Source organism: Oncorhynchus mykiss, chromosome 26 (assembly GCF_013265735.2).
Source record: "Oncorhynchus mykiss isolate Arlee chromosome 26, USDA_OmykA_1.1, whole genome shotgun sequence".
Taxonomy (NCBI): domain Eukaryota; kingdom Metazoa; phylum Chordata; class Actinopteri; order Salmoniformes; family Salmonidae; genus Oncorhynchus; species Oncorhynchus mykiss.
In genome coordinates, this window is record NC_048590.1 from 48,526,969 (window position 1) to 48,671,147 (window position 144,179).

Consider the following 144,179-nt stretch of genomic DNA (forward strand, 5'->3'; position numbering starts at 1 on the left):
AGACAGACTAAATCACTTTTTTGCTCGCTTTGAGGACAATACAGTGCTACTGACACGGCCCGCTACCAAAACGTGCAGGCTCTCCTTCACTGCAGCCGACTTGAGTAAAACATTTAACCCTCACAAGGCTGCAGGCCCAGACGGCTTCCCCAGCCGCGTCCTCAGAGCATGTGCAGACCAGCTGGCTGGTGTGTTATCGGACATATTCGATCAATTCTTATCCCAGTCTGCTGTTCCCACATGCTTCAAGAGGGCCACCATTGTTCCTGTTCCCAAGAAACAGGTAACTGAGCTAAACGACTACCGCCCCGTAGCACTCACTTCCATCATCATGAAGTGCTTTGAGAGACTAGTCAAGGACCATATCACCTCCACCCTACCTGACACCCTAGACCCACTCCAATTTGCTTACCGCCCAAATAGGTCTACAGACGACGCAATCGCACACTGCCCTAACCCATCTGGACAAGAGGAATACCTATGTGAGAATGCTGTTCATCGACAACAGCTCAGCATTTAACACCATAGTACCCTCCAAACTCGTCATCAAGCTCGAGACCCTGGGTCTCGACCCTGCCCTGTGCAACTGGGTACTGGAATTCCTGACGGGCCGCCCCCAGGTGGTGAGGGTAGGTAACATCTCCACCCCGCTGATCCTCAAAACTGGGGGCCCCACAAGGGTGCGTTCTGAGCCCTCTCCTGTACTCCCTGTTCACCCACGACTGCGTGGCCATGCACGCCTCCAACTCAATCATCCAGTTTGCGGACGGCACTACAGTGGTAGGCTTGATTACCAACAACGACGAGACGGCCTACAGGGAGGAGGTGAGGGCCCTCGGAGTGTGGTGTCAGGAAAATAACCTCACACTCAACGTCAACAAAACAAAGGAGAAGATTGTGGACTTCAGGAAACGGCAGAGGGAGCACCCCCCTATCCACATCGACGGGACAGTAGGCTTCTAAACACCTTCAGGAGCCATAAGACTCCTGAACAGCTAATCAAATGGCTACCCAAACTATTTTCAACCCCCCCCCCCCCCCCCCCCCCCCACACTGCTGCTACTCTCTGTTATTAACTATGCATAGCCACCTTAATAACCCTACCTGCATGTACATAATATTACCTCAATTACCGGTAATTACCTCAATGCACATCGACTCTCTTCCGGTACACCCTGTATATAGCCCCACTGTTGCTAATTACTGCTGCTCTTTAATTATTTGTTTTTCTTATCTCTTACTTTTTGTGGGGTATTTTCTTAAAACTGCATTGTTGGTTAAGGGCTTCATAATAATGACACCAGGTGTAGATAGCAATGATATGCTATCTGCATCTGGTGTTGAGAGTAGTATCATACTATTTGCCTTGAATAGAATATGTTTCAGTGTTAGTAATGTAATGTGGCGTTGAGTTTCTTGGGCAGCCATTAAAATGTATGTAGGTCGAGAAAGATTTATGTCGTCTCGGAGATGAAGGCTGTGTCAGGTGACCACGCATCATTAGGTGAAAGGTGAGACACTTGCTTGACGCGACTCCAAAATGGCGTCCGTATGTCCTACTACTCTTGCTCTACGCACCACGAGAGATTGTATCTCAACACGATCAACAATCTAGAAATATCCTTCCCAGAAAATGATGGAAACATTAGGATGGCACAGGACAGTACAGGATGCCTGTCTAGAAACATAAGTACCACACAACTGAAAGTAAAACAACAGGATAGCTATGTGCTAATTTACTGGCCGGTTTAGCAATTAGCTTCAGTGATATTGATACACATAACATGAAGCCTCTTTCACAAGGCCTACATTGCATTATTCTTACTGGACCCTATGATCACTCGGCTACGCATGCCTCTCCCTAATGTCAATATGCCTTGTCTATTGCTGTTTTGGTTAGTCATTTTTGTCTTATTTCACTGTAGAGCCTCCAGCCCTGCTCAATATGCCTTAGCTAGCCCTTATGTTCCACCCCCCACACCGCAACTGGCTTAAATGGGGCCTCTAGAGACAAAATCTCTCTCATCATCACTCAATGCCTAGGCTTACCTCCACTGTGCTCACATCCTACCATACCCATGTCTGTACATTGTGCCTTGAATCTATTCTTCCGCGCCCAGAAACCTGCTCCTTTTACTCCCTGTTCCAAACGCACTAGACGACCAGTTCTTTTAGCCGTACTCTTATCCTACTCCTCCTCTGTTCCTCTGGTGGTGTAGTGGCTAACCCAGGCCCTGCAGCCCCCAGCATCACTCCCATTCCCCAGGGGCTCTCATTGGTTGACTTCTGTAACCGTAAAAGCATTGGTTTCATGCATGTTAACATTAGAAGCCTCCTCCCTAAATTAGTTTTATTCACTGCTTTAGCACGCTCCGCCAACCCGGATGTCCTAGCTGTGTCTGAATCCTGGCTTTGGAAGGCCACCAAAAATCTTGACATTTCCATCCCTAACTATGACATTTTCCGACAAAATAGAACTGCCAAAGGGGGCGGAGTTGCAATCTACTGCAGAGATAGCCTGCAGAATTCTGTCATACTATCCAGGTCTGTGCCCAAACAATTTGAGCTTCTACTTTTAAAAACCCACCTTTCCAATATGAATTGATCGAAAGTTTTGGGACACTGTAAAGTTCATGGAGAATAAGAGCACCTCCTCCCAGCTGCCCACTGCACTGAGGACAGGAAACACTGTCACCACCGATAAATCAACTATAATCAATCATTTCAATAAGCATTTTTCCACCTGGCTACCCCTACACTGGCCAACATCTCAGCACCCCCCACTGCAACTTGCCCAAGCCTCCCCCATTTCTCTTTCACCCAAATCCAGATAGCTGATGTTCTGAAAGAGCGGCAAAATCTGGACTCCTGCAAATCAGCCGGGCTAGACAATCTGGACCCTCTCTTTATAAAAGTATCTGCCGAAATTGTTACAACCCCTATTATTAGCCTGTTCAACCTCTCTTTTGTATCGTCTGAGATTCCCAAAGATTGGAAACCTGCCACGGTCATCCCCCCCTGCCTTTCTAAAATCTTCGAAAGTCAAGTTAATAAACAGATCATCGACCATTTCGAATCCCACCATACCTTTTCCGCTATGCAATTTGGTTTCCGAGCTGGTCATGGGTGCACCTCAGCCACGCTCAAGGTCCTAAACGATATCAGAACCGCCATTGATAAAAGACAGTACTGTGCAGCCATCTTCATCGACCTGGCAAAGGCCTTCGACTCTATCAATCACCACATTCTTATCGACAGACTCAATAGTCGGCTTCTCAAATGACTGCCTCGCCTGGTTCACCAACTACTTCGCAGACAGAGTTCAGTGTGTCAAATCGGAGGGCATGTTGTCCGGACCTCTGGCAGTCTCTATGGGGGTGCCACAGGGTTCAATTCTCGGGCCAACTCTTATCTCTGTATATATCAATGATGTCGCTCTTGCTGCTGGTGATTCTCTGATCCACCTCTACGCAGACGACACCATTATTTATACATCTGGCCCTTCTTTGGACACCGTGCTAACAAACCTCCAAACAAGCTTCAACGCCATACAACTCTCCTTCCGTGGCCTCCAACTGCTTTTAAATGCTAGTAAAACTAAGTGAATGCTCTTCAACCGATCGCTGCACGCACCCGCCCGTCTAGCATTACTCCTCTGGACGGTTCTGACTTAGAATATGTGGACAACTACAAATACCTAGGTGTCTGGTTAGACTGTAAACTCTCCTTCCAGACTCACATTAAACATCTCCAATCCAAAATGAAATCTAGAATCGGCTTCCTATTTCGCAACAAAGCCTCTTTCACTCATGCCGCCTAACATACCCTCATAAATCTGACTATCCTACCGATCCTTGACTTCGGCGATGTAATTTACAAAATGGCCCCCAACACTCTACTCAGCAAACTGGATGTAGTCGATCACAGTGCCATCCATTTTATCACCAAAGCCCCATATGCTACCCACCACTGCGAACTGTATGCTCTCGTTGGCTGGCCCTCACTACATATCTGTCGCCAAACACACTGGCTCCAGGACATCTATAAGTCTTTGCTAGGTAAAGCCCTGCCTTATCTCAGCTCACTGGTCACCATAGCAACACCCACCCGTAGAACACGCTCCAGCAGGTATATTGCACTGGTCATCCCCAACACTTCATTTGGCCGCCTTTCCTTCCAGTTCTCTGCTGCCAATGACTGGAAGGAATTGCAAAAATCTCTGAAGCTGGAGTCTCATATCTCCCTCTCTAAATTTAAGGATCAGCTGTCTGAGCAGCTTACTTACTACAGCTTACACTGTACCTGAACACAGCGAATCTGTAAATAGTACACCCAACTACCTCATCCCTATAGTGTTACTTACCCTCTTGCTCTTTTGCACCCCAGTATCTCTACTTACACATCATCATCTGCATATCTACCACTCCAGTATTAATGCTAAATTGCAATTATTTAGGACTCTAGGGCCTATTTATTGCCTACCTCCCTACTCTTCTACATTTGCACACACTGTACATATATTTTTATTTTATTTTGTGTTATTGACTGTACGTTTGTTTATGTGTAACTCTGTGTAACTCTGTTGTTTTTGTCGCACTGCTTTGCTTTATCTTGGCCAGGTCGCAGTTGTAAATAAGAACTTGTTCTTAACTGGCCTACCTGGTTAAATAAAGGTGAAATAAATAAATATCATGAATCATAACTGTTCCTATCAGTGTATTGAGACTACACAGTAAAGACAACCTTTTGTTTAGTGTCATGATAGTTCATGTCATATCTCATGTCATTGTGATGTAGGCCTCATGACCAATATCTGCAATAACGCACCAACCCTTATTCCCTTTGCAATAACTTTCAGATTACTGCCTCACAAAACCTCACAACAATTGCCATATTGATGTAGACACATAGAAAGTCTCTGAGCTGGTGTTGAAAGCTAGCTCTACCTTTCCTCACCTCACCTCCTCTCACCTCTACCTAATCTAAGGGGCTAAGTCTCTCGCTCCACTCCGCCTGGCCCTTAATGCCCAGGGGAGAGAGAGAGAGGTGGCACACCCCTGCTCCGACCGCTGCCCTCCCCACTTCTCAGACACAGCAAAGCAACTCCAAGTGGCCTGTAGCCCCCTAATCCTCCTATGTAATTACAGCCAGCTCCTTCAGACAGTGGGCAATCTCCTGTTGGGTGAGGGAAGGGAGGGATGGAGGGAGGAAGGGAGAGGAATTAGATTAGAAGGCCTATCAGTTTTATGAAGTGTTTCCTTATCTGGGCTAAAGACGGCTAAACAGTGCGGGCGGGATTGAGGAAAGGTGCATGCATGCACATGTACACACACAAGCATACACTACTACCACTGCTGCTACTACTACTACTGATAGTATTGGTAGTACTACTGCTGCTACTACTACTACTACTGATAGTATTAGTAGTACTAATACTAATCATACTACTACTACTGGTACTACTACTACTACTGATAGTATTGGTAGTACTACTACTAATCATACTACTACTACTACTGGTACTGCTACTATTGGTTCTACTACTACTGCTGCTACTATTGGTACTATTACAATTGGCACTACTACTACTATTGGTACCACTACTACTACTACTACTACTATTGGTACCACTACTACTAGTAATTGGTACTACTACTGCTACTACTACTACTACTACTACTACTGGTATTACTACTACTACTCCTACTACTATTACTACTCCTATTACTCCTCCTCCTCTTCCTCCTACTCTTGGTACTACTACTACTCCTACTACTATTGGTATTACTACTACTCCTACTATTGGTACTACTACTACTCCTACGACTACTACTACTACTCCTACTATTGGTACTACTACTACTCCTACTATTGGTACTACTACTACTCCTACGACTACTACTACTACTCCTACTATTGGTACTACTACTACTCCTACTACTATTGGTATTACTACTACTCCTACTACTATTGGTATTACTACTACTCCTACTATTGGTATTACTACTACTCCTATTGGTACTACTACTACTCCTATTGGTACTGCTAACCATACTTCTACTACTACTGGTACTACTACTACTGGTACTATTGGTACTACTACCACTACTATTGATACTACTGCTACGACCACTACTACTATTGGTACTACTACTACTACAAGTGGTATTACTACTACTACTCCTACTCTTGGTATTACTACTACTACTACTACTACTGGTACTACTCCTACTACTAATAGTAGTAGGAGTAGTAGTAGTACCAATGGGGCGGCAGGGTAGCCTAGTGGTTAGAGCGTTGGACTAGTAACCGGAAGGTTGTGAGTTCAAACCCCTGAGCTGACAAGGTACAAATCTGTCGTTCTGCCCCTGAACAGGCAGTTAACCCACTGTTCCCAGGCCGTCATTGAAAATAAGAATTTGTTCTTAACTGACTTGCCTGGTTAAATAAAGGTAAAATAAAAAAATAAAATAAATAGGACTCCTACTGGTAGTACTACTCCTACAATCACTACTACCAACTACTACTACTACACAAACACAACTACACAGACACCATAACTCAGACATAACTGCCACTTAGAGAAAAAAAAAACTGATGAGAATAAAGATGAAAATCAATTAAATGACAGGAATGAAGCGCTTGGCCGCTAGTGGAAGGCAGAATGCTTTCAATGACTCTGATTGACCGATAACGGCTGTAAATCAAAACCTTTTCATCTCCCACCATTTATTCTTCCATTTATCTGCTTCACTCGTGGGGCGTCCCATTGGTCCCAATCACCCACCCATCCCTGAAGACTCCAGTGGGAATAGAAAAGGGCTTAAGTAAACAGAGGGAACAAATGAGGTCTGTGACGGCTCGACAGTCGCTGCCTCCCTCCGCCTAATCAGCCAGGACCCACGGCTGCCCGTCTGAATGCCTGGCCTTTGTCACCGCCTGAATAGGGGCTAAATATCCCCTGAAATCAGAGCTTGGCGGCTCACTGAATGTATACACCGAAGCTAAGGGGCCTTTCACATGCAAATGGCAGTTGGTTTGGATTTTTTTTTCTCCCTCTATGGCCGCTGTCGAACAATGGCTCCACACCAAGGGTCAGCAGATGAAAAAAGGTGAAATGAGGCATTATTTGGGCTTCTCGTCTCTTTGGTCCTTTATTTGGCCTTAATTGTCAACAGGTTTTTAGTCCTCAATCCTTCCTGCTTGTTTCTTCTGCCTCTGTGTGTTTTTGAAGGGATGAGAACCAGATGGTGTCCCTTGAACTGGTGTGTAGCGCCACAGAGAGGGGCTTAGCCAGGGAGTAATGCTCCGTCGGTTGTTTGTTTCTGTTGACGAGGCCTGTGCTCCTCCGCTGCCGTCTCATTAGGCCTAAAGCACCAATTAATTTCCCTTTGTTCTAGTTAAATGGCTGACTCCTGAAACACAGCCTGGCTGACAGGGTGGCTGATGGTATACTCCCTGCCTCTGTAACCCCCCCCCACCACCACCACCCCCGCTCACTCCAGCGACATGGATTAAAGTGCCAATCGAGCAGCCCTTGAACAAAGAGCGAGAAAGTGAGGTAGGGAAAAATAGAGCGAATGAGGGAGGGCTAGTGGGAAAGCGAGAAACAGAAAGAGAAGGAGGTAAAGTGGGAGAGTTCTTCAGTGAGAAAGAGAGAGAGAGAGAGAGAGCTCCCTGACAAAAGCCTCTATTAATTTGGAGCCGGCCCCTTTTCAGCAGGCATGGAAAGCAGCTCATTAACTACTCGCAAACTTGGAGGCCTCAAGGCCAGCAGGCCCCAGCGTCAAGGGCCCTTCAACCAGCAAAGGTTGCAATCACCCAGAGCAACAGACACAGGCAGACTGAAAGCACACCACTTCACCCCCTGATAATCATAATAAAAACAATGGAAGAAGAAATCAAATAGACAAATAAGACAGGGGAAAATAAGACTAGAAAAAAACTCTATAAAAGACCAGGAACCGAAGACAGCAATTTTCTATTGAAGTGTGCTCAAAGAACGAAAAAACGAAAGAAGCCATTTTGCTCTGGCAGCACTCCATTATATGGGAGCAAACTGCCATTACAAGCAGGTTTGTATGGGAAGCTCATAATATCCTGAGATTGGTAGTTTGCTCGGGGAAAAGGAGGCTATACAATTTGCTGCAGCCTTGAAGAATCCTTGACTACCTCTTGACGATTTACAAGGGAATTGTCAGAACATTGGCTTTTGTCTGGCTGAGACACAGGGGCAATTACCTGGGCCTGCCGCAATGCTTCCCTTCGCTTTAGTCTCAGCGCTGAGAGGTTGAGAGCACAATGTCGAAGGTTATTCCATTCCTAGGCTCTATCAAGGCAGAATCTTTATTTTTGTTTCGTCAAAGTGATAGAGACTAGACCATGGTCTGACAGCTAGTTTCTTTCTCCCCAAGACTCAGGCTGTCGGTAGAATGACAATTATGTCTTGTAATGTCATTTTTATGAAAGAGATCCATTTGAGAGAACGGTTCTCTTTCACTGTCATCGGGGGCAGGTTTTTGTCGTCTTGACCCGAGGAAAGAAAGAAAATGTGATCGACAGACAGGCTTTTAAAGGACTTAGCTAGCTCTTTAGAAAAAGTCTTACAATTAGACAAAGTCTTGACTTGAGTTCAGCACTTTACAAGGCTTATAGCATGCACAACTCTCCGTAACAATAGCTCCATTGTAAATGGAAATACTTCTCAATCTCAGTGTATTATAGTAGATTATTGTCAACATATCCTTGAGGTATTGATACAGAAAGTATGTCTCTGTTGTCCACTGAGGAGAGGCATTTCAATTTACTCTCTTCAATGGACTTCCTTTGCCAGTTGTAAAGCTGCACTATACACACATTTACTGAGAGGGACGAACTCTTCAATCACTGCTACTGAAAAGATACACATCATCATATATAGCTGCAAATAACGAAATAAGATAACACTTTATTAATAGGAATTTGACAAAAATTTCTGTCTTGATGATGGTGGAAGATAACAAGGATACCAGTAAGAACACAGCAAGATGATGAGGGTTTTCATCATGAAACTGACTGACAGTGGGAGAGTTCTTCAGAGTGAGAAAGTCTCTTGGGGCCGGTTGCACCAGTGGGTTGTAAGTGGGTTGTACGTGGGTTGTACGTGGGTTGTACGTGGGTTGTACGTGGGTTGCACCAGTGGGTTGCACCAGTAGGTTGTAAGTGGGTTGCACCAGTGGGTTGTAAGTGGGTTGTAAGTGGGTTGTAAGTCTACGTCCGACGTCTGTGCTCTGCGCCGGACCTGAAAAGAATAGCTGTTGCATCAGCAGGGAGTTAGCCCTTCGATGAGCGACGACGGGGCCTAGATTCTACGCCAAGTAGGGAGCAGGTATACGGTGTTAAATTAGCATGATATGCAGAGAAAATAATAGCAATCTATATTTTCAAAGGGATGCGAGTCTCGCGTTCATATTTCACAACCTCCGTGGGGTTTTCGAGTTACCTATGCGCGAGTCAATAGCGAAATAAAACAAGTGATTTATGCTACATTATAGCACGCTAAATGTGTCTGATCAGATAATATCAGCTACATGATAACACGCTAAATGTGTCTGATCGGATATTATCAGCTACATGATAACACACTAAATGTGTCTGATCGGATATTATCAGCTACATGATAGCATGCTAAACGTGTCTGATCGGATAATATCAGCTACACGATAACATGCTAAATGTGTCGGATCGGATATTAGCAGCTACACTTCTAGCACGCTAAGCATCACATCTCATGACCGCGCATTGCTTATGTCGGACTTTGCTACGAGTAGTCTTAGTTTTGGTTGGTGCAAAGTCGGACGTAGCTACACCCAACCTAGAGTTTAAGACCAACTTTTTTACACCCAACTGTTGCAACCGGCTCCTGGGTTGCTATGTTGTCTACATGTTGTAAGGATGTTTATAGTTTGTTACAGTATTGTTGCCAGCTCAAAGCACGGTTAGAGGGGGTGCTTCTGATGACGACTCCACTCTGTATCTTTCAATTGTTCAAGGACACAGCTCGGATAACACTTGGGAGAAAAGCACACACACACACACGCACGCACGCACGCACGCACGCACACATGCACACACACACACACACATTAGCCATCAGCACCTTCCCAGTCTACCCAGATTCTCCACCATCAGCACCTTCCCAGTCTACCTAGATCCTCCACCATCAGCACCTTCCCAGTCTACCCAGATCCTCCACCATCAGCACCTTCCCAGTCTACCCAGATCCTCCACCATCAGCACCTTCCCAGTCTACCCAGATTCTCCACCATCAGCACCTGTGTGCACACAGACACACAGTGGTTTAATTGAGTGTGTAAATAGTGTTTCTTCTCTAATTCTCTCTAACGATCTAGGCAGTCCAAAGCAAGCGAGCACAGAGGAGTATCTCCAGGGGACAGACTTGATCCATTGACAACGATCCAGAACCTTTACTATTGATTTGTAATGAGCCACTGGTTTTCACTCTACTCGCTCTACTTCAGTTTAAATGTGCTGAGTTTGTGTTATGCGTGTGTGCGCGCGCTTGTGTTGTGTGTGTGTGTGTGTGTGTGTGTGTGTGTGTGTGTGTGTGTGTGTGCTTGTGTGTGTGTGTGTGTGTGTGCGCGCGCTTGTGTGTGTGTTTGTCTGCCGTTCTCTCATATCCAAATACTTAATTGCTGCACCAGGGGCAGGAAGTCATTAAAACATTTCGGTTTGTTGCCATGGCTGACGGCTGACGCTTATGCCTAATTGGATGAGAGCTGAGTGGCACATTTGAATGTGTTTGCTCTCATTTGCATATTTAGCTAGGGAAATGGGACTGGGAGAAAACCACAAGTTGTGGCAAGATGACAATCAACACATCCTTGTAGCCAATCAGACCCACAGTGCTTTCCCTATGCACGCATATATTTCCACATTATTCCGTGTCTAACTCATCACATAGTAAAATAAGCACCACCCGAGAGCTCTATTTCCATACTATAGAAAGTTATGGCAATGGCTGATATTGAAAAGGAACCTATTCAATGACAGAAATGGCAAACACAACAGAAAACGAATCTACCTATAGGAGAAAGCATTTCCCCCTTAGCTAGAACCAAGTAGTTTTCCCAACCACATAATCTGAACAGGACAGACTCCAGGCCTGTAAACCTAGTGTCTAAAGTTATAGTCTGTACAGCTAGTGTCTAAAGTTATAGTCTGTACAGCTAGTGTCTAGAATTATAGTCTGTACAGCTAGTGTCTAGAGTTAGAGTCTGTACAGCTAGTGTCTAAAGTTATAGTCTGTACAGCTAGTGTCTAAAGTTATAGTCTGTACAGCTACTGTCTAGTTATAGTCTGTACAGCTAGTGTCTAATGTTATAGTCTGTACAGCTAGTGTCTAGAATTATAGTCTGTACAGCTAGTGTCTAGTTATAGTCTGTACAGCTAGTGTCTAGTTATAGTCTGTACAGCTAGTGTCTAGTTATAGTCTGTACAGCTAGTGTCTAGTTATAGTCTGTACAGCTAGTGTCTAGAATTATAGTCTGCACAGCTAGTGTCTAGAATTAGTCTGTACAGCTAGTGTCTAGTTATAATCTGTACAGCTAGTGTCTAGTTATAGTCTGTACAGCTAGTGTCTAGAATTATAGTCTGCACAGCTAGTGTCTAGAATTATAGTCTGTACAGCTAGTGTCTAAAGTTATAGTCTGTACAGCTAGTGTCTAAAGTTATAGTCTGTACAGCTACTGTCTAGTTATAGTCTGTACAGCTAGTGTCTAATGTTATAGTCTGTACAGCTAGTGTCTAGTTATAGTCTGTACAGCTAGTGTCTAGTTATAGTCTGTACAGCTAGTGTCTAGTTATAGTCTGTACAGCTAGTGTCTAGTTATAGTCTGTACAGCTAGTGTCTAGAATTATAGTCTGCACAGCTAGTGTCTAGAATTAGTCTGTACAGCTAGTGTCTAGTTATAGTCTGTACAGCTAGTGTCTAGTTATAGTCTGTACAGCTAGTGTCTAGAATTATAGTCTGCACAGCTAGTGTCTAGAATTATAGTCTGTACAGCTAGTGTCTAGTTATAGTCTGTACAGCTAGTGTCTAAAGTTATAGTCTGTACAGCTAGTGTCTAGTTATAGTCTGTACAGCTAGTGTCTAGTTATAGTCTGAACAGCTAGTGTCTAGTTATAGTCTGTACAGCTAGTGTCTAGAATTATAGTCTGCACAGCTAGTGTCTAGAATTATAGTCTGTACAGCTAGTGTCTAGTTATAGTCTATACAGCTAGTGTCTAAAGTTATAGTCTGTACAGCTAGTGTCTAGTTATAGTCTGTACAGCTAGTGTCTAGAATTATAGTCTGTACAGCTAGTGTCTAGTTATAGTCTGTACAGCTAGTGTCTAGTTATAGTCTGTACAGCTAGTGTCTAAAGTTATAGTCTGTACAGCTAGTGTCTATAATTATAGTCTGCACAGCTAGGGTCTAGAGTTATAGTCTGTAAAGCTAGTGTCTAGTTATAGTCTGTACAGCTAGTGTCTAGTTATAGTCTGTAAAGCTAGTGTCTAGTTATAGTCTGTACAGCTAGGGTCTGGAGTTATAGTCTGTACAGCTAGTGTCTAGTTATAGGCTGTACAGCTAGTGTCTAGAGTTATAGTCTGTAAAGCTAGTGTCTAGAGTTATAGTCTGTACAGCTAGTGTCTAGAGTTATAGTCTGTACAGCTAGGGTCTAGAGTTATAGTCTGTACAGCTAGGGTCTAGTTATAGTCTGTACAGCTAGGGTCTAGTTATAGTCTGTACAGCTAGGGTCTAGAGTTATAGTCTGTACAGCTAGTGTCTAGAGTTATAGTCTGTACAGCTAGGGTCTAGAGTTATAGTCTGTACAGCTAGGGTCTAGTTATAGTCTGTACAGCTAGGGTATAGTTATAGTCTGTACAGCTAGTGTCTAGAATTATAGTCTGCACAGCTAGTGTCTAGAATTATAGTCTGTACAGCTAGTGTCTAAAGTTATAGTCTGTACAGCTAGTGTCTAGTTATAGTCTGTACAGCTAGGGTCTAGAGTTATAGTCTGTACAGCTAGTGTCTAGTTATAGTCTGTACAGCTAATGTCTAGAGTTATAGTCTGTACAGCTAGTGTCTAGAGTTATAGTCTGTACAGCTAGTGTCTAGAGTTATAGTCTGTACAGCTAGTGTCTAGAGTTATAGTCTGTACAGCTAGTGTCTAGTTATAGGCTGTACAGCTAGGGTCTAGAGTTATAGTCTCTAAAGCTAGTGTCTAGAGTTATAGTCTGTACAGCTAGTGTCTAGAGTTATAGTCTGTACAGCTAGGGTCTAGTTATAGTCTGTACAGCTAGGGTCTAGAGTTATAGTCTGTACAGCTAGTGTCTAGAGTTATAGTCTGTACAGCTAGTGTCTGGAGTTATAGTCTGTACAGCTAGGGTCTAGTTATAGTCTGTACAGCTAGGGTCTAGTTAAAGTCTGTACAGCTAGTGTCTAGAATTATAGTCTGCACAGCTAGTGTCTAGAATTATAGTCTGTACAGCTAGTGTCTATTTATAGTCTGTACAGCTAGTGTCTAGAGTTATAGTCTGTACAGCTAGTGTCTATTTATAGTCTGTAAAGCGAGTGTCTAGTTATAGTCTGTACAGCTAGTGTCTAGAGTTATAGTCTGTACAGCTAGGGTCTAGATATAGTCTGTACAGCTAGTGTCTAGTTATAGTCTGTACAGCTAGTGTCTAGTTATAGTCTGTACAGCTAGTGTCTAGTTATAGTCTGTACAGCTAGTGTCTAGTTATAGTCTGTACAGCTAGTGTCTAGAATTATAGTCTGCACAGCTAGTGTCTAGAATTAGTCTGTACAGCTAGTGTCTAGTTATAGTCTGTACAGCTAGTGTCTAGTTATAGTCTGTACAGCTAGTGTCTAGAATTATAGTCTGCACAGCTAGTGTCTAGAATTATAGTCTGTACAGCTAGTGTCTAGTTATAGTCTGTACAGCTAGTGTCTAAAGTTATAGTCTGTACAGCTAGTGTCTAGTTATAGTCTGTACAGCTAGTGTCTAGTTATAGTCTGAACAGCTAGTGTCTAGTTATAGTCTGTACAGCTAGTGTCTAGAATTATAGTCTGCACAGCTAGTGTCTAGAATTATAGTCTGTACAGCTAGTGTCTAGTTATAGTCTGTACAGCTAGTGTCTAAAGTTATAGTCTGTACAGCTAGTGTCTAGTTATAGTCTGTACAGCTAGTGTCTAGAATTATAGTCTGTACAGCTAGTGTCTAGTTATAGTCTGTACAGCTAGTGTCTAGTTATAGTCTGTACAGCTAGTGTCTAAAGTTATAGTCTGTACAGCTAGTGTCTATAATTATAGTCTGCACAGCTAGGGTCTAGAGTTATAGTCTGTAAAGCTAGTGTCTAGTTATAGTCTGTACAGCTAGTGTCTAGTTATAGTCTGTAAAGCTAGTGTCTAGTTATAGTCTGTACAGCTAGTGTCTAGTTATAGGCTGTACAGCTAGTGTCTAGAGTTATAGTCTGTAAAGCTAGTGTCTAGAGTTATAGTCTGTACAGCTAGTGTCTAGAGTTATAGTCTGTACAGCTAGGGTCTAGAGTTATAGTCTGTACAGCTAGGGTCTAGTTATAGTCTGTACAGCTAGGGTCTAGTTATAGTCTGTACAGCTAATGTCTAGAGTTATAGTCTGTACAGCTAGTGTCTAGTTATAGTCTGTACAGCTAGGGTCTAGAGTTATAGTCTGTACAGCTAGTGTCTAGTTATAGTCTGTACAGCTAATGTCTAGAGTTATAGTCTGTACAGCTAGTGTCTAGAGTTATAGTCTGTACAGCTAGTGTCTAGAGTTATAGTCTGTACAGCTAGTGCCTAGAGTTATAGTCTGTACAGCTAGTGTCTAGTTATAGGCTGTACAGCTAGGGTCTAGAGTTATAGTCTCTAAAGCTAGTGTCTAGAGTTATAGTCTGTACAGCTAGTGTCTAGAGTTATAGTCTGTACAGCTAGGGTCTAGTTATAGTCTGTACAGCTAGGGTCTAGAGTTATAGTCTGTACAGCTAGTGTCTAGAGTTATAGTCTGTACAGCTAGTGTCTGGAGTTATAGTCTGTACAGCTAGGGTCTAGTTATAGTCTGTACAGCTAGGGTCTAGTTAAAGTCTGTACAGCTAGTGTCTAGAATTATAGTCTGCACAGCTAGTGTCTAGAATTATAGTCTGTACAGCTAGTGTCTAGTTATAGTCTGTACAGTTAGTGTCTAGAATTATAGTCTGCACAGCTAGTGTCTAGTTATAGTCTGTACAGCTAGTGTCTATTTATAGTCTGTACAGCTAGTGTCTAGAGTTATAGTCTGTACAGCTAGTGTCTATTTATAGTCTGTAAAGCGAGTGTCTAGTTATAGTCTGTACAGCTAGTGTCTAGAGTTATAGTCTGTACAGCTAGGGTCTAGATATAGTCTGTACAGCTAGTGTCTAGTTATAGTCTGTACAGCTAGGGCCTAGTTATAGTCTGTACCGTTAGGGCCCAAAGTTTTTCCTGGTCAGGTCACATGACAGCTAACTCACTCCCTTCACTTATGGGTGACCTCTTATGAGCTGACTCCAGAGCAGTCTCACCCAGACTCAGGTCTCATTAGCATAGGGGGATTTTCCATTGTTCGATTCTGATCCTAGATCAGCCTTCGCTGCCTCCCGAGCCATACAGCATTAGAGTTAATCCGGCCTTATTTGTCCCTGCTTCTGAGTCACAATGTTGTCTTATTAGCCTTCCTATAGTGGATCTGTACACCAGCTGGGCTTGTGTACTGGGAACAAATGGCTCATATGGATGAGCCACAGCTTGTATCCACAACAGCCTCCCGATCACACAATGACAATGGAGCATATTAGCTTTTAGCTGCTAGCTGGCTTCTGTGGGGCATGTATTGAAGTTAGTCAAATAGAAGAGGATTATTCCCTCTTGGTTGGAGGAGATGTTGAACACGGCCATGTATTACTGTGGCTGGATATTGGCTTTGAATAATAGATTGGATGTGGAGAATCCTGCGGCTATGGAATCCTGACCTGTTCACCGGACGTGCTACCTGTCCCAGACCTATTATTTGACCATGCTGGTCATTTATGAACATTTGAACATCTTGGCCATGTTCTGTTATAATTTCCACCCGGCACAGCCAGAAGATGACTGGCCACCCCTCATAGCCTGGTCCTTCTCTAGGTTTCTTCCTAGGTTTTGGCCTTTCTAGGGAGTTTTTCCTAACCAACGTGCTTCAACTGTATTGCTTACTGTTTGAGGTTTTAGGCTGTTTTTTCTCTCTCTCTCTCGCTCTCTGCCTCTCTCTCTTTCTGCCTCTCTCTCTCTTCTGCCTCCCTCTCTCCTAATTCAATTGACTTTATTGACATGGCAAGTTCATTATTACTTACATTGTCAAAGTATACATATCGAAAAATAAAAATATATATTTATACAGTGGGGCAAAAAAGTATTTAGTCAGCCACCAATTGTGCAAGTTCTCCCACTTAAAAAGATGAGAGAGGCCTGTAATTTTCATCATAGGTACACTTCAACTATGACAGACAAAATGAGAAGAAAAAAAATCCAGAAAATCACATTGTAGGATTTTTAATGAATTTATTTGCAAATTATGGTGGAAAATAAGTATTTGGTCACCTACAAACAAGCAAGATTTCTGGCTCTCACAGACCTGTAACTCACAGACCTCCTCTGTCCTCCACTCGTTACATGTATTAATGGCACCTGTTTGAACTTGTTATCAGTATAAAAGACACCTGTCCACAACCTCAAACAGTCACACTCCAAACTCCACTATGGCCAAGACCGAAGAGCTGTCAAAGGACATCAGAAACAAAATTGTAGACCTGCACCAGTCTGGGAAGACTGAATCTGCAATAGGTAAGCAGCTTGGTTTGAAGAAATCAACTGTGGGAGCAAGTATTAGGAAATGGATAGGGATATATATATATATATATATAACTAAATGGTGGGACCGAAAGCCATAATAATAGTAGTAGTGGACATGGGATTACCATTAAAAACAACTACAACAACAATATATTAAAGCTCTCTCGCTCCCTCTTCCGCCTCTCTCTCCCTCTCTCCCGCCTCTCCCTCCCTCTCTCCCTCTTCCGCCTCTCTCTCCCTCTCTCCCTCTCTCTCCCTCTCTCCCGCCTCTCTCTCCCTCTTCCGCCCGCCTCTCGCTCTCTCCCTCTCCCGCCTCTCGCTCTCTCCCTCTCCCGCCTCTCGCTCTCTCCCTCTCCCTCTCCCGCCTCTCTCCCTCTCCCTCTCCCTCTCCCGCCTCTCTCCCTCTCCCTCTCCCTCTCTCCCTCTCCCTCTCCCTCTCCCGCCTCTCTCCCTCTCCCTCTCCCTCTCCCGCCTCTCGCTCTCTCCCTCTCCCGCCTCTCGCTCTCTCCCTCTCCCTCTCCCGCCTCTCGCTCTCTCCCTCTCCCTCTCCCGCCTTCCCTCTCCCGCCTTCCCTCTCCCGCCTCTCGCTCTCTCCCTCTCCCTCTCTCTCTCGCTCTCTCCCGCCTCTGCCTCTCGCTCTCTCCCGCCTCTGCCTCTCGCTCTCTCCCGCCTCTGCCTCTCGCTCTCTCCCGCCTCTGCCTCTCGCTCTCTCCCGCCTCTGCCTCTCGCTCTCTCCCGCCTCTGCCTCTCGCTCTCTCCCGCCTCTGCCTCTCGCTCTCTCCCGCCTCTGCCTCTCGCTCTCTCCCGCCTCTGCCTCTCGCTCTCTCCCGCCTCTGCCTCTCGCTCTCTCCCGCCTCTGCCTCTCGCTCTCTCCCGCCTCTGCCTCTCGCTCTCTCCCGCCTCTGCCTCTCGCTCTCTCCCGCCTCTGCCTCTCGCTCTCTCCCGCCTCTGCCTCTCGCTCTCTCCCGCCTCTGCCTCTCGCTCTCTCCCGCCTCTGCCTCTCGCTCTCTCCCGCCTCTGCCTCTCGCTCTCTCCCGCCTCTGCCTCTCGCTCTCTCCCGCCTCTGCCTCTCGCTCTCTCCCGCCTCTGCCTCTCTCTCTCTTCTGCCTCTTTCTCTCTCTTCTGCCTCTTTCTCTCTCTTCTGCCTCTTTCTCTCTCTTCTGCCTCTCTCTCTCTCTCTCTTCTGCCTCTCTCTCTCTCTCTTCTGCCTCTCTCTCTCTCTTCTGCCTCTCTCTCTCTCTTCTGCCTCTCTCTCTCTCTTCTGCCTCTCTCTCTCTCTTCTGCCTCTCTCTCTCTCTTCTGCCTCTCTCTCTCTCTTCTGCCTCTCTCTCTCTTCTGCCTCTCTCTCTCTTCTGCCTCTCTCTCTCTCTTCTGCCTCTCTCTCTCTCTCTGCCTCTCTCTCAAGCAGTTATCCCAATAGGTTAGTATTGATGGCTCCCCTCTCTCCTGCCTCTCTCCCTCTCAAGCAGTTATTCCAGTAGGTTAGCATTGATGGCTCTCTCTCTCCCTCTCTTTCTCTCTCCTAACAGAGGACTCTTTGTGTTTGGGTGGAGGTGGGGGACATTGGTGGGCATAGCGCTGTCAGGCCACATACAGATGTCTCAGGACACAGGCTGTACTTTGGACATGTGTCCGGAGACATTACCCCTGACGGGCCCTCTACTCTTCCATCCCTCTACCCCCTCATCTATCCCTCCATCCCCTCATTTATCCCTCCACCCCCTTGTCCATCCCTCCCTCCCTCTACCCCCTCCTCCCTCCATCCCCTGCCTGGCGCTGTCTCCTCTCTTCACAGGGGTAATGATGTGTGAGACAGGTCGGGGGACCAGGGGGAGCGAGGCCAGATACTAGGCTTGGAACACACTGCTTTGTGTGAGACTCAATGGAAGGGAGATGGTGCCAGGAATAGACTGTGTGGGTTTGTTAGTGTAGGCTGTGGGGGGGCTATTAGTGTAGGCTGTGGGGGGGTTGTTAGTGTAGGCTGTGGGAGGGGTATTAGTGTAGGCTGTGGGGGGGGGGGGGGGGGGGGGGTGTTAGTGTAAGCTGTGGTGGGGGGGGGGTGTAGGCTGTGGGGGGGGTTGTTAGTGTAGGCTGTGGGGGGGTTATTAGTGTAGGATGTGGGGGGGGGTTGTTAGTGTAGGCTGTGGGGGGGGTTGTTAGTGTAGGATGTGGGGGGGTTGTTAGTGTAGGCTGTGGGGGGGTTGTTAGTGTAGGCTGTGGGGGGGTTGTTAGTGTAGGCTGTGGGGGGTTGATAGTGTAGGCTGTGGGGGGGTTATTAGTGTAGGCTGTGGGGGGTTGATAGTGTAGGCTGTGGGGGGGTTGTTAGTGTAGGCTGTGGGGGGAGGTTATTAGTGTAGGCTGTGGGGGGTTGATAGTGTAGGCTTTGGCGGGGTTATTAGTGTAGGCTTTGGGGGGTTGATAGTGTAGGCTGTGGGGGGGTTGTTAGTGTAGGCTGTGGGTGGAGAATTGCCCACATGATCTCATTCTTGGGGTAGTTACACTGTGATTTCAGGGTGCAGTCAAACGGAGAGCAAGTTTGCACAGATCCACATTGATGGGACTAATTATAAACATAATTGTGTTTGTGTGTGTGTCCCTGCATGCATGAACGAGAGAGTGAGATTGAGTGAGTGTGTGTGTGTGTGTGTGTGTGTGTGTGTGTGTGATCCAAGCCTCCAGTCATGCAGAAACTATGCTGCCTGGGTTTCTGTCACTGTGACTAATGGTGAACATGCATGTGAATAATGCAGTGTGTGTGTGTGTGTGTGGCTGCACCTGTATCAATGTGTGTGCGCATGAGCGTTTGCTTACTGGTGCAAATATGCCAATGTCTTGCTGTGAGCCGTCAGGTCCTATAGCCCAGAACAGATCACTGTACAGCAACAGCACAACATAACACAGTATCCCTGCACACACTCACTAACGCTATCGGACCGTCTCCAGCAGAGTTGATTCTTCAGATATCACTGCAACACGGTCTCATTACAATATGTCAAAATGGTGACGTCAAACCATTGTAGTTTTACATCACCTATGCTGACACATTATGTTAATGTACATTTCATGATCCGATTCTAAACTCTGCTGTTACAAAATAGTAGGGGGAGTGTGTTCTGATGTAGTTAAACTGTATGTAGCCTAGTGTTAAAGAGCGTTGGGTAACCAAAAGTTTGCCGGTTCGAATCCCTGAGCCGTCTAGGTAAAAAAAAAAAAAAAATCTGTCGATGTGCCATAGGTACAAATTACTGACAACACAGCTCTTAGCTCCCTCAGTAGATGTCTACTGGACAACACAGCTCTTAGCTCCCTCAGTAGAGGCCTACTGGACAACACAGCTCTTAGCTCCCTCAGTAGATGCCTACTGGACAACACAGCTCTTAGCTCCCTCAGTAGAGGCCTACTGGACAACACAGCTCTTAGCTCCCTCAGTAGATGTCTACTGGACAACACAGCTCTTAGCTCCCTCAGTAGATGTCTACTGGACAACACAGCTCTTAGCTCCCTCAGTAGATGTCTACTGGACAACACAGCTCTTAGCTCCCTCAGTAGAGGTCTACTGGACAACACAGCTCTTAGCTCCCTCAGTAGAGGCCTACTGGACAACACAGCTCTTAGCTCCCTCAGTAGAGGCCTACTGGACAACACAGCTCTTAGCTCCCTCAGTAGAGGCCTACTGGACAACACAGCTCTTAGCTCCCTCAGTAGAGGCCTACCGGACAACACAGCTCTTAGCTCCCTCAGTAGAGGCCTACTGGACAACACAGCTCTTAGCTCCCTCAGTAGAGGCCTACTGGACAACACAGCTCTTAGCTCCCTCAGTAGAGGCCTACTGGACAACACAGCTCTTAGCTCCCTCAGTAGATGTCTACTGGACAACACAGCTCTTAGCTCCCTCAGTAGAGGCCTACTGGACAACACAGCTCTTAGCTCCCTCAGTAGAGGTCTACTGGACAACACAGCTCTTAGCTCCCTCAGTAGAGGCCTACTGGACAACACAGCTCTTAGCTCCCTCAGTAGAGGCCTACTGGACAACACAGCTCTTAGCTCCCTCAGTAGAGGCCTACTGGACAACACAGCTCTTAGCTCCCTCAGTAGAGGTCTACTGGACAACACAGCTCTTAGCTCCCTCAGTAGAGGCCTACTGGACAACACAGCTCTTAGCTCCCTCAGTAGAGGCCTACTGGACAACACAGCTCTTAGCTCCCTCAGTAGAGGTCTACTGGACAACACAGCTCTTAGCTCCCTCAGTAGAGGCCTACTGGACAACACAGCTCTTAGCTCCCTCAGTAGATGCCTACTGGACAACACAGCTCTTAGCTCCCTCAGTAGAGGCCTACTGGACAACACAGCTCTTAGCTCCCTCAGTAGATGTCTACTGGACAACACAGCTCTTAGCTCCCTCAGTAGAGGCCTACTGGACAACACAGCTCTTAGCTCCCTCAGTAGAGGCCTACTGGACGACACAGCTCTTAGCTCCCTCAGTAGAGGCCTACTGGACAACACAGCTCTTAGCTCCCTCAGTAGATGTCTACTGGACAACACAGCTCTTAGCTCCCTCAGTAGAGGCCTACTGGACAACACAGCTCTTAGCTCCCTCAGTAGAGGCCTACTGGACAACACAGCTCTTAGCTCCCTCAGTAGAGGCCTACTGGACAACACAGCTCTTAGCTCCCTCAGTAGAGGTCTACTGGACAACACAGCTCTTAGCTCCCTCAGTAGATGTCTACTGGACAACACAGCTCTTAGCTCCCTCAGTAGATGTCTACTGGACAACACAGCTCTTAGCTCCCTCAGTAGATGTCTACTGGACAACACAGCTCTTAGCTCCCTCAGTAGAGGCCTACTGTATAACTTATTTCTATTGTTTTTAATCTTTTTAATGAATTTATCTTATTAACACTGTGTTCTAGCTAGCTATTTGTGTAGGTAAGCTATCAAGTAAACACAATGATATGTAACCTCATGTACCTTGATGCAACAGCATCTGCTAAAATATATCTAAGATGACATTGTCTCACGAGAGAGATGACATTACTTGTCGTCCAGTTCATTATCTAGAATGTACCAGTCCAAAACACTGTAGTAGCCCACATCAGAACACCAGAGTAGACTAACTCTGAAGTTACTTGTCAGCCACTGGCCTCAAGGCTTCTAAATTCTTGTTTTTTTTCTACCGTTTCCTGGTTGCCTCTTTGCATACGCTATTGAGGTGTCCAAAATGTAGTCACGCCGATTTGCCTGTCACATTAACAGTGGCACAGTGGCACCTCGCTTTTACCACCACGACCCTAGAAACAAATGAGCTGTTTATACACAAAGAGATCCTTCCTCTTCGCTCCACCAGCCTCCGTTTCTCCTCTCCTCCCCTCTCCCTCCATCCCTCCCTCTTTGTCTCTCTCTCCCCAGGGTAAATGTTATTCAACCTCTCAAGATTTGAATGATGTGATATAAATATCAGTTATTTACGATCAGTTCCTTTAATGTGACATGGAGTCAACAAAGCATTAGGGGTTATCATCTTTGTGTAAATAATCTATAGTATAAACTATATCAATATCACCGCGATACGAAACATACAGACAAACAGCTAGTTAGTCTTCAGAAAACGAGCACGGCCAAAACACCACAACCTACAGTTCCACAGCTACATGAACTTCTCTACTCTAGTCTTAGTCAGTGTTTTGTTAGCATCCAGAGTATGACAACTCAATCAACAACGTGTCTCTGTACTTGAACACGGGAATCATTAGCATCCATGCAGCACCGTAAGACCAGAAAAAAAAAAAGAACAACACAATTATCTGAGATGTGAGAGGTACTTGTTAGTATTCAGTCTGAAGACTGGGTGGTAGGATGGGGCTTCTAGGTTGATGTCTCGTCTGTTTACTCTTAGTAATCAGTGGCTGTGTAAGACGTGGGAGGTAGCAAACACAAGAGCTGGGGGTGGAAGGAGAGACGTTGGGAATTGGCTTTCCACTCCAAGACACACACACACACACACAACGCCATCTGCTCCTGAGCAAAGAGCACCCATCGCGGGGGCAAGTTGAGCTCACAGGGGGAGTGTTCTGTTTACTGTGATGATGAGTGTGTGTTTTAAGAGGGGGGGGGGGGTTCCAGCGGTGACATATCAACGATCACAAACAAAGGGCAAGCAAACACACTAAAGAGCCCAGCTCCCCTGTCAACACACACACACACACACACACACACACACACCCTCGCTGCTGTTCTGATTCCTTCAAGATATTATCAGAGAAAGAGACAAAGGGGAGGGAGGGAGGGGACAGGAGGAGACCAGTGCGCTTCCTATCAAGCCACAGAGGCTTGATGTGATGTCATCAAGAGGAGCTTCAAAACAGCAGTGTGCCCCATCTGTTCCCTTCCCCCTCCTCTCTCACTCACTCACACAATTATACTGGCGGCTGTTTAAAAAAAAAACGTTCATATAGAAATGTGACAGTTTATGTACTGTATGACATGTATATATAGCATAGAGTAAGAGAGGCTTTATTAACCAATCAGACGTGAGGGGGTGTGGTACACAGCCAATATACCACGGCTAAGGGCTGCTCTTACGCACAACGCAACGCGGAGTGCCTGGATACTGCCCTTAGCCGTGGTATACTGCCCTTAGCCGTGGTATACTGCCCTTAGCCGTGGTATACAGCCCTTAGCCGTGGTATACAGCCCTTAGCCGTGGTATACAGCCCTTAGCCGTGGTATACAGCCCTTAGCCGTGGTATACAGCCCTTAGCCGTGGTATACAGCCCTTAGCCGTGGTATACTGGCCTTAGCCGTGGTATACTGCCCTTAGCCGTGGTATACTGGCCTTAGCCGTGGTATACTGCCCTTAGCCGTGGTATACTGCCCTTAGCCGTGGTATACAGCCCTTAGCCGTGGTATACAGCCCTTAGCCGTGGTATACTGCCCTTAGCCGTGGTATACTGCCCTTAGCCGTGGTATACTGCCCTTAGCCGTGGTATACTGCCCTTAGCCGTGGTATACTGCCCTTAGCCGTGGTATACTGCCCTTAGCCGTGGTATACTGCCCTTAGCCGTGGTATACTGCCCTTAGCCGTGGTATACTGCCCTTAGCCGTGGTATACTGCCCTTAGCCGTGGTATACAGCCCTTAGCCGTGGTATACTGCCCTTAGCCGTGGTATACTGCCCTTAGCCGTGGTATACAGCCCTTAGCCGTGGTATACTGCCCTTAGCCGTGGTATACTGCCCTTAGCCGTGGTATACTGCCCTTAGCCGTGGTATACAGCCCTTAGCCATGGTATACAGCCCTTAGCCGTGGTATACAGCCCTTAGCCGTGGTATACTGCCCTTAGCCGTGGTATACTGCCCTTAGCCGTGGTATACTGCCCTTAGCCGTGGTATACTGCCCTTAGCCGTGGTATACAGCCCTTAGCCGTGGTATACTGCCCTTAGCCGTGGTATACTTCCCATTTACCACAAACTCCCGAGGTGCCTTATTGCTATTATGAACTGGTTACCAACATAATTGGAATAGTAAAAACAAAGTTTTCTGTTTTTTTGTCTTAATTCTTGTTTGATTCACAATAAACAATATTTTGCATGCCCACGGTGGGCATGTTGTGTAAATTAAATGATACAACCCCCCCAAAAAATCCATTGTAATTCCAGGTTGTAAGGCAACAAAGTAGGAAAAATACCAAGGGGGGTGAATACTTTCACAAGCCACTGTACATATGTTTGTAAGCATATACACACACACATCTGACAATCTATTCATTGAATCATTATCCAATCTACAGTGAAACCCTGCGACACTCAGAACCTTGCCAAACACGCTACCATTACCCGCTGGTCCTAATTACCAATAAGGGCTTCCTCATTGCAGCTCAATTTGATGGAGTAGGAAAGAGAAAAGTTCATAATCATGTTAAATTAGCGCTCCTTCACATTCAATCTCAGCCCTTCTAACGTCCTTAATGACTTATTTGTACCAATTATTCGCTTTGCTGAACTCATTAAACCCCTATTCACCTCCTGAGTTAACTGATTGCTTCGACAAGTAGGCCTGCATCGAGTACCTCCTCCGATCCGGCTGCGGCGAGTACCTCCTCCGGCTGCGGCGAGAACGTACAGTTACGTCAACCTCGGAGCGAGAGGATTGGCTTTTTTGGTTTCTTAAATGGAAGGATGAGAGACTTGTAGAGATGTGAGATGTTTATGGTAAGAAAACGGTAACGTCAACAATCCTGTTTGTTATTAACAATTCTTCTGGATGTAGGCAGTCGGACGCCGTCTCTCTCGGTCAGAGAGTAAATGAACGTCAGATCTTTATAAGCAGTCAGCATCGGACAGATAAAGCTCCTTAGTCTCTGACTGTTTACAATTATCTGATAATCATTTTGATGAATAAAATGGGTTGAATGCTGGTAGTCCAGCATTTTAAAACTTCATGAAGAAAACATTTAGCAATAATATTAGATGAATGCTATATAATATGCTTCATTAGGTTTTGGCATTGAGGCTAATTAAATCCATTTCAAATCCTGATTCATTTGTTTCTTCCTGAAGGACATCATTATTTACTTGTTGTTGACACTGCAGCTGTCCACCATTAGCTTGCTGTGCTCAATGCTTACTTGGCTAATTGCCTGGTTTCTATGAGTGGCAGAACAGTCCTACATATAAGCACACACACACACACAGACAGACCACACACACGCATCTAGACACACACGGACACACCGAGGTCATTGAGAGGGCTGTTGCAGGTTGTGTGTGAGTGTGCGTGTGTGTCTGGACGCGTGTGTATGTCTGTGTGTGTCGATGCATGTGTGTGTGTGCGTGTGTCTGTGTGTGTCTGGATGCGTCTGTCTGTATGAGCGTTCTTCTTCCATTTGTGGCTGCTAACAAGCTGTGCCCACAGACAGACAGTGACACACACACTCTCTCTCTCGCTCTGTTGGAAAGAGACGGTGATCTCTGCCACAGGCTGTCTCCACACTGACTGTCCCAGGAAGTGAGTCATCATCTGCCTGTTCCTCTATGTGTCATTACTTGTCTTGGTGCACCGATGCATAACTAATGTTACAACACACACTGCTTCTGCAATGAAAGCCTTCTCACAGGCACTGTAACCACTAAACCTCTGGTGACTTCAACATCCCCTTTTGTAAATCTAGCTACTTACCGTAAATGATTTGTGACACTGTTGTGATGTACAGTTCAAATAAAGTGTCACAGATCAGTTGACAAATGTTGGGTCTTAAAAAACTGTTCTAAATCTAATCAAGCCTTGGTTGGATCAGGTTAATGGATGATAAGCCTTGGTTGGATCAGGTTAATGGATGTGGATAATAAGCCTTGGTTGGATCAGGTTAATGGATGATAAGCCTTGGTTGGATCAGGTTAATGGATGATAAGCCTTGGTTGGATCAGGTTAATGGATGTGGACAATAAGACGGCCTCAGTGATCCTGATACACTGGTGATGATATCTCAGATCAGATAAACCAACCCATATCAGTTCTCCTCCCATTAAAAAAAAATCACTCAGATACACACACACACAAACATACACACACACACACACCTCTGCTCTGACTGAGGAAAGCAGTGTTTGCATTCCTGTGAACTTCTATGACACCAGTGTGGGATGACTATGCAGTTGAATCACTTAGTGGAATCCCAACACAGAACCAGTCCTATATTGGGAAATGACTAACATCGTCCCCCCCAACACACACACACCATCCTCAGCATTCCATGGATAAGAAGTAAGGGTGCCTCACTATTGGGTGAAGCTCACCACAGAAAAAGTCCAGACTCTCAAAGAACCTTCTATCCCTCCTACCTCCCTCTCTCTTCAATGCCCACTCCCACAAACCCTCAACCCCCCACAGCACCCTGTATTCCCCCACTCCAAATATGTTAAGCAGGGTTGCATTGGCAGTCAGGTGGTATTAGTGTTAGCTGGCAGGCTATGCTGTGACCCCCTCCCCCCCCCCTCCTCAACTCCTTCTCCATGCTTTGTGATGACAGTGTTTGATCAGGGTAATAATGTCTCCACTGTGGAGGAGAGAGAGACTGGTCTGGACCGGCTGGGCATAGAAGCAGGCAGAGAAACTCTAATCCATAACACTGCATTATTCCTACTGCCCCAATCGCCTTACACAAGGACCACCCAGGACACACTATGTTCTCTCTCTTTCTCTATTTTCACTGCCCCTCTCCCTCTTTCTGTCTGTATGTGTGTGTGTGTGTGCGTGAGTGAGCTCATTGGTCATCAGAGAGAGAGCGGTGAGAGGGGGAATGTGAGAGCATGAGAGAGAAAAGATGGCAAGGGAACAAGAGACTGACTCACCATTTCATCACCCTTCCTCTCCACTCTTCTCTCCCAGTCCCCCTCTCTAATTTGGGACCCGGCTCTGAAGTGGCCACTTGTGTCCGTGTGTCCGATGGCCCTGTGATGAAAGCACTCTAGTCAAGGGTCAGAGTTAGAGGAAGCTATCAGAAACTCACTCTCACAAAGATGACCTCTCAGAACCCACCGTGGCCGTGCTGAAGGAGAACAGATGACCTCTCAGAACCCACCGTGGCCGTGCTGAAGGAGAACAGATGACCTCTCAGAACCCACCGTGGCCGTGCTGAAGGAGAACAGATGACCTCCCAGAACCCACCATGGCCGTGCTGAAGGAGAACAGATGACCTCTCAGAACCCACCGTGGCCGTGCTGAAGGAGAACAGATGACCTCCCAGAACCCACCGTGGCCGTGCTGAAGGAGAACAGATGACCTCCCAGAACCCACCCTGGCCGTGCTGAAGGAGAACAGATGACCTCCCAGAACCCACCCTGGCCATGCTGAAGGAGAACAGATGACCTCCCAGAACCCACCCTGGCCGTGCTGAAGGAGAACAGATGACCTCCCAGAACCCACCCTGGCCGTGCTGAAGGAGAACAGATGACCTCCCAGAACCCACCCTGGCCGTGCTGAAGGAGAACAGATGACCTCCCAGAACCCACCCTGGCCGTGCTGAAGGAGAACAGCCCTCCACTGTCTTCCTTTAATCTGCAGCTATTCTCCCAGACTACTATATTAATAAAGTGAGGAAGACAGAGCCTTTCTTTCAGACACACACACACCCACCCACACACACACACCCCCACACACCCACACCCACACCCACCCACACACACACACAGAAACAAACGTATGCAAGCATACACACACTGAACTCAGCAACTCAGCCTGGGTACTCAAGAGCTGCCTACTTCAGCGGTACAAAGGGGAAGAGAGAGTTTGAGAGGGATAGTACTGCTGAGGAGAGAGTGGGAGTGGGTGTGTGTTACAGTGAAATGCCTTTCTTGCAAATTCAAATCCCAGCAACCAATAAATGATAAAAAAAAAAATGAATAAGAAGAATAAGAAATAAACAATTAAGTAAGAATACTGTTTACAGGAAAGATTTAAAAAGAGATGGAGGTAGATATCTAAAACATTAAGGGAACACTAAAATAACACCCTAGATCTGAATGAATGAAATATTCTTATTATATACTTTTTTCTTTACATATTTGAATGTGCTGACAACAAAAATCACACAAAAATTATCAATTGACAAATTTATCAACCCATGGAGGTCTGGATTTGGAGTCACACTCAAAATTAAAGTGGAAAACCACACTACAGGCTGATCCAACTTTGATGTAATGTCCTTAAAACAAGTCAAAATGATGCTCAGTAGTGTGTGTGGCCTCCACATGCCTGTATGACCTCCCTACAACACCTGGGCATGCTCCTGATGAGGTGGCGGATGGTCTCCTGAGGGATCTCCTCCCAGACCTGGACTAAAGCATCCGCCAACTCCTGGACAGTCTGTGGAGCAACGTGGCGTTGGTGGATGGAGCGAGACATGATGTCCCAGATGTGCTCAATTGGATTCAGGTCTGGGGAACGGGCGGGCCCGTCCATAGCATCAATGCCTTCCTCTTGCAGGAACTGCTGACACACTCCAGCCACATGAGGTCTAGCATTGTCTTGCATTAGGAGGAACCCAGGGCCAACCGCACCAGCATATGGTCTCACAAGGGGTCTGAGGATCTCATCTCGGTACCTAATGGCAGTCAGGCTACCTCTGGCGAGCACATGGAGGCTGTGCGGCCCCCCAAAGAAATGCCACCCCACACCATGACTGACCCACCGCCAAACCGGTCATGCTGGAGGATGGTGCAGGCAGCAGAACGTTCTCCACGGCATCTCCAGACTGTCACATGTGCTCAGTGTGAACCTGCTTTCATCTGTGAAGAGCACAGGGCGCCAGTGGCGAATTTGCCAATCTTGGTGTTCTCTGGCAAATGCCAAACATCCTGCACGGTGTTGGGCTGTAAGCTCAACCCCCACCTGTGGACGTCGGGCCCTCATACCACCCTCATGGAGTCTGTTTCTGACCGTTTGAGCAGACACATGCACATTTGTGGCCTGCTGGAGGTCATTTTGCAAGGCTCTGGCAGTGCTCCTCCTGCTCCTCCTTGCACAAAGGTGGAGGTAGCGGTCCTGCTGCTGGGTTGTTGCCCTCCTACGGCCTCCTCCACGTCTCCTGATGTACTGGCCTGTCTCCTGGTAGCGCCTCCATGCTCTGGACACTACGCTGACAGACACAGCAAACCTTCTTGCCACAGCTCGCATTGATGTGTCATCCTGGATGAGCTGCACTAAGTGAGCCACTTGTGTGGGTTGTAGCCTCCGTCTCATGCTACCACTAGAGTGAAAGCACCGCCAGCATTCAAAAGTGACCAAAACATCAGCCAGGAAGCATAGGAACTGAGTAGTGGTCTGTGGTCAACCACTCCTTTATTGGGGGTGTCTTGCTAATTGCCTATAATTTCTACCTGTTGTGTATTCCATTTGCACATCAGCATGTGAAATTTATTGTCAATCAGTGTTGCTTCCTAAGTGGACAGTTTGATTTCACAGAAGTGTGATTGACTTGGAGTTACATTGTGTTGTTTAAGTGTTCCCTTTATTTTATTTAGTTTCAGTTGAAAGGTCTGTCTATTCACCTGTGATCAGACAGTACGAAGAAAAACCAACCCAATGTTAATGGTCGCCTCAGAAAAGGACTTGTATCATTTCCTGTTTGAAGGTGAAATGGGAACCAGACGCCCTGCAGTGAGTTTGCAGCTCTCCCCACGATATTCTAACAATGAGAACCAGACGCCCTGCAGTGAGACTGCAGCTCTCCCCAGGATATTCTAACAATGAGAACCAGACGCTCTGCAGTGAGTCTCTCCCCAGGATATTCTAACAATGGGAACCAGACGCCCTGCAGTGAGTTTGCAGCTCTCCCCAGGATATTCTAACAATGAGAACCAGACGCTCTGCAGTGAGTCTCTCCCCAGGATATTCTAACAATGGGAACCAGACGCCCTGCAGTGAGTTTGCAGCTCTCCCCAGGATATTCTAACAATGGGAACCAGACGACCTGCAGTGAGTTTGCAGCTCTCCCCAGGATATAACAATGGGAACCAGACGACCTGCAGTGAGTTTGCAGCTCTCCCCAGGATATTCTAACAATGAGAACCAGATGTCCTGCAGTGAGTCTCTCCCCAGGATATTCTAACAATGGGAACCAGATGTCCTGCAGTGAGTTTGCAGCTCTCCCCAGGATATTCTAACAATGAGAATCAGACGGCCTGCAGTGAGTTATTAGCTCTCCCCAGGATATTCTAACAATGAGAACCAGACGCCCTGCAGTGAGTTTGCAGCTCTCCCCAGGATATAACAATGGGAACCAGACGCCCTGCAGTGAGTTTGCAGCTCTCCCCAGGATATAACAATGGGAACCAGACGCCCTGCAGTGAGTTTGCAGCTCTCCCCAGTATATTCTAACAATGGGAACCAGACGGTCTGCAGTGAGTTATTAGCTCTCCCCAGGATATTCTAACAATGAGAACCAGATGTCCTGCAGTGAGTCTCTCCCCAGGATATTCTAACAATGAGAACCAGACGCCCTGCAGTGAGTTTGCAGCTCTCCCCAGGATATTCTAACAATGAGAACCAGACGCCCTGCAGTGAGATTGCAGCTCTCCCCAGGATATTCTAACAATGAGAACCAGACGCCCTGCAGTGAGTTTGCAGCTCTCCCCAGGATATTCTAACAATGAGAACCAGACGCCCTGCAGTGAGTTTGCAGCTCTCCCCAGGATATTCTAACAATGGGAACCAGATACCCTGCAGTGAGTTTGCAGCTCTCCCCCGTATATTCTAACAAAGAGAACCAGACGCCCTGCAGTGAGTTTGCAGCTCTCCCCAGGATATAACAATGAGGACCAGACGCCCTGCAGTGAGATTGCAGCTCTTCCCAGGATATTCTAACAATGAGAACCAGACGCCCTGCAGTGAGTTTGCAGCTCTCCCCAGGATATTCTAACAATGAGAGCCAGACGCCCTGCAGTGAGTTTGCAGCTCTCCCCAGGATATAACAATGAGAACCAGACGTCCTGCAGTGAGTTTGTAGCTCTCCCCAGGATATAACAATTGGAACCAGATACTCTGCAGTGAGTTTGCAGCTCTCCCCAGGACATAACAATGGGAACCAGACGACCTGCAGTGAGTCTCTCCCCAGGACATTCTAACAATGGGAACCAGACGCCCTGCAGTGAGTTTGCAGCTCTCCCCAGTATATAACAATGAGAACCAGACGCCCTGCAGTGAGTTTGCAGATCTCCCCAGGATATAACAATTGGAACCAGATACCCTGCAGTGAGTTTGCAGCTCTCCCCAGGACATAACAATGGGAACCAGATACCCTGCAGTGAGTTTGCAGCTCTCCCCAGGATATAACAATGAGAACCAGACGTCCTGCAGTGAGTTTGCAGCTCTCCCCAGGATATAACAATGAGAACCAGATGCCCTGCAGTGAGTTTGCAGATCTCCCCAGGATATAACAATGGGAACCAGACGTCCTGCAGTGAGTTTGCAGCTCTCCCCAGGATATAACAATGAGAACCAGACGTCCTGCAGTGAGTTTGCAGCTCTCCCCAGGATATAACAATTGGAACCAGATACCCTGCAGTGAGTTTGCAGCTCTCCCCAGGACATAACAATGGGAACCAGACGACCTGCAGTGAGTCTCTCCCCAGGACATTCTAACAATGGGAACCAAACGCCCTGCAGTGAGTTTGCAGCTCTCCCCAGGATATAACAATGAGAGCCAGACGCCCTGCAGTGAGTTTGCAGCTCTCCCCAGGACATAACAATGGGAACCAGACGTCCTGCAGTGAGTTTGCAGATCTCCCCAGGATATAACAATGAGAACCAGACGTCCTGCAGTGAGTTTGCAGCTCTCCCCAGGACATAACAATGAGAGCCAGACGCCCTGCAGTGAGTTTGCAGCTCTCCCCAGGACATAACAATGGGAACCAGACGTCCTGCAGTGAGTTTGCAGCTCTCCCCAGGATATAACAATGAGAACCAGACGCCCTGCAGTGAGTTTGCAGATCTCCCCAGGATATAACAATGAGAACCAGATGCCCTGCAGTGAGTCTCTCCCCAGGATATAACAATGGGAACCAGACGTCCTGCAGTGAGTTTGCAGCTCTCCCCAGGATATAACAATGAGAACCAGATGTCCTGCAGTGAGTTTGCAGCTCTCCCCAGGATATTCTAACAATGAGAACCAGATGCCCTGCAGTGAGTTTGCAGATCTCCCCAGGATATTCTTATAATGGGAATCAGCTGCTGAAGACAAGTGTCACTTTACTCCCAAAATGACAAATTCCTCACATTTTCTGGATATCAAGGATTTGAAGTAACTGCCAGTTCCAGTACTAACCCCAAGTTAACCATTAGCATTAAGTGCAGAACAATGGGATTTTCTAGGACCAGTTCCAGTACTAACCCCAAGGTAACCATTAGCATTAAGTGCAGAACAATGGGATTTTCTAGGACCAGTTCCAGTACTAACCCCAAGTTAACCATTAGCATTAAGTGCAGAACAATGGGATTTTCTAGGACCAGTTCCAGTACTAACCCCAAGTTAACCATTAGCATTAAGTGCAGAACAATGGGATTTTCTAGGACCAGTTCCAGTACTAACCCCAAGTTAACCATTAGCATTAAGTGCAGAACAATGGGATTTTCTAGGACCAGTTCCAGTACTAACCCCAAGTTAACCATTAGCATTAAGTGCAGAACAATGGGATTTTCTAGGACCATGCGAACACGTTCCAACTGCAGCTCAGACAGAGGTGTAGCAGCAACACATGAAGCAATGGGAAAAGCCCAAGCATTCCTAAAGAGGTGAGACTGGCTCATTTGCTTCAGTTTCCTTCTACGGCTCCCAAGTGAGTCATCAGAGCTCAATGCAGCCTGGAACTCTTCTCTCCACACATACTGCTCACTTAATGCTGCATTCAATGGAGACAAAGAGAAGCAGCACTAGTTTAACATGTCACCAATGACGCAAAGTAAAAGGTCCTGTTGTCCCTCCTATGACCTGGTCACTGTCCCTCCTCTGACCTGGTCACTGTCCCTCCTATGACCTGGTCACTGTCCCTCCTCTGACCTGGTCACTGTCCCTCCTCTGACCTGGTCACTGTCCCTCCTCTGACCTGGTCACTGTCCCTCCTCTGACCTGGTCACTGTCCCTCCTCTGACCTGGTCACTGTCCCTCCTCTGACCTGGTCACTGTCCCTCCTCTGACCTGGTCACTGTCCCTCCTCTGACCTGGTCACTGTCCCTCCTATGACCTGGTCACTGTCCCTCCTCTGACCTGGTCACTGTCCCTCCTATTACCTGGTCACTGTCCCTCCTCTGACCTGGTCACTGTCCCTCCTCTGACCTGGTCACTGTCCCTCCTATGACCTGGTCACTGTCCCTCCTCTGACCTGGTCACTGTCCCTCCTCTGACCTGGTCACTGTCCATCCTCTGACCTGGTCACTGTCCCTCCTCTGACCTGGTCACTGTCCCTCCTCTGACCTGGTCACTGTCCATCCTCTGACCTGGTCACTGTCCCTCCTCTGACCTGGTCACTGTCCATCCTCTGACCTGGTCACTGTCCCTCCTCTGACCTGGTCACTGTCCCTCCTATGACCTGGTCACTGTCCCTCCTATGATGGAGGAGGACATGTACGTACACAGTACACACACTGTATACCGTTAACGCACGGGCCCATATTTACACACACTGTATACCGTTAACGCATGGGCCCATATTTACACACACTGTATACCGTTAACGCATGGGCCCATATTTACACACACCGTATACCGTTAACGCATGGGCCCATATTTACACACACCGTATATCGTTAACGCACGGGTCCATATTTACACACACACACAGTTGCTTGGAATAGAATCGCTCTTTGTCCCGCTATAGTCACCATCACACACACCAGTATCACGACCTGACAGCCAGAACCCCCGCTCAAGTGCAAATTAGTACTGTGGCCACTTGTGGTGGAAGCAGAGAAAGAGGGGGAACCATTGACACTAGAGCAAGAGAGAGGGGCTTTAGGATCCAATAACTACATGTTGTTTCCTATCCAGGAGAGAGAGGCTTTAGGATCCAATAACTACATGTTGTTTACTATCTCAGAGAGAAGAGAGAGAGAGACTTTAGGACCCAATAACTACATGTTGTTTACTATCTCAGAGAGAAGAGAGAGAGAGACTTTAGGACCCAATAACTACATGTTGTTTCCTATCCAGGAGAGAGAGAGGGAGGGCTTTAGTACCCAATAAATACATGTTGTTTCCTATCCAGGAGAGAGAGAGGGAGGGCTTTAGAACCCAATAACTACATGTTGTTTCCTATCCAGGAGAGAGAGAGGGAGGGCTTTAGGACCCAATAACTACATGTTGTTTCCTATCCAGGAGAGAGAGAGAGAGGGCTTTAGGACCCAATAACTACATGTTGTTTCCTATCCAGGAGAGAGAGAGAGAGGCTTTAGGATCCAATAACTACATGTTGTTTCCTATCCAGGAGAGAGAGAGAGGGAGGGGCTTTAGTACCCAATAAATACATGTTGTTTCCTATCCAGGAGAGAGAGAGGGAGGGCTTTAGGACCCAATAAATACATGTTTCCTATCCAGGAGAGAGAGAGGGAGGGCTTTAGGACCCAATAAATACATGTTGTTTCCTATCCAGGAGAGAGAGAGGGAGGGGCTTTAGGACCCAATAACTACATGTTGTTTCCTATCCAGGACAGGAGAGAGGGGCTTTAGGACCCAATAACTACATGATTTAAGAACATAACGTATCCATACTCCACTGCAGCTGATCAGGTGTGGATAGTCCTGTAGTCTCGTCTTCGCTCTCTTCCACGAAATTCGGAGGAAACCATTAAACAACTGGAGGGTCTCAACTAACAGACAACTGAAAACATTGGCTTGACACACTGCCATCTTGAGTAGACTAGTTTCATCAGGTCCAGCCCTATGCACAGACCCCATAATCCAGTAGTAAGTCTGTGGCAGCTACTGTGACTGGGCGTGTGTGTGTGTGTGTGTGTCGTGCCTGTGGTTTCAGCGAGGCGCTGAGGCAGCAGTGTGTGACACTCTTAAGTCACACGGGTGGTTTGGCAACACACCCAGATCCTCAGCAATGCGTCTCCTCTCCCAGCATTAGTCTGTTGAACAGCCTGCGACCACAACGACAAGCCTGGACAGCAGCCTACTGACTCCACTGCTATTCAACAGGCTCCCACACACACACACCTCATATACAGCATCCAGTTAACTACAAGGAATCACCAGGCATATGTTTGAGGTTAGGTATTCATTATGAAACAGTTAAAAGTGTTTAAGTATCACATCAAGTGTGGGGTATAAGTGGAAGACTCCAGTGGTTTAGACGCTACACTCAAACATATCTACTTTCAAACCTATTAAGAGGAAGTTAATGTCAGGGCAGACAGACACCCACGGCTCTCGTAGAAGTACTGAAAACGCTCTTTGCTACAACGACTGCGCGCTTCCTCAACAATATGTTGCATTGAAATGAACTGGGAAGTCTTTCTACAAAAACAAACTGTTTATTGGATGATCATCAACTGTACATTATGTTCAGTGCTGACACAGTTTTGCTACATACTTTGGTTGTGAATTGGAGACGCTCACATTTCACCCCTCGTTATGACTGAAGGAAAGGAGGGTATTGGGGGCGCAGTGAACAATTTGAGTGTTCACCCCAACAGCTGAACGGTGGAGGAAGATATTCCCCTTAGACACAGAGCATCTTACCCTCAGCACCATTTGGGTTCCAAACAGATCCGTGTCTAGAGGCACCTTCATCCTACTCGGTACTGAACATTATGTAGATGCTGGTCACAATGCTAACTTCTGTTTTACATTTTGAAAGATCGTAATAGCCAACCCTAGCACTTAACAGGCACTGTATATCGACTGGAATCCAAGTCCGGTTATGATGATGTACTGATAAATGAGGATAGAGGATCAAATCAATGGATTCCATAGAAGCATGTTCTCCTTAACCCCCCATCTAGATGACCCTGTGGGTTGTTCTACATCAGATTTAGGTCCAGACTCAATGTTCAGGTTGTGTCCGGCCAGCCATATGAACTGGGGACGCGGCCGATAAGCCCAGTCCGTCAGCCCGTACTAGTAATAATCCAGTAGAATTGAAGTCCATTGCTCAACACCAACCAGACCACCCAAAACACCATCCAAGACGTAAGAGACGGGTCATAAAAGGGCACAGAGAAAGTAGTACAGTTAGTTTCTTTAATATGGTTTTAATTTACATTGTTCTCCTCCTCTCGCCGATCCCCCAGTCTCCTCTGATAGGCCGGTCCAAGAGGGGGTCCTGTGGTATTCCACGGAGTTCGGTGGCTCTGCCTGAGCCGGCAGGCTCCACTTCCCAGACATTTTCGTAGCTCCCAAAAAAAAGGGCACCATCCCAAAAGTCACATTTGAATCTCCACAAACGTGTTCTGGTTGACCATTTAGTTTTTGGAGAGACATTTCCATTTGATTTGGAAAAAGGTCAGCCTGGAGAACGTGCTTCAACACCCTCAACAACAAAAAATCCTTAAAAACAAAATGCTTATTCTACTTTCTGTTCTCCCTTGGATATCAAGCAGAAGGGAGAGGCCGAAAGCAAAAACGTCACAAGTACACCAGGACATGAAAATAGATATATATATTTAGAATATATATATATAAAATGTCTTTATTACTCCATTATGTACAATTTTCACAAGACGTCCAGGGAGCAACTGTTGTAAAGACAAAGCACTGCTTCATCCAGTCACATTACAGAAACATTCATCACCTTCAAAAATAAACCCTCCAAAAACAGGCCCAGGAACAGATCAAAAAACAGCAAGACAATTTACATCTTCAGTGCCCATTGGGTTACAGTCTGCACCGATAGCCAATCATAGCCAGGCCAACTGCCAAGCGCAGTTCATGGTGCCTTCTGAGCACCAATCCCGGAGCGGTATCGGCCGACATGGTCTGTAGTCCAATCCCTGGTGGTCTTTGAGGTTAGGGGATGTGGTGAGTGAAGTAAGAGGAGGAGGAGGGTCTAGCAGCTCCCCTCGTCAGGCCACTAGGAGGGGTCAAACTGGTGTTCCTAGTAGATCACCTCGTACACTGTGGCCTTCTTGTCTCCGGAGCCTGTCACAATGTACTTGTCGTCTGCAGAGATGTCGCAGCTCAGGACGGAAGAGGACTCCTTTGACTGTTGATGTAAAGGGTAAAAAAACACTATTAAAACTATGCCACTTTGTTTACATACCCTACATTACTCATCTCATATGTATATACTGTACTCGATACCATCTACTGCATCTTGCCTATGCCGCTCTGTACCATCACTCATTCATATATCTTTATGTACATATTCTTTATCCCTTTACACTTAGTAGTTTTGGAATTGTTAGGTTAGATTACTCGTTGTTATTACTGCATTGTCGGAACTAGAAGCACAAGCATTTCGCTACACTCGCATTAACATCTGCAAACCATGTGTATGTGACAAATTTGATTTGATTAGTTTGCTTCTGATTTCCAGATTACAACTGACAGTGGTAGCTGGGGTTTCCATGCTGCTGGTCATGTCCCAGGACTGTGAGCATCTATGCGTGTCTGAGAGTGTGTGTGTTATTGATTGGAGTACCTGGAATATGCTGGCACCGTACGGAGTCCTCCAGGCATTCAAGAGGTTGTCCTTCCCCGTGCTCACAAACCATTTACCTTCAAACACAGGACATAAATACATGAGCTCAGAGTCCAGGTTGTCCTCACCAAGCAGGACAGGCCTGCACACGACTCTCCAAGCACCAAAATCCACATGGTTTAAGATTTAGTAGCTAACCCAATACAACGGATGTGGGGCAGTTGGTATTACTTGTTGGTACAGTGGAAATACCAACTAAACAATGTGGTTCAATTCCTTGAGAAAAAAAGGTTTCTACACGTGAACTACATAAATACAGGTTATAAATGACTTCTAGCACCCTGGACATGTTTCTTACCACAGTAGGCGAACTTCAGCGAGAGGACGCAGCTCTCATGCAAGTGGAGCTGGTATTTGTCCGGCTTGGTGTGATGGAGAACCTCCACATTGCTGCTCTCCATGCCCACTGCCAGCCACTCCCCTGTGGGGCAGTAGCCTAGAGAGAAGATCTGGGAGGAGACGGGAGGTGGGGGTGAACTAGGGCAAAATAGAGTGTGTGCGTGTGTGTGTGTGTGTGTGTGTGTGTGGGATGCAACGGTACACTGTATGTTGTCGAACCATTCGGTACGCCCCCTACGGTTCAATATGCACACGTGAACGGCGGAATTACGATACGCCTGTCATTTTCCGGTCATTTCCAACGCGTGCTCATTGCGCTGCAGACTACAGGCACGTGGTACATTCAGATCCGCAGAACCAGACACGCAGCTTGTGGCCGTTAAGGGGCTACTGATGGCCGACAAAACTTCACTCAACAGCTATGTCTCAAAATGTGGCAACCGCAGTGACAGCAACCCCCCTCCCCCTTAAACAACCAATGGACGATTTGCACTGACATCTCAGTAGGAAACCTCCCTAAAGGGGGCCCCATGAAGAGAGAGGAAACTAAAAACAAATACTCTCTCAGCTCCCAACGTGACAATGGGGAGACAGAGAGACGCACATTTGAAGAGACACCGGCGTCTTTCAAATCCGCTGTGGGGGAACATTCTGGATTCAGCGTTCAATACAATGACGAGGGTAAGAAGACCGTAAACAAACAAAGTACAGTCTGCAAGCATTGCTCTGCCCCTGTCGGCTACTCCAGTGGAAACACTTCTAACACGATGTGTCATTTGCGTGGCCATCACTCAGCCGCATCCCTTGCAGCAGGAGCAAGGAGAGTCCACTCGTTAGCCAAAACACAATAATCTCTCATTGCTGCCTTCAACAACTATTTGCGACAAATTCAGAAAAACTAAGAAATAACGAAAGCAGTGGGAGTATTAATCATAGCCAAAGATTTGCAGGCCTATTCGGTGGTTACTGACTCGGGATTTCGTCACCTGATTATAAAACAATTGAACCGCATTACAATGTCCCCTCCCGCACACATTTCAGCAGCAAAGTAATTCCCAAACTCTATGAAACATCACAGAGAGACATTTAAAAGGAATTGACACAGACACCCTATCTAGCTCTCTCCACTGATAGTTGGACCTCCAGAGCAACTCAAAGCTACCTCACTGACGGTTCACTATGTACTGGAAGCTACCTCACTGACGGTTCACTATGTACTGGAAGCTACCTCACTGACGGTTCACTATGTCCTGGAAGCTACCTCACTGACGGTTCACTATGTACTGGAAGCTACCTCACTGACGGTTCACTATGTACTGGAAGCTACCTCACTGACGGTTCACTATGTACTGGAAGCTACCTCACTGACGGTTCACCATGTACTGGAAGCTACCTCACTGACGGTTCACTATGTATTGGAAGCTACCTCACTGACGGTTCACTATGTACTGGAAGCTACCTCACTGACGGTTCACTATGTACTGGAAGCTACCTCACTGACGGTTCACTATGTACTGGAAGCTACCTCACTGACGGTTCACTATGTACTGGAAGCTACCTCACTGACGGTTCACTATGCACTGGTCTGGGAGATCTATGTGTTGCAAACTCGGCCCCTGTATGAGAGTCATACAAGCGCACACTTAGCCCTAGAATTAATGAATGCTGTGACTGAGTGGACGCTAGAGAGACCAAATATCACAATCCCAGCCACTACAGATAACGCACAAAACATAGTGAACGCCATCCGTGAAGCTGATGGGTCTGGGCCCCACATTGGCAAAGCACCTACAGCTTGTCAAAGCTAAGAAGCCCTTTTCATTGTATTCTCCCCTTGCTGTCATACAGTAGAGACAGAAACCAGGCAGTCAGTCATGTTGACATTTTTCTGAATGGAACGTTTCAGGCTAAATAAAATAGTTAAAGGGTTTAAAGGGTGAATATGTAAATATCCCCAAACCGAACCGAACCGTGGGCCCACTGTACCGTTGCATCCCCTGTGTGTGTGTGTGTATGCGTATAAGCATAAATACGAGCGTACCTGGGAGGTGAAGTCATGCTGCTGGAGCTGGCGACCCTCCCTCAGGTCCCATGAGCGGACGGTGTTGTCCAGACCTCCGGTCCACAGCTTGGTCCCATCGTGGGAGATGTCGATACAGCTGGCGCCGTCCGTGTGGCCCTGGAACTGCCTACAACACCCAACAAACACAGTGGAACTTAGCCAAGTGATTCCACTCACGCTGTGGACATTTCAATGTAATCCCCCTCCAATCATTACTGCTAAAATCACATGGGTAGTAGAACATCCCTCCCAGCCCCAACCAGTCCTCTACTCTCTTCAGATGGATCACTCACCTGACCAGGGTCTGGTTGTGCAGGTCCCAGACGGCGATGTTCCCGTCACTGCAGCAGGAGAAGCAGACTTTGGCGTCGGGGGAGATGGCCAGTGCGTAGCAGGCGGGGGCCGAGGAGGTGAGCTCCGCCTTGATACGTGGCGTCGGAGAGGCCAGGTCCCAGATGGTCAGCGTGCTGGCCTCACCGCCCACAATCAGGGTGCGGCCATCAGGGAGGAGCTTACAGGAGCGGATGTAGTTGTCCCTGTTCTGGAGACAGAGAGGGAGACAGTTAACATTTGGGCTTCAGACAGTTATGGTGATAATAGCAGGTATCGTGAGACACACAAATGTATTGCTAAATATTGCTATACTGTTGGAGCTAGGAACACAGCCATTTCACTACACCCGCAATAACATCTGAGAAATATTGTATGAGACCAATAAAATGTGATTTGATTTAAAAGCAGGTGTGGCGACTCCAACACCATTGGATGAATTGAACGGATGTGGGTGGAGCAGTATCTCCATAGGGAAGCTGGTTGTGAACATCACAAAAGCTCTGACGAAGGCCTTGAGATCAATACATAAAGCTTAAGAGAGCCGCGACCCTAGCGAGAGCCGTGACCCTAGCGAGAGAGAGCCGTGGCCCTAGCGAGAGAGAGCCGTGGCCCTAGCGAGAGAGAGCCGTGGCCCTAGCGAGAGAGAGCCGTGGCCCTAGCGAGAGAGAGCCGTGGCCCTAGCGAGAGAGAGCCGTGGCCCTAGCGAGAGAGAGCCGTGGCCCTAGCGAGAGAGAGCCGTGACCCTAGCGAGAGAGAGCCGTGGCCCTAGCGAGAGAGAGCCGTGGCCCTAGCGAGAGAGAGCCGTGACCCTAGCGAGAGAGAGCCGTGGCCCTAGCGAGAGAGAGCCGTGGCCCTAGCGAGAGAGAGCCGTGGCCCTAGCGAGAGAGAGCCGTGGCCCTAGCGAGAGAGAGCCGTGGCCCTAGCGAGAGAGAGCCGTGGCCCTAGCGAGAGAGAGCCGTGACCCTAGCGAGAGAGAGCCGTGACCCTAGCGAGAGAGAGCCGTGGCCCTAGCGAGAGAGAGCCGTGGCCCTAGCGAGAGAGAGCGGTGGCCCTAGCGAGAGAGAGCCATGGCCCTAGCGAGAGAAGTGACCATAGCGAGAGAGAGCCGTGACCCTAGCGAGAGAGAGCCGCGGCCGTAACGAGAGAGAGCCATGGCCCTAGCGAGAGAAGTGACCCTAGCGAGAGAGAGCCGTGACCCTAGCGAGAGAGAGCCGCGGCCGTAGCGAGAGAGAGCCGTGGCCCTAGCGAGAGAGAGCCGTGACCCTAGCGAGAGAGAGCCGTGGCCCTAGCGAGAGAGAGCCGTGGCCCTAGCGAGAGAGAGCCGTGACCCTAGCGAGAGAGAGCCGTGGCCCTAGCGAGAGAGAGCCGTGGCCCTAGCGAGAGAAGTGACCATAGCGAGAGAGAGCCGTGACCCTAGCGAGAGAGAGCCGCGGCCGTAGCGAGAGAGAGCCATGGCCCTAGCGAGAGAAGTGACCCTAGCGAGAGAGAGCCGTGACCCTAGCGAGAGAGAGCCGTGACCCTAGCGAGAGAGAGCCGTGGCCCTAGCGAGAGAGAGCGGTGGCCCTAGCGAGAGAGAGCCATGGCCCTAGCGAGAGAAGTGACCCTAGCGAGAGAGAGCCGTGACCCTAGCGAGAGAGAGCCGCGGCCCTAGCGAGAGAGAGCCGTGACCCTAGCGAGAGAGAGCCGTGACCCTAGCGAGAGAGAGCCGTGGCCCTAGCGAGAGAGAGCGGTGGCCCTAGCGAGAGAGAGCCATGGCCCTAGCGAGAGAAGTGACCCTAGCGAGAGAGAGCCGTGACCCTAGCGAGAGAGAGCCGCGGCCCTAGCGAGAGCCGTTGCCGCGACCCTAGCGAGAGCCGTGGCGAGAGCCGCAGCCGTAGCGAGAGCCGTGGCCGTAGCCCCAGCGAGAGCCGCGACCCCAGCGAGAGCCGCGACCCCAGCGAGAGCCGCGACCCAATTCGAGAGCCGCGACCCAATTCGAGAGCCGCGACCCAATTCGAGAGCCGTGTGCAGGTTTCTTCTTTTTCTCATCTTATTCAACTGTTAAAATGCACCTGCAACAAAGACAGCTCAGATGTGCCTTTGGAAGCAGGTGTGAGGAGAAAAGCATCAGAGTGTGTTTGAGTATGGCTTCCCTCGGCTGTGGTGTGTGGAGCGAGACTCATTTTCAGCTTTAACAAGGGCAGAAGAGTGTTAGCTGGACTGGGTCCATGAGGCGGGTGATGTGAATGACAGATCAATAGAGGGCCGGGGCTCTCAGATGAATTAAACAGCTTGCTGATGACTATATAAGACCTGGTCACAAAGCCAGCACTCTCCCTCTGCTCCTTCCCCCTCTCCAAAGTGGCCAGGAGACAGTATCAAACTGATGAATGGGGAGGATGGGAGAATGACTAATGGGGTGGGTAATGGCAAACCGGGGCAGGACGATCAGAAGATCATTACTTTAGGTCTTTTTCAAAAACGTCACACACAGGGCCGACGAACAAGACGCTGTGCCTTGAATTATTACATTCACAAGAGCAGATGGAGGGAGAGGGTGGATGTGGGGTTCAGAGGGCTGGTTCAGAGGGTGGTAGTGGGGTTCAGGGGGTGGTAGTGGGGTTCAGGGGGTGGTAGTGGGGTTCAGGGGGTGGTAGTGGGGTTCAGGGGGCTGAAGGCAGCGGGGTTCAGAGGGCTGAAGGCAGCGGGGTTCAGAGGGCTGAAGGCAGCGGGGTTCAGAGGGCTGAAGGCAGCGGGGTTCAGAGGGCTGAAGGCAGCGGGGTTCAGAGGGCTGAAGGCAGCGGGGTTCAGAGGGCTGAAGGCAGCGGGGTTCAGAGGGCTGAAGGCAGCGGGGTTCAGAGGGCTGAAGGCAGCGGGGTTCAGAGGGCTGAAGGCAGCGGGGTTCAGAGGGCTGAAGGCAGCGGGGTTCAGAGGGCTGAAGGCAGCGGGGTTCAGAGGGCTGAAGGCAGCGGGGTTCAGAGGGCTGAAGGCAGCGGGGTTCAGAGGGCTGAAGGCAGCGGTGTAAAGTACTTAAGTAAAACATACTTTGAAGTACTACTTAAGTTGTCTGGGGGCATCTGTACTTTACTATTTATATTCTTTACAACTTCTACTCCACTATATCCCCAATGAAAATAATGTACTTTCTACTCCATACATTTTCCATGACACCCAAAAGTACGAAACATTTTGAATGCTTAGCAGGACAGGAAAATGGTCTAATTCAAGCACAGAGAAAATCCCTGGTCATACATCAGCCCTATGAAGAGCATCCTCTGTGCCCATCGGTGGGCTTGATATCTCAGTCCATGTCTAATGATAACCGTCACAGTATCATCTCAGATACAAGGCTAGCTTGTTCAGCTTGGCTATCCTGTTAGCTAGCATACAGCCCAGCCAACCTAAGTTATAGCCTTCGTCCCACATTGTCTGTTGTTATGCCTTACACCATTATAACAATGATATGATCATTCAGCAGATGGCTTTATCCACAGTGACAGTCATCCAGTTGAAACAGCACCAGTCTAAAGTCTGGACACACCTACTCATTACAGGGGTTCTTTATTTTCACTATTTTCTACATTGTAGAATAATAGTGAAGACATCAACATTATGAAATAACACATATGGAATCATGTAGTAACCAAAAAACCCTTGAATGAGTAGGTGTGTCCAAACGCTAACGGCTCCTTACCAGGCAGTCCAGTTGGGACACGGGACTCTTGCTGCCCGGCTGGCTGATGTCCCAGATCTTAACGCAGCCCTTGCCACCGGTGTAGACGTGGCGCGTGGGGTTGCTGATGGTGACGGCGCACACCACCTCGCCGTGGCTCAGCGTGTTGATCTGGCGAGCGTGGCGTGGGATGCCCGGGCCTATGAGAGCGTCCGGGGGAAAGGGCACCGGCTGCATCTGGCCGTCGGCGCTCACATGAAAGGAGTAGGCACTACCGTGGGGGGAAAGGGCAGTTGTTTTGAGACTAAATGAAACCTGGAACCAAAAATGTTGGACTTGACCTGTGACTTTCAGGCTCTCGTGATAAACAGTTTAAACAAAGAGTGGGTTTGGAGACTTACGGTTTCCCTCCAGAGATGGATGTGAGACTGGCTTGCAGGCCTGGTCTCATGTGGGAGTGAGGGTCAAACCCCACCTGGGAAAACAGACCGTTAGCATGTTAACATGTCAAACAGTGGAAAGCCTATCCATGCAGCCAACTAGAATAAATGTTCAAACAGGAAACTTAGCATCACTGCCTCTGTAGTGTCAAATAAGACAGGGGCACTTTAGTACCATTTCAGAAGGTCCGATCACACAAATGTCCTATGTGGCAAAACCCCCAGCTCACAACCCAATGCCACCCAAAACAGTTCACAACCATCTTGTTGGCAGAGAGAGAGTTTTGCAGTTTTAAGTTACATTGTTTGCAATTCTATACATGTTGCATTGGGCAGAGATTTTTGTTTCTGTTTTAAAGCTTTAAAGGTATTTTTCCAGGCCTGGTTTACGTTTATAAACTAGGTGGTTCAGACCGTATACAACGGTTATGACAACACATGTTTTTACTGCTCTAATTACGTTGGTAACCAGTTTCTAATAGCAATAAGGCACCTTGGGGGTTTGTGATATATGGCCAATATACCGCGGCTAAGGGCTGTGTCCAGGCACTCCTCGTTGCGTCGTTCATAAGAACAGCCCTAAGCCGTGGTATATTGGCCACATACCACACCCTCTTGGCTCTTATTGCTTAATTAAACGATACCAGGGGCCGAAGCCTGACCTAGTTCAGTAGTACTAGTAGAGACGTGCGGTCCGTATTGAATCAGTTATGAGTATGTGGGACACAAGGGGAATTCTTACTATCATTTCATACAGTGCTGTGTATTCTACATTCCTTCGCCCAGGTTTGTGGTAACGGTGTGAAAGGGGAGCTTACTAATGCTAATGAGAGCCTGGGAGATTCACACACACAGAGAAGTGTTTTGACAGAGTTGTTATTCCCCTCCCTTGTAGCACCAGACATCAAAGCAGTGGAGTTAGGCAATAGAAACCTTGGAGTTAGCTAACAATTTACACAGAGAGGAGAGAAATTATTTTTTATGTATTTCTAAAGAAATATTAAAAAAGTGAACTATTGAAATAGGAAATTCATTGTAAATTGGCTGCTAGTCATATTAGCATAAGTCTTCTAGCCGACAGCCGTGTTGGCTAACTCAACGGTGGCGCTGCTGAGACATGTAATATATAGTGAGACGTGACTCTGATGTACGTTTGCATGTGTGTGTTTGAGTGAACACCTTTTATTTCCTCTTCCTGTATTGTATTAGTAACTGTAGCCTGTGCCGTATTAGTGACTGTAGCCTGTGTGACTGTGTCGTATTAGTAACTGTAGCCTGTGTGACTGTGTCGTATTAGTAACTGTAGCCTGTGTGACTGTGTCGTATTAGTAACTGTAGCCTGTGTGACTGTGTCGTATTAGTAACTGTAGCCTGTGTGACTGTGTCGTATTAGTAACTGTAGCCTGTGTGACTGTGTCGTATTAGTAACTGTAGCCTGTGTCGTATTAGTAACTGTAGCCTGTGTCGTATTAGTAACTGTAGCCTGTGTCGTATTAGTAACTGTAGCCTGTGTCGTATTAGTAACTGTAGCCTGTGTCGTATTAGTAACTGTAGCCTGTGTCGTATTAGTAACTGTAGCCTGTGTCGTATTAGTAACTGTAGCCTGTGTCGTATTAGTAACTGTAGCCTGTGTCGTATTAGTAACTGTAGCCTGTGTCGTATTAGTAACTGTAGCCTGCGTCGTATTAGTAACTGTAGCCTGCGTCGTATTAGTAACTGTAGCCTGCGTCGTATTAGTAACTGTATCCTGTGTTGTATTAGTGACTGTAGCCTGTGTCGTATTAGTAACTGTATCCTGTGTTGTATTAGTGACTGTAGCCTGTGTCGTATTAGTAACTGTAGCCTGCGTCGTATTAGTAACTGTATCCTGTGTTGTATTAGTGACTGTATCCTGTGTTGTATTAGTGACTGTAGCCTGTGTTGTATTAGTAACTGTAGCCTGTGTGACTGTGTTGTATTAGTAACTGTAGCCTGTGTCGTATTAGTAACTGTAGCCTGTGTCGTATTAGTAACTGTAGCCTGTGTCGTATTAGTAACTGTAGCGTGTGTCGTATTAGTAACTGTAGCCTGTGTGACTGTGTTGTATTAGTAACTGTAGCCTGTGTTGTATTAGTAACTGTAGCCTGTGTCGTATTAGTAACTGTAGCCTGTGTGACTGTGTTGTATTAGTAACTGTAGCCTGTGTCGTATTAGTAACTGTAGCCTGTGTCGTATTAGTAACTGTAGCCTGTGTCGTATTAGTAACTGTAGCCTGTGTCGTATTAGTAACTGTAGCCTGTGTCGTATTAGTAACTGTAGCCTGTGTCGTATTAGTAACTGTAGCCTGTGTCGTATTAGTAACTGTAGCCTGTGTCGTATTAGTAACTGTAGCCTGTGTCGTATTAGTAACTGTAGCCTGTATCGTATTAGAACCTGTAGCCTGTGTCGTATTAGTAACTGTAGCCTGTGTCGTATTAGTAACTGTAGCCTGTGTCGTATTAGTAACTGTAGCCTGTGTCGTATTAGTGACTGTATCCTGTGTTGTATTAGTGACTGTAGCCTGTGTCGTATTAGTAACTGTAGCCTGTGTTGTATTAGTAACTGTAGCCTGTGTTGTATTAGTAACTGTAGCCTGTGTTGTATTAGTGACTGTATCCTGTGTTGTATTAGTGACTGTAGCCTGTGTTGTATTAGTAACTGTAGCCTGTGTTGTATTAGTAACTGTAGCCTGTGTTGTATTAGTAACTGATAGCCTGTGTGACTGTGTTGTATTAGTAACTGTAGCCTGTGTTGTATTAGTAACTGTAGCCTGTGTCGTATTAGTAACTGTAGCCTGTGTCGTATTAGTAACTGTAGCCTGTGTCGTATTAGTAACTGTAGCCTGTATCGTATTAGTAACTGTAGCCTGTGTCGTATTAGTAACTGTAGCCTGTGTGACTGTGTCGTATTGGTAACTGTAGCCTGTGTTGTATTAGTAACTGTAGCCTGTGTGACTGTGTCGTATTAGTAACTGTAGCCTGTGTGACTGTGTCGTATTAGTAACTGTAGCCTGTGTGACTGTGTCGTATTAGTAAATGTAGCCTGTGTGACTGTGTCGTATTAGTAACTGTAGCCTGTGTGACTGTGTCGTATTAGTAACTGTAGCCTGTGTGACTGTGTTGTATTAGTAACTGTAGCCTGTGTGACTGTTGTATTAGTAACTGTAGCCTGTGTGACTGTGTTGTATTAGTAAATGTAGCCTGTGTGACTGTGTTGTATTAGTAACTGTAGCCTGTGTGACTGTTGTATTAGTAACTGTATCCTGTGTGACTGTGTTGTATTAGTAAATGTAGCCTGTGTGACTGTTGTATTAGTAACTGTAGCCTGTGTGACTGTGTCGTATTAGTAACTGTAGCCTGTGTGACTGTGTTGTATTAGTAACTGTAGCCTGTGTGACTGTGTCGTATTAGTAACTGTAGCCTGTGTCGTATTAGTAACTGTAGCCTGTGTCGTATTAGTAACTGTAGCCTGTGTCGTATTAGTAACTGTAGCCTGTGTCGTATTAGTAACTGTAGCCTGTGTCGTATTAGTAACTGTAGCCTGTGTCGTATTAGTAACTGTAGCCTGTGTCGTATTAGTAACTGTAGCCTGTGTCGTATTAGTAACTGTAGCCTGTGTCGTATTAGTAACTGTAGCCTGTGTTGTATTAGTGACTGTATCCTGTGTTGTATTAGTGACTGTAGCCTGTGTTGTATTAGTAACTGTAGCCTGTGTTGTATTAGTAACTGTAGCCTGTGTCGTATTAGTAACTGTAGCCTGTGTCGTATTAGTAACTGTAGCCTGTGTCGTATTAGTAACTGTAGCCTGTGTCGTATTAGTAACTGTAGCCTGTGTCGTATTAGTAACTGTAGCCTGTGTCGTATTAGTAACTGTAGCCTGTGTCGTATTAGTAACTGTAGCCTGTGTCGTATTAGTAACTGTAGCCTGTGTCGTATTAGTAACTGTAGCCTGTGTCGTATTAGTAACTGTAGCCTGTGTCGTATTAGTAACTGTAGCCTGTGTCGTATTAGTAACTGTAGCCTGCGTCGTATTAGTAACTGTAGCCTGCGTTGTATTAGTGACTGTATCCTGTGTTGTATTAGTGACTGTAGCCTGTGTCGTATTAGTAACTGTATCCTGTGTTGTATTAGTGACTGTAGCCTGTGTCGTATTAGTAACTGTAGCCTGCATCGTATTAGTAACTGTATCCTGTGTTGTATTAGTGACTGTAGCCTGTGTCGTATTAGTAACTGTAGCCTGCGTCGTATTAGTAACTGTATCCTGTGTTGTATTAGTGACTGTATCCTGTGTTGTATTAGTGACTGTAGCCTGTGTTGTATTAGTAACTGTAGCCTGTGTGACTGTGTTGTATTAGTAACTGTAGCCTGTGTCGTATTAGTAACTGTAGCCTGTGTCGTATTAGTAACTGTAGCCTGTGTCGTATTAGTAACTGTAGCGTGTGTCGTATTAGTAACTGTAGCCTGTGTGACTGTGTTGTATTAGTAACTGTAGCCTGTGTCGTATTAGTAACTGTAGCCTGTGTCGTATTAGTAACTGTAGCCTGTGTCGTATTAGTAACTGTAGCCTGTGTCGTATTAGTAACTGTAGCCTGTGTCGTATTAGTAACTGTAGCCTGTGTTGTATTAGTGACTGTATCCTGTGTTGTATTAGTGACTGTAGCCTGTGTCGTATTAGTAACTGTAGCCTGTGTTGTATTAGTAACTGTAGCCTGTGTTGTATTAGTAACTGTAGCCTGTGTTGTATTAGTGACTGTATCCTGTGTTGTATTAGTGACTGTAGCCTGTGTCGTATTAGTAACTGTAGCCTGTGTTGTATTAGTAACTGTAGCCTGTGTTGTATTAGTAACTGTAGCCTGTGTTGTATTAGTAACTGATAGCCTGTGTGACTGTGTTGTATTAGTAACTGTAGCCTGTGTTGTATTAGTAACTGTAGCCTGTGTCGTATTAGTAACTGTAGCCTGTGTCGTATTAGTAACTGTAGCCTGTGTCGTATTAGTAACTGTAGCCTGTGTGACTGTGTTGTATTAGTAAATGTAGCCTGTGTGACTGTGTTGTATTAGTAAATGTAGCCTGTGTGACTGTGTTGTATTAGTAACTGTAGCCTGTGTGACTGTGTCGTATTAGTAACTGTAGCCTGTGTGACTGTGTCGTATTAGTAACTGTAGCCTGTGTGACTGTGTTGTATTAGTAACTGTAGCCTGTGTGACTGTGTCGTATTAGTAACTGTAGCCTGTGTCGTATTAGTAACTGTAGCCTGTGTCGTATTAGTAACTGTAGCCTGTGTCGTATTAGTAACTGTAGCCTGTGTCGTATTAGTAACTGTAGCCTGTGTCGTATTAGTAACTGTAGCCTGTGTCGTATTAGTAACTGTAGCCTGTGTCGTATTAGTAACTGTAGCCTGTGTCGTATTAGTAACTGTAGCCTGTGTCGTATTAGTAACTGTAGCCTGTGTCGTATTAGTAACTGTAGCCTGTGTCGTATTAGTAACTGTAGCCTGTGTCGTATTAGTAACTGTAGCCTGTGTCGTATTAGTAACTGTAGCCTGTGTTGTATTAGTGACTGTAGCCTGTGTTGTATTAGTGACTGTATCCTGTGTTGTATTAGTGACTGTAGCCTGTGTTGTATTAGTAACTGTAGCCTGTGTCGTATTAGTAACTGTAGCCTGTGTGACTGTGTTGTATTAGTAACTGTAGCCTGTGTCGTATTAGTAACTGTAGCCTGTGTCGTATTAGTAACTGTAGCCTGTGTCGTATTAGTAACTGTAGCCTGTGTCGTATTAGTAACTGTAGCCTGTGTCGTATTAGTAACTGTAGCCTGTGTCGTATTAGTAACTGTAGCCTGTGTCGTATTAGTAACTGTAGCCTGTGTCGTATTAGTAACTGTAGCCTGTGTCGTATTAGTAACTGTAGCCTGTGTCGTATTAGTAACTGTAGCCTGTGTCGTATTAGTAACTGTAGCCTGTGTCGTATTAGTAACTGTAGCCTGTGTCGTATTAGTAACTGTAGCCTGTGTCGTATTAGTAACTGTAGCCTGTGTCGTATTAGTAACTGTAGCCTGTGTCGTATTAGTAACTGTAGCCTGTGTCGTATTAGTGACTGTATCCTGTGTTGTATTAGTGACTGTAGCCTGTGTCGTATTAGTAACTGTAGCCTGTGTTGTATTAGTAACTGTAGCCTGTGTTGTATTAGTGACTGTATCCTGTGTTGTATTAGTGACTGTAGCCTGTGTCGTATTAGTAACTGTAGCCTGTGTTGTATTAGTAACTGTAGCCTGTGTTGTATTAGTAACTGTAGCCTGTGTTGTATTAGTAACTGTAGCCTGTGTCGTATTAGTAACTGTAGCCTGTGTCGTATTAGTAACTGTAGCCTGTGTCGTATTAGTAACTGTAGCCTGTGTTGTATTAGTAACTGTAGCCTGTGTTGTATTAGTGACTGTATCCTGTGTTGTATTAGTGACTGTAGCCTGTGTCGTATTAGTAACTGTAGCCTGTGTTGTATTAGTAACTGTAGCCTGTGTCGTATTAGTAACTGTAGCCTGTGTGACTGTGTTGTATTAGTAACTGTAGCCTGTGTTGTATTAGTAACTGTAGCCTGTGTCGTATTAGTAACTGTAGCCTGTGTCGTATTAGTAACTGTAGCCTGTGTTGTATTAGTAACTGTAGCCTGTGTTGTATTAGTAACTGTAGCCTGTGTTGTATTAGTGACTGTATCCTGTGTTGTATTAGTGACTGTAGCCTGTGTCGTATTAGTGACTGTAGCCTGTGTTGTATTAGTAACTGTAGCCTGTGTTGTATTAGTAACTGTAGCCTGTGTTGTATTAGTAACTGTAGCCTGTGTTGTATTAGTGACTGTATCCTGTGTTGTATTAGTGACTGTAGCCTGTGTCGTATTAGTAACTGTAGCCTGTGTTGTATTAGTAACTGTAGCCTGTGTTGTATTAGTAACTGTAGCCTGTGTTGTATTAGTAACTGATAGCCTGTGTGACTGTGTTGTATTAGTAACTGTAGCCTGTGTTGTATTAGTAACTGTAGCCTGTGTTGTATTAGTAACTGTAGCCTGTGTCGTATTAGTAACTGTAGCCTGTGTCGTATTAGTAACTGTAGCCTGTGTCGTATTAGTAACTGTAGCCTGTATCGTATTAGTAACTGTAGCCTGTGTCGTATTAGTAACTGTAGCCTGTGTGACTGTGTCGTATTGGTAACTGTAGCCTGTGTTGTATTAGTAACTGTAGCCTGTGTGACTGTGTCGTATTAGTAACTGTAGCCTGTGTGACTGTGTCGTATTAGTAAATGTAGCCTGTGTGACTGTGTCGTATTAGTAACTGTAGCCTGTGTGACTGTGTCGTATTAGTAACTGTAGCCTGTGTGACTGTGTTGTATTAGTAAATGTAGCCTGTGTGACTGTGTTGTATTAGTAACTGTAGCCTGTGTGACTGTTGTATTAGTAACTGTAGCCTGTGTGACTGTGTTGTATTAGTAACTGTAGCCTGTGTGACTGTGTTGTATTAGTAACTGTAGCCTGTGTGACTGTGTTGTATTAGTAAATGTAGCCTGTGTGACTGTGTTGTATTAGTAACTGTAGCCTGTGTTGTATTAGTAACTGTATCCTGTGTGACTGTGTTGTATTAGTAAATGTAGCCTGTGTGACTGTGTTGTATTAGTAACTGTAGCCTGTGTGACTGTGTCGTATTAGTAACTGTAGCCTGTGTGACTGTGTTGTATTAGTAACTGTAGCCTGTGTGACTGTGTCGTATTAGTAACTGTAGCCTGTGACGTATTAGTAACTGTAGCCTGTGTCGTATTAGTAACTGTAGCCTGTGTCGTATTAGTAACTGTAGCCTGTGTCGTATTAGTAACTGTAGCCTGTGTCGTATTAGTTACTGTAGCCTGTGTCGTATTAGTAACTGTAGCCTGTGTCGTATTAGTAACTGTAGCCTGTGTCGTATTAGTAACTGTAGCCTGTGTCGTATTAGTAACTGTAGCCTGTGTCGTATTAGTAACTGTAGCCTGTGTCGTATTAGTAACTGTAGCCTGTGTCGTATTAGTAACTGTAGCCTGTGTCGTATTAGTAACTGTAGCCTGCGTCGTATTAGTAACTGTAGCCTGCGTTGTATTAGTGACTGTATCCTGTGTTGTATTAGTGACTGTAGCCTGTGTCGTATTAGTAACTGTATCCTGTGTTGTATTAGTGACTGTAGCCTGTGTCGTATTAGTAACTGTAGCCTGCGTCGTATTAGTAACTGTATCCTGTGTTGTATTAGTGACTGTAGCCTGTGTCGTATTAGTAACTGTAGCCTGCGTCGTATTAGTAACTGTATCCTGTGTTGTATTAGTGACTGTATCCTGTGTTGTATTAGTGACTGTAGCCTGTGTTGTATTAGTAACTGTAGCCTGTGTGACTGTGTTGTATTAGTAACTGTAGCCTGTGTCGTATTAGTAACTGTAGCCTGTGTCGTATTAGTAACTGTAGCCTGTGTCGTATTAGTAACTGTAGCCTGTGTGACTGTGTTGTATTAGTAACTGTAGCCTGTGTGACTGTGTTGTATTAGTAACTGTAGCCTGTGTCGTATTAGTAACTGTAGCCTGTGTGACTGTGTTGTATTAGTAACTGTAGCCTGTGTCGTATTAGTAACTGTAGCCTGTGTCGTATTAGTAACTGTAGCCTGTGTCGTATTAGTAACTGTAGCCTGTGTCGTATTAGTAACTGTAGCCTGTGTCGTATTAGTAACTGTAGCCTGTGTCGTATTAGTAACTGTAGCCTGTGTCGTATTAGTAACTGTAGCCTGTGTCGTATTAGTAACTGTAGCCTGTGTCGTATTAGTAACTGTAGCCTGTGTCGTATTAGTAACTGTAGCCTGTGTCGTATTAGTAACTGTAGCCTGTGTCGTATTAGTAACTGTAGCCTGTGTCGTATTAGTAACTGTAGCCTGTGTCGTATTAGTAACTATAGCCTGTGTCGTATTAGAACCTGTAGCCTGTGTCGTATTAGTAACTGTAGCCTGTGTCGTATTAGTAACTGTAGCCTGTGTCGTATTAGTAACTGTAGCCTGTGTTGTATTAGTGACTGTATCCTGTGTTGTATTAGTGACTGTAGCCTGTGTCGTATTAGTAACTGTAGCCTGTGTTGTATTAGTAACTGTAGCCTGTGTTGTATTAGTAACTGTAGCCTGTGTTGTATTAGTGACTGTATCCTGTGTTGTATTAGTGACTGTAGCCTGTGTCGTATTAGTAACTGTAGCCTGTGTTGTATTAGTAACTGTAGCCTGTGTTGTATTAGTAACTGTAGCCTGTGTTGTATTAGTAACTGATAGCCTGTGTGACTGTGTTGTATTAGTAACTGATAGCCTGTGTTGTATTAGTAACTGTAGCCTGTGTCGTATTAGTAACTGTAGCCTGTGTCGTATTAGTAACTGTAGCCTGTGTCGTATTAGTAACTGTAGCCTGTATCGTATTAGTAACTGTAGCCTGTGTCGTATTAGTAACTGTAGCCTGTGTGACTGTGTCGTATTGGTAACTGTAGCCTGTGTTGTATTAGTAACTGTAGCCTGTGTGACTGTGTCGTATTAGTAACTGTAGCCTGTGTGACTGTGTCGTATTAGTAACTGTAGCCTGTGTGACTGTGTCGTATTAGTAAATGTAGCCTGTGTGACTGTGTCGTATTAGTAACTGTAGCCTGTGTGACTGTGTCGTATTAGTAACTGTAGCCTGTGTGACTGTGTTGTATTAGTAACTGTAGCCTGTGTGACTGTTGTATTAGTAACTGTAGCCTGTGTGACTGTGTTGTATTAGTAAATGTAGCCTGTGTGACTGTGTTGTATTAGTAACTGTAGCCTGTGTGACTGTTGTATTAGTAACTGTATCCTGTGTGACTGTGTTGTATTAGTAAATGTAGCCTGTGTGACTGTGTTGTATTAGTAACTGTAGCCTGTGTGACTGTGTCGTATTAGTAACTGTAGCCTGTGTGACTGTGTCGTATTAGTAACTGTAGCCTGTGTCGTATTAGTAACTGTAGCCTGTGTCGTATTAGTAACTGTAGCCTGTGTCGAATTAGTAACTGTAGCCTGTGTCGTATTAGTAACTGTAGCCTGTGTCGTATTAGTAACTGTAGCCTGTGTCGTATTAGTAACTGTAGCCTGTGTCGTATTAGTAACTGTAGCCTGTGTCGTATTAGTAACTGTAGCCTGTGTTGTATTAGTGACTGTATCCTGTGTTGTATTAGTGACTGTAGCCTGTGTCGTATTAGTAACTGTAGCCTGTGTTGTATTAGTAACTGTAGCCTGTGTCGTATTAGTAACTGTAGCCTGTGTGACTGTGTTGTATTAGTAACTGTAGCCTGTGTCGTATTAGTAACTGTAGCCTGTGTTGTATTAGTAACTGTAGCCTGTGTCGTATTAGTAACTGTAGCCTGTGTCGTATTAGTAACTGTAGCCTGTGTCGTATTAGTAACTGTAGCCTGTGTCGTATTAGTAACTGTAGCCTGTGTCGTATTAGTAACTGTAGCCTGTGTCGTATTAGTAACTGTAGCCTGTGTTGTATTAGTGACTGTATCCTGTGTTGTATTAGTGACTGTAGCCTGTGTCGTATTAGTAACTGTAGCCTGTGTTGTATTAGTAACTGTAGCCTGTGTTGTATTAGTAACTGTAGCCTGTGTTGTATTAGTGACTGTATCCTGTGTTGTATTAGTGACTGTAGCCTGTGTCGTATTAGTAACTGTAGCCTGTGTTGTATTAGTAACTGTAGCCTGTGTTGTATTAGTAACTGTAGCCTGTGTTGTATTAGTAACTGTAGCCTGTGTCGTATTAGTAACTGTAGCCTGTGTCGTATTAGTAACTGTAGCCTGTGTCGTATTAGTAACTGTAGCCTGTGTTGTATTAGTAACTGTAGCCTGTGTTGTATTAGTGACTGTATCCTGTGTTGTATTAGTGACTGTAGCCTGTGTCGTATTAGTAACTGTAGCCTGTGTTGTATTAGTAACTGTAGCCTGTGTCGTATTAGTAACTGTAGCCTGTGTGACTGTGTTGTATTAGTAACTGTAGCCTGTGTTGTATTAGTAACTGTAGCCTGTGTCGTATTAGTAACTGTAGCCTGTGTCGTATTAGTAACTGTAGCCTGTGTCGTATTAGTAACTGTAGCCTGTGTCGTATTAGTAACTGTAGCCTGTGTTGTATTAGTAACTGTAGCCTGTGTTGTATTAGTGACTGTATCCTGTGTTGTATTAGTGACTGTAGCCTGTGTCGTATTAGTAACTGTAGCCTGTGTTGTATTAGTAACTGTAGCCTGTGTTGTATTAGTAACTGTAGCCTGTGTTGTATTAGTAACTGATAGCCTGTGTGACTGTGTTGTATTAGTAACTGTAGCCTGTGTTGTATTAGTAACTGTAGCCTGTGTTGTATTAGTAACTGTAGCCTGTGTCGTATTAGTAACTGTAGCCTGTGTCGTATTAGTAACTGTAGCCTGTGTCGTATTAGTAACTGTAGCCTGTATCGTATTAGTAACTGTAGCCTGTGTCGTATTAGTAACTGTAGCCTGTGTGACTGTGTCGTATTGGTAACTGTAGCCTGTGTTGTATTAGTAACTGTAGCCTGTGTGACTGTGTCGTATTAGTAACTGTAGCCTGTGTGACTGTGTTGTATTAGTAAATGTAGCCTGTGTGACTGTGTCGTATTAGTAACTGTAGCCTGTGTGACTGTGTCGTATTAGTAACTGTAGCCTGTGTGACTGTGTTGTATTAGTAAATGTAGCCTGTGTGACTGTGTTGTATTAGTAACTGTAGCCTGTGTGACTGTTGTATTAGTAACTGTAGCCTGTGTGACTGTGTTGTATTAGTAACTGTAGCCTGTGTGACTGTGTTGTATTAGTAACTGTAGCCTGTGTGACTGTGTTGTATTAGTAAATGTAGCCTGTGTGACTGTGTTGTATTAGTAACTGTAGCCTGTGTTGTATTAGTAACTGTATCCTGTGTGACTGTGTTGTATTAGTAAATGTAGCCTGTGTGACTGTGTTGTATTAGTAACTGTAGCCTGTGTGACTGTGTCGTATTAGTAACTGTAGCCTGTGTGACTGTGTTGTATTAGTAACTGTAGCCTGTGTGACTGTGTCGTATTAGTAACTGTAGCCTGTGTCGTATTAGTAACTGTAGCCTGTGTCGTATTAGTAACTGTAGCCTGTGTCGTATTAGTAACTGTAGCCTGTGTCGTATTAGTAACTGTAGCCTGTGTCGTATTAGTTACTGTAGCCTGTGTCGTATTAGTAACTGTAGCCTGTGTCGTATTAGTAACTGTAGCCTGTGTTGTATTAGTAACTGTAGCCTGTGTTGTATTAGTGACTGTATCCTGTGTTGTATTAGTGACTGTAGCCTGTGTCGTATTAGTAACTGTAGCCTGTGTTGTATTAGTAACTGTAGCCTGTGTTGTATTAGTAACTGTAGCCTGTGTTGTATTAGTAACTGATAGCCTGTGTGACTGTGTTGTATTAGTAACTGTAGCCTGTGTTGTATTAGTAACTGTAGCCTGTGTTGTATTAGTAACTGTAGCCTGTGTCGTATTAGTAACTGTAGCCTGTGTCGTATTAGTAACTGTAGCCTGTGTCGTATTAGTAACTGTAGCCTGTGTGACTGTGTCGTATTGGTAACTGTAGCCTGTGTTGTATTAGTAACTGTAGCCTGTGTGACTGTGTCATATTAGTAACTGTAGCCTGTGTGACTGTGTCGTATTAGTAACTGTAGCCTGTGTGACTGTGTTGTATTAGTAAATGTAGCCTGTGTGACTGTGTCGTATTAGTAACTGTAGCCTGTGTGACTGTGTTGTATTAGTAACTGTAGCCTGTGTGACTGTGTTGTATTAGTAAATGTAGCCTGTGTGACTGTGTTGTATTAGTAACTGTAGCCTGTGTGACTGTTGTATTAGTAACTGTAGCCTGTGTGACTGTGTTGTATTAGTAACTGTAGCCTGTGTGACTGTGTTGTATTAGTAACTGTAGCCTGTGTGACTGTGTTGTATTAGTAACTGTAGCCTGTGTGACTGTGTTGTATTAGTAACTGTAGCCTGTGTGACTGTGTTGTATTAGTAAATGTAGCCTGTGTGACTGTGTTGTTTTAGTAACTGTAGCCTGTGTGACTGTGTTGTATTAGTAAATGTAGCCTGTGTGACTGTGTTGTATTAGTAACTGTAGCCTGTGTGACTGTGTTGTATTAGTAACTGTATCCTGTGTGACTGTGTTGTATTAGTAACTGTATTCTGTGTGACTGTTGTATTAGTAACTGTATTCTGTGTGACTGTGTTGTATTAGTAACTGTAGCCTGTGTGACTGTGTTGTATTAGTAACTGTAGCCTGTGTGACTGTGTATAGTAACGGTAGCCTGTGTGACTGTGTATAGTAACGGTGTATAGGGAAAGGAGGCTGAATGTGAGTATGTGAGGTGAAGGGGGAGTTTTAGGGGAGCGTACCATGGGCGAGCGTCCGTACGCAGCAGCGGCCACGCTCATCTGGGGGGAGATGTGGAGGCCGGCGTAGACCCCGGGGCTGGTCAGGGAGCCGTTCATCTCGTGGTGGCCCATCATGGCGAAGGGCGTGGCGTAGGAGCCAGCTATGGACAAAGGAGTACGCAGGGCTGGAGCAGCTAGAGAGAGGGAGGAGAGAGACCGTAAGAACAACTGATTCAGTCATAGGCAAATGGGCAGACCTACAAGGAAGTTATTTTCATGTTAATCTATTTGTGGTTAGCGGGCGAGTGTGTTTGTATACATGTGGGTATGAGTGTGTGTGTGAGGACTTACCCAGTGCCTCCATGCCCGAGGGCTTGCCCATGATGGGCCGTAGACCAGGGGTGGTGCTGGTGCCTGGTGTGGGGGCATCGTTACGAGGTGTGGGGGTGTTAGACTTCAGGCCCGGCGTGGATGACTTATCATTCTGACAGAGAGAGACTTGGTGTGATTAATGTTGCTTTATTCCAGCGTGTTCCATTTTAATTCTAAATGATGCCGATCACAAAGCAATAGAACCCCAATTCACCCAACCAGATCACTGGCAACCCACCCAACCAGATCACTGGCAACCCACCCAACCAGATCACTGGCAACCCACCCAACCAGATCACTGGCAACCCACCCAACCAGATCACTGGCAACCCACCCACCTAGATCACTGGCAACCCACCCACCTAGACCACTGGCAACCCACCCACCTAGACCACTGGCAACCCACCCACCTAGACCACTGGCAACCCACCCACCTAGATCACTGGCAACCCACCCACCAAGATCACATCACGGGCAACCCACCCACCTAGATCGCTGGCAACCCACCCAACCAGATCGCTGGCAAGCCCCCCCCCCCCCCGCAAAACAAAATGAAATCAACTGGCAACCCACCCAAACAAACTTGCGACCCCCCCCACTCCCCCCAAACAAACTGAAATCAACTTGCATCGCCCCAACAAACTGAAATCAACTTGCAAACCCCCCCCCCACCTCCCCAAACAAAATGAAATTAACTGGCAACCCCACCCAAGCAGCTACCAAGAGACAGGGAAATAAGGACAATGAAAAAAAGACCAATAACATGTATGAGAGAGACGGGGAGAGAGAGAGAGACAAATAGAACATGTGTGAGAGAGACAAATAGAACATGTGTGAGAGAGACAGGGGGCGAGAGGGACAAACAACAACCAAATCCCAAAATAACTGAACCGCTTTCCCCAAAACTCCAGTGACAATTTGAGTGTTGAGCTGAACATAATCCAATCGACTAGTGCCAGCTCATTCGAACCCTGTGGGGCCACATACACCTCTATTAAAGACTGGCCTAAACATGAGTCCTGACTAGTTAAACACATTATCACATCCAAGATCTCTGTAGACCAGTAATTAAGCACATTGACATGGGGACTGGTAAGGGAAGGAGGGATGAGTGAGACAGAGAGAGAGACGGAGACAGAGACACAGAGAGAGAGACACAGAGAGAGAGACACAGAGAGAGAGACACAGAGAGAGAGACACAGAGAGAGAGACACAGAGAGAGAGACACAGAGAGAGAGACAGAGATGGAGGGTGGGACAGAGCGAGAGACAGAGATGGAGGGTGGGACAGAGCGAGAGAGATGGAGGGTGGGACAGAGCGAGAGAGATGGAGGGTGGGACAGAGCGAGAGAGATGGAGGGTGGGACAGAGCGAGAGAGATGGAGGGTGGGACAGAGCGAGAGAGATGGAGGGTGGGACAGAGCGAGAGAGATGGAGGGTGGGACAGACCGAGAGAGAGAGAGAGAGAGAGATGGAGGGTGGGACAGGCCGAGAGAGAGCGAGAGAGAGATGGAGGGTGGGACAGACCGAGACAGAGAGAGAGAGAGAGAGATGGAGGGTGGGACAGACCGAGACAGAGAGAGAGAGATGGAGGGTGGGACAGAGCGATCTCCCCGTCATTACCCCGGTTTATTTACGATCCGGGGCTGGGAAAGCAATGAACATTTATTCTGCCTGCCATAAAGGATATTGAAAGGAGCAGAGCACTGTGTGTCTCCTCTCCAGCCCCCCAACCCTCATTCAGCAATTTAATCGCTACACTTCCTCCCATGTAGGAGCCGCTCACACTCCCTTGTCTATTGTTTTCCCCTACCCCCTCCTTTCCCGTTTCTCACACACACTCACGTGGGCGTGGTCCTTGGCTTTGGAGGAGGGCGTGCTGCCGGAGGAGGCCACGGAGGCGGGGCTGTTGGGGGCGTCCTTCTTTAGGGCCCGTGATTTGTCCAGACCGTTTTCTGGAGGAGAATGGGCGGGGCTGGCCCTGGGAGTGGCTGGGTCCTAGAGAGAAAACAAGAGAAAAACGGTGAGTGAGAGGAAGAGAGCGAGAGAATGAGGAAATGGAGGAGTGGAAACACGCTGGAACATGTACATGAAGGTCAAACAAACGCAGGCCACATGTGCAAACACAGATACACTTAGTTTCTCCTCTGTCTCCGTCACCCTAGGGGTTCCATCCCCTCTAGGTTTCTGTGAAAAGCATTTCTTTGTATAAGCATGTCTCTGTACAATAAAGGTTTTCTTTGGTACACATACACACAAGTGGATGTTACACACAACCACACAGCTCCGTTTTCCTTCTTTATGTTAGGGAGGTTACCCTGGTGACCTTAGTGAGGGTGTGACAGCTGTTAAGGTCTCTGTCAGCTCTGGTTCCTCAACAAAGACACCAGTGTTCAGTTACTAGCTACCAGAGAGACCGGGTGGAATGTGGCTCTGCAACTCAACCACACTAACATACCAACACACTCAACCACACTAACATACCAACACACTCACCCACACTAACATACCAACACACACAACCACACTAACATACCAACACACTCAACCACACTAACATACCAACACACTCAACCACACTAACATACCAACACACTCAACCACACTAACATACCAACACACTCAACCACACTAACATACCAACACACTCAACCACACTAACATACCAACACACTCAACCACACTAACATACCAACACACTCAACCACACTAACATACCAACACACTCAACCACACTAACATACCAACACACTCAACCACACTAACATACCAACACACTCAACCACACTAACATACCAACACACTCACCCACACTAACATACCAACACACTCACCCACACTAACATACCAACACACTCAACCACACTAACATACCAACACACTCAACCACACTAACATACCAACACACTCAACCACACTAACATACCAACACACTCACCCACACTAACATACCAACACACTCACCCACACTAACATACCAACACACTCAACCACACTAACATACCAACACACTCATACGCGGCCACTCAAACACACTCATGCAAGGGACCAGCTGCTCTCACCTCATTGGACACATCCACGACCAGGTCGTCACTTTTGTCTCCATCGCTGTCCTGTTGAGAGACAGTGTTAGACAGTGACCACACTTATATCAGAGTGTGTGAGCAGTACTTCTCCTGATTAAAAGGTGATGTATGTATGTGTGTATGTATGTGTGTGTGTATGTATGTGTGTATGTATGTGTGTATGTATGTGTGTATGTATGTGTGTATGTATGTGTGTATGTATGTGTGTATGTATGTATGTATGTGTGTGTGTGTGTATGTGTGTGCGCTCCCACTCACGTATCTGCTCATAGCGTCCTTCTCCTCCACCTTGCGTTTCTTGGAGTCCATGCTATAATCAGAGGAACTGCGGTGTTTGTCGCTGGCTGCACGCAGGCTGTCCGACGGAGACACAGAGTTATTCTGGAACAACAGACAGACGAGGAACCATGTCAGTCACAGGAGTCTTCCCATGTAACAAAACGTCTAGGAGAAAAGTGCTCCGTTAGTTTGGGTCTTGTAGTGTGTCTTTGTGATTTCGAGACAGACATCTTAGAGGGGAGAGCTGCCAGGCCACCGATGGGGCTTTACCAAAAGTCCTTCAAACACACACCCCTTGACAGAGCCAAACCTCCCCTCAGAGTAGAAGATATTAACAAGCACCATGATGCATTAGTGAGGGACAGGGAGTGAGCATGACTGAGTGTGCCCAGGAGACAAACTGCACAGACTCATCTTCTCCCAGCCTTCCATTGACTGAGGCTGTTGACACACAATGAAAACAATGCAGAACTTGTTTTCCTGTCCTCCTCCTGCTATCCCTCCAAAACACACACACACACACACACACACCATCAGAAAGGAAAACACCAGGTGAACAGTGCTTCTTTCTCCAGAGCTGCTGGGCTGAACGGATGACTGCTGGAGAGTGGACTGGTGTGGTGAGTTCTGACCTCACACAGGTCAGCACCTTGCCAGGACCACTCAGTGGTTATACAGTACAAAAACAAGTAGCGAGGGAGGGACAGGAAACTGACTAAACCACAGGGATTGAATGACAGGAGAGACTCAATGAGTGAGTGAGAGCACAGAAGGAACGTTGACAAAGAGCAAACAGAAACCGTTGAGAAAAAGTAGAGCAGGAAAGTTGTTGAAAAAGAGAGGGAGTGAAAGAGAAAAAAGGCAGCAGGCATCCAATGAGAGGCCAGTAGTGAGGAAGCTGGCATCCAATGAGAGGCCAGTAGTGAGGCAGCAGGCATCCAATGAGAGACCAGCAGTAAGGCAGCTGGCATCCAATGAGAGGCCAGTAGTGAGGAAGCTGGCATCCAATGAGAGGCCAGTAGTGAGGAAGCTGGCATCCAATGAGAGGCCAGTAGTGAGGAAGCTGGCATCCAATGAGAGGCCAGTAGTGAGGCAGCTGGCATCCAATGAGAGGCCAGTAGTGAGGAAGCTGGCATCCAATGAGAGACCAGCAGTAAGGCAGCTGGCATCCAATGAGAGACCAGTAGTGAGGCAGCTGGCATCCAATGAGAGACCAGTCGTGAGGCAGCTGGCATCCAATGAGAAGCCAGTAGTTAGGCTGGCACTGCCAGGGTGGCACTGGGCCCTCCATGCCAAGCCCACACACTCAGTCAGCCTTTCCTTACCCACAGAGACGACAAGAGCTGCCCATTTTAACCCCTCACCCATGTCCACTGAGAAAGAAGAAACGAACGACAGCGAGAGTAAAGAAATAAAAGTAGTGAGAGAGAAGAAAAAAGAGACAGGGCCTTGTGGTTGGCAGACAGAACGAGAGAGAGAGGAGGATGTGGTTGGGCAGCGTTGGGGTGCCCCCTTCAGAAGGGCTTTCTAGGCAACATGCCCTCGTCTTGGCTGCTGCACAAAGGAATCTGCCTCTTCGTGACCAAGCCAAACCCTCCATTCTCCCCCTCCCCTTTCCCCCATCCCGGCTCTAAATATGTACATGAATGTTGCCATTGTGGCTCCAAAATGCGCAGCTTCTCTTTTGGAGAGGATAAAAGGAGAGAGACAAATAGAGGAGGATTGGCCTGAGGGGTGGAAAGAGGGGTGGTGGGCTGGGTAACTAGCTAGCTACCTCCCTCCCAGGCCCCCTCTCTCTGAGGTTGTGTGTGTTTTTGGTTTTACTATCCATGTAGGTATCAGAAGTCCTTAAGGTGTCAGCATGCTTCAGTTCGGCTGGCGGATAGCTGAAGTCGACTAGGCGAACGGAACGAGTGTGTTTGCATACTCCCTTAAAGACATTCCCTTGAAAAAAAATAGGAAAAAAGGGCAATAGTACAGCTTGTCCATTCCTCAAGTCAGAATTAACAGGCCTCGAGAAAAAAATGTGCCCAAAAAGCCCCCAAATGTTGTCATAGTACATGCATAAACTCTCCTGAAGTGTTCCGTCTGGGAAGCATGCGGACACCTTTACAAGGAGAGTAAAAACAAGGACAATTCTGACAATTGGGGACATTTCGCTGGCCCCCACAAGGGAGGGGTTAGGTTTACGGTTAGGATTCCCTTTAAGGTTAGAATTAGGTTTAGGGTAAATATAATTTGAAAGGGAATACATCGTTTGGTCCCAACAAGGATAGTAAAACAACTGTGTGTGTCTGTCTGTCTAATACACAGTGGCTTTTTAAGGCCTGATTAACAGACTGGATAACCTCAGACGCCTCCTATCAGGTGACCTGAGACAACAGGACAGGAAGGGAGGAAGCGACGGAGGGAGATGAGGGAGGGGAGTGGAGTTAGCATTAGCACTGCTAATCGCAGGGGCCCAGTTTCATTCCCTTCAGACATGACTGCACCCATTCACGCTGCCCAGTCATTGGGAACCCAATCCCTGCGTTGTCACAGCCGCCACCGAGTCGCTATCCCTGACTATCAGAGAGATTTAATCTAGTCTAATAAACAGAGGCTTTAACAAGAGAAGAAGCCCGGGGGCAGGAGGGAGGAAAAAATTCACTATCTGTGTTCAGAAATATTTACTGGAAGTAGGCAGAGAGAGAGAGACAGAGACACAGAGAGACAGAGAGAGAGAGAGAGAGAGAGAGAGAGAGAGAGAGAGAGAGAGAGAGAGAGACAGAGAGAGAGACAAAACAATTGAGTATGAACAGAAAGGAGAGAGAGAGAGAGAGAGACAAAACAATTGAGTATGAAGAGAAAGGAGAGAGAGACAGAGACAGAGAGACAGAGACAGAGACAGAGACAGAGACAGAGAGACAGAGAGACAGAGAGACAGAGAGACAGAGACAGAGAGACAGAGAGAGAGACAGAGAGACAGAGACAGAGAGAGAGACAGAGAGACAAAACGATTGAGTATGAACAGAAAGGAGAGAGAGACAGAGAGACAAAACGATTGAGTATGAACAGAAAGGAGAGAGAGACAGAGAGAGACAAAACGATTGAGTATGAACAGAAAGGAGAGAGAGACAGAGACAAAACGATTGAGTATGAACAGAAAGGAGAGAGAGACAGAGAGAGACAAAACGATTGAGTATGAACAGAAAGGAGAGAGAGAGACAAAAGGATTGAGTATGAACAGAAAGGAGAGAGAGACAGAGAGACAAAAGGATTGAGTATGAACAGAAAGGAGAGAGAGACAGAGAGAGACAGAGACAGACAGAGACAGAGACAGAGAGAGAGACAGAGAGACAAAACGATTGAGTATGAACAGAAAGGAGAGAGAGACAGAGAGACAAAACGATTGAGTATGAACAGAAAGGAGAGAGAGACAGACAAAACGATTGAGTATGAACAGAAAGGAGAGAGAGACAAAAGGATTGAGTATGAACAGAAAGGAGAGAGAGAGAGAGAGAGACAAAACGATTGAGTATGAACAGAAAGGAGAGAGAGACAGAGAGACAAAAGGATTGAGTATGAACAGAAAGGAGAGAGAGACAGAGAGAGAGAGACAAAAGGATTGAGTATGAACAGAAAGGAGAGAGAGAGAGAGAGACAAAACGATTGAGTATGAACAGAAAGGAGAGAGAGAGACAAAACGATTCAGTATGAACAGAAAGGAGAGAGAGACAGAGAGACAAAAGGGTTGAGTATGAACAGAAAGGAGAGAGAGAGAGAGAGAGAGAGACAAAAGGATTGAGTATGAAGAGAAAGGAGAGAGAGAATGATTACAACAAACCAACAAAAGGAAAAGGAGCGCATTAGAAAACAAAGAAGCAGAATGAGGCTGGAGAGAAAGATGGAGGAGAGGAGGGAGGAGGGGTGGATAGATGGAAGGAGTAAAAGGCAGAGAGGAGGGAGGAGGGGTGGATAGATGGAAGGAGTAAAAGGCAGAGAGGAGGGAGGAGGGGTGGAGAGATGGAAGGAGTAAAGGCAGAGAGGAGGGAGGAGGGGTGGAGAGAAGGAAGGAGTAAAAGGCAGAGAGGAGGGGGGAGGGGTGGATAGATGGAAGGAGTAAAAGGCAGAGAGGAGGGAGGAGGGGTGGAGAGATGGAAGGAGTAAAAGGCAGAGAGGAGGGAGGAGGGGTGGAGAGATGGGCGACAGTAAATCCTCTTAGGAGAGACGAGAGTCAAAGTCTCTTTTAATTGTGATGAAATGATAGAGCGGGCTAATCCTCGCCTGCTGACTGGAGTCATTTTCCACCTGGATTAGATAGTGTAGAGGAGGAAGCAGCTCCAGCTCTATGAGCCAGACTCGGCTCCCCCAGTCATTATTTGATTGCAGAATAGCTTATACCAGACAAAACGTGTGTGTTCTACTGCAGGGATCAGGAATTTTACATTTCTAACAAGGCGTGGTGTTTAAAGTCTATGCAAAGTGCCTTAGTCACCAAACAGACTGGCTCAATGTCAATGTCAAGGGAGAACAAGGTGGGTGAGAGAGAGGGTGAGAGAGAGGGTGAGAGAGAGAGGGCTGTGGAGATGGGGGGGGCTCAGAAGAATAAAGGAGAACTTACCGTGCTCGACTCTCGTTCTTTTACCAGAGGGATCGCCAGGGGGGAGTGAAAGGATGACAGGCCAAGAGGGAGAAAGTGAAAAGAACGTTAGTACGAATGGCAACATGTATTGTGACTTAATGTGTTGCAGTCACGAGAAAAATACATTTTTAAATACGTTGGTTTCACAGTCAGACAAGTTAATTTCATGAGTGTTTACAGCCACTATGGTATGAGAGTACATGGACATCAGGCCACCCAACTCATACTCAAACAAAATTAGCACAGAACCAAAATGGCTGTAATTTAGAGCCGCAAATGCCCACTGAGCAGGGACAAAATGGCCGCAATATCAAACCACAATGCCTATTGTAGGGATCCAAAATGGCCGCAATGCAGTGACACTGCACATTGAGCAGAACCACATAACTATCCACACCCTTAAGCGCCTCACCTCTGTGCTCCAGGTCGTGGTTGTTCTTCTCGTCCTTGACGGAGGGCAGGTGGGCCTGGCTGCCCAGAGCACCCAGCGCCAGCAGACCGGAGCCTGCCACACCAGGGATGGGGGGTATGCCGGGGGGCTGTAGGCCCGAGGGGTGCGGGGGCATCTGGATGGGTGGCCCACCGTGGGCAGCGTGGGACAGGTGCTGAGCCTGGAGCTGCTGTTGCTGTTGGGGAACAAGACATAGGACAAGTGGGTCGGCTGGGAAGAGACCGGGGGACTGGATATACAACACATGGAGGGGGCTTAGTTCAGGTGGGCACAACGTTACACAAACTCTCAGAAATATGTAGTCTAGAGCTGATGTCAATGCCACATTCCTATCTGCAGAGGTCTAAACGTGGCACTCCACTGGATAACAAGCCCTGGTACTGTGGTTCTCAAATCTCCTCTCCAGGAACCCTATGTTACTATTGTGTTTTAGAACAGAACTAGTTCACCAAGTCAAGGGCTTGATGATTAGTTGACAAGATGAATCAGGTGTGCTAGTTCTGGAAGAGATCAAATATATTAACTGGCTGGGGGTCCCCGAGGAGAGGTTTGAGAACCATTGTCCTAGTACATAAAGTTGTTAGTCTCCCTCCCCAATAACAGTCCTAAACCATGGGAAGGAGGGAGTTGGGGAGTTGAATTAAACTGCAGTCCTCATGTTTGTTAAAGATTAGTAGGTAACAACCATCCTTAGCAATAAGGACATCTTCCTCAGAAATACCTCAGACTTATGAGGATGGGCCCCCCCCATCCTTCACACACACCCCTCGTATCCTTCACACACACACACAACCCCCCCCGTATCCTTCACACACACCCCCAGTATCCTCCCCCCCCCCCCCCCCCCCGTATCCTTCACACACACCCCCAGTATCCTTCACCCCCCCCCCCCCCCCCGTATCCTTCTCACACACACACACAAACCCCTCGTATCCTTCACACAGACACCCCCCCATATCCTTCACACATGTCGTACTAAAGAAAGTCCACCTCATTTTATGAGCAGGCTACACTTGATAGATACTGGATGAACTGCGCCCAAACACCAGCTGTCTGCAGCAATTAGTGAAAAGCAGCCGGCAACACAACAACTGCTAGTTACCCGTCCAGGCTTCCAACTCGGAGATCTCTATTCTATGTGGACTGTTTTAGCAGACACTACAGACAAGAACATGGACGGGGATGTATTCCCAGAGGGTTGCACATGGGGTTAATTTCACACACGGCATGACCGCAGGTGAAAATAAAAACTGCAAACCCTTCAACACCCAACAAGCAAAGCCAGCCGCCCACCTCCTGGCCCTCTGGCAAAGCCTGTTAACAGGCAGAGAGGGCGGGACACAGACACTTAGCCCTCCCAAGAGCCTGTCAACGTCAGAGAGAGAGCGAGAGCGCGAGAGAAAGAGAGGGCAGAGAGAGAGTGAGAGAGACAGAGAGGGAGAGCGAGACGAGATCGACTCAGGGATCCAGACTAACAGGCGGGAGTTAAATAGCCACTCAGCTGAAAAGGGGAAGCGAGTGCTTTAAAACCAGGTTAAATAACACTTAGCACATCCATCATTTGTCAGTCCCAAACCAATCTATTGACCTTCCTGATAGCTAGCTGGGAGTATTATACCCCTGACCCATACTCCTCATTAGAAGGAGAGGAGGGGAAACACATACACACAGCTTGTAAGCCGTTTAACAGTAAAGGTTGATCAAGTCTGGTCTCTTAACAATAGGCCTATTATCCAGTAGGCTCATTATCTGGAGCTGAGGGGCTGGCGGTATAGAATGGATGGAACCCACTTAGACAGGCAGGATTGTTAATCAATATTGTGCTGGTGGTGTGTGGAGCAGAGGCCTATGTGTGTTAGGGAGGGAGGAAAAGGATAGAGCAGAGAAGTCCCTGTTGAGGGTGCCTAATGAGGGAAGCATGCAGAGAAGCATCATCAAGAAGTCTCATTAAGGGGCCACCGAGGCGGACGAGGAGAAGAGTGAGGGATAGGGGAAATAAACTGCCCCCGATTCAATATTCCTGGATAAAGAGGTGACCGACTTCCTTTCACACTTATCTGTTTTCATCTGTGTAAATGACTCCAAATCTTAGCCGGGTTTTGTCAGGAGGGGATGAGCAGAGAAGAGACTATTAAAGCTAACGGGGCAAATCACAGCTCCCACAGACAGACTGTTAGTGTTGATTCCAGCTGACTCTATGACAGAATAACTGGCTGGCAGACTACCTGACTAAAGAGCATAGAAACAAACGAGGCTGGGTTCCAATACTTTAAAGTGCTTCCTTTCCTGCACTGACCTTTTTTTGGATCAAGGAAAGCGAACAAAGGGAAGGAAGCCAATTTTCAGTATCGAGACATCCAATGCATGCTTTAGTTCCCGACTTCCTACCACACAGTGGTTATCTGTTGTTACAAAACCACTTGACATGCTAACAGTGGCAGCAATTCAAACAAACGTCAACCACATCTCTTCTCATTCCCTCCATCCATCCCACTCCCAAACACTGACCATGAAGGCTGGGTAGACAGCATGTTGCTGTTGCTGTAGGAGTCAAAGAAAAAGGGTGGTAAGAGGAGGTAGCTGTGGCTAGGGAAGATCTCAATTGCACACTCAAGTCCTCTCTTCTTCTCAAAACACATTGAGGAGGTCAGAGGTGTGGGACCTCTGGCTTTCTCATCCAATGGGTTTTAAGGAGATGAGGAGAGAGGACGCAAAGTGTACGCAATTGAGATATTCCTTAGTTCTAGCTCAGTAATAATGCTTGCTATAGCTCCATGCTTGCTAATGCTAGCTATAGCTCCATGCTTGCTAATGCTAGCTATAGCTCCATGCTTGCTAATGCTAGCTATAGCTCCATGCTTGCTAATGCTAGCTATAGCTCCATGCTTGCTAATGCTAGCTATAGCTCCATGCTTGCTAATGCTAGCTATAGCTCCATGCTTGCTAATGCTAGCTATAGCTCCATGCCTGCTAATGCTAGCTATAGCTCCATGCTTGATAATGCTAGCTATAGCTCCATGTTAGCTACTGCTAGCTATAGCTCCATGCTTGCTAATGCTAGGAGGCTTACCACAGGTGCATGCAATGCAGTACAGTTTGAGTGGTAAGGCTACGATAACACAATGTCCAAAGTGAAATGGACTGTGAGAACACATTGTTGGTCAGCAGTATGAGAGTCCTTCAAGGGGGCTGAGGTACCTGCAATGGCTGAGGTTCTTATGCCAGTCACACAGTGGCGTGTATTAATTTGTTTTCAGGTGTTGAGTAGAAATATATATATTTTTTAAATACTCATTAAATAGAGAGATAGGCCTACACATACTGACGTATAGGGCAATATAAAAGTATGGTCTTTACTAGCAGTCTAATTTCTGTATTCTTTAGACTGTGTAGTGTCCATTTAGCCAGTTTGCTACGCTCCACCTAGATGAAAACCAAAGCCATATCTACGAGACATCTAATATGTAAATAATGAGGTACTAAAATGTACACAGAGGTTTGAGCCAATGTGACTGCAGACAAATGCCCTCTGTGTGAAAAAAGGGACACACTCAAACCAAATGGAAATGTGAATTTGACACTCAAATCTGCAGCAAAAAAACCCCATGCAAAGTGAAGGAGTGGGTCCTCCAATTAGAAAATGTTTGGCCCAGAACAACAAAACGGGCGCTGGAATACATGTTTTACATGAATCGTGTGTCCAACAGATGACCATTTACATAGGGTTTACTAGATCAGATATGCAAAACACCAACAGTAACCCATCTGTTAACCATTGATGTTGCCTTTAGGTACAAATCTGGAATCAGCTTTCCCTGCCCGAATCCCAACTTTAACCATTGGGGTGGAAACTTGTTAAACTGGTCTTAGATCAGTGTCTGGGGGAAACTTCATCCTGCCCTGTTAACCTTTATCTAAGAACAAGGCGGTGCTAAAAAAAAAGCTAGTAGCTTCACACACGACCTAAATGAATGGGCACCTAGTTTGTCTACTTGGTAAGATTAACAATGAACAGACCCGTGATTACTTCGGAATGGGTTAACGTTCTGGAACACCATGTGCAAACTGTTTGTACACCAACTGTGCTGGTTGTCTGGAGAGCTAGATTAGTGCACCTGTGTTATGGGAAGCAATGGGAAACAGTATGTAAACTGTTGTCTGTCCAGAGCTATATTACTGTATGAAACCATATAAACAGTTTGTATACAAACTGGCAGGTATGCAGTGTTGTAGTGGGGGTTGTAAAACCCTGTTAGAATATGCTGTTTAGTGGAGAGCCCTCTCTCTCAGGTCACTCTGTGCCTGGGGAAGAGGACAGATTAGCAGGTAGTATATCTCCTGAGATAACACTGGCCTGGCCTGGGGAGGGGAGACTGACTGACTACTGGGAAAAAAAATCTGACCCGGTCAGGGTGATTCGGTCAGGGTGCACTCTGTGTGTGTCACTCCCTTTCTGGAGGACTGGGTGTGTGTCGCTCAAGTTTTTCCACACCAATCTCGACCAACCATTTCTGCATGGACCTCGTTTTGTGCACGGGGGCATTGTCATGCTGAAACAGGAAATGGACTTCTCTAAAGTGTTGCCAAAAAGTTGGAAGCACAGAATCGTCTAGAATGTCATTGTATGATGTAGCAATTTGATTTCCCAATTTGATTTCCCAGACCATTATTCCTCCTCCATCTAACTTTACAGTTGGCACTATGCATTCGGGCAGGTAGCGTTCTCCTGGCATCCACCAAATCCAGATTCGTCCATCAGACTGCCAGATGGTGAAGCGTGATTCATATTTCCATTTGTCCAGACTCCAATGGCGGCAAGCTTTACACCACTCCAGCTGATGCTTGGCACTGCGAATGTTGATCTTAGGCTTGTGTGCGGCTGCTTGGCCATGGAACCCCATTTCATGAAGCTCCCAACAAACAGTTATTGTGCTGAAGTTGCTTCCAGGGGCAGTTTGGAACTCTGTAGTGAGTGTTGCAACCGAGGACAGACGATTTTTACACTCTACAGCACACGGCGGTCCCATTCTGTGAGCTTGTGTGGCCTACGCCTTCGCGGCTGAGCCTTTGTTGCTCCTAGACCTTTCCACTTCACAACAACAGCACTTACAGTTGAACGGGGCAGCTCAAGTAGGGCAGAAATGAGACGACTTGTTGGAAAGGTGGCATCCTATGACAGTGCCACATTGAAAGTCACTGAGCTCTTTAGTAAGGCTACTGCCAATGTTTGTCTATGGAGATTGCATGGCTGCATGCTCGATTTTATACACCTGTCAGTAACAGGTGTGGCTGAAATAGCCAAATCCACTGATTTGAAGGGGTGTCCACATATACTTGTGTCTGTGTGTGTGTCTGTGTGTGTGTGTGTCTGTGTGTGTGTGTGTCTGTGTATATATATGCGTCTCTCTCCCTCTTCATCAGGGCTGAGTTAAGTCTATGGATCTTCTTTCTCAGACAAATTACTCTGCATTTGTGTCCCTCAGTGCAAAGATGACATAGTCGAGTCCCTTAGGTTGAAAGAAAACAGGGTTAAATGTAAACTTCTGTCACTCTCCCTGTCAATTTAGTTTCTCCCTCTGATAGAAGTGTGTGTGTGACTGTGTGTATTGTGCCTCCGTTTGACACTGGACATCGTTTAGTCAGACAGGCACATCAACTAGCCAAACCCTGCTGGCTTCTGATTACCGTCAGATATTTAATGACCTCCCTCTTCCATCCCTCTATCCCTTGCTCTCTCCCCCACACAGTGGCAGCACGGAAATTGATTTCCTGCCATCTCTTCCTCCAACAAATAAAAGCCTGTTTTCATAGTGTTTGTGTGCCAAGCTGCCGAGCTCAACAGCCCTGCCCCTGCTTAATGGCAAAGGCGTGTGTCTGTCTGTCTGTCCGCTGGACAGTAAAATTAAACCACCTGGTGGCTGGAAGGAGAGGAGGAAGTAATTACCTTGGAAACAGGGGTCACAGTCTTGGCTCATTGCCTTAATTGAATTCCAATATCTGCCTCTGGCCGGCTTGACCCCACCTATGGGGCTGGCTAACTGCTAGCTAAGCGCTAAGGTCTTCAGGATAGCTACTGACAGCTAGGGGGTCAGCTAGCTAACCACTAAGGGCTTCAGGATAGCTACTGACAGCTAGGGGGTCAGCTAGCTAACCGCTAAGGGCTTCAGGATAGCTAACCGCTAAGGGCTTCAGGATAGCTAACCGCTAAGGGCTTCAGGATAGCTACTGACAGCTAGGGGGTCAGCTAGCTAACCGCTAAGGGCTTCAGGATAGCTACTGACAGCTAGGGGGTCAGCTAGCTAACCACTAAGGGCTTCAGGATAGCTACTGACAGCTAGGGGGTCAGCTAGCTAACCGCTAAGGGCTTCAGGATAGCTAACCGCTAAGGGCTTCAGGATAGCTACTGACAGCTAGGGGGTCAGCTAGCTAACCGCTAAGGGCTTCAGGATAGCTACGGATCTTCTAGCTCGAACTAGTAAAAACAGCTAGCATGTTAGCTTTATATAATAGGGCGGAAGGAACAATAGATGTTCTAGGAACTTAGGAAGACGAGGTGTTGTCATTTCAGAGTGTTCAGATTCCCAGATGGGTCCGACTGCTCCTAGAAACACACTGGGCTTCTGGCCACCTCATCAGCAAGCCCCTGGTTAACTGGATCAGGTGTGCACGACTGGAATAGATCAAATAAGTGGAATGAGGAGAGCTTTGACTTTCAGGGTTAAGGGATTACTAGGTACAGCCTTATTACGATACAGCCACAACATGGTTAAGTTCTATAGCCTAGTTTCCATAGAGCTCTAAGATGGTGTGTGTGTGGGGGGTGGGGAGAGGCTATAACAGTAAGTGTAATCTCAGCTTCAGGACACTACTGGTGAGCCTATAGAGGAATGAGAAGGCTGAGAGGTAGCGATGAAGACTGCACTGGCTGGAGCCCCTTATCCAATTAAAAACATCCTTACTGGCAAAGTGGAATCAGAGCAAAGCCCCATGATCTGATCAGTGTTACCGCTCTAATCTCAGCCAGGTCTTTACGTTACCCTCTCTGTGAACATCTTAGTTCACAACCAACACCAGCCAGCCACTCTCTCAGTTCACAACCAACACCAGCCAGCCACTCGGCTCACAACCAACACCAGCCACTCTCTCGGCTCACAACCAACACCAGCCACTCTCTCGGCTCACAACCAACACCAGCCACTCTCTCGGCTCACAACCAACACCAGCCACTCTCTCGGCTCACAACCAACACCAGCCACTCTCTCGGCTCACAACCAACACCAGCCACTCTCTCGGCTCACAACCAACACCAGCCACTCTCTCGGTTCACAACCAACACCAGCCACTCTCTCGGTTCACAACCAACACCAGCCACTCTCTCGGTTCACAACCAACACCAGCCACTCTCTCGGTTCACAACCAACACCAGCCACTCTCTCGGTTCACAACCAACACCAGCCACTCTCTCGGTTCACAACCAACACCAGCCACTCTCTCGGTTCACAACCAACACCAGCCACTCTCTCGGTTCACAACCAACACCAGCCACTCTCTCGGTTCACAACCAACACCAGCCACTCTCTCGGTTCACAACCAACACCAGCCACTCTCTCGGTTCACAACCAACACCAGCCACTCTCTCGGTTCACAACCAACACCAGCCACTCTCTCGGTTCACAACCAACACCAGCCACTCTCTCGGTTCACAACCAACACCAGCCACTCTCTCGGTTCACAACCAACACCAGCCATTGCAGGAGGGGGGCCCTTGAAGGACTGCTTGCTGACTGAGTGACATACTGCTGACCAGTTGGGATAGTATGTATAATTGAAGATAAATTATTCAAAACCACCATGGTAACTGGTAAATCAAAGACAGTGCATCACATAAGGTACATCAACTCATAATGAAAAACCAGTGGTGACAGGGGCAACGCTGCACGTGGGAGGGGTATGGTGGTGACAGGGGCAACGCTGCACGTGGGAGGGGTATGGTGGTGACATAGTGTGGCAAGCTAGTGCCCCCCTCCAAAGATCCTCTACCAGGACGCTCCAGTAACCATCCTCTAACAGAGAGAGAGAGGACTACATCAGCAGCCATATATATATATATCAAACAACATGTAGTGTACTTTGAACAAGAGAGAGAGATCTATGGGATAGCTGGGCCTAAATCTTTGTGAAATGAGAGTTGAGACAGTATATTGCTAGTGGACTACAGGGCCCCTCCGTACATGCAGGTTTACCCCCGTCTCTGGCTGAATGAAGTAAAGTAAGAGGGGTACACACGGTGAGAGGCAGATTGGGAAGTCCACGTACCCCGATGATGGCATTGAGCTCAGTCATCGTGACCTGCTTGGCACGCTCAACAGCCTGAGCAACCTGCTGCTGGTGCTGGTGGGGAGAAACACAGAGACCAGGTTTAGTCAACTTTAGCTAGGGTACTGTACAGCAAGTCTCCATGGTTAGAGAGCCTGCTTCATAGACACAGATTTATTAAGACAGAATTAGGCTCATCGTGGGTTAAACTTATCAAAACCGTAACATGTGAACAGGGATTAAGCGTCAATAATATAGGGCCTGAAAAGAGGCTCTATACAACAGGCCTATACAACCATGGGAACACCAGAAGGTTTTTATGTTAAGACTGCATTAGGATGGATGTGTGGGGGACTCACCTCTTGTGACAGGAAAGGCATGATCTGTGCGAGAATTGCGTTGAGACGTTTAGCAATCTCAGTCTGGAAGAGAGAGGAGAGAGGAACATGGTGAGGACTACATCAGCAGCCAGCTGGGATTACTAACAGAGAGAGAGAGGACTACATCAGCAGCCAGCTGGGATTACTAACAGAGAGAGAGAGAGAGGACTACATCAGCAGCCATCTGGGATTACTAATAGAGAGAGGGAGGACTACATCAGCAGCCATCTGGGATTACTAATAGAGAGAGAGAGGACTACATCAGCAGCCATCTGGGATTACTAATAGAGAGAGAGAGGACTACATCAGCAGCCATCTGGGATTACTAACAGAGAGAGAGAGAGAGGACTACATCAGCAGCTATCTGGGATTACTAACAGAGAGAGAGAGGACTACATCAGCAGCCAGCTGGGATTACTAACAGAGAGAGAGAGGACTACATCAGCAGCCAGCTGGGATTACTAACAGAGAGAGAGATAGGACTACATCAGCAGCCAGCTGGGATTACTAACAGAGAGAGAGAGGACTACATCAGCAGCCAGCTGGGATTACTAACAGAGAGAGAGAGAGGACTACATCAGCAGCCAGCTGGGATTACTAACAGAGAGAGAGAGGACTACATCAGCAGCCAGCTGGGATTACTAACAGAGAGAGAGAGAGAGAGAGAGGACTACATCAGCAGCCAGCTTGGATTACTAACAGAGAGAGAGAGGACTACATCAGCAGCCAGATGGGATTACTAACAGACAGAGAAGATGACAATGTCAATGTTTACACCTCTACCGCACCTTCCAAGAAACCATTTCAGTGTTGGTTGGTTGAACACAGACACACACACCACTATGCTTGATAACACAGCAAGGGGGAATGTCGTCCCCCCCCCCCCCCCCCCCCCCCCACACACCTAAATCCCTCAGTCCACTCCAGAGTCCACCTAGACCCCGGTGTCCCATTGCTCTTAACTGAAATGAATGGGGGGGGGGGAAGCTCTCCTTAAAACAAACCAACTCTGGTCTCCCTCTATCCCACATCCATTAGACAGCTGGCCTTATTTCATTAGCCGTTTGAAATATGATAATACCATTTGGGAGGAGGAAGACAAACCAGGGTAATACTTCACAATTACTACGCAGCCATTTCACAGAAGACAGGGAAAGAAAGGAGAGGGGAGGCTGGCTGACTAGCAATATCTATCACCAACATCATTGGTATAGAGCGGGGGGGGGGGACGACAATACCTTGGGCCTGACTCAGACAGCACTTTAGAGCCCCACATTTGGAGGGCTGGACCCAGTTCTGCTGCTCTTGAATATCCACAGACATAGTCGCCAAAACACAATCCTTTTCCTCCCAACTTATTTCCAGAGAGGAACAGAGGAGAGACTTGAAGCTAATCTAATTTGACTGTGTTGGGGAGAGAAGAACTAATGGATTGTGGGGCAGATGGCCCAGCAGGTGTATGTGAGCGTGGGACAGAGAGCCGGGGGCTTTCTCCTTGGTTTCTTCACACATTCCTCTCATTTTACCTTGTTTAATGATAAAGAGGGGATGGAAGAAAGAGGGGGTGGTAGTGGCCTTTTGCCCTGCTGTGGTGTCACTTCTGTTTTACTCTGAGGAAGGAAGGAAGGAAGGGAGGAAGGAGTGAGGGGGGAGAGAGACCTATTCTGACCTGTCAGGAACTCACAACCCCCTTAACCCCAGGCAGACTCCCCTCATATTTTTCATTCCCCTCCTCCAATCCCTCCATCTACATCCTCCCCCTTCCATTCCTGTCCCCTCTCTCTCCTGTTGCCAGGGCAACGGCGGCCCAGCAGGCCCTGTCTGGCGGTGGTGATCATTATGTAAATTGGGCCTGGGCTTGACCATAGCAGGCTGTAAAATCATATTACGCGCAGAGGCAGGTCATTAAATAGAATTTTTCTGGGCTGTCGATCAGATCAGAGGGAGACATTAATGGGGGATAAGAGGGAGGAGGAGGGGAGCGCGGGGGGTGACTAGTCTTCATCTCTGGAAACAAGAAGAGACACACAGCTAGATCTGTAGAGGCTGGACTCAACCTAAGAACCAAATATCCTCAGTGTTTCAACCACACTACACATAACATGCACAATAGACAACAAAACAGCCACCATTTTCAATCGTTCATTCACTATTCCTCGTATAAGGGGACTTGCATGGATTGGAATTGGAACGTGTTCGGAGTTGAGTTTACACGTTGTTCTTTCTGGATGAGCGGCTCGCTGGCACAAGCCGAGCTGGAACACCAGGTGCTCAGACAGCCGTGACCTCACCAACGGCGTGTTGCCTTTAGGGTTGATCCAGGTTACAACATTCCTGGAACGTTCTCCCAACCTTAACGTGGACTCTGGAGGACCTGCTCTGGTCAGCTGGTGAGGTGCTCCTGGCTCTGACCAGGATGTATAGAAAGTGCTCTAGAAATACTCACACACAAACCAGGAGTTAGAAATCCTTTAGCAGAAACTGTCACTAATCTTGTCTTTTCTCCTCAGAGGCAGGCATCCTCTCTCCTTTGAAAAGGCCTAAGATACCGACTGACCAAAAGCATCCAGGGAACTCCATTCTAAAGCATCCAGGGAACTCCATTCTAAAGCATCCAGGGAACTCCATTCTAAAGCATCCAGGGAACTCCATTCAAAAGCATCCAGGGAACTCCATTCAAAAGCATCCAGGGAACTCCATTCAAAAGCATCCAGGGAACTCCATTCAAAAGCATCCAGGGAACTCCATTCAAAAGCATCCAGGGAACTCCATTCAAAAGCATCCAGGGAACTCCATTCTAAAGCATCCAGGGAACTCCATTCTAAAGCATCCAGGGAACTCCATTCTAAAGCATCCAGGGAACTCCATTCTAAAGCATCCAGGGAACTCCATTCTAAAGCATCCAGGGAACTCCATTCTAAAGCATCCAGGGAACTCCATTCTAAAGCATCCAGGGAACTCCATTCTAAAGCATCCAGGGAACTCCATTCTAAAGCATCCAGGGAACTCCATTCTAAAGCATCCAGGGAACTCCATTCTAAAGCATCCAGGGAACTCCATTCTAAAGCATCCAGGGAACTCCATTCTAAAGCATCCAGGGAACTCCATTCTAAAGCATCCAGGGAACTCCATTCTAAAGCATCCAGGGAACTCCATTCTAAAGCATCCAGGGAACTTCATTCTAAAGCATCCAGGGAACTCCATTCTAAAGCATCCAGGGAACTCCATTCTAAAGCATCCAGGGAACTCCATTCTAAAGCATCCAGGGAACTCCATTCTAAAGCATCCAGGGAACTCCATTCTAAAGCATCCAGGGAACTCCATTCTAAAGCATCCAGGGAACTCCATTCTAAAGCATCCAGGGAACTCCATTCTAAAGCATCCAGGGAACTCCATTCAAAAGCATCCAGAGAACTCCATTCAAAAGCATCCAGAGAACTCCATTCTAAAGCATCCAGGGAACTCCATTCTAAAGCATCCAGGGAACTCCATTCTAAAGCATCCAGGGAACTCCATTCTAAAGCATCCAGGGAACTCCATTCTAAAGCATCCAGGGAACTCCATTCAAAAGAGCCAGAAAGAAACAGTTATATCGGCTGTCAAAAGGACAAAACTACTCAGATGTCAGGAGCGAATCACTAGCCAGTAAACATAGAGGGGACAAGTAGCAGAGTTTCAGTAGAATACTAGTCAGATGTCAGGAGCGAATCACTAGCCAGTAAACATAGAGGGGACAAGTAGCAGAGTTTCAGTAGAATACTAGTCAGATGTCAGGAGCGAATCACTAGCCAGTAAACATAGAGGGGACAAGTAGCAGAGTTTCAGTAGAATACTAGTCAGATGTCAGGAGCGAATCACTAGCCAGTAAACATAGAGGGGACAAGTAGCAGAGTTTCAGTAGAATACTAGTCAGATGTCAGGAGCGAATCACTAGCCAGTAAACATAGAGGGGACAAGTAGCAGAGTTTCAGTAGAATACTAGTCAGATGTCATTTCATGGACACTTGCCGAAGAGCTACTTTCACTACACTCATTCAGTAAATAATACTACCTCATAACACCTGTCAATTACCAGGGACCTTATAATAGAATATTACCCCAATACATAACTGTATAGATCCCCCCATCACATTCATGTTGGAGACCAGAGATACAAAATGGTGCCAACGAGTGTGGACGACAGTGTACGCACGCACGGCGTCGACTCAACGCCATCAGCTTTTAGGCCAGGAGGCGGATAAAATAAGGTATTGTCACTTTAAGCCAATGAAAACCAAGCCCTTGAGCGGCGTGGCAGTAAAGGCTGTTCACTCCGGCTCCACAATTACAGGTACTCAGTGGCTCGGAGCTGTCTGGTGCTGCTAGTATAGAGGCCTCTCAGAGGATGGCCTTGTCAACAGCTCTGTGTTGAAAACCATTTGCCTGTTTGTCGCTGGAAGCCGCTAGCCGAGTGGAGAGGACGAGACTGATGAGGTTTCAATTGGCAGGAAAACCACCGGTGACGGGGAGTCACAGTGTCACACGCTGAACGAGAGACACACAGTGGTTTATGATCCACACACATTTCCCTCTCCGGCTCAAAGACGTCACGCTATCATTGCAATCCTCTGCCTCACTAGCAGCACCTCATTGTTCATGTGCAGCAGATCCCTCCTCCCAGCACCTCATTGTTTATGTGCAGCAGATCCCTCCTCCCAGCACCTCATTTTTCATTTGCAGCAGATCCCTCCTCCCGGCCCCTCATTGTTCATGTGCAGCAGATCCCTCCTCCCGGCACCTCATCAGCAGATCCCTCCTCCCGGCCCCTCATTGTTCATGTGCAGCAGATCACTCCTCCCAGCACCTCATTGTTCATGTGCAGCAGATCCCTCCTCCCGGCCCCTCATTGTTCATGTGCAGCAGATCCCTCCTCCCAGACGCTCATTGTTCATGTGCAGCAGATCCCTCCTCCCGGCCCCTCATTGTTCATGTGCAGCAGATCCCTCCTCCCAGACGCTCATTGTTCATGTGCAGCAGATCCCTCCTCCCAGACGCTCATTGTTCATGTGCAGCAGATCCCTCCTCCCAGACGCTCATTGTTCATGTGCAGCAGATCCCTCCTCCCAGACGCTCATTGTTCATGTGCAGCAGATCCCTCCTCCCAGACGCTCATTGTTCATGTGCAGCAGATCGGGGTCTAACAGTTTATTGATGTATGCATTTACCTCCCTGTTGATTGGCTGGGAGCTAGGCCAGGGGCCACTCCTAATAGGCAGGGACACACTACTGAGACAGATGCTACTGGAACCTGACACACACACACCCAGGAGGGAGGGCTAACACACACCATCCTCAATCCTGTAACAAGGAGCATAGAAAACTGTTTTTCTATGATTTCTACAAATCACTAAGTTCATTAGGGGCCTGGAGAACGGACAGACACACAATATTTCCTTCAATTATCCCTGCAACCAGATACTTGTCCATTCCACTGGATCAGCATTCTGACTGACACATAAAACCCAGTGGGGTGGTTGTGTAACACAAAACGGCTTCAACAAGACCTTCATCGTCTTGTGGGACTGTAGCAGCAGATCCAGGCTGACCAGAATGATGAAGCACGTTTCACAGACACCAGTAACCTCCATCCATGTGTGTGTTCTCCCAGGCCGTTTGTTTTGGCTCACAGACAAGTCGACTATCATCACCTTGGCAAACAATTCCTAGAATCCTGTGGAAATGATTCATTTGAACAAGCTCTCTCACTCACACACACCTCTCCCTCCCACTCAGGCCACAAACAGGACTTCCCTAAATAAAGCTCCCTCTCTGTGAAGCCTCGTTATCGACAAGCAGGGGAGGAATTGAGCAAACACACAGTGGAAAAACAGAGCGCCTGAGGAAGAAAGCCCAGGTTTTCAATCAGAGCAACAGAGAGAGAAAGAAAATATGACAGAGAAACTAAGCAGCGAATAAGATGGAGTACCCTCTGAACTCCTCACACTGACACACAGAGCTCAGAGGGCCTCGTTGCCGTGGCAGCCTAATGAGCTGCGCTAATTAAAATCACTTATTGACAGCGAAGCGAGGATGATTATCTCCGCCCCGCACCACCCTTGACACCCCACGCCGCCGCATCATCATAAGAGCTCTGTCAAAACACCCCCCCCCCCCCCCCCCCCATGGCTGCCAGAGCCCTGCGCTGCCGACCCCCCATAGAGCCCTGCGCTGCCGACCCACCCGGGACACCGCCAGGATGTGTTGGACTAGAAGTATGTTTATATTATGTACATGCAGCTTTGTATATACGCATATCCATGTGTGTTTGAAGGGAGCGCACACACACACAGGAAGGAGATGCTCACTGTTTACACCTCCTCTCCCCTCCCTTCACCACTAGTAACCTGGATAAGAGGAGAGATGCTCACTGTTTACACCTCCACTCCCCTCCCTTCACCACTAGTAACCTGGATAAGAGAGATGCTCACTGTTTACACCTCCTCTCCCCTCCCTTCACCACTAGTAACCTGGATAAGAGGAGAGATGCTCACTGTTTACACCTCCTCTCCCCTCCCTTCACCACTAGTAACCTGGATAAGAGGAGAGATGCTCACTGTTTACACCTCCTCTCCCCTCCCTTCACCACTAGTAACCTGGATAAGAGGAGAGATGCTCACTGTTTACACCTCCTCTCCCCTCCCTTCACCACTAGTAACCTGGATAAGAGGAGAGATGCTCACTGTTTACACCTCCTCTCCCCTCCCTTCACCACTAGTAACCTGGATAAGAGGAGAGATGCTCACTGTTTACGCCTCCTCTCCCCTCCCTTCACCACTAGTAACCTGGATAAGAGGAGAGATGCTCACTGTTTACGCCAGACTGATGTCATCATAAACACTAGTGTTCAGTGGGGAGCGATCATTCATTATTCACACCACTCACTAGACTCCATTGGTCTTATTGATAAAGAAAAGGCGAGCGAGGGAGAGGGCCAGTCCATTAACATGTTTACACAGCAGTTCCATCCTTCCACCGCCCATCCTCCCTCTGTTTACCTCCAATCCTCCCTCGCTCTTCCCACCTCCCATCCTCCCTCGCTCTTCCCACCTCCCATCCTCCCTCGCTCTTCCCACCTCCCATCCTCCCTCGCTCTTCCCACCTCCCATCCTCCCTCGCTCTTCCCACCTCCAATCCTCCCTCGCTCTTCCCACCTCCCATCCTCTTCCCACCACCCATCCTTCCTCGCTCGTCCACCTCCCATCCTCCCTCGTCCACCTCCCATCCTCCCTCCCTCGTTCCAACTCCTGTCAGTGATAAGAGCCTGACAGAACCTTCTAGGGGATCTAGTTCCCCGTGGGACACATTTGGCACACACACACACAAAAATATGCAGACGCACATACGCACGCACACACTTCTCATCCTGATAAATCAGCCATGCTGCTCCAATCCACCATCCTCCCACTGATGCCATTAACCTTGCAAGACAGCCAGTTCCCCTCTCCCCTCCTCGACCAGCCCGCCTATAGCCCATCCCCTCCTCGACCAGCCTGCCTAAAGCCCCTCCCCTCCTCCTCGACCAGCCTGCCTAAAGCCCATCCCTCCTCCTCGACCAGCCTGCCTATAGACCATCCCCTCCTCCTCGACCAGCCTGCCTTAAACCCATCCCCTCCTCCTCGACCAGCCTGCCTAAAGCCCATCCCCTCCTCCTCGACCAGCCTGCCTAAAGCCCATGTTCATACATCATATTTCAGTGCTAATGACACACAGGCACAGCCCATCTCTCACTTCACATCACACTGAGAAGGGGGTGGGGGGGTAAAGAGGAGGAAAATAAACAAGGAAAGAGCGAGAAGCCAGGAAAGACAGAAGAGAGATGAAAGGAACCAGAGGGAGACTAGAGAAGACTGCGTGTGATAGATGCCACAAATCACCTCGCCACTAAAAAGCCCGCTTCACGGCCCGGTGGATATTGACAGACTGTTTGACTGAGCAGCGTTCCCACTTCCGCTCTCTAAGGCGGCCATTTTGTCTGTTTCTCCAGTAGTGAGGCAGGTCTAATGTCTCCTCCACTCACAGCCAGGCTGAGGCTGAGGGAGCCCTCTGGTTGGCTTCTACTGCTGATGAATACTTTCTGCTGAGAGGCAGCGGACCTAATGAGGTTTTAGACTGGCTGGCTCTGCATGCTGCCTTTAGTTGAGTCAGACTCGTCACTGGGAGAAACACACACACACACACTCAGTCCTCGCCAGACTTCACTTTAATCTTATCAAAGCAGCCCCATCAGGCCGCCTGCCCCGCTCGCTGTTTAGCCCGTCAGCGTTTTCACAGACAGGAAGGGAGTCGGTGTGTGTTTGTGTGTGTGTTACTTGAGTGTTTATGACTGAGGGCATAGACTAAGGTCTCGTATGTGTGTGTGCGTTTTTCAGGAGGCAATGAGAATGTGAGGTGTGTGTCTGTGCCTGTGTGACTGAGAAGCATTTAAAGCATTTAAGACTGAGGGCATCGACTAAGGTTGTGTGTCTGTGTCATTGAACAATCATAGCTCTTGCTTTCCAATCCCCTACAAAACAGACACACCACAATGTGTCAGACATAATGAGTACGTTACATGCACACAGTGTGATTATTTGTGAATAATCAGATTAATATAATAGTTTGATTAAAACATTTACATTATTTACAAGAAAAACAAATTTCCCTAATAATAATAATCCTGTTTCCATGGAGCCATCTGAAATCAGGCTACCTGATGGCACTCTGATAAATGCAGAAAACCACCCATCAAAATAAACGTTCTACCACAGCGACTGTTATTTCTGGGAAGCCGATTTGATTCTCAGTTTGGACAAAGTTTGTAAGGGAAAATTATTTCTAAGAGACATGCATTCAGTTGTTCAGAACTTGTCTGGCGCTGAAGAGGGAGGCTCTCGGCTGGTGCCAGCACAGGCGCAGATCAAATACACCACTGGAACAAGAGGGAGGCTCTCGGCTGGTGCCAGCACAGACACAGATCAAATACACCACTGGAACAAGAGGGAGGCTCTCGGCTGGTGCCAGCACAGGCACAGATCAAATACACCACTGGAACAAGAGGGAGGCTCTCGGCTGGTGCCAGCACAGGCACAGATCAAATACACCACTGGAACACCGGTGTTTACATGTCCTAACCCGCTGGACAGATAGAGAACCCATACGCTGGACGGATAGAGAACCCATACGCTGGACGGATAGAGAACCCATACGCTGGACGGATAGAGAACCCATACGCTGGACGGATAGAGAACCCATACGCTGGACGGATAGAGAACCCATACGCTGGACGGATAGAGAACCCATACGCTGGACGGATAGAGAACCCATACGCTGGACAGATAGAGAACCCATACGCTGGACAGATAGAGAACCCATACGCTGGACAGATAGAGAACCCATACGCTGGACAGATAGAGAACCCATACGCTGGACAGATAGAGAACCCATACGCTGGACAGATAGAGAACCCATACGCTGGACAGATAGAGAACCCATACGCTGGACGGATAGAGAACCCATACGCTGGACGGATAGAGAACCCATACGCTGGACGGATAGAGAACCCATACGCTGGACGGATAGAGAACCCATACGCTGGACGGATAGAGAACCCATACGCTGGACGGATAGAGAACCCATACGCTGGACGGATAGAGAACCCATACGCTGGACGGATAGAGAACCCATACGCTGGACGGATAGAGAACCCATACGCTGGACGGATAGAGAACCCATACGCTGGACGGATAGAGAACCCATACGCTGGACGGATAGAGAACCCATACGCTGGACAGATAGAGAACCCATACGCTGGACAGATAGAGAACCCATGCGCTGGACAGATAGAGAACCCATACGCTGGACAGATAGAGAACCCATACGCTGGACAGATAGAGAACCCATACGCTGGACAGATAGAGAACCCATACGCTGGACAGATAGAGAACCCATACACTGGACGGATAGAGAACCCATACGCTGGACGGATAGAGAACCCATACGCTGGACAGATAGAGAACCCATACGCTGGACAGATAGAGAACCCATACGCTGGACAGATAGAGAACCCATACGCTGGACAGATAGAGAACCCATACGCTGGACAGATAGAGAACCCATACACTGGACGGATAGAGAACCCATACGCTGGACGGATAGAGAACCCATACGCTGGACAGATAGAGAACCCATACGCTGGACGGATAGAGAACCCATACGCTGGACGGATAGAGAACCCATACGCTGGACAGATAGAGAGCCCATATACTAACAACCACTCTTTCAAAGTAGAGAGATGAGGATAATGCTACATACCTGTTTGTGCATCTCAATGTTCAGCCCATAGGACATCTCATAGTACTGGAAAAGACAAGAGTCACACAATGAAACATTCACATCCCATTCATTTACTAGTTAGAATATCAAAAAAAGGAATATAGTGGACAAGTGACAACCAGCTTTTCCATGGGAAGCAGTCTGCATGTCAGAATGCTGGACTCCTAAGCATGGCTTAAGGGAGAGAACTAGCTGTCGTAGCCCTTTACTGATTAACACTTGAAATCCTCCACCCAGGCCGGCTCAAAGGCTGTAGTGATCCCTCTACTTCTCCCTCTATTTCTATCCTTTTCTTTGTTCTTCAAGCTCTTTTTGGGAGTCTAGGGGGTGAGCGAGGTGAACCGTGTCTGAGTGGATAGGGTAAATGCTAAGCTACAGGACTCCAATCCACTTCTTTTGAGCACAGTCCGATTTTAAAATGCTACGTTGCTAACTCAATCAGTCTGGCGAAATACGAGTCTTTCAAAACAAATAGATTGTTGTCAATCGTAGATTAGACATCCATAGCGATACTCACTATCAGGGCGTGAACTGGCGGCTGCCAGATGAGGCCTAGTTAGTCCATCCTGTTTATCTAACAACCCCCCTCTCACACACTACCGCTAAACCGGTGCATGCATTTCCTCAGAATAAAAAAATAATGTTTAACTAAAGTACCAGTGCGTTTGGTTAAAGTCAATCCTGGCGTGGACAAATAAGATAAGAGGAGTTTATATGCACGGGGCCTCAGCTCAGAGTTTGGCCTCTGTTACATCATGTCTAGGGACTGACTGGTTATTTTCCATTCATTCACCAGCCCTTTTTGTGTTACCCAGAACCTCAGCTAGGCTCTTTGAGTTGGATCAATGTTGTAGCTTGACAGTAAATACTCAGTAAATAGAAATAACGTTGTACCATCTACACTTACAATTTCTATTTGATCATGGGGGGCTTTGAAAATGATTTTATTTTATTTTAAAGGGAACGTTTGAACATGGATCAGTTGGAGCTGTTGTTTTGGAGTTAAGTCACATTCTAAAATGGCAACAATGTAAAAGGTTAATAGTGCTATTTTTTTTTTTTTATGGTAATACTTCACTTGACTATGTCCTCTACTTGATGAGGTCATTCAGCCATAGGCCACAGTATTGTCTGCAAGTCATCCCGGATAAGAGGCCACCGCTAAACAGCTAGGCTAAAATATAAAATGCCATACTCCACTGTGACTAACTAGTTGTCTACCTGGCCAGGGGGTCCCTTCTATCCCCCTCCCCAAACTCTCTCCATCCTTAATGAGAGCCCTGGGTGTCTTAGAAGGCCCTGGATGTGTCAGGAAGGCCCTGGGTATGTGAAGGCCCATAGGCCATAGCTCACCCTGGGAGAATACTGCCCTAAATAATCAGCTTCACACACAAAGCCAGCAGGCCAGTCATTAACCCTTAGGGGGTCAGAGGCATAAAAGAGGCCACGGAGCCATTATGACCCCCCCCCCCCCCCCATCATCACAAAGCCCCGTCCGTCACGCCCTGTTATCAACGGCCGGACATTTGACCTCTGGTGGAGATTCACAACAACCCCCACCCACTCCTTCTCTATAGGCGCACACACACACACTTCCTCCAATCACAGGAGGCCCCAATGCCCCTTTTTGGACAATCACCACACAGGGATGATCATGAGTCAACAATCTCAAATAGACCCAAAAATGTAACTCAAATTGCCTCTGCAAACAACCACGGTTGTTACCGTTTCATCGGAGGGAAAATAATAACACATCTTACTAACCATCACATGCAGGGTTTTAGTTCCAGGAAGTGATTGTACTTGTGTGTAGTGTGATATTCTTACCATGACATAGTGACGCTGCATCTCTGTCTTCTCATTGGCCAGTTTGTCGTACTCCACTTTGAGACTGAAAGAGGAGAAATATGGTCCATTATTATTAGCCAATATTGATGTTTTATTACATAATTAATACATGTTAGTCCATTTCACAGAAATCTTTGGTTAGAAACACAAGACACCATAATCACTCAATATAGTTGTACCATGTGAAAAATCTCAATTCTACATACCCAAAATCAACTTGATATTACCAGTGTTAGCCCAGTGTTAGCAGACATCTCTAACTAGATTGATCATGAGTAGCCTAGCCTGGTTCTTTCAGCTGAAGTACATCCTGTAAAAATGGATGCCATTACCTGTGGTACTGGGCCTGCAGGAACTGAAACTCGTCTTTGATCCTGTCGCAGGACTCGGCCACGGTGAACTTGAAGCCAGGCTGCCCTGGTTGGTGTGGTGCCTAGAGAAAAGCAGTGTTGATATCAATAACCCCAATGAAGTGGTAGTGCAGCCACACCTATTACATCACGCCCAGATCTCAGCCCATTTGTATAACATAACAGACAATAACACATCACGCCCAGATCTCAGCCCATTTATATAACATAACAGACTATAACACATCACGCCCAGATCTCAACCCATTTCTATAACATAACAGACTACAACAACACCTAGATCTCAGCCCATTTCTATAACATAACAGACTACAACACATCACACCTAGATCAGATCGCATCCCATTTATATAACATAACAGACTATAACACATAACACCTAGATCTCAACCCATTTCTATAACATAAGTCTATTTATAATCAATAGCAACAGAAAGATGGCAAAATAGTATCATCATCCTTCATCATGCTTTCTTAGCCTCCTTCTCCTACAGGCCTCTCTCTTCCGTGTAAAATTATTTTTGCTGCTGCTGAATGGTGGTTTGTCAGTGTGGTACCCAAACGATCCCTTGAGCCCTGCCTGGTGGCCGCTTTTATAATGGTGGGAAGAACCACTATCACTCAAGAGTGCGATGACAGAGGCGGGTCAGTGCGCCCGTCCTCAAAGAGCACGGGAAGGGGGGTGAGCGGAGAGAGAGAGGGAGGGGAAATCACAACCTGATTTGTGAGGAATTCAATGCATGCCAATGATGCCGTGCAGTAAGCTCGATAATTACAGCATATCCGCTACTGCTTCAATGCAGCAGCTTGGAGAAATTTAGAGGGGAAAAAAATATTCGCTCTGAAAATATATTTTTTCCCCTCTTACATATTGGCCGTCTTTCGTTATTGAAACTGCTCATAAGAATCTTATACGTGAATCGATTGTTTATTTTCAGTTTCCTGTCGAAACGTGTTGTCGAGCGCCATAAACAGAGGGACTAGGCTACTCGACGTGCAGACCATAAATAGTAAGGTGCAGATCACGAGCTCGTGTCTGACAAGCTAATTATTTTGAAGGCGGTACATTTGCATGAATTCGCATAATAATCTCAAGAGCTGGGATACTTACCGGATGCCGGCCCTGTGGATACATCTTGAATGTATCCTTTTTTGAGGGAAATCGGGGGATACTTCAGTAATCCGAGTAGATGTGCGATAGTCCGCCACCCCTCCCTGTGCGCACAAGCGGTCGGACAATGCCAATCCTCCGCGGCGGAGAACACACTTCCACCCTCCGATCTCTCGATCTTTATTGTTGATTTTAAGCCCCTTTCCTTTCACCATCACAAACAAACATAACAAAAAAGCAGAACAGAATGGATATTAGCTAAATGAACGGAGTATGCAATCGGAACACGCACACAGCTTCAAAATATGCTCGTGACGACAGCAAGGAAATACTTGCTGAATTTAGTCAATGGCATATGCAGATTATAGCCTCTATAATTTAACTCACTATCATCGCCTGGTCCGTCTCTCAAAAAAATACATGTCATAATAAACCGCTATTCTCGATTTGCACATATTTATCCGACATGTTGGGAAATTGTGATATCTAAATGGGTTTGCTTGACAGGTTTGTTGGCGTGTCAAGCCTTCACGCTAGAGTGATAATAGGCTACACTAGCAGACGAAAAAAACTACAATAGGCGCGTAGCACGGGTAACAATTTATCCAAAACCAAAAAGACCAGCCTTGCTACAATCAAAGTTGATATATAAACACGATACAATGTATTATCTGCATTCGCAACAAATGTAACAATTTGCTGATCGCCGAGCTGCAGTGTTCGAGCGCAACTGGAAAACAGAATATACGACAAAGCGGGCTGCGGGATTATGACATTCAGTCCACCAAGCTTGGTTATAAAACACACTGCTGTTTTCAAAGTAGCCCAGCCATGAAAGCTACCCGTCTTGTTAGCGGGCTCTTCTCGGGTCTTCTTCTTTACCTTTGTCTCGATTGATTCCCCTCCCCTACGACGGCAATAATCCCTCTGTTGAACGAATTTTCACAATCCTCGGCTGGTAACCTTCCTTATGAGAATGAAAAAATGATCCAAAAGTAATCGCTGGTTACATGGAATCCTTGTCCCAGCCGAGCCTTGGAACTTCGGTGATCTCGTGGCGCCGCACGACCTGCCTCGACAATGCCTTTCAGATCCGACGTCGGAGAGCCGTCGATTACACGAGTTGTTGACCGCATAAAACTTCCAAGAAAGCCTTTCTTGGATAAATGCAATTATTGACGAGTCTTCTAGTAAATCCAAATACAATTTTGTAATTTAAAAGAGGTTAAATCGTAGAAAAGTTGGATGTTGTAACGAAGCAATTGCTTGCATTCGATGTACCCAGTTTTTCCAACGCTTGCTGTACCACACACAGACTGTGCACTGACACGAGGACTCAACTGCCGCGAGAGGGCCACTCACAAGCCAATCGGATTCTCCGAATGAGTTTAGCTGCATTAGCCTATCAGAGAGGGATATCCCCACGTGGGGTACATAGTACCCTTGTGTTCCCATTGGACTGTGATATATGACCTCATATCTTCGCCATTTTGGATCTAAACTGGTATTCAACTGACGAACTTGTAATAAACAAAGGTAATTATAAATGTTTCTGCCACAAATGTCAGAATATACTGTTTGACTTTTAATCATTGATATATTAAATCCCTCATGTGATGCAGACATGGGCATGTGCAGCATGGTACACATGGTTAAATCTCATATAATGTTAGATACAATGTAAAAATCAAATTTGAATGCTGAGCATGCCTGTGTTTCTGGACTAAAAAGTGTCCTAGCAATTAAGCAACTATTTTTCTATATCAGCTAATTACTTGCGTCATTTAAACGTTTAGAATAGGCTACACTGCAGTTTCTGAAATCTGAAACTCACAAGCACATTAAATGTGCTCTGAAGAAAGTATGTGTTCTATAATTTGCTATCTTAGAAGATCCAGCCTACAAATAGCTTAATCATTTAGGACTGTAGTGTTTAATGAATTATTTGCTCCATCACGTAGTTTTGAAAGCCTTTAATTAAGAATGATTGAATTTACTAAGCATAGCCCTTGCATAAATCTAACACGAATACTAGAAATTGGGGATTAAATGTATTCATTGATCAGACTGATTTGATCGACCTACATTTTTAATAAGACCTTAACCATCAACAAGCTTTCATATCGGCAACGCTGAAAGGTACAACATGTCTGCGCCCGAGGAAGTCAGCCTATCACGTGTTGCTCGCTATACTCAGCCCCACGTGGGGCTCCCCTTCCCGTCACTGTTCGTTATCCAATGGCTGTGCAGCTGTCTTACCTCCTCGCTTACAATTGGCCAGAGGCAGCAAAGGCTGTCAGTCAGGATCCCATGCTGTCAATCAATACCACGCGGGGCTCAGCGCTGACAAATGCCTGTGCTTCTCTCCCTCCTGCCTGCAAATAGTCCCTGGAATGGCTGCTTAATTAGCTTCGAATGGCTTTTCCTTCCAGCTCAAACAATCTGTCACTACCATGTGGTAAAAAGAGCCTTGCATAAAACAAAAGAGTGTGGGGGGGTGGAGTTAGTAGGGGCTAAATATCAGTTTGATTCCCCCCTCCTCCACCGAATACATTTGTATTACCGCAAAACAAAGCATTTACCTCGCTCTAACATTGGCTCATTGCAGCCAACAGTTTCTGTCTTCATTGGGGTTTGTTTTTTTTCCTCCGTAGAACAAAAATGTGAGATTTATATGCATTTTTAATCCCTTGTTTTTGGAAAGCTAGCCTTATAAGCAAGCAGGATGAGGTCGTGATAGTGTTCTTCATGGCCTTATAGAAAAGTAAATATAGGGTATATGCATTTTTAATCCCTTGTTTTTGGAAAGCTAGCCTTATAAGCAAGCAGGATGAGGTCGTGATAGTGTTCTTCATGGCCTTATAGAAAAGTAAATATAGGGTATATGCATGTTTAATCCCTTGTTTTTGGAAAGCTAGCCTTATAAGCAAGCAGGATGAGGTCGTGATAGTGTTCTTCATGGCCTTATAGAAAAGTAAATATAGGGTATATGCATGTTTAATCCCTTGTTTTTGGAAAGCTAGCCTTATAAGCAAGCAGGATGAGGTCGTGATAGTGTTCTTCATGGCCTTATAGAAAAGTAAATATAGGGTATATGCATGTTTGCTAAATAAAGGTAATGATTTATTACCAAAGTCGACATCATGTCTGTGAACCTAATTATTGCTCCTGTTTACTCAACATCACTAAATTATTCATCGCGCTAGAGCCGATGATCGCGCTGGGCCTATATTTTTCATCACTAAAACGACCTAGTTTTATACATGGTTAACAAACTAATATTTCATTCTGACTTTTCCACTATGTGAAAAATCTTTCTTTTTTTTGTTACCACAACATCTGTGCAGACCTGAAAGCAGAAACAAATAAACATGGTATACGTTTTAAAGTGTAAGCTATGTGTAAATTATAAGTTAACGGCATTTGCTTCAGATGAACCTTCAAACGCCTGAAGATATCACCACTTTAATTGGATGCCTCTCAGATGTTTACGCTCAGGGAGGCTAGCAGGGTCATTCGCTCAAAGGAGGGAGAAAATGACCACTCCTCATTGGCTACCTCACTGTAAACTTTGGACTGGCCCACGTGGGCTAGTTGAGGGCTGGAATAAAGACTCTGGGCTGAGGTCGAATGCATAATAAAAGGCCCCAAATAGTACAGCTGGGCCAAAGGGCTGCTAGTCTACCAATTTTACTAAAGTATGGGAAAGAAACTATGTAAATAACCCAGATCAGTTTCCATAAAAAAAAACACGATCAACAAAAACCATTACCTGGCCATAAGTGCGCTGTGGTTGGAGTTCAAAACATGGAGAAGACCTGAAAGTCTTGATCACACACACACACACACACACACACACACACACACACACACACACACACGGTGGACCTTGCATTCTAATATCACACACAGAGACCCACTTTTCCCTCATCCTCAATAAAGAGTGGCCTGAATTAGGAGGCAACAAAGGCCAGGGTCTTCACCTCTGGGAGAAGAGGCCCTCCACCCTCGCAGACCTCTGCACTGTTTATTTACACTGGAACCTTGGACGCTGTGAAACTCCCACCCCGGGGCTCTACACACACTGGGGCTATTTGCAGAGGTGGTTTTAATTCTTTGCAGAGCGATGATCGGCCTCCATCTTTCACTCCATCTCCAGGCTTACAATCGGATTCCCACAGCCCTACCTGGCCCCCGCAAACCAGCCCCCAAATTAATAGAACAGATGTCTGTTTTCAGTGGTTTTAGTGGCCGCTAAAGACCAGAATCCCATTTGTTCTGCCTGCAGAATTACGCTCTCTACTCAAACAAACCTCCGGTGCCGAAACCACAGTCTCACGGCCAAGCCTACTGCTGGTTCCTTCCAGCCACTACTACCGTCATCTCAGAACTGATACTTCCTGAAATGAGGTCCAAAAGGTTTTTTACATTTTTTTATTGAGACCTCAGTTGTGAAGTGCAGAATGGGCTACGTTAACTCATGCAGGATTTCTCACAATTTTTATTACGTAACCAAATGGGGACTTTGGATCCATTTTTACAAGAGCACACACAATACACTCTCACATATTAATTTAGCTAAATGCTAGCATTATGCCGTTTTAGCTAGGCTATCGCCCCCCACCCAGAAGCAGGGATGGTGAGCTGGGGGTTTGATGTTTCGCGTTCATCCGTCTGCTCTCTCCTATCCAGCCAGCACTCTCCCCTTAGTGGAGCGGAAAATGAGGGCCTTATTTCCATGGCGAGTCGGGGTATTGTGGAGCACCGCTGTCTCAGGATTATTGACATGCTTTCATAGGCGGGCTCAGGCCCTGAAAGGAGACACATTCCTGGCCACAATGGGCCCAGTGTGCAGCGAGGCCGGCCTGAATAGGGCCCCGAGTGTATCAGGGTGACTCGTCAGCCAGTAATCAATGCAAACAGGATGAAAGGGTCTTATCAAAAGGGACAAATGCAGACATGAGCAGTGTCGCCAAACAAAAAAAAAAGTGAGCGAGGGAGGGAGGGGAAAAAATAAAGATGGAGGCTTTTGGCAGAAGCCCCAGGCCCGCATTGGTTCGAATGCTGCTGTCGAGCGAACTAGGGGAACGGAGCCAATTACCATTCTGCAATTCTCATTCTCTGACATCAACAGCCACTTAGCCATATCTTAAAAACACAAGGAGTAGCATTATCAAAGCCCTCGCTGCCAAAAATGTTTTACAAAGGCTGTGCACTGTGCGGATTGTATCAAATCCCTATATAAAAAAACAACCTCCAGAGAGACTCTATTTGTTCATCTCACACGGCCAGATTTCACAAACAGACGCCGCAGAAAGTGAAGCCAGTTCTTGAGGAATTTCCCTTCAGAGAATCCTATCTGGGGCTGATGGGTTTGCCTCTAATCCTGCCATGAAAGAGGCCGTCCTCTCCAAAGAAACCTGTGGCGTGTAAGCCTTTTGAAAACACAGCTGCCTATCAGGCCAATTCGTTAAGGCACTAAAGGTAAACGGGGACAAGAGGCTCCTGGAAAAACTCTGTCACAATGAGCTCTTTCCCACATCGTTAGAGGAATCAATAGCTGCCCTCGGTTCAGATGGGGCCTGCTGCTTCGGGAGACACACAGAGCAAGAGAAGACTCTCGATTCTAGCTGGTATAGGGGGTCGGCTCACTCGGATGTTCATTTTTCTCTCAGCGAGCCACTTTTTCAGATTGCAATAACATTCTCCAATGAGAGGTCAAAGTGCAAAGTCTCACACGTTCAAGATGCCCAGATACAATTGACCTCTTTTTTTTGTTTTACTAATGAATCCCTTTGTCAGTTATTTTTTATAAACTGTCAAATTGTGTAATAGAGTAGAAGTGGGGCCTATCATGGGGTTTGTCACTTCAACACAATGTCATTGATATGGGGATGAGTTTTATATTTCAATAGTTCTATTGGCACTGCAGAGGCTTGGGCGGCCATATTTGAGTTATTTGCACGCCATTGTTTACCCCCTCCTCTGGTTTGATATGGAAACACACAGGGCCCCGGCGCCAGGTCGTTCAATGACTTTTTAGCATAATGCAGTTGAATATGTATGTTTTCAAAAGGGTCCACCTCTGTTGTTGCTGGTGATTAATACAGTCATTCTGGGAGTGCTGGTTGTGTGACTCGATTCACAGGCCAATGGGCGTTAGGCTCTTTAGAGCGCCGGTGTTATTTTTGGTGATTACTGTCCAAGTGGTGGGGCTTTAAAAGCAGGTCAACAAAGTGACCCTCCTGTCCTCCAGCTGGAGTGTGAAAGGGAGCTGGTGTGTGACGGTGGTGGAGCACCTCACCCACTTGCCAGGGACGATACCGGAGTGCCAACCCCTGCTATCGCCGCCGGCAACGCAGAGAGCGAGGGGGCGGGGGTACGGGTGCTGGAGAGCCGACACATTCTCACTCGACACCCACACATCCACTTTAGAATGCGGCCGCTTTTCCAACGCCTGGTGCACACCGTTGTTGCAAAACGTCTTTACATTGAAAGCTTCGGGCGTTCAATAGCTTTGGCTTTCATTTTTATGGATCCTACTCAAAGGTATGCTAATCACGGGGTGGTTGAGCAGGACTGAGGGTGTGTTTGGGACATGTCTGTCACCACCCCCTCTCCTCTCAGCACACGGCTTGCTCTCTTTCTTTCCCTTTCTCCACCTCCTTGGCTCACCTGATCTCTTCCTGTTTTTCCAGCATGTCCCCCTGGGTCCCATCCAGCCTGGCAGGCAGTTCAATAGCCCCTGCGGTGAACGCGTAACAATCCCCACACCTGTGGAACAAGGCCCATTGTAAAGACTCCCCTCTTTCTCCCTTTCCCAATCCCCTTAAGGCACAGACACACCGGTAGCGTTTGTCGGCCGAGAGTACTTAGCACTTCTGAACAGAGTGCTGTCTGTAATTTGGAAACCGAATTCTAACTGTAGAATCTCGTGAAAATTTCAGTAGACAGACGAGCGAACGAACAGCAGACGAGCGACAGAGGAACGGCAGACTAACATTCGGTAAGTTGTCCCTTACATCTGTATGTGAAAGACATCCCCCCCCGTCTGTATGTGAAAGACAGATGAGGCCTCCCTTTACTGTCCTTACACTCCCCCCCCCCCCCCGTCTGTATGTGAAAGACAGATGAGGCCTCCCTTTACTGTCCTTACACCCCCCCCCCCCGTCTGTATGTGAAAGACAGATGAGGCCTCCCTTTACTGTCCTTACACCCCCCCCCCGTCTGTATGTGAAAGACAGATGAGGCCTCCCTTTACTGTCCTTACACCCCCCCCCCCCCCCCGTCTGTATGTGAAAGACAGATGAGGCCTCCCTTTACTGTCCTTACACCCCCCCCCCATCTGTATGTGAAAGACAGATGAGGCCTCCCTTTACTGTCCTTACACCCCCCCCATCTGTATGTGAAAGACAGGTGAGGCCTCCCTTTACTGTCCTTACACCCCCCCCCCCCCGTCTGTATGTGAAAGACAGATGAGGCCTCCCTTTACTGTCCTTACACCCCCCCCCCCCGTCTGTATGTGAAAGACAGATGAGGCCTCCCTTTACTGTCCTTACACCCCCCCCCCCCGTCTGTATGTGAAAGACAGATGAGGCCTCCCTTTACTGTCCTTACACCCCCCCCCCTCGTCTGTATGTGAAAGACAGATGAGGCCTCCCTTTACTGTCCTTACACCCCCCCCCCCGTCTGTATGTGAAAGACAGATGAGGCCTCCCTTTACTGTCCTTGCACCCCCCCCCCCGTCTGTATGTGAAAGACAGATGAGGCCTCCCTTTACTGTCCTTACACCCCCCCCCCCCCATCTGTATGTGAAAGACAGATGAGGCCTCCCTTTACTGTCCTTACACCCCCCCCCACCGTCTGTATGTGAAAGACAGATGAGGCCTCCCTTTACTGTCCTTACACCCCCCCCCCCCCCCGTCTGTATGTGAAAGACAGGTGAGGCCTCCCTTTACTGTCCTTACACCCCCCCCCCCCCCATCTGTATGTGAAAGACAGATGAGGCCTCCCTTTACTGTCCTTACACCCCCCCCCACCGTCTGTATGTGAAAGACAGATGAGGCCTCCCTTTACTGTCCTTACACCCCCCCCCCCCCCGTCTGTATGTGAAAGACAGGTGAGGCCTCCCTTTACTGTCCTTACACCCCCCCCCCCCCCGTCTGTATGTGAAAGACAGATGAGGCCTCCCTTTACTGTCCTTACACCCCCCCCCCCCCCGTCTGTATGTGAAAGACAGATGAGGCCTCCCTTTACTGTCCTTACACCCCCCCCCCCCCGTCTGTATGTGAAAGACAGATGAGGCCTCCCTTTACTGTCCTTACACACCCCCCCTTCTGTATGTGAAAGACAGATGAGGCCTCCCTTTACTGTCCTTACACCCCCCCCCCCCTTCTGTATGTGAAGGACAGATGAGGCCTCCCTTTACTGTCCTTACACCCCCCCCTTCTGTATGTGAAAGACAGATGAGGCCTCCCTTTACTGTCCTTACACCCCCCCCCGTCTGTATGTGAAAGACAGATGAGGCCTCCCTTTACTGTCCTTACACCCCCCCCCCCCCCCCCCCGTCTGTATGTGAAAGACAGATGAGGCCTCCCTTTACTGTCCTTACACCCCCCCCCACCGTCTGTATGTGAAAGACAGATGAGGCCTCCCTTTACTGTCCTTACACCCCCCCCCCCCCCGTCTGTATGTGAAAGACAGGTGAGGCCTCCCTTTACTGTCCTTACACCCCCCCCCCCCCCATCTGTATGTGAAAGACAGATGAGGCCTCCCTTTACTGTCCTTACACCCCCCCCCACCGTCTGTATGTGAAAGACAGATGAGGCCTCCCTTTACTGTCCTTACACCCCCCCCCCCCCCCCGTCTGTATGTGAAAGACAGGTGAGGCCTCCCTTTACTGTCCTTACACCCCCCCCCCCCCCGTCTGTATGTGAAAGACAGATGAGGCCTCCCTTTACTGTCCTTACACCCCCCCCCCCCCGTCTGTATGTGAAAGACAGATGAGGCCTCCCTTTACTGTCCTTACACCCCCCCCCCCCCGTCTGTATGTGAAAGACAGATGAGGCCTCCCTTTACTGTCCTTACACACCCCCCCTTCTGTATGTGAAAGACAGATGAGGCCTCCCTTTACTGTCCTTACACCCCCCCCCCCCCTTCTGTATGTGAAGGACAGATGAGGCCTCCCTTTACTGTCCTTACACCCCCCCCTTCTGTATGTGAAAGACAGATGAGGCCTCCCTTTACTGTCCTTACACCCCCCCCCGTCTGTATGTGAAAGACAGATGAGGCCTCCCTTTACTGTCCTTACACCCCCCCCCCCCCCCCCGTCTGTATGTGAAAGACAGATGAGGCCTCCCTTTACTGTCCTTACACCCCCCCCCCCCCTTCTGTATGTGAAAGACAGATGAGGCCTCCCTTTACTGTCCTTACACCCCCCCCCCCGTCTGTATGTGAAAGACAGATGAGGCCTCCCTTTACTGTCCTTACACCCCCCCCCCGTCTGTATGTGAAAGACAGATGAGGCCTCCCTTTACTGTCCTTACACCCCCCCCCCCCTTCTGTATGTGAAAGACAGATGAGGCCTCCCTTTACTGTCCTTACACCCCCCCCCCCCCGTCTGTATGTGAAAGACAGATGAGGCCTCCCTTTACTGTCCTTACACCCCCCCCCACCGTCTGTATGTGAAAGACAGATGAGGCCTCCCTTTACTGTCCTTACACCCCCCCCCCCCCCCCGTCTGTATGTGAAAGACAGATGAGGCCTCCCTTTACTGTCCTTACACCCCCCCCCCCGTCTGTATGTGAAAGACAGATGAGGCCTCCCTTTACTGTCCTTACACCCCCCCCCCCCCCGTCTGTATGTGAAAGACAGATGAGGCCTCCCTTTACTGTCCTTACACCCCCCCCCTTCTGTATGTGAAAGACAGATGAGGCCTCCCTTTACTGTCCTTACACCCCCCCCCCCCCCGTCTGTATGTGAAAGACAGATGAGGCCTCCCTTTACTGTCCTTACACCCCCCCCCCCGTCTGTATGTGAAAGACAGATGAGGCCTCCCTTTACTGTCCTTACACCCCCCCCCCCCCCCGTCTGTATGTGAAAGACAGATGAGGCCTCCCTTTACTGTCCTTACACCCCCCCCTTCTGTATGTGAAAGACAGATGAGGCCTCCCTTTACTGTCCTTACACCCCCCCCCCCCCTTCTGTATGTGAAAGACAGATGAGGCCTCCCTTTACTGTCCTTACACCCCCCCCCCCTTCTGTATGTGAAAGACAGATGAGGCCTCCCTTTACTGTCCTTACACCCCCCCCCCCCCCCGTCTGTATGTGAAAGACAGATGAGGCCTCCCTTTACTGTCCTTACACCCCCCCCCCCCGTCTGTATGTGAAAGACAGATGAGGCCTCCCTTTACTGTCCTTACACCCCCCCCCCCCCCCCCGTCTGTATGTGAAAGACAGATGAGGCCTCCCTTTACTGTCCTTACACCCCCCCCTTCTGTATGTGAAAGACAGATGAGGCCTCCCTTTACTGTCCTTACACCCCCCCCCCCCCCCCCCCGTCTGTATGTGAAAGACAGATGAGGCCTCCCTTTACTGTCCTTACACCCCCCCCTTCTGTATGTGAAAGACAGATGAGGCCTCCCTTTACTGTCCTTACACCCCCCCCCCCCTTCTGTATGTGAAAGACAGATGAGGCCTCCCTTTACTGTCCTTACACCCCCCCCCCCCCCCCTTCTGTATGTGAAAGACAGATGAGGCCTCCCTTTACTGTCCTTACACCCCCCCCCCCCCCTTCTGTATGTGAAAGACAGATGAGGCCTCCCTTTACTGTCCTTACACCCCCCCCCCCCCTTCTGTATGTGAAAGACAGATGAGGCCTCCCTTTACTGTCCTTACACCCCCCCCCCCCCCCTTCTGTATGTGAAAGACAGATGAGGCCTCCCTTTACTGTCCTTACACCCCCCCCCCCCCGTCTGTATGTGAAAGACAGATGAGGCCTCCCTTTACTGTCCTTACACCCCCCCCCCCCCCCCGTCTGTATGTGAAAGACAGATGAGGCCTCCCTTTACTGTCCTTACACCCCCCCCCCCCCCCGTCTGTATGTGAAAGACAGATGAGGCCTCCCTTTACTGTCCTTACACCCCCCCCTCTGTCTTGCCTGTCATTGGAACACCCTGGTGTGAGCCAGCAGGTGTTGTCTCCCTCCCAGACGAGTCATTGTGGAGTCAAGCAATGTTGAGAAGAGCTTAACTCCACGGCCTCGGGGATCAATTAGGCCTCAATGCAGCGCAAACAGGTTATCTCACCCCCCATTTGACAGCCCCCGGTGACACGGTAGGGGGCACAGCTAAAAAGAGGAGGCAGAAGTTCCATAGACACACAAAGCCAAAGGCAGTCTATATGCTGAAGGATTGATGGAGCTAATCTGTGTGTGAGCGAGAGAGAGAGTGTGTAGAAACACGTACCCAAACAAATACTCCCACTCAGAAACACACACATAAAATGATTATACTCACAAACACACACACAGATACACAAATGGATACGTACACACACCCTGTTGTTTATCATCCCATATTTTGGCAATCATATTATCTCTGTTTATCCAGCTTTGTCCCTAGAAAACATGACTAATACATCTGGATCAGTGAAATGGTATTAGATATTGAGTGATCTTCTCAGTATTTGGGTACAGCTTGACATATCACTGGTATCTCTGTCTCTTTCCCTGGTCTCATCTTCAGATTACTCTCTCTCTCTCTCCACAGGTCACCAGACTGGTGAGGTCATTACCAGGGGTTTCCAAGGGAACAAGCCCCAGCACCAATTCCCCTAAGGCCTGGGGGGGGGGGGAGTGGGGGGGGGGGGCTAGAAAATGGAGATGTGTGAGTTTTGCAGGGGAGAGATAAAGGAGAAGAAAACTTCACCTGGGGTAAAAACAACTGGTCCGGCAGTTCACGGGTCATCAGTTAACGTCCAGACTTGCCAGGCACATGACCCCCGGCCCAACGAGAAGGCTATCATTTGTGTCGATCAATAGCGACTAATGATCAACTATTCCATGCGGTAATCTCAGACCGCCCAAGCATCTCCAGGGAGTTGGGATCACAAATGAGGAAGATCTGTAATGCACAAGGATAATGACTGTAGCTATTGTTATCCCCACTAATATCTGGTGAGGCGATCAAAGACCTAGTATTTATCATGTAGACCACCCACAAGCATAGTGCAGTACACACACACACACTAGTGCTGTTGATACGGCTCAATCAGAGCAGTGCCCCACTCCCCCAGTAGCCTGTTAGTTAGAGGAAGCTTCCTCTACACCCCTTCTTCTTGTCCCATCATTGACAACTCAAGCCCGCTGACACACACACACACACACACACACACACACACACACACACACAGCCAACGGCCTCTAGCTCTGATAATTTCAAGCTGCCCTCTTAAAAGCAATGCTGTTGTCAGGGGTTTATTTTTGTTGTTGCATGTTGACTTCATTGAGTGCTTCCATCCTGCTATCAGGTTTTTTTCACACCCCTCCTAACTTCATGGTCCACTTATCGTTGGTCTGGAGAGCTGCACCAAGGCCCATTCTCTCTCTCTCTCTCTCTCTCTCTCTCTTTCTCTCGCTCTCTCTCTCTCTCTCTCTCTCGCTCTCTCACACACATCTCTCTCCTATCTCTTCCACATGGTTGGTGCCCAACTCAAACAGCAGACCAGCCGCCACCCTCTTAAGCCCCTCTCCTGTGTGGTGGCAGCCCACTTAGCGCATTCGACAGCAAGGCCTAATCAGAAGACAGAAGGGTCTCTACTGTGTGTGTGTGTGTGTGTGTGTAACAGCGCTGCCGGAGAGTATCGTGTAGGACACTTGGACAGACCGCCACTCCAAAGTGTCGTCACTCCGCAGTCCATCATGTCATAAAAGCCCAGATGAGGTTAAACACTCCTTAATTACCTCTCAGAGTTGGGGTCGTCTCATCACAGGAACGGGAAGTGTGTGTGGAGTGTCTCCCTCCATGCGCCGCTGAAGGTCTTTGGCTATGCTGCCACCATGCTGATACCCGGCGCTAATGCAAGGGGCGAAACGTGTTTGCACATGCTTATCAACTGGCCATGGGCCAGTTCAGCTGTTCAGCTCACAGTGGTGACCGATTAGAAGTAGGGTGGCCGAGAACTGACCCTCAATCAGTTGTTGACAACGGAGAGTTAACGGAGTGGAGTGCGGAGGCTGTCAGGATTTGATGATGTCACGGATGGAATGCATTGGCCCCGGCAACACTTCTCTTTAGCTCCCCCCTGGAGAGGCAGCTGATAACCCCATCCAGGGCTTAGTGGGGGTTAGTGGGGGTTACACAGTTTCATCACACGGCCCGCTGAGAGGAAACTGAAACCATGCAAACATCCAGCAGCACCACCACCAAACAAGCTCTGAGAGTCAGGGGGATACTGTCTGTCCAGTTTCAGGGGGAGAAATGATGTGTTCCCATACTGTAAACTGGTTTCCTTGTTCTGATCCTTGTCTCCTTTCCTTCATGATCTCAGAGATGACTGGCTCTGCATCCAGCATCCATTATTTACACTGCTTCTATCTGTCTCTGCATCCAGCATGTACACTGCAACTGCATATACACTGCATCTATCTGTCTCTGCATCCAGCATCCATTATGTACACTGCATCTGCATATACACTGCATCTATCTGGCTCAGCATCCAGCATGTACACTGCATCTATCTGGCTCTGCATCCACCATGTACACTGCATCTATCTGGCTCTGCATCCAGCATCCATTATGTACACTGCATCTATCTGGCTCTGCATCCAGCATATACACTGCATCTATCTGGCTCTGCATCCAGCATCCACCATGTACACTGCATCTATCTGGCTCTGCATCCAGCATCCACCATGTACATTGCATCTATCTGGCTCTGCATCCAGCATCCATTATGTACACTTCATTTATCTGGCTCTGCATCCAGCATCCACGATGTACACTGCATCTATCTGGCTCTGCATCCAGCATCCACCATGTACACTGCATCTATCTGGCTCTGCATCCAGCATCCACGATGTACACTGCATCTATCTGGCTCTGCACCCAGCATCCACCATGTACACTGCATCTATCTGGCTCTGCATCCAGCATCCACCATGTACACTGCATCTATCTGACTCTGCATCCAGCATCCATTATGTACACTGCATTTATCTGGCTCTGCATCCAGCATCCACAATGTACACTGGATCTATCTGGCTCTGCATCCAGCATCCACAATGTACACCGGATCTATCTGGCTCTGCATCCAGCATCCACCATGTACACTGCATCTATCTGGCTCTGCATCCAGCATCCATTATGTACACCGCATCTATCTGGCTCTGCATCCAGCATCCACGATGTACACTGCATCTATCTGGCTCTGCATCCAGCATCCATTATGTACACCGCATCTATCTGGCTCTGCATCCAGCATCCATTATGTACACCGCATCTATCTGGCTCTGCATCCAGCATCCACGATGTACACTGGATCTATCTGGCTCTGCATCCAGCATCCATTATGTACACCGCATCTATCTGGCTCTGCATCCAGCATCCACCATGTACACTGCATCTATCTGGCTCTGCATCCAGCATCCATTATGTACACCGCATCTATCTGGCTCTGCATCCAGCATCCACGATGTACACTGCATCTATCTGGCTCTGCATCCAGCATCCATTATGTACACCGCATCTATCTGGCTCTGCATCCAGCATCCATTATGTACACCGCATCTATCTGGCTCTGCATCCAGCATCCACGATGTACACTGCATCTATCTGGCTCTGCATCCAGCATCCACCATGTACACTGCATCTATCAAGTTCCTCAATGCGGAAGACACATTTCATTTGAAAGGCATTCAGTTGTACAACTGACTAGGTCTCTCCCTTTCAATTAGTGGTCTTGATGAAACGGAAGAGAGACACGTAATGAAAGCTGTTCTGTTTTCTGTGGGAGAATCAGGAATAGAAAGAGCAAACATGCTTGTAGGTGTCCCACCACTGGAGGGAAGCTCTGAGCACCTGGTGAGACCTGCCATGTCGAGTGCTTTCTGAAACTTCTCAAATAACCCAAGGCGATTTCGCCCCGGCTTCTTGATTGCTTTTCCCCCGGCCGACCAAGTCCCCCTCTCCCAACAATGAGTAGAGAGAGGCCCAATGCAGCCATTTTTCTATCGATATCAAATCATTTCTGGGTAACAATTAAGTACCTTACTGTAATAGATTTCCATTAAAATGGGCAAAAGTAGTTTTTTAGGGGGAAAAAACTATTTCTCAAGAATTTTGCTCAGTCTGTCTGGGAGGGGTCTGAGTGGGCAGGAGAAAGCTAGCTGACGTTGGTCTAGCAACCAATTTACCACTTGGTGATGTTCTCACCCAAACAAACCTGCTGATTTAGAAGGCCCTGTGTAGATTGTATTTTCAACCAGCAACTATCAGGAAATAAAACTGATTCACACTTTTACAGTGTTAGTTTCATCGGCTGTTGAAACAATATGATATAAAACACAGGAAAAATATAATTGTGACTGCACCTAATAGTTTTCTCGTCTTTCATCTTTTCGACAAAAGGTCCCCTGTTCCGCTCTGCCATCCACCTCTTTGCACTCTCAGGAGAGGCTTTTGGGAACCTCATGTATATGAGGGGGAAAGGCTGCAAGGCTTTGAATAGAAATGAGCAGAACCCTAACCTGTTGCAAAATGTATTTCTCCCATTTGCATTATTTATGCAGGAGAAATGCTTTCAGCCCCCCTTTTTTTTTTGAAGGCGGCATTATGTTAACAAGAGGAGAATTCACTGACGCTGCGCGCTTCGCACACAATGACCAAATGGTCACCTTTTCATCCTCATTCACTTTGAAAAGCCTCCCTATAATGCGTCTTTCTTCCACCATGGCCGCCCTGTCTTAATTTATTTACCCAGCATGCCCTGCGATTTAATAATGGCCCATACTGTCAGGTCCGGAACGCAAAGTCCCGGGAACGTTGCATCGGAGACGACCCACAATCGGCGTGAAATCCACCACAAGCTCCACTCTGAGACACCAACGTGGCGAACGGGATGGACAAAGCAATCAGGCTAGAGATAAGAGCTTTGGTCTGAGCTCAGACGGCACCTCTGTGAACCGCACATGAGCAGGGACTGGGGAATCATCCACATCCATCATCTCGGCCGCCACTGTAGCATGCTAGGCTAGCTTCTTGACTACAACACATCATCCACTCTACCTCAGCCTAGCATGCTACAGTGGTGGCTGAGGTAGAGTGGATGATGTGTTGTAGTCAAGGAGATAGCCTAGCATGCCACCACTGTAGCATGCTAGGCTATCTCCTTGACTACAACACATCATCCACTCTACCTCAGCCAGCACTGTAGTATGCTAGGCTATCTCCTTGACTACAACACATCAGCCACCACTGTAGCATGCTAGGCTAGGCTATCTCCTTGACTACAACACATCAGCCACCACTGTAGCATGCTAGGCTAGGCTATCTCCTTGTCTACAACACATCAGCCACCACTGTAGCATGCTAGGCTAGGCTATCTCCTTGACTACAACACATCAGCCACCACTGTAGCATGCTAGGCTAGGCTATCTCCTTGTCTACAACACATCAGCCACCACTGTAGCATGCTAGGCTAGGCTAGCTCCACGATTACAACACATGGGCTGACTGGCGTTCATCCATGGGCCTTTTGATATGCTACTTTAAGATGGTGTGCATGATCTACTGCTGGAGATTGGGATGTTGAAATGTGTTGTTTTTTTCCCCCAAGTGTCCCGGAGACAATTTCCTCACACACTGCTGAATCTGCAAAAGTCAGACAGAGAGCCAGCAGGAAGAACAGCAGCCCACTGTACAGATATCGCAGGCCTTAATAAAGGTCATATTTGATCGCAGTCCTTAGAAATGACTGTGGAAGAGAGGGAGGGGAAATTACACAGACACGTAATTCATTAGACATGAAAACATGCATGCATCTCTTCTCAGAATAGCCACAGCTGCACGAAATCATATTAATCCCGCTCCAGATGTCCTATACTATGCATAGACATAGTAATGATATGCAGTATGATAAACTACAATGGTTCCAATGTATGATGGTTTCTACTGAATACAGAGACACTAATGAGCGTTGTACATGGTATGGAGCAGGGTACCTCCACATAGGATGTGCCTCCGCCTGTCACACCGTCGCATTTACATGACCCAGTGGTCACAACGGGCTTAAATGAAGACGAGGGTCCGTGTAGGATAGCTCTCTACTGGGAGTGACAAGATAAAGTATAGAGACATACATGACATGAAGCACGGCTGTTCCTCTCTGCGCAATAATGGACCTAGAGAGTATTAACCCCGAGGTCACGTCCCTCAAGAGTAAATACAGATTTATATAACAGATGTGTATTAAATCCTCTACCACCGGGTTTTCCTCCCGCGGTTCTAACTGTCCATTCGAGCAGTAGGTTCTACACAGGTCGCATCAAGGCCTCTTTATCCTCGCTACCTGATAATGTACAGAGGCTCGGAACAGAACAGATGTTCCACTATACCTCAGACCTGAGAGGTAAATTTAATATGCCAAACACCTTTCAGTTCAATCAGAAGTGCAGGGGGCCGTTGAACGGGGAAGGTTGTTGCCAGGGGGCTTGTGGGAGATTACAATTAAGCCGTCACAGGCAGAGTCAAGGGCACCCACTTCAAACCTTTCCCTCATTAATTGGGATTTTTCTTTGTGTGCGGGGGGGGGGGGGGGGGGGACCTCTGTCTATGCGGCAGCCTCAGGTTCAAGTGTTGTCAGTGAATGACAGAGGTACTCCACGGCCTCTCCAGCGCCCCGGCTGAGAAGATGAGTTTGTGACAAAACGTGATCAACAGTCCAGGGGTCATGACAAAGAGGCTACTCACTCACATACTCCTCTCCAACCCCATCCAACCACACACACAGAAACACACTACACAGCACACACACATACTCCTCTCCAACCCCATCCAACCACACACACAGAAACACACTACACAGCACACACACATACTCCTCTCCAACCCCATCCAACCACACACACACAGAAACACACTACACAGCACACACACTCTTCTCCAACCCCATCCAACGACCGCACTATCAGCGCACACACACAGAAACACATTCCCACATAGTCTCTTATTCAGAGAGCACACACAAAACACCCCATCCATTCTGATTCCATATTAATCAGTATGAGAGGGGCATTAGCAGCCACTGCTGTATTCATGTGCAGGGGGAAATGATGGTCTGTGATGTGCTGTTCTGGATGAAGACAGAGACGTGGAAAAGGATGAGTTTCAAATGGATAAAAATGGATTTAAAAAGAACATGGAGGCAGACAACTCCTTTTGTTGGAGTATATCACTGTATGTTCAATGCCAAGTTCAGTGGCGATTTTTGGCATGTAAATCTTGGTGGGGCAAACCTAAAAAAAATTGAGGGGATGCATGTCAGCAAGCCACAACACAAACACTAAACAATACATTAATTGCACTATAACGGTGACGAGCTGTGCCGACAAACTACATAAAGCTGAGGCTACAGCAGTCCCAACAGCAGACCCAACACCTTCCACTGCTACACCTGGCTATCTGCGGAGCCTTGTCTGGCAACGAAACAGTTCATTCAGCCTCATTTACTGACTTTTAAAAAAACCTAGCTGATATGGCTGACTTGTTTAAACAAATGTGGTTTCTACTGACAACTGAGGTGTACAAACTATGGCATAAGTGGACAACAAGCGGATAATCTGTAATTTCGATAAAGACATTAAATGGGCGAGCTAGGACGGACGTAGTCAATACAACTATTTGTTCAGCACTTTGAAATGTACAGCAACAGAATTCAGAACATGGGCCGTTCTTACGGTGTTCTCCCTGTACACCAAGTCAGAACCGTATGATAAAAAAAGGGGGCATATAGCACACAATGAAAGCTCTTACAATATTAGATGATGACATATCCCTAAAACAGGTTATAGGCTACATGTGCACCACCAAGTAAGAACAGCAGGCGAAATTAAGAGGTGAAAAATAGACCAAATAATTAGGGTGAGGCACATGGGCTACTAACAGCTATAGTATACATATCTCCCTGGCATTTTACAGAATTTATGCAGCAGTACACAATACATTTTTGGACTCACCTTGTTGTGCTGTGCTCACTTGAACAGGAAGGTGGCCCGGTGATCATTGGTGGGCAAATTTTGTCATCAAAGTCTGGCATTCTCTGGATTTATGGTGCTTTCAAGACAACTGGGAACTCAGAAAAAAACAAGGTTGAATCATGATGTCGTAAGTGATCTTCAGGTCATAGCTCTAGAAGAGGACCAAGTTCCCGACTTACAATTCTGAGTTGGATGACCGTTCAAAACGTATTTTCCTATTTGGAGCTAGTTTTTTCCTGATTTCCCAGTTGTCTTGAACTCACTGTCAGATTTCCCAGTTCTGAGTGAACAGTTGTTTTGAGCGCAGCATAAATCATGCTGGATTGACAGCATGGCCAATGAACTGGGACCAAATCAAATGTTATTTGTCACATACACATGGTTAGCAGATGTTAATGCGAGTGTAGCCAAATGCTTGTGCTTCTAGTTCCAACAATGCAGTAATAACCAACGAGTAATCTAACCTAACAATTTCACAACAACTACCTTATTCACACAAGTGTAAAGGGATGAAGAATATGTACATAAAAATATATGAATGAGTGATGGTACAGAATGGCATAGACAAGATGTAGTAGATGGTATAGAGTACAGTATATACATATGAGATGAGTAATGTAGGGTATGTAAACATAGTGGCATAGTTTAAAGTGGCTAGTGATATATGTAATACATAAAGATGCAGTAGATATAGAGTACAGTATATACATATACATATGAGATGAGTAATGTAGGGTATGTAAACATTATATTAAATGGCATTGTTTAAAGTGGCTAGTGAAACATTTTTTACATACATTTTTCCATTATTAAAGTGGCTGGAGCCACTCAATGTTAGTGGTGGCTGTTTAACAGTCTTATGGTCCCTGCTTTGATGCACCTGTACTGACCTCGCCTTCTGGATGATAGCGGGGTGAACAGGCAGTGGCTCGGGTGGTTGTTGAGGATCGAGCTTGATGACGAGTTTGGAGGGTACTATGGTGTTAAATGCTGAGCTGTAGTCGATGAACAGCATTCTCACATAGGTATTCCTCTTGTCCAGTTGGGTTGGGGCAGTGTGCAGTGTGGTTGCGATTGCGTCATCTGTGACCTATTGGGGAGGTAAGCAAATTGGAGTGGGTCTAGGGTGTCAGGTAGGGTGGAGGTGATATGGTCCTTGACTAGTCTTTCAAAACACTTCATGATGAGGGAAGTGAGTGCTACGGGCGGTAGTCGTTTTAGCTCAGTTACCTTAGCTTTCTTGGGAACAGGAACAATGGGGGCCCTCTTGAAGCATGTGGGAACAGCAGACTGGGATAAGGATTCATTGAATATGTCCGTAAACACACCAGCCAGCTGGTCTGCGCATGCTCTGAGGACGCGACTGGGGATGCCGTCTGGGCCTGCAGCCTTGTGAGAGTTAACACGTTTAAATGTTTTACTCATGTCGGCTGCAGTGAAGGAGAGCCCGCAGGTTTTGGTAGCGGGCCGTGTCAGTGGCACTGTATTATCCTCAAAGCGAGCAAAGAAGTTGTTTAGTCTGTCTGGGAGGAATACATCCTGGTCCGCCACGGGCTGGTTTTGTTTTTGTAATCCGTGATTGACTGTAGACCCTGCCACATACCTCTTGTGTCTGAGCGGTTGAATTGCGACTCTATTTTGTCTCTATACTGACGCTTAGCTTGTTTGATTGCCTTGCGGAGGGAAAAGCTACACTGTTTGTATTCGGTCATGTTTCCGGTCACTTTGCCCTGGTTAAAAGCAGTGGTTCGCGCTTTCAGTTTTGCACGAATGCTGCCATCAATCCATGGTTTCTGGTTTGGGAATGTTTTAATAGTTGCTGTGGGTACGACATTGTTGATGCACTTGCTAATAAACTCGCTCACCGAATCAGCGTATTCGTCAATTTTGTTGTTTGACGGAGTGCGGAACATATCCCAATCCACGTGATCGAAGCAATCTTGAAGCGTGGAATCCGATTGGTCGGACCAGCGTTGAACAGACCTGAGCGTGGGAGCTTCCTATTTTAGTCTCTGTCTATAGGCAGGAAGCAACAAAATAGAGTCGTTGGTCAGCTTTTCCGAAAAGAGGGTGGGGGAGGGCCTTATAGGCGTCGCGGAAGTTAGAATAACAATGATCCAGGGTTTTACCAGCCCTGGTAGCACCCCACACTCCCACTCCACTGAATATCAGGCTAGGGATTGCTTTGCAATGCTTGCAGTTAGCCACTGATTCCTTCCAAACCATTCATTGTTGAATTTGCGATTTCCAACTTGTTTTGTTTATGTCCAATGGCCGATAACCACCTATACGTTTTATCCATAATTTCTCTTCATTATTTCTCTCCATATGACAAGGATTGAAAAGGATTTGCCAGTAGACTGTCGACTTGATTCATGATGATGACTGCTAGCTAAGATTTTGAAAGTATGATCTTGACAAACAAAATTACTGTAGATATACAATGTGGTTTGACGTCATTTTATCTGTGGCCAATGACCTTGAGCCTTCTTGGATGGGCACTTCTAATTTAACTCTTTGGCAGCACCCAAGGGGCTTGAATTTGTGAGCTCTATCCTTAGATTTGGCAATGACGTAGTGTCCCCATGAGTGACAGAACACTGAGCCAATCACAGCGCAACTAGAGGACATTACCAACCCCTACGCTCCTTATTATCTGCTGCCTGCCCCACCGCCACAGAAAGCACTGAGCTAGGCTGAAACACCTGCATTTTGGAGCCTACTTACTCAAGAAAGCAAAAAAGAGACCATGTTTGTATGGAGGCTTTAATAACTCAATTTTTGTCTTTCTTTACATTGTTTGCAAACTGATATGTGACACATATTAATGCCAAAATAACATGCAAAACAGGAAGCCCCCCCAAAAATGAAATGTTTTGCTAAAAATGTGGGGCTCAATGACGGGTCGCCACTGGCCAAGTTGTATGAACTTGTAGCAAATATTTTGTTGCTCAGTTTTGTCAACTAGATTTTTAAAATCTAACATAACTCAAAAAATGAAGGCAGCGTGAAGTGGCCATTTAAAGGGGAAGTACATGTGCGGTCATGTGGAATCCATAGATTAGGACCTAATTAATTAATTTCAATTTACTGATTTCCTTATATGAACTATAACTCAGTAAAAGCTTTGAAATTGTTCCATGTTGAGTTTTATATTTTTGTTCGGTATATTTTCAAAGAGTGAAGTGGTCGTTTAAAGGGAAAGTCTTGGCCTCTGCATGGATACAGCACTTGCTGGGGAGAACAACTTAAAGAAATTGCCTTTTGCCGTGACTTAAAGTTCCTTGGCCTTGTCCCAAAAGGTAAGCGATTAATGAGATTCAGATTGCCTGAGCTGGCGCTGAGTTTAGCCAGCCATCACACAGCACTGCAACTCCCATGCTCCTGTGCAATAGAGCAAGAAGTAGGACACAAGCCTTTAATACCACGAGGAGAAATGATTGTGAAACAAAGAAGTGATGATTTATTGAAGATGAATGTGGACAACTGAAACTGAATGTCAAATTATGCAACCCCCTCCCAAGTCGGCCATTGTTCAGTAAAGAACAAACAGGGCTTTCTCTCATACTACTTTGTGTTAAATTTAAATTGTTCAATGAGAGCCAACTGGAGTCCTGACAAGTATATTGTAATGGTCTACTGCTAGACTAAGATACAGCTCACCGCTTACAAGGGAGAGAGTGAGAGAGAGAACATTGACTACTTCCACATGTTAAAATAGAGGACCAAAAGACTTCACCTTAATAAGGTCGTCTCCTGGAACCCGATACGGCTTAAAGAAATGCAGTCCGCCTTTAGTGATGACATACAGACTGAGCCTTACCTTTTTAGGGTATCAAATCTGTATTTTCTTACCTCCAGAGAGTGTACACATGGCCCCCTGGAACACAATCCTACGTTCCTCAAAATAAGTTTGGAAGAAAACAAACGCCTTAAGGTATTACACTTTAACCAATCAGATTCCAGTTCTCACAGCTTCTTGTCTCACAATATTACTGTTTCCAGCTTTGAACTTTTAAAATTAGATTGTTATTTTCCTCCCACTTTCTCTAGACCGTTTTGGTATGTCCGCACCCTCAACTGAACCCCACAGCGAAGACAAGAGGAGAGGCAGCAATACAGACCATTCTAATCCATCATGTTTCCACCTATAGCAACCAACAACAAAGGCTATATGTCGATCTAGGCACTCCTATGATTCATTTTGATTCATTTCTGAATGTTAATTCCATGACCTCCTCCTGACATAAAGACAACTTATTTTTCTCCTCCGCTGCTACAGAGATACAGAAGCACTGGCCCTCCAGGCACAAATTGACTTCACACAAGCACTTCCAGGCTCGGTGACTGACATGGGGCCTGTTAAAAATAACCCCCTCTATCAGTGATGGAACGCTTTAGTGCAGAAGCGTCCTGTCAGCGAGCATTCCCAGGCACAGAGGGAAGGAGTGAAAGGAGGAACGAGAGAAAACAGCTACACACTGAAGAACATGGAGATATCAAACAGACGAGGGTTGGGTTTCAACGGCCCAACATGAAGTGCCAGAGGCGGATTTCCCAGAAGGCTGTGCTTCTCGCCCACAGATCTCTTTCTCTCCCCATCACTGGTCAGAAGGCAAAGCAGGGGTGTCCGTCTCTTTGCCCGCTCAATAAATATTGACGTGTGTGGACCCTGCTCGGCCGGATCATTCCCAGATGTGCATTCTGCCAATTCCTGATTGATGACTCATTGATTGCAGCGCTGCCCCATTCCTTATTTAACCTCATTAAGCATCCGGGCGCTCCGGCTATGATTATCCGGCTTCGGAATTACAATAACATCTCTGTTTGCCAAGCACGGAGGCCATAAACATCTCCCTATAATCTGGGCTTGACAGAGACCGACGATGATTAACCGAATCAACACAAATGAATGGAACTAATACATCTCTGTGTGTGAAAGGAAAATAGTCTCATTTGTCTATGCCAATGAAGATTTCAAATGGGCTCTCTTTTTAATGCTCTAATTATGAGCTTTTCGCCTTGCAAATGAGCCTCAAACAAGCCTGTAGCTCCCCATTCCCAATTACCATAAACAGCCCTGATGGCAAGCTTGAAACAAATTGTTAAATTTAGTCCCCTACTAATAGGATTAAGTCATGTGAAATTCTCTTGAAGAAGTTCACAGCTCCAGAACTCCGTTTCTGATATCATCTTCCATTCCCTGGCAGTTTGTTTTCTTCTTCCTCATCCACTACTTGCCCTGAATTCAGATCCAAACTTCTGGACAATCCTAAATGGTTTTTTTTTTTAAATGACACCAATCTTTTAGAAGAGCTGGAACCTGGCCAGCACCAATAAACACAGGCAGAAATAATGATTGGCCATCTGTGCTCCACATTTTCAGCAAAGGTTGAGAAAGCCAAGAGTATTCCTGGTGATGTTCCTTGTGTTCTTCGAGGCACATGGGGGACATGAAAGGATTGGGTGAAAAGGTGCAGGCGCAATCTGGACGCTTTTTCACGAGATAGTTTCCATTAAAAGAGGCAGTCAACAAAACGAACAAGCCAAGAGAATCAGCGTCATGCTTCAGATCTCGACCCGGCGATAGACGACCGACTAGGAGTATAATTGGACATGCAACTGATTACATTCACAGCTGAGAGACAGCGCGCCAGAAAAGGAAATGATGTCATGAAAGTTTACCCTGTGCGGTTTCATAAATCATTACTCCGAAACAGCGAGATCAGATTTTCTGGAAACGACGCTGATCGGGGAAGGCCAAACATCACGTTTGGGATGCATAAACTCCATCCACAACCAGGAATTCATATTAGACGGAGCTGGATCTTGTTAAGTCATTGTGCAGTTTATGGGCAGTTTGTGAGGTAGAAAGGAGTAAAGAGAGAGAACAGACCTCCATGATGAGAAAACAATCATGACGTGGAAGAACTCAGGCATTAGGCTCCTGAGGGTTGGAGCGGTGTGGGTTGCTAGCTTCCACTCGGGTGTCCTTAGATAAAGCTATAATTTGGTCTCCTTGGAGGACCACTTAGCCCCGTTGCCAAGGCTCAGCGAGCTACTCCCCTGTCGAAGATCTTAATAAGATCCATGCAGGTGTCGCCACGGTTACACAGCTGCCTAGAGAGGCTAGGACAAATGAGCAGGGGAGTGTCATACACATCGAGAGAGAGAGAGAGAGAGAGAGAGAGAGAGAGACAGAGCGAGAGAGAGAGGTTTCTGCTCATCTAACATGTACAGTAATAGAAAACAGGAGCACAAAATTATTGCTGTAAGTAGTGTCTTTCACTAAGCTGTAAGTAGTCTTTCACTAAGCTGTAAGAGATATACGAGATAGCATAAGAAGATATACATCTAGATCTGATATGAGATCTGAGATATTCAGAATAATGTAGAAAATCCATTTCTCTATTCTCATGAACACCGTTTCAAATTACAGCCTTTCCAGCTCCCTCTCAAACCCTAGTCATGTAAGCCCTGAATAGGCCTATACAAGAACAAGAAAAACAATTATTTTCAAGGCACATATTCAAGGCCGAATTTGAGTAAAGTGGTTTTAAAAGATGAACAGCATTAACTTTGATACTCAAAATAACATGTCCTTTGAAAATAGCAGATTCATCTCAATGTCAGCAGTAGGCTGAGCCTTCAAACTGAATGACCCACCACAGGACTTCCAAATATGTTCAACAACTATTGATTTTCTTATTCCCCGTGGTTAAATCTCAATGTCAACTATTGATTTTCTTATTCCCCGTGGTTAAATCTCAATGTCAACTATTGATTTTCTTATTCCCCGTGGTTAAATCTCAATGTCAACTATTGATTTTCTTATTCCCCGTGGTTAAATCTCAATGTCAACTATTGATTTTCTTATTCCCCGTGGTTAAATCTCAATGTCAACTATTGATTTTCTTATTCCCCGTGGTTAAATCTCAATGTCAACTATTGATTTTCTTATTCCCCGTGGTTAAATCTCAATGTCAACTATTGATTTTCTTATTCCCTGTGGTTAAATCTCAATGTCAACTATTGATTGTCTTATTCCCCGTGGTTAAATCTCAATGTCAACTATTGATTTTCTTATTCCCTGTGGTTAAATCTCAATGTCAACTATTGATTTTCTTATTCCCCGTGGTTAAATCTCAATGTCAACTATTGATTTTCTTATTCCCTGTGGTTAAATCTCAATGTCAACTATTGATTGTCTTATTCCCCGTGGTTAAATCTCAATGTCAACTATTGATTTTCTTATTCCCTGTGGTTAAATCTCAATGTCAACTATTGATTTTCTTATTCCCCGTGGTTAAATCTCAATGTCAACTATTGATTTTCTTATTCCCCGTGGTTAAATCTTAATGTCAACTATTGATTTTCTTATTCCCCGTGGTTACATCTCAATGTCAACTATTGATTGTCTTATTCCCCGTGGTTAAATCTCAATGTCAACTATTGATTTTCTTATTCCCCGTGGTTAAATCTCAATGTCAACTATTGATTTTCTTATTCCCCGTGGTTAAATCTCAATGTCAACTATTGATATTTTCTTTATCAAGATCCCTCATGGTATCTCATTTTGCCTTATCTCCAGCATTTTTCTCTCCTTCCCCAATGTGAGACTGGGAATGGCCAAATGCCCATAGGGTAAAATGTATATGGATTTGTTTATGCCCACTTTCCATTTATTGAGTCTATTGCGAGGGTGCATTCTGTTAAACACGGAAAACATGTGTCCTCTCTGAACAGGGTGGATCAGTTTGTTGTGAGTTTTGCTCAGGCAGTAGAGAGGCACCTATAAAATGAGGAAATGTGAACAGTGCAACACAACCATAGAGAAGGATAGAGGCCTCTAGTGGACAAAAGGAAACATTAAGGCATCCCAGACGGAACAGTTCGGTGGAGTTTGTGCATATATTATAACGACATCGGACATTTTTGTTCAGCTGTTTGGGCACACAACATTTTTTTCTGGATACAAGCCGACGTTCAGAGCTGTAGCCAACGCCCCTTCGTCGGTGATTGGTCAACAGTAGGGAATCTTCAATGAGGAGAGACGACTCGTTTTCATCAAAAAAATACAAACATCTTAGTTAGATGTCAAATTGCGTGACTAAGTTCTCTTCAGCAAAATCGTCAAAATTAATGACAGATTTCTTGAGTTATCTTAGATTAATTCTGACTATTTTGAGGAAGTGTATACTGCCTACGGCATCTCAAAATGGACAAACGGTACTATTGCCCATTTTTTTTCTCTTGTTTTTTAAAAGAAGGACATTTAAGGGAGTATGCTAGCGCACTCATTCGGGAAGCCGAATTCGGCTAGGCACCAGCCAAACTGAAGCATGCTGAAACCTTTAGCATGGTCAACGCCACTGAGCGCTTCCACCATTTTAATGTAGTCAACTTGGTGGGACTTCCAACTTCATTGGCTGATCCTTCCTAGTGACACTGTGGGAGTCATGTCCAACCAGGTCATCAGGAGGAATCAGCCAATCGTGAAGAAGAAAACTGACTCCATGCTGTCCCAGACGTTATAATGGTACAGAAACAAAGATGAGTCCCACCCTGTTCTAACATTGGTGTTGTGGTCCTGATGGTCTGTATAGATGAGTCCTCTATCTATCTCTATGGATACCACCCTGTTCTAACATTGGTGTTGTGGTACCGTGGACCTGATGGTCTGTATAGATGAGTCCTCTATCTATCTCTATGGATACCACCCTGTTCTAACATTGGTGTTGTGGTCCTGATGGTCTGTATAGATGAGTCCTCTATCTATCTCTATGGATACCACCCTGTTCTAACATTGGTGTTGTGGTACCGTGGACCTGATGGTCTGAATAGATGAGTCCTCTATCTATCTCTATGGATACCACCCTGTTCTAACGTTGGTGTTGTGGTACCGTGATCCTGATGGTCTGTATAGATGAGTCCTCTATCTATCTCTATGGATACCATCCTGTTCTAACGTTGGTGTTGTGGTCCTGATGGTCTGTATAGATGAGTCTTCTATCTATCTCTATGGATACCACCCTGTTCTAACATTGGTGTTGTGGTACCGTGGACCTGATGGTCTGTATAGATGAGTTCTCTATCTAAATCTATGAGCACAACAGAGATGTTTGTGCTTCAGATGAGGAGTTAAAAACCTGTTAGTATCAGTTTATCCTCTGTTTGTTCTTAACAATACTACACAGTTTACTGTGTACTTTATAAGACACTACCAGATAAAAAGTGTATTGTAGTCGACGACAGGTTTTCAATAACCTTCTCAGACACCGTACCTGTCATAGCGAGCACGTTTACATTGTCATCAGACATCAGCTATTAACACTACTACAGCACCGCTAGTCTCATGTCTGTCTGTTGAGATGAGAGGGTTGATAGATAACATCTGACATATCCCCAGGGGGTAGCTACTAGGCACAGTCAGCTAAACAAAGCACTGTGACAAACAAATCATTGGTGAATTGCATTAAAGTAAACGACCCGTGACATCATGTAACGTGTTCTCCAAGATGATCCTAACCAGAATGACTTTCACTGTAGATGCCATTGGTATCATTTTCATATATTTTTTATATTTTATTTATTTAGGGTTATGGTTAGATACATAGTATCTAACATACATAGTACTTTTATATATAACAACAATACATTACCAAACAAACTCTTTAATCTCAACCCTCAGCCACTCTCAGCCCATCCCACCTATCACCATAGACCAACCCTCAGCCACTCTCAGCCCATCCCACCTCTCACCATAGACCACCCCTCAGCCACTCTCAGCCCATCCCACCTATCACCATAGACCACCCCTCAGCCACTCTCAGCCCATCCGACCTATCACCATAGACCACCCCTCAGCCACTCTCAGCCCATCCCACCTATCACCATAGACCAACCCTCAGCCACTCTCAGCCCATCCCACCTATCACCATAGACCAACCCTCAGCCACTCTCAGCCCATCCCACCTATCACCATAGACCAACCCTCAGCCACTCTCAGCCCATCCCACCTATCACCATAGACCACCCCTCAGCCACTCTCAGCCCATCCCACCTATCACCATAGACCAACCCTCAGCCACTCTCAGCCCATCCCACCTATCACCATAGACCAACCCTCAGCCACTCTCAGCCCATCCCACCTATCACCATAGACCACCCCTCAGCCATTCTCAGCCCATCCGACCTATCACCATAGACCACCCCTCAGCCACTCTCAGCCCATCCCACCTATCACCACAGACCAACCCTCAGCCACTCTCAGCCCATCCCACCTATCACCATAGACCATCCTCGTTTGGTTTCCATGTGCCATATATTTTTCAATTGTGCTGTGATGTTTTACAATTTTTTTTTTACCTTTCTAATCATATCCACAGATGGTGAGCTAAAGATGAAAACCTTTCCAACCAGTATTATTATATTATTTATTGACTATGCCTGTCCAGATCACCCAACACTGCTATTTGTAAGGTTCATTTTAAATGCATGTTATGATTTTTTAACCATTCCTGAACCTGTGACCAGAAAAAAGGTACATAGGGGCAATTCCAGAATAAATTATCTATTGGTTCTGTCTCTTCACAGCAAAATCTACAGAGCTGAGATTGTTGTACGCCCCATATATATATATATAGCATTCTGTTGGTGGCAAGAATTTTATATAATAATTTAAATTGAAAAACTCTAATGGTTGAGTTAAGTGTAATTTTTTTGGAAATGGTACATCAAAAATCTCCTCCTATCTACTTTGCAACCTGTATAGCGCAGCTGTCAACATTTTTGTCCTTAGATGAAACTGGTATATTTTTCTATTTATGCCAGTTCCTTTCATCAAATTAGTATCTTTAATATATGACATGCTGTTACGAGTGCTCTGAGTCGGGAAGCAAGTTCAGGGAGTGAGTGTTTTAATAAATAAGAGAAAAAATAACACGAAACACAACCGCACCGACATGAAAACAGAGTCAATAACACCTGAGGGAAGAACCAAGTGGAGTGACAGATATAGGGAAGATAATCAAGGAGGTGATGGAGTCCAGGTGAGTGTCATGAGGCGCAGGTGCGCGAGACGATGGTGACAGGTGTGCGGGATAATCAGCAGCCTGATGACCCAGAGGCTGGAGAGGGAGTATAGGTGACACAGGAAAACAAGTTCCCTGCCTTCTCTCTTTTCCACTTGCCTCCTCCATGTTTGTGGTAGTGCTGTAATCAGTTGATTATAAGTTTGTATTGAGCAGATACTCCCATATATATTCGATAACTGCATATGTGACATAACTCCTCCGTTTCTATTCATAATATAATTCATAAATATAATAAAATTTTTCAACATTTTTTCCATAATTTTTTCCATGTTTGTTTATTAATCAGTATATTTGAAGAATGTTATTTATTAATCAGTATACTTGAGTTTATCCATAACATTTGATGTAATATTTGTTCTATATTTTCTGGAGGATAAAACTGAAATTGTAACCAGCTCTTGTTTAAGAAAGGGCCATACTTTAAACAACATTTAATGTTCAATTAGTCATAAATTACAAGTTGTAATCTGAATGAAGGCAAAAAAGCAATTTTTGAACAACGGATGAGTCTTTCTTAATAATCTACTGGAGAATAATTTTTGGGGTTTAATTATAACTTGGGGCGGCAGGGTAGCCTAGTGGCTAGAGCGTTGGACTAGTAATCGGAAGGTTGCAGGTTCAAACCCCCGAGCTGACAAGGTACAAATCTGTCATTCTGCCCCTGAACAGGCAGTTAACCCACTGTTCCTAGGCTGTCATTGAAAATAAGAATTTGTTCTTAACTGACTTGCCTAGTTAAATAAATGTAAAAAATAACTTGAAGTGAAGCTTTTAGTGAGAGGTTTAAAGCTTTAATATTTCAGAATTTTAGCCCCCCAAACTCATATTCATTATATAAATATGCATCTTGTTAGTTCTCTCCAAACAGGAATGTGCTGGATTCCTCATGTAACATTCTCACTGTTCTCGAAGATGATTCAAACCAGAATGTATTTCACTGTAGATACCTTTGGTATCTTGTTAGTTTTCTCTAAACAGGAGTGTTCTGGTTTCATCATGTGCACATTGAGTACATGTCGAGTCAATATCGCTCGCAGCGTGAACCTTGGAGGTACTAGAAAAGCTGTGCGCTGTTTACCTTAGCTGAAAAATCCATGGAGGAGTTCCAATTAAGGAAATACAGCCAGATCGGGTTCAGATCAAATCAAATCAGGTTCAGATCAGGTTCAGATAAGATCAGATCCAGATCAGGTTCAGATCAGGAAGTTGTTTTGGTTTGGCTTGTTCATCCTCTGTCTGGCGCCCCTCATCCTATCCCCACCAGAACAGCGTGTCACAGCACTTTTCCTGATGAGTCCGATGTGATCTGTCGTTCTCTTGTTCCCCGTTCTCCCTCCGGAGTCACTCCATCACTGTTCTGACTGGCCCGGGGCTGTGACAGTGATGTGATGGGTCTCATGGACTGTCAACATGGATCTCTGCCCTGGGACTGGGAGACACACACACACACACACACACACATTTTGACTGATCTGGGTCCAGTGAACTCCCAGGCCTGTCTGCCTAAGGTCACTCATTTCTGACATTGTGTTCCAGAAGGGGAAGCAGGCCAGCAAGGGCATCCACTGTAGAGCACGTTGAAACACCTGGCTCAGCCTAAAAACCACTCGGAGTACTCCTGGAAATTCACAGATGAAAATATCCCGCCCACCCACCGACTCATATACACACACACACACACACACCCTGCCTGTCTATCCCCCACTATCATATCTAGTTGGCCCCTGGACGATGATGGTGAATCCCTGCCACTCAGCTCCTCTCCTCCCCCATAGGACAGCATGTCAGCCAGAGATCTGAAAACACATTTTCAGCTCCACTGAACAATCGACTGGCCCGGCCGCCTGGCTGCTTGTCCCCGCTCTCGTCTCCCCCCGGCTACAGCCCCGCAAGGTCGGAGAGACAGGGACATAAATCCATACTCTTCTGGCACGGCAGCCTCTAAGACTCAACTCCTGTTTTTCTATCTTCACTTCTTTCTTTATTTCTCTGCCTCTCAGCCTCTTTAGCAGGGTGACTCTGGCTAGACGTGTTGTAGGACAGGCAGATGGATTGTGGACACAGAGAGATTGTGTAGACACCTATGTGCTGTAAGGTTCATTGTACAAAGACAGTCTATACAGCTAGCGCACAACAAACGAGAAGCAGCCAACAGAGACATAAAACAGTCAGAAAACAGTCACAACTTTCACTGTGTTCGGAGGGGACATGTCCCTCGGCCCCACATTCTGGAATTACATTTGTGTTCCCCCCTCCCAGTTTTATCATTGGAATGTGATACAAAAAGTGGCAACGGTGTGCTACCTGACATGATGACTCCTTGCTGTCCCCAGTCCACCTGGCCGTGCTGCTGCTCCAGTTTCAACTGTTCTGCCTTATTATTATTCGACCATGCTGGTCATTTATGAACATTTGAACATCATGGCCATGTTCTGTTATAATCTCCACCCGGCACAGCCAGAAGAGGACTGGCCACCCCACATAGCCTGGTTCCTCTCTAGGTTTCTTCCTAGGTTTTGGCCTTTCTAGGGAGTTTTTCCTAGCCACCGTGCTTCTACACCTGCATTGATTGCTGTTTGGGGTTTTAGGCTGGGTTTCTGTACAGCACTTTGAGATATCAGCTGATGTACGAAGGGCTTTATAAATACATTTGATTTGATTTAATTTGCTTTAGGACCATGCGGACGCCTCCGAGCGGTCGGGTAGGTTGTTTGGAGTGTTTATTCGACTGGAAATATATACAAAAAAATTGTGTCGCCCCACTTCTAAAACCAAAGTTGCACCCATAAAACAATCATTAAACAGTCATAAAACAGTCATAACATTGAGATGACTGGATGTAATAGTTGCCGGATATAGCTATCGGGGGTCATTGTCACTCAACACCGTCGGTGTCATTAATGATATATTAGCAAGTGGTGTTGAACTAGGATCAACACAACATTGACAGCTGATCAATTCATCGCCATAGTGAACATTTCTAGCATTAAGTAAAGCCCTGAAGAGGATGTATAGGCGGATACATTTCACTGTTCCTGTACTGTTTACATGGTTATTAATATAATATCAATCATTAAAACCACATCAGTAGAAATAAAAGAATAGCATTCTTCGTTAAGCCTCGGAGCGCAGATATGATCCAACGTTACTGTTACTCTTTAGAATGGTTCATTTCATCGTTTACAACTCGTTTGTTCATCGTTAATAAGACGTTAGCGAAACATTGACTAAGCCCTCGGAGTGCAGACCTTTGTCACTAGCTCATGGATCTCACTTGTTCCGTTGTGTGTCTCACTATAATTGTACATATCCCTCACGTTTGGGGACAGGTGTCCTAGCTGCCGTTGTTAGTGTGCCTCAGTCAGCCTCTTCTCTCTGAAGACGTCCTCATCTGCTCCTCTGTGTTCCGCTTAGCCTCAAAGCCACAGGGAGAAGAGACTGAGACGAGACCTATTGCAGACACAGGAAGTGGTGGGGGAAGGTCAACAACGCGACACACAAACAGTTTATGGTACAACCCTGAGTGAGTAGAGTGCGTCACAGACGAGGCTGTGTCAAAACAGAGCCTCGGAATATCTCAGTGACCGCACGGTCGGCAGAATGTGTGCAAACTAAACCCGTGTGTGTCTGCAGTTAGTTAGTGTGGGAGAGTTACACTGGAGTTACAGTACCTTGTGTCAATCTAACCAGAACTGTGTCTGTTAAATGAACGTGTTGGGTTTGATTTTTAAATTGTTTCCATCCAATATTTTTTTGGGGGAAATATTTATTGTAATGATTACTGAGCTATTTCAGATGTAAATGGGGCTTGACTAACTACAGCTATGATGAATTGCAACAATGTTTACCATCTTGCTGCTTCAGTGTGTGTGGGTTTGAGTGTGTATGTGTGTCTCACAGCGAGAGTGAGAGGAAGAGCACACAGCCTGTTAATGAGCTGTGTGTGTGTGTGTGTTCTATGCTGACAGCAGCTAAAATCTCCCACACCACCCACCCACACCCTATCAGGGGAGAGAGCAGTGAGTCCCAGTGTGAGAACAGTAATTAGGCTCCCATTCATTAACACAGCAGCAGGTGTGTGGGGTGTGTGAGAGAGCGAGAGAGAGGTGTGTGTGTGTGTGTGTGTGTGTGTGTGTGTGTGTGTGCATGTGTATGAGGGTACATGCGTTATATGCAAGTGTTTGTACACAGTACCCGTATGAGAGAATGCGTGTGTGTGTGTGTGTGTGTGTGTGTGTGTGTGTGTGTGTGTGTGTGTGTGTGTGTGTGTGTGTGTGTGTGTGTGTGTGTTGACCCTGCAGCAGGGGAAACGTGCACCCAGCTGCTACAGGATATTCTCAAAGCAGCAGGTGTGAACGCAGCATCACAAACAAAGACGAGGCTGTGTTCAGAGTGTTTACACATTCAGAGCCAATCATGCATTAAAGCATCCCTCCTCCAACTGGATATCTCTACTCTCAGTGTATGGTCAACACACACACACACACACTGAGGGTAGTAGAATGTTCTGGATTACAACCAGGTCCTTTGATGTCATGACTGTAGAGTTTTTCTGAATTTATGAGTAACTTTTCAGAGGGCAAATCTGGGCAACCTCATACCCCATACCCTATACCTCATACCCAATACCCCGTGCCTCATACCCCATACCTCATACCCCAAACCCCATACCTCATACCCCATACCACATACCTCATACCCCATACCCTATACCCCATACCCCATACCCTATACCTCATACCCAATATCCTGTGCCTCATACCCCATACCCTATACCTCATACCTCATACCCAGTACCTCATACCTCATACCCTATACCTCATACCCCATACCCTATACCTCATACCCAATACCCTATACCTCATACCCAGTACCTCATACCCACTACCCCATACCCTATACCCCATACCCTATACCCCATACCCAGTACCCCGTACCTCATACCCAATACCCCTGGACTTATTCAACATTTTGTTGTGTTACCGCCTGAATTCAATATAAAAATTTAAAAAATTCTCAGCTACACACAATACCCCATAATGACAAATGAAAATGTGTTTTTAGACATTTTTTCAAATGTATTGAAAATTAAATACAGAAATATCTCATTTCTAGAAGTATTCACACCCCTGAATCAATACTTTGTAGAAGCACCTTGGACAGCGATTACAGCTGTGAGTGTTTCTGGGTAAGTCTCTAAGAGCTTTCCACACCTGGATTGTGCAACACTTGCCCGTTATTATTTTCTAAATTCTTCAAGCTCTGTCAGATTGGTTGTTGATCATTGTAGACAACCGTTTTCAGATCTTGCAAATAGATTTTCAAGTAAATTTACACTACCGTTCAAAAGATTGGGGTCATCAACAACCACCACTCCTGCGTTCCAACGGCACGTTGGGTTAGCTAATCCAAGTTTATCATTTTAAAAGGCTAATTGATCATTAGAAAACCCTTTTGCAATTATGTTAGCACAGCTGAAAACAAGTCCTCAACTGGCAGCTTCATTAAGTAGTACCCGCAAAACACCAGTCTCAACGTCAACAGTGAAGAGGCGACTCCGGGATGCTGTCCTTCTAGACAGAGTTCCTCTGTCCAGTGTCTGTGTTCTTTTGCCCATCTTAATCTTTTCTTTTTATTGGCCAGCCTGATATATAGCTTTTTCTTTGCAACTCTGCCTAGAAGGCCAGCATCACGTAGTCGCCTCTTCACTGTTGACGTTGAGACTGGTGTTTTGCTGGTACTATTTAATGAAGCTGCCAGTTGAGGACTTGTGAATCGTCTGTTTCTCAAACTAGACACTCTAATGTACAGAGTTGTACGCGATATTCAGTTTCTTGGCAATTTCTTGCATGGAATAGCCTTCATATCTCAGAACAAGAATAGACTGATGAGTTTCAGAAGAAAGCTCTTTGTTTCTGGACATTTTGAGCCTGTAATCGAATCCACAAATGCTGATGCTACAGATTCTCAACTAGTCTAAAGGCCAGTTTTATTGCTTCTTTAATGAGAACAACAGTTTTTAGCTGTGCTAACATAATTACAAAAGGGTTTTCTAATGATCAATTAGCCTTAGCTAACGCAACGTGCCATTGGAACACAGGACTGATGGTTGCTGATAATGGGCCTCCGTATGCCTATGTAGATATTCCATAAAAATTCTGCCTTTTACAATAAACATTTACAATTTTAACAATTTGATGTTATTTTAATGGACAAAAAAAAGTGATTTTCTATCAAAAACAAGAACATTTCTAAGTGACCCCAAACTTTTGAACGGTAAGTCAAACCTGTAACTCGGCCACTCATGAACGTCTTCTTGGTGAGCAAGTCCAGTGTGGATACATTTTAGCATCTACAGTATTGCAATTGAATTGACCATATTGCAGCACCATATTAACCCCCTAATTAATATTCAGCGTTTGACACATCACTACTGAAAGGATATCTGTCATGTACTGTCATGTTGTGTCTTGTCTCTGTCCTTTCCCTTCACCCTGTCTCCCTCTGCTGGTCGTTGTTAGGTTACCTTTTCTCCCCCGCTTTCCCCCAGCTGTTCCTTGTCTTCTCTAACTACCTCGTTCACCCCTTTTCCCACCTGTTCCCTTTTTCCCTCTGATTAGGCCTCTATATCTCTCTCTGTTTCTGCTTCTGTCTTTGTCGGATTCTTGTTTGTTGTGTTTCATGCCTGAACCAGACTGTCGTCATGTTTGCTGTAACCTTGTCTTGTCCTGTCGGAATCTGCCGGTCCGTCTGAGCCTACCTATGTTTGGTAATTAAAGAAGCTCTGTTTAAGTTAATTCGCTTTTGGGTCCTCATTCACTCACCGTAACAGAAGAATCCGACCAAGAATGGACCCAGCGACTTCGGATCCTCTCCACTCAGCCGTCGGGATCCAGGGAGCGATGCTAGGCAGACACGAGCAGGAAGTGTCTGCTGCTCGACATGCCGTTGAGACCCTGGCCACCCAAGTCTCCAACCTCACAGAACAGGTTCACCATCTCCGCCTCGATCCACCGGCCACTTCCAGGGCTTTCGAATCTCCGGAGCCCAGAATCAATAACCCGCCGTGTTACTCTGGGGAGCCCACTGAATGCCGCTCGTTCCTCACCCAGTGTGATATTGTGTTTTCTCTCCAGCCCAACACTTACTCCAGGAGCACTGCTCGTGTCGCCTACGTCATATCTCTCCTTATTGGACGGGCTCGTGAGTGGGGCACGGCAATCTGGGAGGCAAGGGCTGAGTGTACTAACCAGTATCAGGACTTTAAGGAGGAGATGATACGGGTTTTTGATCGATCTGTTTTTGGGGAGGAGGCTTCCAGGGCCCTGTCTTCCCTATGTCAAGGCAATCGATCCATAACAGACTACTCTATTGAGTTTCGCACTCTTGCTGTCTCCAGTGGCTGGAACGAGCCGGCCTTGCTCGCTCGTCTTCTGGAGGGTCTCCGCGCAGAGGTAAAGGATGAGATTCTCTCCCGGGAGGTTCCTTCCAGCGTGGATTCCTTGATTGAACTCGCTATTCGCATTGAGCGACGGGTTGATCTTCGTCACCGAGCTCGTGGAAAGGAGCTCGCGCTCTCCGTCGCCCCCCTCTCCGCATCACTACCATCTTCCTCTGCCGGCTCGGGTGCTGAGCCCATGCAGCTGGGAGGTATCCGCATCTCGACTAAGGAGAGGGAACGGAGAATCACCAACCGCCTCTGTCTCTATTGCGGTTCCGCTGGTCATTTTGTCACTTCATGTCCAGTAAAAGGCCAGAGCTCGTCAGTAAGCGGAGGGCTACTGGTGAGCGCTACTACTCCTGTCTCTCCTTCAAGATCCTGCACTACCTTGTCGGTCCATCTACGCTGGACCGGTTCGTCAGCTTCCTGCAGTGCCTTAATAGACTCTGGGGCGGAGGGCTGTTTTATGGACGAGACCTGGGCTCGGGAACATGACATTCCTCTCAGACAGTTAAAGGAGCCCACGGCCTTGTTCGCCCTGGATGGTAGTCCTCTCCCCAGGATTCAGCGTGAGACGCTACCTTTAACCCTCACTGTTTCTGGTAATCATAGCGAAACCATTTCTTTTTTAATTTTTCGTTCACCTTTTACACCTGTTGTTTTGGGCCATCCCTGGCTAGTTTGTCATAATCCTTCCATTAATTGGTCTAGTAATTCTATCCTCTCCTGGAACGTCTCTTGTCATGTGAAATGTTTAATGTCTGCTATCCCTCCTGTTTCCTCTGTCTCTTCTTCACAGGAGGAGCCTGGTGATTTGACAGGGGTGCCGGAGGAATATCACGATCTGCGCACGGTGTTCAGTCGGTCCAGGGCCACCTCTCTTCCTCCACACCGGTCGTATGATTGTAGTATTGATCTCCTTCCGGGAACCACCCCCCCCCGGGGTAGACTATACTCTCTGTCGGCTCCCGAACGTAAGGCTCTCGAAGATTATTTGTCTGTAGCTCTTGACGCCGGTACCATAGTCCCCTCCTCCTCTCCCGCCGGAGCGGGGTTTTTTTTTGTCAAGAAGAAGGACGGGTCTCTGCGCCCCTGCATAGATTATCGAGGGCTGAATGACATAACAGTGAAGAATCGTTATCCGCTTCCTCTTATGTCTTCAGCCTTCGAGATCCTGCAGGGAGCCAGGTTTTTCACTAAGTTGGACCTTCGTAACGCTTACCATCTCGTGCGCATCAGGGAGGGGGACGAGTGGAAGACGGCGTTTAACACTCCGTTAGGGCACTTTGAATACCGGGTTCTTCCTTTCGGCCTCGCTAACGCTCCAGCTGTCTTTCAGGCATTAGTCAATGATGTCCTGAGAGACATGCTGAACATCTTTGTTTTCGTTTACCTTGACGATATCCTGATTTTTTCACCGTCACTCCAGATTCATGTTCAGCACGTTCGACGTGTCCTCCAGCGCCTTTTAGAGAATTGTCTTTTTGTGAAGGCTGAGAAGTGCACTTTTCATGCCTCCTCCGTCACATTTCTCGGTTCTGTTATTTCCGCTGAAGGCATTAAGATGGATCCCGCTAAGGTCCAAGCTGTCATTGATTGGCCCGTCCCTAAGTCACGCGTCGAGCTGCAGCGCTTTCTCGGCTTCGCGAACTTCTATCGTCGTTTCATCCGTAATTTCGGTCAGGTGGCAGCTCCTCTCACAGCCCTTACTTCTGTCAAGACGTGCTTTAAGTGGTCCGTTTCCGCCCAGGGAGCTTTTGATCTCCTCAAGAATCGTTTTACATCCGCTCCTATCCTTGTTACACCTGACGTCTCTAGACAGTTCGTTGTCGAGGTTGACGCGTCAGAGGTGGGCGTGGGAGCCATTCTTTCTCAGCGCTCCCTCTCTGACGACAAGGTCCACCCATGCGCGTATTTTTCTCATCGCCTGTCGCCGTCGGAACGTAACTATGATGTGGGTAACCGCGAACTGCTCGCCATCCGGTTAGCCCTAGGCGAATGGCGACAGTGGTTGGAGGGGGCGACCGTTCCTTTTGTCGTTTGGACTGACCATAGGAACCTTGAGTACATCCGTTCTGCCAAACGACTTAATGCGCGTCAGGCGCGTTGGGCGCTGTTTTTCGCTCGTTTCGAGTTCGTGATTTCTTATCGTCCGGGCTCTAAGAACACCAAGCCTGATGCTTTGTCTCGTCTCTTCAGTTCTTCAGTAGCCTCCACTGACCCCGAGGGGATTCTCCCTGAGGGGCGTGTTGTCGGGTTGACTGTCTGGGGAATTGAGAGGCAGGTAAAGCAAGCGCTCACTCACACTCCGTCGCCGCGCGCTTGTCCTAGGAACCTTCTTTTCGTTCCCGTTCCTACTCGTCTGGCCGTTCTTCAGTGGGCTCACTCTGCCAAGTTAGCCGGCCACCCTGGCGTTCGGGGTACGCTTGCTTCCATTCGCCAGCGTTTTTGGTGGCCCACCCGGGAGCATGACACACGTCGTTTCGTGGCTGCTTGTTCGGTCTGCGCGCAGACTAAGTCCGGTAACTCTCCTCCTGCCGGCCGTCTCAGGCCGCTTCCTATTCCCTCTCGACCGTGGTCTCACATCGCCTTAGATTTTGTCACCGGACTGCCTTCGTCAGCGGGGAAGACTGTTATTCTTACGGTTGTCGATAGGTTCTCTAAGGCGGCTCATTTCATTCCCCTTGCTAAGCTTCCTTCTGCTAAAGAGACGGCACAAATCATCATCGAGAATGTTTTCAGAATTCATGGCCTTCCGTCAGACGTCGTTTCGGACAGAGGTCCGCAATTCACGTCTCAATTTTGGAGGGAGTTTTGCCGTTTGATTGGGGCTTCCGTCAGTCTCTCTTCCGGCTTTCACCCCCAGTCTAACGGTCAAGCAGAACGGGCCAATCAGACTATTGGTCGCATCTTACGCAGTCTTTCTTTTCGCAACCCTGCGTCTTGGTCAGAACAGCTCCCCTGGGCAGAATACGCCCACAACTCGCTTCCTTCGTCTGCGACCGGGCTATCTCCTTTTCAGAGTAGCCTCGGGTACCAGCCTCCGCTGTTCTCATCTCAGTTCGCCGAGTCCAGCGTCCCCTCCGCTCAGGCTTTTGTCCAACGTTGCGAGCGCACCTGGAAGAGGGTCAGGTCTGCACTTTGCCGTTATAGGACGCAGACTGTGAGGGCTGCTAATAAGCGTAGAACTAAGAGTCCTAGATATTGTCGCGGTCAGAGAGTTTGGCTCTCCACTCAGAACCTTCCCCTTAAGACGGCTTCTCGCAAGTTGACCCCGCGGTTCATTGGTCCGTTCCGTATTTCTCGGGTCATTAATCCTGTCGCAGTTCGACTTCTTCTTCCGCGTTACCTTCGTCGCGTCCACCCGGTCTTCCATGTCTCCTGCATCAAGCCCGTCCTTCGCGCCCCCGCTCGTCTTCCCCCCCCCCCCCCCCATCCTTGTCGAGGGCGCACCCATCTACAGGGTCCGTAGAATTTTGGACATGCGTCCTCGGGGCCGTGGTCACCAGTACCTCGTAGATTGGGAGGGGTACGGTCCTGAGGAGAGGAGTTGGGTTCCCTCTCGGGACGTGCTGGACCGTGCGCTGATCGAGGATTTCCTCCGTTGCCGCCAGGTTTCCTCCTCGAGTGCGCCAGGAGGCGCTCGGTGAGTGGGGGGGTACTGTCATGTACTGTCATGTTGTGTCTTGTCTCTGTCCTTTCCCTTCACCCTGTCTCCCTCTGCTGGTCGTTGTTAGGTTACCTTTTCTCCCCCGCTTTCCCCCAGCTGTTCCTTGTCTTCTCTAACTACCTCGTTCACCCCTTTTCCCACCTGTTCCCTTTTTCCCTCTGATTAGGCCTCTATATCTCTCTCTGTTTCTGCTTCTGTCTTTGTCGGATTCTTGTTTGTTGTGTTTCATGCCTGAACCAGACTGTCGTCATGTTTGCTGTAACCTTGTCTTGTCCTGTCGGAATCTGCCGGTCCGTCTGAGCCTACCTATGTTTGGTAATTAAAGAAGCTCTGTTTAAGTTAATTCGCTTTTGGGTCCTCATTCACTCACCGTAACAATATCAGCTCTGACATCACAAATCTACCTTGTGATACGTCTTCTGGTTAGTGATGTCATAATATGAGGTCCTCGGGCCTCAGAAAAGGGTGAGAACTCATGGTGATGTAACATGTCAATGGGCCCCGATGGGCGTTTATTTTTTAGGTTGAGAGTAATGAGATCCCATTGGCTTAGGTCATTCCCATAGGGTTTAGACCAATTGTCTGCACTGTTACTAGCATCTTGTTTGAGGTCACTGGGCTTATGTATATGGCAGTAGTGTTGTTGGTAGGTGGACAACTTTAGAGGTACACCTGTGGTAAGAGCACACCCAAGTGACCGTGTGTGTGTGTGTGTGTGTGTGTGTGTGTCCACAAGGAATGGCACTGTGTGGTGCATTATGGGTTATTGTGAGAACAAGAACCCTACATGTAAATGAGAGGGAGAGCTGATCAACTGAACCGCCACGAGTCGGCAGTTTAGTTTCCTCTCTGTGTCTGTCTGTGTGTGTGTGCATGCATGTGTGTGTACGCGCCATCCTCAAAACCACAGCTCTGCTCCACGCTGTAATTCACCTCGCCACCAAAACCACCGCTGCTGCTGCTGCTGCCTAGCACCGCTGGCTGGCTGTCTGATTGGCTGAAGCTGGCTGGCTGGCTCATTGTCTGAGGCTGACTAGGCTTACAGACGAGGTTACACCAACCCCATGACTGTTTGTTTATGTAGCACACGGAACCCACCATTAAAAATGGGCCCTCAGTCAAAGCACAAAAACAGACACTTGTCATGTTCGAGGGCTGTAATTGTAGCTTTCGTGTGATGTTTTTCTTCTCCCTCTGACCTCGCTGGATAAACTTGAGAAGCCACTTAACATCAGGCTTGGGTTGCCAGACCCAGGGAGAATTAGGCAACACCAAGTCAAAAGAGCTATGTCTTTTTTTCTCCCTCCCTGGCCTCTCTTTTATATTTCATTGCTGGAAGTGGTGCCTTTGACTTTTAGCCTTGGCATTAGCGGTGTGGTTGAGCGCTACGCTAGCTTAGCTAGCGACATCTCCAGCCCTATAAATGACTCGTTACTGGATTACAACGTCTCTATAAGCTCTGAGAGGGCTCCTTTTTAATTTCACTCGTTATTGCTGGCGTCGGGAACTATTGTTGCCTTGCTCTGAATGCTACCACACCACTCACACTGTAATAGATGTGTTTACTGTGAAGCCAGTTAGCTTTAAATTAGCCTCCTGCAGATTGATGTGTGTATAAAACAGTATGGGATATGGGTCAGAGTGGAGAGAGACATATATTGCTTAGCCTATACTTTCAACTCGTGTTTTTCACATGATTCCAGTTCTTGCTTCTGTTCTTCCCTTGAAACCTTGACAACCAGTGTACAGGGGACTACAGCTAGCTAACATGGCTCACTTGTGACTGTCATCAATTAGGTTAGAAACATGGGTACCTTGGGGACGCTATTTCTCATTTCTCTCGCTCTGTCTCTCTCTCTCTCTCAATGTCTTTGTCTGCCTGATGTCATTATGAAATATGCAATTATAGTCAGACAAAAGCATCCATCCTTCCCTGACATTCCAGTTAGCCACTAGAACAGCGAGCGAGACAGAAAAGTCAGAAAAAAAGTCAGTGAAAGAAAGAGAGGGATAAAATTGGTCCCTATTTTCCGTATGAAAGACGTAAATGACAAGTTTGAGACGGGCCAGGGGCTGGTTGTCTGACGAGGCTGTGTAATTTGTGAGACTAAAGGTTAAACCTGGCTAATTATATCAATGAGACATTCAGAGATGCTCGGGGCCAATTGTTAGATGGCCTCCAGACACTGCTGACGAGCCATGTGGGGGAGAGAGAGAAGCTGGCTGCCGTCTGATTCCAGTCAGGTTCACCTCCCAATATCTACAGCGTTTGGGTAAGAATTAATTACTAAGAATTTATCGGCAGGAATAATTTTTCACCTGTTTTGGAAAACCGTTTTAGTTTTTTTTTACGGACAGATGTTGGACTGATAATGATCGTTGACAAAGCTGAAGTCAGTTCACACTCCCAGACTAGAATATTTATACTGCTCTGCTGTGTCCTGAAGCTGTTTTTCTTAATCCCTGAAATGATCGGTTGGTTTAACAACTCTTTATTGGGGTTTATTAACAATCCTTTTTTAAACCCTTTATGTATTTTTGAGTGTCGCTGTGAAGACGTAGACTATATATGGTACAGGTGTGTCCTGAGATTCCCTTAAAGGCTTACACTATATGAGGTACAGGTGTGTCCTGAGATTCCCTTAAAGGCTTAGACTATATGAGGTGCAGGTGTGTCCTGAGATTCCCTTAAAGGCTTAGACTATATGAGGTACAGGTGTGTCCTGAGATTCCCTTAAAGGCTTAGACTATATGAGGTACAGGTGTGTCCTGAGATTCCCTTAAAGGCTTAGACTATATATGAGGTGCAGGTGTGTCCTGAGATTCCCTTAAAGGCTTAGACTATATGAGGTGCAGGTGTGTCCTGAGATTCCCTTAAAGGCTTAGACTATATGAGGTGCAGGTGTGTCCTGAGATTCCCTTAAAGGCTTAGACTATATGAGGTACAGGTGTGTCCTGAGATTCCCTTAAAGGCTTAGACTATATATGGTACAGGTGTGTCCTGAGATTCCCTTAAAGGCTTAGACTATATATGGTACAGGTGTGTCCTGAGATTCCCTTAAAGGCGTAGACTATATATGGTACAGGTGTGTCCTGAGATTCCCTTAAAGGCTTAGACTATATATGGTACAGGTGTGTCCTGAGATTCCCTTAAAGGCTTAGACTATATATGGTGCAGGTGTGTCCTGAGATTCCCTTAAAGGCTTAGACTATATATGGTACAGGTGTGTCCTGAGATTCCCTTAAAGGTGTAGACTATATGTGGTACAGGTGTGTCCTGAGATTCCCTTAAAGGCTTAGACTATATGAGGTGCAGGTGTGTCCTGAGATTCCCTTAAAGGCTTAGACTATATGAGGTGCAGGTGTATCCTGAGATTCCCTTAAAGGCTTAGACTATATGAGGTACAGGTGTGTCCTGAGATTCCCTTAAAGGTGTAGACTATATGTGGTACAGGTGTGTCCTGAGATTCCCTTAAAGGCTTAGACCATATATGAGGTGCAGGTGTGTCCTGAGATTCCCTTAAAGGCTTAGACTATATGAGGTACAGGTGTGTCCTGAGATTCCCTTAAAGGCTTAGACTATATGAGGTGCAGGTGTGTCCTGAGATTCCCTTAAAGGCTTAGACCATATATGAGGTGCAGGTGTGTCCTGAGATTCCCTTAAAGGCTTAGACTATATGAGGTGCAGGTGTGTCCTGAGATTCCCTTAAAGGCTTAGACTATATATGGTGCAGGTGTGTCCTGAGATTCCCTTAAAGGCTTAGACTATATGTGGTGCAGGTGTGTCCTGAGATTCCCTTAAAGGCTTAGACTATATGTGGTGCAGGTGTGTCCTGAGATTCCCTTAAAGGCTTAGACTATATGTGGTGCAGGTGTGTCCTGAGATTCCCTTAAAGGCTTAGACTATATGTGGTGCAGGTGTGTCCTGAGATTCCCTTAAAGGCTTAGACTATATGTGGTGCAGGTGTGTCCTGAGATTCCCTTAAAGGCTTAGACTATATGTGGTGCAGGTGTATCCTGAGATTCCCTTAAAGGCTTAGACTATATGACGTACAGGTGTGTCCTGAGATTCCCTTAAAGGCTTAGACTATATGTGGTGCAGGTGTGTCCTGAGATTCCCTTAAAGGCTTAGACTATATGAGGTACAGGTGTGTCCTGAGATTCCCTTAAAGGCTTAGACTATATGAGGTACAGGTGTGTCCTGAGATTCCCTTAAAGGCTTAGACTATATGAGGTACAGGTGTGTCCTGAGATTCCCTTAAAGGCTTAGACTATATGTGGTGCAGGTGTGTCCTGAGATTCCCTTAAAGGCTTAGACTATATGTGGTGCAGGTGTGTCCTGAGATTCCCTTAAAGGCTTAGACTATATGTGGTGCAGGTGTATCCTGAGATTCCCTTAAAGGCTTAGACTATATGACGTACAGGTGTGTCCTGAGATTCCCTTAAAGGCTTAGACTATATGAGGTACAGGTGTGTCCTGAGATTCCCTTAAAGGCTTAGACTATATGAGGTACAGGTGTGTCCTGAGATTCCCTTAAAGGCTTAGACTATATGAGGTACAGGTGTGTCCTGAGATTCCCTTAAAGGCTTAGACTATATATGGTGCAGGTGTGTCCTGAGATTCCCTTAAAGGCGTAGACTATATGAGGTGCAGGTGTGTCCTGAGATTCCCTTAAAGGCTTAGACTATATGTGGTGCAGGTGTGTCCTGAGATTCCCTTAAAGGCTTAGACTATATGTGGTGCAGGTGTGTCCTGAGATTCCCTTAAAGGCGTAGACTATATGTGGTACAGGTGTGTCCTGAGATTCCCTTAAAGGCTTAGACTATATATGGTGCAGGTGTGTCCTGAGATTCCCTTAAAGGCGTAGACTATATGAGGTGCAGGTGTGTCCTGAGATTCCCTTAAAGGCTTAGACCATATATGAGGTGCAGGTGTATCCTGAGATTCCCTTAAAGGCTTAGACTATATATGAGGTACAGGTGTATCCTGAGATTCCCTTAAAGGCTTAGACTATATGAGGTACAGGTGTGTCCTGAGATTCCCTTAAAGGCTTAGACTATATGAGGTACAGGTGTGTCCTGAGATTCCCTTAAAGGCTTAGACTATATGAGTTACAGGTGTGAACTGAGATTCCCTTAAAGGCTTAGACTATATATGTGGTACAGGTGTGTCCTGAGATTCCCTTAAAGGCTTAGACCATATATGAGGTGCAGGTGTGTCCTGAGATTCCCTTAAAGGCTTAGACCATATATGAGGTGCAGGTGTGTCCTGAGATTCCCTTAAAGGCGTAGACTATATGTGGTGCAGGTGTGTCCTGAGATTCCCTTAAAGGCTTAGACTATATATGAGGTACAGGTGTGTCCTGAGATTCCCTTAAAGGCTTAGACTATATATGAGGTGCAGGTGTGTCCTGAGATTCCCTTAAAGGCTTAGACTATATATGAGGTACAGGTGTGTCCTGAGATTCCCTTAAAGGCTTAGACTATATATGAGGTGCAGGTGTGTCCTGAGATTCCCTTAAAGGCTTAGACTATATATGAGGTACAGGTGTGTCCTGAGATTCCCTTAAAGGCTTAGACTATATATGAGGTACAGGTGTGTCCTGAGATTCCCTTAAAGGCTTAGACTATATATGAGGTGCAGGTGTGTCCTGAGATTCCCTTAAAGGCTTAGACTATATATGTGGTACAGGTGTGTCCTGAGATTCCCTTAAAGGCTTAGACTATATATGAGGTACAGGTGTGTCCTGAGATTCCCTTAAAGGCTTAGACTATATGAGGTGCAGGTGTGTCCTGAGATTCCCTTAAAGGCGTAACACCATACACTGACTGAACCAAGTCCTCTCGCTAAGGCTCTGCGCTCAGGTGGCCCCCGGTTTCCATTAATGGTTGCACCCTTAACTTTTTACCTTTAATTTAAGGGACAAAATTGCCTAAAAATGTTTGTGCAACTGTCTTCAAGTTAAAGAAACTTGAAGGGAAAAGATAAGGAAAATATCAGGGAAAGATAAGGGAAAGATAAGGGAAAGATAAGGAAAAGATAAGGGAAAGATAAGGGAAAGATAAGGGAAAGATAAGGAAAATATCAGGGAAAGATAAGGGAAAGATAAGAGAAAGATATGGGAAAAGATAAGGGAAAAGATAAGGAAAAGATAAGGGAAAAGATAAGGGAAAGATAAGAGAAAGATAAGGGAAAGATAAGGGAAAGATAAGGGAAAGATAGGGGAAAGATAGGGGAAAGATAGGGGAAAGATAAGGGAAAGACAGGGGAAAGATAGGGGAAAGATAAGGGAAAGATAGGGAAAGATAAGGGAAAGATAAGGGAAAGATAAGGGGAAAGATAAGGGGAAAGATAAGGGAAAGATAAGGAAAAGATAAGGAAAAGATAAGGGAAAAGATAAGGGAAAGATAAGGAAAAGATAAGGAAAAGATAAGGAAAAGATCAGGGAAAGATAAGGGAAAGATAAGGGAAAGATAAGGAAAAGATCAGGGAAAGATAAGGGAAACAAGGCCCCGACTTCACATAACCCATGAATAAGCCTGAATCGTCTCCCTGCTGCGGTGTGCCATGGAACTGACAGGAGGACAGACAGGGAGTGCCTCTGCTCTGCAGACATCCAGTTCGCCACAGTGGTAGAAACGATGAGCTGTCAAAGCTCAGGGGTAATTGCTGAAGGATAAATATACGTTCTGGCATGGCGCTGGGTGAGCCAGGTCACTGTGGTGGGTGTACTGTGTGCCAGAGAGACGCTGGGCTGCGGCGCGGTGGTGTGTCGGTGGTGAGCCAAACTGAATAGAAGCACTCCACACCCCTTGAAGAATCTTCAATCATCTCGGAGTTATAGCCTCGAGGCCTATCTGTTGTTTTTTATGGTTTTGGGTAAACAAGATGACAGTGATGAGATGACTACAGAGACTATGTCAGGTCTCACCATGTCTTGTCTGTGGCAAAGAACCTGGTCAGTGAGAGAGTGGACCAGAAAAAGCGACAATGGCTGACTGTGCCTTTGGTAGGCCAGAGAAGTGACCTCTTATTCCCCTGCATTCACGGCCATCCCACAGTGACCACATCTGGACCTAGTTCTCCAAACAACCTCCAGCCTCCTTCCGCTGGCCCCAGTCTCCCCGACCATCCCACCCAGGGACCGAGCACCACAGCCTGGGTTGCTGGCTCAGGTGAGGTGGATGTCTGGGTGGGCACCGCAGGCCTGGCTGGCTGGCTGCTCCAGCCTCCCTGTTTGAGCCACAGGCCTTATTACAGGCTGACTGAGCCAGAGGTCGGACCACACTGGGGACAGTCTGTGTGCCACTAAAGGCATCAAACAAGAAAAAAAGAACTCCTACAGTTGGTTTATAGAGTTCCACACAAGTGAGTAGGAGACTTGCATCTCTCTTTAAGTCCAATCAGAGTAGAAAATAGACCAGTCTTCCTTAAATAAAACAATCAGAATAGAAAATAGACCAGTCTTCCTTAAATAAAACAACCAGAGACAACTCTAATCTACTGTTTTAGCTGAGTGAGTGACTGGCAGTTTTGGGTTACACTGTAGTTCAGGAACGTTCATGTTGCATCACTATGGCTTCTCCCGGTCTAGTCTCAAATATTATAGAGTGAATGTTGTATAGACCTTTCAGCAGCAGCACTAGAAGGATTCTGTATGGCTCAGTTGGTAGAGCATCCATGTTAATCCCTTTCCTCAGAGGGTTCTACATGAAACTCACAAAGGCTTCTTCGACTTTCCTCATAAGAGAACACTTTTTGGTTCCATGTAAAAAAATATTTTCCACAGAGGGTTCTACATAAAACTCAAAAAGGGTTCTTCGACTTTCCTCATAGGAGAACACTTTTTGGTTCCAGGTAGAACCCTTTTGAGTTTCACGTAGAACCCTCTGTGGAAAAGGTTTTACTTGGAACCCAAAAGGGTTATTCCTGGAACCAAAAAGGTTCCTTCAAAGGGTTCTCCTACTTACGAGGACAGCTGAAGAACCCTTTTAGGTTCTAGATGGCACCTTTTTTTCTAAGAGTGTAAGTCACATTGGATAAAAGTGTCTGATAAATTGCATATTTCTATTTCTAAAGGTTGAAGACTCTATTTGGATATTCAACTGACTCGAATGATGGAACACTGTAATTTTAGCAACAATTGAAGAAGACAGAAGGTGGCTGTGGGTTTAAATGAACAGTTCGCCCAAATTACAAAATGACATATTGGTTTCCTTACCCTGTAAGTGGTCTATGGACAAGGAATGCCGGCGGGCACTGTTTCCAAATGCTAACGTTTTAGCATTTGTGGCATTTGGCATTTGTGGCACAAATCCCATTAAAGTCATGGGACCGATTTTAGCATTTTTTTGCACGTTATGTCCAAATGATCCAAAAGTATCTAAAGTTGATTGTGAAGCTAACCAAAGTCACGTATAGATTATTTGAACATAATGTGCGAAAAATGCTAATATTGGTCCCATGATTTTAATGGTATTTGTGCCAGAATTGCTAAAAAGTTAGCATTTGGAAACTTAGCCAAAGCATGGATTGCTGTCGTATCTTGTTCATGCACTGCTTACAGGGTAAGGAAACCAATTTTGTAATTTGGGTGAATAATCCCTTTAACTGAACCAGGTGTGTGGTCTGTGAAGGCTAGGCGCGGTGGTCCTTTGGTGTGTGTGTGTGTGTGTGTGTGTGTGTGTGTGGCACCACCAACCCATCATCTGGGGTTGTCAGTCAGTGTAAGTGAATAGGGGGGGCCTGCGGCGGGCCAGTGATGTCAGCGCTCCCTCACTAGAGCTGTCCCTGGATCGCTGTGATTTATGAGCTCATCTAAGCCTATCTCCAGGCCTTTCAGACGCCTACACCTCTCTCTACCTCTATCCTCTCTCTCTTTCTCTCTCCTCTTTCTATCTCATTGTCTTGCTCTCTCTCTTACCTCTGCCTCAATTATTTTCTCAATTTTCATTTCGCTCTCTATAGTACATTCCTTTATCTGCTCTCTCTTTCCCCCTCTTCCCTCCCCTTCCCCCTCCCCTTTCCCCCTCTTCCTTTCCCCCTCCCCTTCCCCCTCTTCCCTCCCCTTCCCCCTCCCCTTTCCCCCTCTTCCCTCCCCTTTCCCCCTCCCCTTCCCCCTCTTCTCTCCCCTTCCCCCTCCCCTTTCCCCCTCTTCCCTCCCCTTTCCCCCTCCCCTTCCCCCTCTTCTCTCCCCTTTCCCCCTCTTCCCTCCCCTTTTCCTTCGTACACTATTTGATCTGCTCTCTCTATCTATCCCTTCCTCCATCTTCTTCCCCATCTCTCCTCTTTCTCTCTCTCTCCATCTCTCTCCCTCTGTCTGAGGGGCTGTAATGGGATGATAGAGGGGAAGTGTGTGGGCAGCAGTCAGGAGGCTGCAGTGCAATAGAGGGCCTCTCACCTCCCCAACCCCCAGCCATCCATCTCCATAAGCACAGATTGACTAGAAAGCAATAGCAGACCCCGACTCCTTATGACTACTCTCACACACACACACACACACACACACACACACACACACACACACACACACACACACACACACACACACACACACACACACACACACACACACACACACACAAAGGTAATAGAGAGAGCGAAATAGCTCACTGAAACATTCACGGGTATTTTCAAACAGACAGCTACACGCACACAAACACACAAAGAAACACGGAGATAGACAACACACACAACATAACAACACACTTAAAGGTACAGTACATTCTTCCAAGCCTACTATTATCGCTGAAAGCTCCTGAATTTAACATCTAAATACCTCTTCAACACACATGAATACACACATTAATATACATCCACATATCTCTCCCCATCACCTCATCTCTCAAACCTGGAAGACAACCCACAGCACATCCACTGACCCACATTCCTTCTCCAAAACCCCAAAAGCAATTTGTCCCACCAAAGCAGAGGCAAGGCAGCAAAGCTAATCGGAGCCAAGATGAATGGATAAAAGACGAAGGACCCGAGCTAAACCCGAGAGTCGCACAGAGCTGCAAGGCACTAAATCACCAGATTATTGGTTTTTATGAGCGAAGCCCATGTGAAAATAATTGCTAATGTTCCAAGAGTAACCAGTGGAAACGAAGGTAATGGAGCCATTTATACATTCTGATTGCACTACATGGAAAACATCCATCCCATCTCCTCTGTGTTATTCTACTGCATGCCCATAAAAACAGTCCAAGCAACATGGACGCCGCGGCCACCTATTAAAATCAATACCGTCACTAACATCTCTACGGGTTGTTGTTTCTTAGCCTTTGTTATTGTTAGCCAAGGGGCCGCGGCTGTGAGGCTGGCTCAGAGATATACATCAGCTTGCTAGAAACTAGTTTCATTTAGATAGACGGACAGGCTATCAGCTACTGTTGTTTGGAGATGATTAGACAATTAGACAGAGAAAAAGATTGGGTTGTGGTGTGTGTGTCTGTGTGTGTCTGTGTGTTTGTGTGTATTTGCACAAGAACACAAGTACACACACACACACACACACACACACACACACACACACACACACACACACACACACACACACACACACACACACACACACACACACACACACACACACACACACACACACACACACACACACACACACACACACTAACATTGGTATTCTTCTAATGGTGAGGCTGTATACACCCCATGTGATTGGAGGGAAGTGTATAGCTCTTATGCTGGCCTGTAATGAAGAGTGGTGTAGCTGCTGTGGTTATCCAGCAGGCCATAGACAGGCCTTTAGCACCAGCCTTAATCACACAGTGCTCCTCTCTTTGAAGCCTAGCCACAGGTCTGGAGGAAACAAAACAGCCATTTTCAACAGCCCACAAATAACCCATTCCATTTCCATCGAGAGCACCACATAAAACCAGTCGTGCATGGGCCGGGCCAGTAATTTTCCACTATCGGGCACGGTGTGTGTGTGTGGGCCTGAAATGTGGTTTCACCCAAGTCGCTGTCACACAGCAGTCCAGATTGGTTTCAGCCCCTGTGGTTTGACCTTTCCCACCAGACAGGGAGCTGAGCCATAGGCAAACTGTGCATTTAGCGGTGTATGTGTGTGTACACTATTTTACACACACACACTAACCCACAAACCCAACTGCCTCCACATTGTAACCTAATGGCAGCCATATGACAGTACCCACACTCCCTATAACATCATAGCTCCCACATCTATGAACACACAGCCCCTTTCACCCTCTAATAAAACCCACTCTTAATCTACAGTTTGAAACCATCTTCCATGATATTGAAAGCATGTACGTTTTATAGAGTCAAAAGAAGAAGTCAAAACACTGGACAGATGTAAATGGCTCGTGTGGTTAATAAAAACCCAATCTAACGTTTACAGCGCTCCGTCTAATCCAGTCCACATTCGGTTGGAGAGAACCCACAGAACAACCTGGGTGGTCCGGTCTGGCCCGGTCTCCTCCTCCTCCATTTTGTAATCAGGTCAGGTCACCAACAGCTATTTTAGATACAGATCTGATCGAAGGTCAGTTTTGCATGTTAAACTCTAATGGTCGAGGTTAGGGTATGGGGAGAGTTAGCTGATCCTAGATCTGTGCCTGAGGGAAAATGTTAAAGGGGCTGAACAGAGAGATGTGCAGGGAGTTGTTGTTCTTCTCTTTTTTTTAAATGAGTCACGGAACATCAATATGGCAGGAGTGTCAGTCAAGAATCTCCCAGCCCACTTCATCTAAAAGGCATCAAAGTGATTTGATATTTAGATATCTAAAAGTAGCCCCATGTTGTTGTGATGAAAGGTATTCCATCTCAATCAGAAAACATCATAAGCGATAGCTGTAGCTAATGTCGACAACTGATCACCTACTGTATTTCTCAAACATCATAAACGATAGCTGTAGCTAATGTCGACAACTGATCAACTACTGTATTTCTCAAACATCATAAACGATAGCTGTAGCTAATGTCGACAACTGATCAACTACTGTATTTCTCAAACATCATAAACGATAGTTGTAGCTAATGTCGACAACTGATCAACTACTGTATTTCTCAAACATCATAAACGATAGCTGTAGCTAATGTCGACAACTGATCAACTACTGTATTTCTCAAACATCATAAACGATAGCTGTAGCTAATGTCGACAACTGATCAACTACTGTATTTCTCAAACATCAGAAACGATAGCCGTAGCTTGTTGGACAAGTAATTTAATTCCCACCAACTGCCTAATATACACAAATCTAACAAGTAATCTAACAATTCCCCAACAACTACCTAATACACAAATAACTAAAGGGGTGAATGAAAATATGTACATATAAGTATATGGATGAGCGATGGCTGAGCGGCATAGGCAAGGTGCAATAGATGGTATAAAATACAGTATATACATGTGTTATGAGTAACGTAAGATATGTAAACATAGTTAAAATGGCATTATTTAAAGTGGCATTGTTTAAAATGACGAGTGATGCATTTATTAAAGAGTCCAGTGATTGGGTCTCAGTACAGTATAACCATGTGATATGAGTAATGTAAGATATGTAAACATTATTAAAGTGGCATTGTTTAAAGAGACTAGTGATCCATTTATTAGTGATCAGGTCTCAATGTGTGCAACTCTCTGAGTTAGTGATTGCTGTTTAACAGTCTGATGGCCTTGAGATAGAAGCCATTTCTCAATCTCTCGGTCCCAGCTTTGATGCACCTGTACTGACCTCGCCTTCTGGATGATAGCGGGGTGAACAGGCAGTGGCTCGGGTGGTTGATGTCCTTTATGATCTTTTTGGCCTTCCTGTAACATCGGGTGCTGTAGGTGTCTTGGAGGGCAGGTAGTTTGCCCCTGGTGATGCGTTGTGTAGACCTCTGGAGAGCCTTGCGGTTGAGGGCGGAACAGCTGCCGTACCAGCCAGGCAGGTATCCTGTCGGATACAGTCCGACAGGATGCTCTCGATTGTGCATCTGTTAAAGTTTGTCAGGGTTTTGGGTGACAAGCCAAATTTCTTCAGCCTCCTGAGGTTGAAGAGGCGCTGTTGCGCCTTCTTCACCACACTGTCTGTGTGGGTGGACCATTTCAGTTTGTCTGTGATGTGTACGCCCAGGAACTTAAAACGTTCCACTTTCTCCACAGTTGTCCCTAGGGGGGTGCTCCCTCTGATGTTTCCTGAAGTCCA

General features: G+C 46.6%; 1 protein-coding gene across 10 annotated transcripts; it reads right to left on the reverse strand.

Moving 5' to 3' along the window:
* Nucleotides 1-35,908: 35,908 nt before the first annotated feature.
* On the reverse strand, nucleotides 35,909-91,924 carry LOC110487445 (transducin-like enhancer protein 3-B). Of its 10 annotated transcripts, none has more exons than XM_036963946.1 (22): nucleotides 91,804-91,924; nucleotides 89,545-89,749; nucleotides 88,395-88,495; nucleotides 88,042-88,105; nucleotides 86,194-86,238; nucleotides 75,844-75,906; nucleotides 75,455-75,559; nucleotides 69,677-69,709; nucleotides 67,130-67,343; nucleotides 66,697-66,758; nucleotides 62,073-62,195; nucleotides 61,791-61,841; nucleotides 60,574-60,726; nucleotides 58,709-58,841; nucleotides 58,379-58,551; nucleotides 44,880-44,953; nucleotides 44,500-44,749; nucleotides 40,787-41,034; nucleotides 40,473-40,620; nucleotides 38,391-38,541; nucleotides 38,033-38,109; nucleotides 35,909-37,594 (listed from the first exon to the last, which is right to left on the reverse strand). In XM_036963946.1, the coding sequence occupies exons 2-22, from the start codon at nucleotides 89,566-89,568 to the stop codon at nucleotides 37,487-37,489; spliced, it is 2,400 nt and encodes a 799-aa protein (XP_036819841.1). In that variant the 5' UTR covers nucleotides 89,569-89,749; nucleotides 91,804-91,924; the 3' UTR covers nucleotides 35,909-37,486. The 10 variants fall into 10 exon arrangements, with proteins under 10 accessions (XP_036819841.1, XP_036819843.1, XP_036819839.1 ...); XM_036963948.1 differs by lacking the exon at nucleotides 91,804-91,924 and adding an exon at nucleotides 90,427-90,882 and having other exon boundaries at nucleotides 75,485-75,559; XM_036963944.1 differs by lacking the exon at nucleotides 91,804-91,924 and adding an exon at nucleotides 90,427-90,882.
* Between the last annotated feature and the right edge of the window lie 52,255 nt (nucleotides 91,925-144,179).

Bases quoted from the DNA above. Each gene is read 5' to 3' on its own strand.
- LOC110487445 (XM_036963946.1), bottom strand. From the start codon at position 89,568: ATGTATCCACAGGGCCGGCATCCG. The intron at 66,759-67,129 runs GTGAGGCGCTTA...TTCTCCCTCTTG, and splicing joins CCACGACCTGGAGCACAGAG to GCCTGTCATCCTTTCACTCC. The intron at 58,842-60,573 runs GTGAGTGTGTGT...TCTCTCTGTCAG, and splicing joins AAGCCAAGGACCACGCCCAC to AATGATAAGTCATCCACGCC.